A 144,179-nucleotide genomic window follows, 5' to 3' on the forward strand; every position below is an offset into this window, starting at 1 on the left:
ATGTAATCAAAGATCTATAGGTCTTTGATGTAATTCAAAAGCAACAACCGCTGCTGCCCATATAATGTATTCCTAGAGGGCATCGGGCAGACAGTAATACATTAACAATTTGCTAAATAATTATGATACCCGAAAGGCTTGCACACAGTTTTGTTCAAAGCTAGTTCTGGCTACCGTAACTTTAAATATCGCTTTTTATGATTTTTGACTGGCGCGAATTTATGTCAATACTATATAAACTGTACGCTGAAGTTTCTTTAGCTAGTTCAAAGCACATATACTAAGTACCGGTATTTGCATACATTACCCCGGTATTTATGGTAGTACCCGGCATCAAAGTAGATGTCTGTCTATCCGAAATTTTTGTTAGATATGGTAATCTCCAACGAAAAATTATCACGAATAAACATTCGTATAGTGGTAACTACGGTTACATTTTTTGTTATTTGTTATTTCAGTAAAATATATATAGGATTTTAAGTGCAATGATTACAAAAATACACAACATTATACACTTTTCTTCTTCACAAAAGCATTTAAACATGTTAATAGTTTTGCAGGAAATACATACCATTGAATGCAAGTTATATCCATTTATCTAATAGCTACACGTTACACGTATTAGCAGAGAGACTATTTTTGTTAGCATTTTTAACTATATTGACTAACACTGAATTGTAACACGTCTGACGTACCGGTACATTATTTTACTTTATAACTCAGGATGGTGTTTGCATCTTGCGTTTAATTTGATCGGACTATATTAATGATAATAAGCTTACGTGTTTAAACTGAATCGAATCTAACCCTTTAAATTTACACTGAAAAACGCGAAAGATATTTTAAATTTTATTACAATAGTGTCACAAAAATCACAGGCAGCAGTATCATAAAAAGAATGCCCCCCCCCCCCTGACCATACCCCTCCCCCCAACTCCCCCCCCCCCCCGAGCTTACCCCAGGGGTTCCAGATTGTTAAATGTAAACCTATTGTGTATGGTTTAACTTGTTGCATTTTGTCGGCAACTGCATGGGAACATGTGTGTTTTCGGTGAAAAAGGTCACGTTCAGTGTTCCACAATCTTTCAGCAATAGACATATAGTACGTTTCATACCTTGTGTATATATAATACCTATAAGAGGGGCATTTTCCTAAACTGTTATTTTTTGTCAATATTCGTTGTTGGAAAGTTAAACCATACACAATAGGTGTACATTTTACAATCTGGAACCCATGGGGTAAGCTCGGGAGGGGGGGGGCAATTTTTTTTTTATGATACTGCTGCCTGTGACCAAAATATAAAAAAATTCATTCGATAAGCCGCTTATCTTTACAAGAAATTAATTAACGTTTTAATGATTCATTTAAATGAAGTATCGAGTGCCTAATTCCCTAACGATTCTTCCAATTTTAGCGTTTTGTTTATTTAAGCTCAGTGGAAAATTAAAAGATACCAGTCTAAAAACTACCTTTACACATTCCCGTATCTTTAAGCATTTTATTGGCCAAATGTGTGATAAAAAGTGTTATCAAAATAACCTGCGACTGAGATGTATTTTAAGAAGGTAGCTAGTTGATGTTGGTTTTTTATTGCATACAACAATCTCCTTAATCGGTGTGTGTTGTTCTATAGTTAACGAGAACGAGTATGTTTATAAGTTTTATAAGTTACAGCTTAAAAAACAAACCTTTAGTAAAAATTGAGCTACACATACTTTACTTTACATATAGTGTTGGGGCATCACTGGTTACCTAGCAACCAGCTCCATGAGCTCTCTCCATTCCTCTCGTCTATCCAAAGACTTATAGAATAGGTCTTTGGTCTATCGAATAGTCTCAAGGCAAGGCTAAGCCTCAACCCTGCCTATTCTGAGATGTTATCTTTCCAACGTTTCTTTTGTCTGCCTATCGTCCGTCCTCCCTGTCCTCTACCAAGCACAGGCTAATCTGGGATGACACTTTACGCACATGCATTATGCCCAGTTTTCTCAGAACACGACTCACATAATAATTGAATACAAAAGATCGGAGAGTTTGTTGATGGCGCTAATAGGGACACAGACAACACACGAATGTTTATCGGAGACACAGTGCACAAATTTTATCTTTGTTTGGGCGCAAATGGAATGTTTTCTTGAGGCATTTTGTATACGAGTGTGCAGAGAAAAGAACAACCCAATAATATTAACAAATTATAAAATAATGAACATAATCTATGTTCAGTTTAAAGACTGCTTACCGGTAATCAATATCCTGTATTCATATTAAGGTCAAATACCGGTCAAGTTGTTTTTTTCCCGGAAGAGTCTCATGGGGTAGGTATGTATGCAAAATATGCGTACTTCATTTATGATACATGCTTAAGTTACTTGTCCAGTATGATTTAATACAGCAAACATGATAGACATGTACGAGTTTTGCGTTGTAAGCCAAGCGTTAGCTTAGTATGTTGAACCATACGAAGTTTAGGCTCTGTGCGAACAAATGGGGTCGTTGGGTTAGTGATAACAAACCTTTATAAGATAATGTATATCTCAGATTAAGTGCTATGGGTGTTTGCAGTTCGTGAAAATATCCATTGACCTTGTATTTGTGGGTTTCAGGTATAAGCAGCCATGAAAAAATCATATCCCGCCCCGTCCAAGGCGCCTGGTTTTCAACAGGTTCAACGAATGTTTATTTTCAACCGCTTGCACAATTTCCGGAAGTGTATTATGTTGTGTGTAATACTGTTGATCGCCATGGTGATTTACACATTTCCTTATAAATCATTGATAAAGATCAGAGAGCCTGGACTTGCGATCCAGTACAGACCGTGTAAAATTCATGACCTTGACCCTTGGGACAAGGTCATGGCGTACTACTTAAAAGACCCACCGCCCGCGTATTGCGAAAAGGCTGGAAACTCCTTAATGTTTGTGGATGACAACGGAATGTTGAGGTATAATGATTCCGCCATCAAATTGTATTCACTGACGTCACTGACATGCGTGTACCACGTGATAACACGTAAGACTGACGATTTTAGCATTTCAGTAGGAGCTGCCGTTGAATTCATACCCCCAGTATTCATCGAAGCCCGTGTGTTCAAGGTTGTCTGTCATGATTCCAGTTCTGTTAAGGTTTATGACTTCGTTCACGCGAATGTTGTTTGGATAGAATCCGTGGAGCGACAGAAAGAAATAAAGCGCGAATCAGACAATGAGTACAGTATAATTTATTTTGGTCTGGATTCAGCTTCGCGATCACACGCCATCCGAAAATTACCTAAATCGATCAAATATTTGACGGAAACGCTAGGAGCGTACGATTTCAAAGGTTTCATGAAGGTTGCGCTCAATTCTTTTCCAAATATGATCCCATTGTTAACGGGGACCCAAGACAGTGGCTATCACAAAGAGAACATTCTTAAAATGCACCTTGATGGAATCCCGTTTATTTGGAAGGAGCCGGAAATGACGTCATACGCTTCACTGTACGCAGAAGACAGACCGGATATTTCTACTTTTAACTACCTCCACTCCGGTTTCAGAGACTCTCCCGTAGATTACTACTTTCGTGTTTTCGCACTTGGAATGCACACTATTGAACCGACAATAATGAAACCCCTGGGAAAATCCGACTGGTGGTGCTATGGCAACAAACATCACTATTTAGTGCAGATCGATTACTTGAAGCAGTTTTTAACCAAATACAGTGGCCGGAAGCGTTTTGCTTTCTTTTGGAACAATCAAATAGGCCATGAAACGTTTACGTCTCTTGGAAATGGAGACCAGCCTTTGTATGAGTTTTTGCAGTGGATGAAAAGTCAAGGTCATTTAAATAGGTCAATCGTGATTATCGGAAGTGACCATGGTTTCCGGCTCGGGGGAGCAAGTACCACATACACAGGTAGACTCGAAAACAATATGCCTATGATGATGGTGTATTTACCAGATTCTCTAAAAAAGAAGTTTCCGTGGATACCGGAAAATATGAAACAAAACACTGATAAACTAATATCACCTTTTGATATATACGCTACTATGCTTGATATTATTAAAGGTAATTATGAAGAAACTCTTTGCAAAGAAGTATCCCGGGAATTAACGCACCGAAGTTTATTCGGAAAAATTCCAAAGTCTCGGTCATGCGCTGATGCGGGTATTGGCGAACAGTACTGTTCTTGCTATGATGCGCAAACAGCCTCGGTTTCGAACCCACTGGTGCATAAAATAGGCGCAAAAATTGTGTCACATATCAATGCAATGTTAAGTAACCACAAATCAGTGTGCAGAACTTTAGAGTTAAAAAATATTACGGAGGTCAAGGTCATATATGCTGCTGAAGGTGACTGGGACAATGAACCTATTCACAGGAAACCTGGGTTTTTTAAACGGTTACTAGGCGACACAGAGACCGACGAATCGGGTCGCTACACATTAATGCTTTACACAAGCCCCAACGAGGGTCTTATAGAGGGAATGGTCGACTACGAAAAGAAGGCAACAACCGGTGAGAAGTATACAAAGACGATCGGTGAGAAGAATAAAATGACGGTGATAGGGAATCCAGTCCGCTCTAACAGATATGGGAACCAGTCTCATTGTATTGACGACCCCACGCTCCGACAATATTGCCTGTGCTTCGATATACCTTTGTAAATATTAAGTGTACCTATAGTGTGCTTCACCAATGGATCTATGTATAATTTTGTTGTTTATACTCTGCCTCACAATGAAGCTCTGTACATTTGCTATGAAATGTTTACTATTCATCACCAAAATTACTTTTTTACAAGCTTTATTAATACAGTAATATTATTCAGATTTATGTCTTATGGTTTGTTTATGGGTATTCACCTTTACTCTCATGAATACCATTTAAAGTGAACTTTAAAAATAAATAAATAAAACAAACAAGAAACTATATCAGTAGATAAATGGCTGCTGTTACCATACTTGTATAAAAGAGCACGATCTATAAACATACAATGATCAAAGCTGCGAGCACCGCCTTGGAACCGTCAACACCGCAAGGGGGTTCAAACTGGGTTGAGGGCTTGCCGAACATCACACATAGCCTGAAATTAATCACATACTAAACGCGTCCAAGTTATTAGTATACGCTTATAAAGAAATATTGTCGTTCTACAAAAATATATTACACTTTCAAGTCAGCGATGTATATACACACCATTCTGAAAACAAATCATGTGTAAGAAAGATCTTAAATACCTTTCATCTACATAACAAAGGATAGCTTTACTGTGTACAGCCACTGAAGACTGAAATATGACAATATTGAACATATATGTACGTGATACCTACTACTGCAGTATGAGATACATGTACTTTACAAAATATATTTAAATTATGTCCTCCGAGGACAAAATTTCCACACCCTAGTGGTTACATGATTGATATTGAATAGAAACGACAGTTATGACTTATATACTTGAATACTTATATGTACGATTTTCACAGATTATCGTATTTTTTAAATATATCATTACTTTAATATACTAGCACTAACAAAACAGTATTTTTTATAATAAAAATCACAATCCTCCTGCTTTTAAATGTGAAATGTAGTATTAACATAAAACCGGTAGGACACGCTTTTAATAAACTATCTATAAAAAAACTCTTTACAGACGCTTTGTAATGTTTAAGATTTCGATTGCTGATCATCAATAAACAAACATATATATGTTTGATGTTTTAAGTCAGGTGTGTTATTTTGCACAAACATATATATGTTTAATGTTTTAAGTCAGGTGTGTTATTTTGCTTGTGTTGCTTGATCTACAGATTTGTGTATGCACTGACCTACGTTAAGAATTAATGTCGACGCAAACAGAAACAAAATGACAATACCTTCCACATTATTTGCCCCATGTTATGTTCCCTATTCCCAGGGGCATAATTTGAAAAAACTTAGTAGAGAACTATTAGATGTCACTGCCTACCAAATTTGATAGAAATAGGCCAAGTGGTTATGGACAAGAAGATTTTCTATAGTTTGCACAAAATGGGCCCAATATAAGCATATGTTCAATTTTGTGACCCCTAGGGAACGGTCAAGTTTGATCCCAGGGGCTTAATTTGAACAAACTTGGTAGAGGACTATAAGATGGCATTACATACCAAATTTGGTAGCCCTATGCCATACGGTTATGGACTAGAAGATTGTTAAAGTTTGCACAAAATAGGAGTTATATAAGCAAATTTTCGATTTTTTGACTCCCCAGGGCGGGGTCAAATTTGACCCCAGGGGCATAATTTGAACAAACTTGGTAGAGGACTATTAGATGTCACTACATACCAAATTTGGTAGCCTTAGGCCCAATGGTTATGGACAAGAAGATTTTTAAAGTTTTCACAAAATAGGCCTTATATAGCAAATTTTCAATTTTTTAACCCCCCGGGACAGAGTCAAATTTGACCCCAGGGGCTTAATTTGAACAAACTTGGTAGAGGACAATAAGATGTCACTACATACCAAATTTGGTAGCCCTTGGCCCAATGGTTATGGACAAGAAATTTTTAAAGTTTTCACAAAATAGGCCTTATGTAAGTAAATGTTCAATTGTTTGACCCCCCGGGGCAGGGTCAAATGTGACCCCAGGGGCATAATTTGAACAAACTTGGTAGAAGACTATAAGATGTCACTACATAGCAAATTTGGTAGCCCTAGGCCCAATGGTTATGGTTAAAAAGATTTTTAAAGTTTGCACAAAGTAGGCCTTATAAAAGCAAATTTTCAATTTTTTAACCCCCCCCCCCCCGGGGCAGGTTCAAATTTGACCCCAGGGGCATAGTTTGAACAAACTTGGTAGAAAACTATAAGATGTCACTACATAGCAAATTTGGTAGCCCTTGGTCTAATGGTTATGGACAAGAAGATTTTTAAAGTTTGCACAAAAAAGGCCTTATATAGCAAATTTTCATTTTTATAACCCCCCGGGGCAGAGTCAAATTTGACCACAGGGGCATAATGTTAACAAACTTGGTAGAGGACTATAAGATGTCACTACATACCAAATTTGGTAGCCCTACACCATATGGTTATGGACAAGAAGATTTTTAAAGTTTGCACAAAATAGGCCTTATATAAGCAAATTATCAATTTCCTGACCCCCCGGGGCAGGGTAAAATTTGACCCCAGGGGCATAATTTGAACAAACTTGGTAGAGGACTATAAGATGTCACTACATACCAAGTTTGGTATCCCTAGGCCCAATGGTTCTTGACAAGAAGATTTATAAAGTTTGCACAAAATAGGCCTTATATAAGCAAATTTTCAATTTTTTGACCCCCAGGGGCAAAGTCAAATTTGACCCCAGGGGCATCATTTGAACAAATTTGAAAGAGGTTCACCACAGGAACATTCCTGAGAAATTTCATAAGAATTGGACCAGTAGTTTAGGAGTAAGAATATGTTTTAAGAAAAAGTTAACGCACGCACGCACGCACACACGACGGACACATGGACCATGACATAAGCCCCGCTGGCCTTTGGCCAGTGGAGCTAAAAATCGTTCAGTTACAACGAATTAGCTGGAAATTGAAGCTGTAATTCAAAGTCCGTCCCTACTTTCGTGAGTCTAGGTTGTTACCCATTTATGCCTAGCGTCTAGAAAAGGGCCTTTGCAAACAGCGTAGACTGAGACGCCGCATGCGGCGTCTCATCAGGGTCTGCGCTGTTTGCTTAAACGAATTTCTCTGTAAGTATTATTCGAAATATTAAATGAAATATACTAGACATCCCTAATTTTGGAAATAAATTGATCCAATTTTAGAATAATGGGAGAGTCCACTAGGCATAAATGGGTTTATTATGTAGTGTGCAGGGGCACACTCCGAGTCCACTCATAATGCCGCCTCTGGCCCGGAAGGACCTCATAAACTTTAAAATACTCATATACCGGTAATCTAATCTTATTGTGTCATAATAAAACGAATCATACTTTAATTTATCAGAACTTGTTCTGGGAAATATAAAATCAACAGAAATGTTCTGTAAATTGATTTAATGCAACAAGATGTATATAAAGTAATAAAAATAAACAGACTTATTTTCGGCCAGTAATACAGTCCCGATTAACAACATGGGCAGAATAGTATAACAGCATTAAAGAGGTCCAAAACAGCAATCTGCGCGGGATATTCTACAGCCGACAACATGTATATCCGGTTTTCTAGGCATTGCCATGATTGGGCAACAATATATAGAAAAACCAGACGGAAGATTTTAAGCGTGATACATTGTACAAAAGCCTTAGATGTGCAAGTGCATGAATACATGTGTTTAAAACTTAATACTATTTGGGTGAAACGGAAGATATTTAATAATTTAGCTTTCGTGTGTAAGTATTCACATTTTAAGAGCAGGGTTCGCATTCAAAATAAAACACGGATTTTGATCGGGGATCGGAATGAACCTGGAATGTTTTGAATTAGCTATAGATGATGTGGAAACAGTAAATGGGACGTAACCAGTACGATCCTATCTAATATATTAATGAGTTAGCTCGCTTATTAAGACCCCCCCCCCCCCCCCAGGTCAACGTGGTATATGTTGACCGAACTTATTCTATTGCTTTATTGCGAAAAAAGTTATATATTTCCGATACCAGCTAAAAAGCATATCACAGTTCTGCAAAACGCTGTTATGTTAATAAATGAAGAATCCAGACGGATATAATAGGTTGCAGAAATGAAGTTTCGTAACGTTCGCATGAAAACTGCAATTATTACATTTAAATGTAACCTCAGTCTTTAAATGTATGGGGCCGAACCCCACTGTTAAACTAGCTGGTGACGCGAAAACCTAAACTGATCCTGTTCAATCCTATTAGCATACCTTTGGAAAATTTAACATACAGGAATATTTTAAAGCCACACACCTTGATTTGAAGTACATGTTAATCAATACATATAGATGCAATTTGAAAGTGTGCAAAATTGTCATTAAATCTATAGCCTAGTTAGCAAGTAATTTATAAAAGTAAAAAAAAGAAAACCGAACGTATATTTTGACAAACGAGATTATTTTTAAGTTTAAGCGCAAAAAACACTAATTTTTACCTTGTAACCACCAGAAATATTCTTATTGAAAACGATAAAATTAAATGTATAGCCAAGATAGCAAGTAATTTATTATTTTTCAAACGTTTCCGCAATTAAAACCGAAAGTAGGATTTCTAGACGTATTCGTCCATTCCGACAAACGCGATTATTTTTTAGTTTTAAAGCGCAAAAGAGACGGATTTCTACCTTGTAACAACCAGATATATTCTAATTGGCATAGATCAAATATGTTTCTTATTTATACTTAAATTTACAAGCCATGTATTGCATTTCAAGGTGTGTGGCGTTAAGGTTGAATCAATGGTAATACCAATTTTGGCACACGCATCAGGTATCTGGGGTTTTGCGATAGTATTTAATTGGTACATATGCATTTAGGCAGGCAATAAGGAGTGGAACATTAGTTTACTCGTAATGCTGTTACTTATGGGGCGTTGGGTGTTGATTTAATCAAATTGCTATTCACAGATACCCAAGCCGGTACCCAAGACATAATGATCTGATGCTGAAAGATATAAAACGAGTAAACTTGTTTACTTATGATCAACATGTCTGTGGTTCGCTTTTGGTGTTGTTTCTCTTAGCCGGGGAATGTTGAAATATTTTAAAACGTTTTTTAAAAGTGTTTAATCGATACAAAACAAAATTTACATGTAAAATTACCGGAATCCTCACGATGTGATGCGTATACACGTAGATGCTTTAAATCTAAAGTCATTCAGAAAAAGTCCTTACTTATGTAAGGAAACAATCTTCAGCTAAATGTAGATGCTCAAATCACATGTACGCAATCTACATCGGTAAGAATATTAAACGTTCCACTTTAGCCAAAATGCATTTCTTGACAGAAAATATTTAAGTTTGAGTGTTGGTATGTTCGATTTACAATTTTTGGCATAACAGTCTGAATGGGTTTGCCAAGCGAGGTGTGATGATTTGGTTCAAACTGAACTCACCATGTTGGTCAGTTGGTAAATAGCTCGGCTGGTCTGCAAGCTGCACATGTGTATATAAATATATGTCGCAATATAGTACCTCAGTTTTCTGTCTGTAAACATGATTTTTTCATTTAATGTTGTTTATACTATGAAGAAGTGCAAGATAACATTTTCGTTTATCTCCTGATATCGTTTGCAAAAGTATTGCCCTTGAACTTAGTCGAATTTTGTATTCTTAACTCGTTTAACATGAGTATTTCGCGTCGTGATCTAGGCCCTCAGCTTTCTAGCTATCAACATAAAACTTTATAGATATTTTTTATTATACTACATGTATATAGAATTGCTTTATTGTCTCGTGCAGGGTGCGATATTCTTTGCAAAGAAATGATGGATTGAATTTATGCAAATGCCGGACACGAAACATCATTGTTTAAGTGTATTTTGCGTCGCAAACTTGTCTTTTCTCACTTTTCTGCTTATCAATTCAAAACGCTAAAGATATATTGTTCATACTGTATTAGAGTGCAAAACGTAATTTTCGTAATTTTCCAAGTTATGCGCCCTTTTACTCATGCAAATTCTGCATAACTAGCATCAATTAACATGTGTACTTTTTTTTCGTAAAGTAGTCTGTCAGTTCTTTGCATATCAAAATGAAACTTTGTAGATATGTTGTTTACACTATGTTAAAGTGCAATGCCTTATGTTAAATTATGTTGCAATTTTATTTACATAGTTTTGTGCCATAGAAGTTAGGCAAATTTGTGTTGCTTACGTTATTGCACATGTGTACTTTTATTCGCGAACATTTTTCGTTGGATTAAAACGAAACCTTATAAGTAGCTGTGTATAAAACCATTTAGAAGTGCAATACGTTATTTCTGTGTACGGCGCATTATTTATTGCACAGTTATGAGAGCTTGAACTAAGCAAATTGATTCAATAAAGGTATAACAGCGATCGAAACAAATGTTTAGATAAATTGAGTCGTGTTCTGAGAAAACTGGGCATAATGCATGTGCGTAAAGTTTCGTCCCAGATTAGTTTGTGCAGTCCGCACAGGCTAATCAAGGACGACACTTTCCGCCTAAATTGGGTTTTTGCTAAAAAGAGACTTCATTTATACGAAAAATCTCATAAAAGTGGAAAGTGTCGTCACTGATTAGCCTGTGCGGACTGCACTGGCTAATCCGGGACGACACTTAACGCACATGCACTATGCCCAGTTTTATCAGAACACGACTCAATTTTTCTTAGACTCAACTTTTGCACCTGCATGAAATAAGCTAATGTGGTGGGGGTATTTGTCACCTTAATGACTAATCTAGTTATTTTTTCATTATAATGATTAAATAATATTGCACTGTTTCATAAGCTTCGTATGTTTTAATTGGATTAACGATGTGTTGCTCATTTATTTCATGTAATATTATATATGGTTCATACGTTTGGTAAAATACAGATATGTGGGCTTTAATCAAGTTAAATGTCCACTTATACTGCCTGAAATAATAAATAATGTTTTATTTTGTTTTAGAAATGAAAGATACACATGCAATAAACAAAACGCTGACGGCAATGCACTTCATTTGCGTTTTGTAAGAACAGTTATAGTGTGTGTCGCCGCACAAATATGTTATGCTTTCCAAAGAGAAAGAAAAGTATATTTTTTTTATTAAACATTTCTTAATTTATTATTCTGTGAAACTAATGCTTATATATTTGCATCACCTCATGGTAAATTATTTATTTTGAAAAAAGTATTTATAAATTTGCCCATTACTTGCAAAAACAGCGCTAAATAAAAAATATCGTATTATGATGTGGTTGTTCAAGGAATAACAGTACCACAATAGCAGATATAAGAATAGTAACAGTCTCGATTATTTTATTATTATTATTATTGTTATTATTATTATTATTATTATTATTATTACTATTATTATTATTTTTTTTAATTATAATAATAATTATTATTATTATAAACAAGACAATACTATTACTAATAAATTATTATTATTATAAGTATTATAATTATTATTAGCAGCAGTAGCAGCAGCAGTAGAAGTAGAAGTAGTATCACATGAACACGTAAACACTTAAATAATATTATTTGATGACAACTCGAAATAATGTGTTTGAATTTTATTATTATCAATGCATAAAGCAATCCGCTATCACGACATGAAAACAATACGAAAATTACAAAACAAAATCAAATATATCATTGCCAGAATGATATGGAAATGAGATTCTTCAACGCCCTAATATTCCTCAAAATAAAAAAAACAGTCACCAATGCTATGTGGTTTAGCCATAACGCATAATTGGCCGACCATTTTCACTTTCGTCTTTCTCCGAAAAATATCTTTGTATTATTTGTCGCGCATTAATGTCCTTTAGTAACCATCTCAGGTCTCTTTTGGGTCTTAAATCCGGATGGCTGCTGCTGTGTCGATGATTTTGTGAGGAATATTTAGCAATTCTGTTAATGTCATAGCTAATCAACAACATAATGTCATTCAAAAAGTACTCAAGTGTTTTTCCACGGCGCGTTTTAATTCCGGACGTCCTTTTGTGTACTCAATGAGGTCTAAATCGACATGTCGCTCTTGTTCGTCGCCGGGAACCATTTTAATTTCATCAGAATTCAAGCCACCTGCGTCTTCACTGCGTTTGTGACGAAGTTTCTTGTCTTGAACTCCGAATTCAGTGTCTGTGACGTCATTTTCGGAAATAAAATCCGTTTCGGATTTTTTATCAAGTCCATATGCCGCGCTAAAGGCGTTTCGGTTTTGAAGCAACGATTTCATTGAATCAATCTTTTGCATAAGTTTCTGTGAATCACGCCTAAGTCCGTTAAGAACTTCAAAAATTAGTCGTTTGTTGATGGAACTCGCTCTTGAGCCTCCTTCTTTCGGAATCAGACTGGTTTTGGTGTCGCTCTCGAATTGCAGGAAGTCCCGTCCATCAGGGTTAGTTTCGTCAAGCGTCTCCGTAGATTTAGGAAAGAATATCGCCGCTGCGCTTATTTCCCGGAACAGTAACGGACACAGCAAACTTGCCGAAAGTATCATCCGGTATATTTGAGTCATATCTGGAAATAAAAATAACAATTATAATACATAAATAATAATGATATTGATAATAATAATATACAACAACCATCACGCTGTTCATTTTAATAATTTAATTATATTGTTGTTCGTTAATACTATTTAATAAAAAATCTTTTTAATTCTATATGCACTGTTGAACTTTATTATCATATCGATTATTTTACTTAAAAAATGTTAATATTGAATTATATTATTTTAAAACTCTCAGTTGTATTGACTTATTTTTTTTTAAGTAATGCATTTATTTTATTTGAATTGTTTCTACTTAATACTAAAATTAATCCCTGACTATTGTTTGCATAATTTTATTGTAACAACTCTCTTGGATTTTAGTAATTCACAAATTCTTTCTCAAAATCAACTCACCTTAATGAGAAATAATATGTCCTTAGAGAAGTGCAGGAGGTGTGTATATTCTATCTGAAGCTCAAAACTAAATGCGATGTTAGTCGTACCCAGTTGAACGAATACAATGAAGGGATATTAGTTGATGTCGATTATATATCCTCCCTAATATGTCTTCCCTTATGGCCTGATGTTCCCCTCTGTTGCCGGAGGTAGGCTCCTTTGGTAGGCTAATCAGTAACGTATCAATGAAACGTCCTCGAATAATCTCAAAAATGTGCTCATCCACTCCGCTGGGGTCGGGAACGCGAGGTGCACTCGAGCCGTGTTCGAATGGATTTCAACGTATGTGAACTGAAAATTTGCGTCCATATTTATTTTATCGTTTGATCATTTCGATGAACTTATTTGTAACTATTTAGGGGTTGTATTATTATAATTAGTTTTATCTGCAATGATATAACGTTAAAGGTGTACTTTCAATGTCACAGGCAATATTCGTGCTCGTTACAAGCGTAGCAATTTGACTGATGTCAAAGTAGACTTTTGAAAAATATTCATAAAAAAGCAGTTAGTTTTGATACTATTTTTGTTGGTTTTTTGCAAAACGCAATAACCGAATTGGTCACTTACCAAAAATAGTATTATGCATTTATGTGCCATCTTAACCTACGGGATAAAGGATTTAGCCCCGATTCCCAATAGGAGAGAATTTTAACCGAGAAGCGAGCGTGAAGTTTACAAATTAAAAAGAGCTATGCGCAGTGGAGCAGATGATGAAAAGCAGTGAGACACACATACACTATGAGCCGCGTCATTCGAAAATAGGTCTTATGCCTTATTCGCGCAGTCTGGTAACGAGCTACCCTGGCCGCTTTTGAGACAATGTAACCTTGGGAGCCATTATACCGGAAAGTATAGCTCGTGACCAGACTGACAACTGCACGGGCTAGTTGGAGGTCGCCTATAGCATTAGACCTTTTTTCGTATGAATCGGCTTTTATAGTCTTCAATAATTACATTCTTTAAATGCCTCTGTGAATTGCCGTAATGCACGAAATTGCCGAATTGTCAGTGAGTCCATATTGCAATATGTGGTCATTTTTAAAACGTTGTATATTTAAAAATTAAAATTGTGTATACAAGTATTAACAATATCACATTATATCAGTTCATTCTATCCATAGTAAAAGGTGCCCTGTCCTTTAATTAGCAACGGATTCAGTTGAATTGACACTTACACAAACAAATCATCTCAAACTATTGTTCAATCATTATCATAAGTGTGAGCTAGATAAAACGACGAGTCTTAACCGTCCATTTATTTCAAGTAATACAATTAATTATGCAATAGCTAGAACGTTCGCTTTTCACATTTTTGCACCACAATTTATTTAATTGATGACTCTATTGCACCAAACCATGGCGTTTACCATCTGTATCATCTGGTTATTAGACTTGGTCATGGGCGTGTTCTAGAAACAGCTATAAACGAGTCAGCTGTAAATGGTCATCTGACTTTGAGTTTCCTTATTCTTAAATTTGTCAGGGGAACATTTTGAAGAACAACTTAATTGAGCCCGTCGTCAAAGTCAATTCGGTACGAAATGATACAATAAGCGTAACACAATGACTCAGTGGTGATATTAACGTTATTGTTTAATTAAAAAAAGATGCGCTTATTTAACAGTTAAAATAGTTGCAGAAAACTCAGGCATGGTTTATATGTTCATATTGTAAACACCATAGGTATGAAATGTTAGACGGATGTCGCTTTGTATTCAAAGAGCGTGTATATCCGTATTGAAAATAGCTTCGTGCCATGAATCATAGATTTGACTTTGGTTAGTGGCCAACATACTGGACAGATATACCTTGTGTTTTGCGTTTATAGGTTAGTGTAAGAGTATGAGTGGTTGAACGGATTTTTATTGCACACAATCTGCAAAGAATAAAACAAAGAGAACAAAATCCACTGCATATGAAACTTCATATATTTGAGTCTCGTTCTGTACGAACGGGGCTTAAGGCATGGACTCAAAGCGAGTTGCCAGATTAGCCTGTGTGCCAGATTAGCCTGTGCATAGGCTGGATTTTCGTTAAGGAGAGACTTCTTTTAAACAAAAAAATCCATAACAGCGGAGAGTTCCGTCCCTGATAAGCCTGTGCGGCCTGCTAATATGGGATGATTCTTTACGCACAGGCATCAAACCCCGTTTGCCCAGAGCTGTGTTCGTGTATATACCAATATCAGGCATTTATCGATATGATATCGTACCTCATATTACTATTATTCTGATAAATTGTGCGTACAATCCGAATGTTAATTTCAAAAGCATTCGATAATTGCCGACTGTTTGGTGACATGTGCCGTTTCAACGTTCAATGTGCACAATGAAAGTTCACAATAACGTCAGAGCGACTTCCATTTCGGCGTCACTGTGTTGACAAATGTCGTTTGGCCATGAACCTGTTTGTCCGAACATGTCTGCTGTACAGTCACTCTCATACCTTCTTATGCCACATCGCTTTAAGAACATGTACCTTCCGCGACCGAGGTCAAAGACCCGGTCTCAGGACGGTTTTACTGGTGTTAGCTGAGAAGGATGCTTGCAAGGTCCGGTTTCAGGACGTATGTACAAATGTAATCTGTGAACAGCGCATGCTCATCAAGCACGAAGAGAGCATGTCACGTTGTAACTATCTGTATGCGTAAGTCGCTGTCCTTAAATGCGGCCAACGCAAAGACCATCTTTCGTGTTTTGTGATGTCACAACAACTTGGATGCATTTGAAGGACATCCACTATTTGAAACACAATTGGGGAATTATAATTGATATCATCGGTGATTTGTTTTCAAAGCACATAATACGACGTATGGGCAAGCATTGCACAGAAGGAAATGGGTTATACAGATTTTCTTGTAGCAAATATCTGTCCGTTCATCCACTATAACAGACATCCCCATTCATAGCAATTTGGAATCCATTGAGAAATCATTAGAAACAACCATTACATGATCTTGCCAGAACATCATTTCAAAATTCTTCCCGTGCATATAAAAAGCACTTGCAACAATAGAAAATTCAAACCAAAATAACTGAACAGTTTGGGTTTCCGGAAAGAAATAGATTGTAAAGTAACAATACGCGCACAGATTGTTTATTTCAATGCAGGATACCCATTTTGTATGAAGGTCTACGAATGTGCAACGTAGAACTGCAAATACGCTGAATTTGTAACATAACAAACAATACGTATAATGAAATATATATTACCATCAATATCTGTCAGTGATGGTCATAAATACTACCACCTAACCCGACCGACATGTGTGCCTTATTCCGTCTCAAAGAGTTCGACATTTATTTAAAAACTATTCACGGCGCGTCCAGTATTAAAGATATATTTTGAAGAATACAAACTTTTTATCAACCCAATTTCCAGTTGGTCATTTCAAGGGGATCAACGCAAACATAATTGTTAATTAAGCACAACAGCACTTACAAATGAATATGGAGCGTGTGAAGTTTTAAAAAAGAACTCGATTGTCAAGAAATGCTTTTAAAATACCTATGAACCAACTTATCAACCATCATGAGATCCAGCAGATCCCTTTCAAACTTTGTTGTATTGGGTTTTATAATTGATAAACAAAATATTTCATGTGCAGCACTTGACGTAATATGGAACAGGTTATGTTTACAACCATCATATGATGCAATACCAAGAATCGTTTGAATGTTTGACATACCGGTCATTGTTGTGCAAACCAATGCTAAAGCCCTGTAAATTGTTATCACTAAAGGTACGAACACACTGTTTTATCAACCATCCAGTGAAATCTTCTTGTCTGAAAACTCGCTTAATTGACATGTTTTATCGACACTTTTCAGACGATTTATCAATCCAACAGGCGACAACACAATTTTAACAAAGCTAGAACAAAAGAACGCTAACGTCGCCATTTTGGTAAGGCACAAATGCTCTTTTTGCATCGTTATCAAACATATTTTGATGGTACGTATCCAAAGGGAGACAGTCTATGTTTGACGAGAGTGATACGGGAGATTGGAAAGTCAGTTTAGAAGATTCAACATCTTCCTGTGGGGTATGGTCCGAAGTGTTTCGTAAGAGCGTTAACCAGGATTATCTTTGACACGTCGGTTTCTATTGGTTGCCTCATTCAGTTGTGCATGCCAATCATGACAGTGGTAAAAGCGTGTCGATCGTTGCTTTTTAGGGATTCTTGTTATATGAGTGTCATTGAATCGAATGTTCACGGTTGTTTTAATTGCATTTAGGGACACTGACTTACCCTTGATAGCATGTAAGCATAATTGTATAAGTGGTAAACATGTGTCATCAAATAGCAAATACTACAGTGAGCACAGGAGCAACCTTGACATGCTTGCGTGATGATGAAGGTCATGCATTCCATCCATAATGCATTTTAAACAAAAAAAATATCAAAATTATTTTGCAAACAACAACGTAAAATATTTTGTTAAAAATCTTTAACAGAACTAGTGGTTGCAATTGTGAAGTCTTCATACTGAAAGCAAATGATGTTTCATAAAGGTAATACTAAAATGTACAAATGTGTCCTTTTCTTGTGCATGATTTAGAAATTGTTTGCCGTATTTGTTTGATACTCGTCTTAGTCGATGTCACTCCCTGTCCCTCTCGACACGGATTTAATTACAAAAGCAACCTCATAATTGCACAGTTTATTTCCTCCTTTAATAGATCTATATAAACTAAAATTAACAAGATATTTCCTTGCCTAAAAAAGAAGCGTTTGTAGATAAATGTCCAATTTTCAATTTAATCTTAGATAATAAAAAAAAGCTTGCGGATATTTTTAAACGTTATTGATAGCAACACGAGATTCAATTTCTAGACGCCAGTTCAATGTTTGAAGAAAAAAACACACACAATAATAATTAAAACAAATGTCATGAATTTGAAACAAAGAATGCACTATATGAAAACAGGCTAAGTAGTACTCAATAATAATAATAATAATAATAATAAAAATAATAATAATAAAAATAAAGCAAAAACATAAAAGCATTAATATTGTTAAGTTTATGGATATTGATCAATCAAAACAGGCAAAACGGTTATTTGAAAAATATATGAATTACTATTTGCTAGCATAGCGTTTGAATTATGATGTTGAGTTTTAAAGCCTTAATAGCCCATTTGTAGCGCATTCAAGTTTGGTCACGATGGTACGAGTCCAGGCAAACGTAATTTGTTCTGAATATAAAAAATCATTATTCAAATAAAACTATAATCTATTAATAAAATAAAATAAAAGTTCTTTTAACTTGGCAAAAATTTCAATTTTGGTTATGTATGTGTATTTAAAAAAACATTGAGAATGAACACAGCGAAACGTAAAAATGTCAGGAAAGGATTGAGGCTTCATACAATTTAATGTCGTTTAACAGGGCAACAGATAAGGTTCGTTTTATCGTTTTTACGATTTGTATTTGACAGAAAACGAATTGAAATTAAAAATCAATCGTACATAAAACGGTAATGAAAATGGAAAACGAATTGAAATCGATTCTTTGTCGTTTCAGTTTTTTTCCGTTTTCCTCCGTTCCGTGTTAAATTATAATAAGTGTACTGTAACCTTTAGTGCGGCCGTTATATTTTCAGTTAGTTTATACTATCATACATACATACATTTATGTGACCAGTATACCATCAGATTAAATAGCGCATGTGTTGACGGATTCTGAAATATTCGGCTCAAAATACCGCTGCGATTCCGTGTCTGAAAAACTAATAACATCGTGATTTCCACTGGCTTGTCATTCATGTAGAGGGTTTAATAATTTGAGTATGCTCTGAGACTGAAAGGCAGTGGTGTTGAAACTGGTTGAAACAAAATGACGCCATCATCCATTTGTCAATATACAATTAATACTAATATTTACAAACGACCATTGTCACTGTGAATTTATAATGTTTTAATTGGAATAAGAATTGCTGAGAATAATCAATATTCAAACATGAAACGCTAATCTGATCCAGAAATGTATGAACGTTTTGATCAAATTGTAAAAATAACTAATTGACAAATAGTTTTGATGGAAAAAAACTAATTGTTACGAAAAAGCTTGCAGTGAACACTAATTGACCCAAAATCTTATCTGTTGCCCTGGTTTAATCGGAAATAAACAAAAGTCGTAAATGTCGTATAACCGGAAGAATATGGTTGCTATCACATGACTTCCGCCCGTTGATTTAGTTGAACATTCTACAGCTTTGTGGTCACCTTTTCAACGCATTCGCATTTCTTGATTACATGTATCTGCAAGTAAAGAACACATTTGGAAAATGATTTATTTTCATAAACAGCCAATCCCAAAAATATACCTGTTTGCATATAAAACGGTCATAGACGTTGAGTCTTATGAAATTTAGAAACGTTATGTTTCACTTACGATCTTTCTACAAATGGTTCCATAATATTATGATCCCTGTTAAAAACATGTTGTATTGTCGCTGAACGTCATGGTGTTATAATTATTTTTAGAAAAAGGCATGTGTCGATATGACACAGATGCCCCAACATTTTAGTTTTGTTTTCAAATTGGATGTTTGACCTCGAAGCATGACCTTTACCTGTTAGTTAGGGAGAAGGGTGTTTCACGCAAAACGGCGTCTTTTAATAATTCATATTTGTGCCAAATTATTTTCAAATCTTTCAATATATGGCAAAATATTGGTTGGGTCAGTCATTTTTACATTTGACCTTTAAGTATGAAATTTACCTGCGAGGTAGAAAAACGGATATTTTACGCAACACGCGATATAATTATTATCTACATGTTTGCAAGTTTTTTTATCTATCAATATGTGATAAAGATATTGCTGAGACTGGAATTTTGAAACTGTTCTATTAAAGGGACTTTTTTTAAACTATGACCTCTAAGTTTTATCTTCACCGTTGACGGCGTTAAGGTATTTGGATGGGTGTTACACGCGAACCGTCGTATTATGATGATTAACATTAGTGCAAAGTAATTTTTAATACATCCATATACATAACAAATTCATAACCAAGACAGGCATTTCTTATGGAGATCTGAAAAGATGCACAAACAGACATGGACGAGCACCAGCACTGCCTTATGGCGCCTTCTTCGTGGCGGGTGGGTGGGGGATGGGTGGGGGGGGAGACAATGAGAACAAATCAATTCGGCTATTGAGACGACATACTTGAGATGACGGCTTATCTAGACCGTTTTTATTAGGAGTTCAAAATGTTGAAAAAAAAACACATTAAACAATCTGAATCTTCTGATAAAAATATATCAATACGGTATAATACATCTCTTGATTAATACTAAAGAAGTTCCACATTGAAAGATGATTTGATGTCCTCTGTTTGAGTTATTTCGATTGACATTCGTTTATAAAGTTGTACACGAATGGACAGATAGGACTAAAAAGATGTGTTGTCCTGAAGTAATTGTTCTCGAGAGGTTTAACAACGACGACTACCTACCTCTTCCTCGGTGAAGTATCCAGCCGAGTTCTTCAAGATGACTTTCTGTGACTCGAACTGGCTCGGCTGACAGCACAACGCCTTGTCCCGGCCGCACGCGCCCTCGCACGCGAACACCGCCATGGCGCGCTCGCTCTGGAAGTCCGGGTGGCTAGAGCTCCTGATCACCTGCATGCTCGGTACTCGCGTGCAGTTTACAACATCCACTAGGGACAAAAGTGAAGTGTAACCATGAACTGACTTGGGTATTATCTACGGATTGCTCAAATACACGATCACAAAACTTGTTGACACTCCAATGACTGTTTAACAGCCATTTCTTTTAATGTAATATTTGAAGCACATAAACAGCCCCTTTGCGTTTACCGCACAAAATATGTGCTTAGTTTACCATCACTTACGCTAACGATACAATTTTATTTAAAAAGTAAGTGAAACCGATGGCTGCTCCCCGATAATGCGCTTTTTGATTGGAAAAATGGAAATCATATTCAAACGGCAATAACTCTCAAAAAAATAAACAACCTGTTCTAATTCACATGACCAAGTGGTCGAGATGCTTCATAACATGTCTTCAAAAATAGGTATTAAATTTCATAGATATGACACGACCATGACAATATGTTATTTATAATGATAAAAACTTCGTGATTTATCAAATGGGCCCCATGCCCTGACAATATGTACACTAGAGGAATGCTGTATACAAAGTTTCAACAAATCAAGGTCATTCGTTCATGAGATATTGCATAGAAATGATGTACCGGGCGGACGGACAAAATAACAGACGGAGGAATGGATATCGAGTAAGATTAGTAACATTAAAGCGGAAATTCGTTTCATATCCCCGCAATGTAAATGAGTAAATAAAGACTGTCATATCGGCAATTAACAATCACACAAACACTGTCGGTGAGCATAACAAACAGAAAAAAAGACGTTTAAAAACAATGGCACAATAGCTAAATAGAACTTGATTTATACATGCATACAGATAGCATTGCAAAAACAAGAAGAGTAATTTTATATTACTTACATCCGCAGACACCCTTGTGCATGACCTCGAAGTCGGGCAGGCTGTTCTCGCAGGCGAACTGCTGCACGTGACACGCGGACTTCCACGAGCCAGGCCTGACAGCACCAGTAATCCCTGTGACGTAAGCACACACCTCCTCCACTCCGATGTTCGTACATGGCGGACACTCACATTCTGGATGACCGGTGCTATTGACAACGCACTCCGCCGCGGCGTTTTTGCAATCGAATGTGGCGCATGGGCCTTTTTAATACAATAAAAAACTGAAATTTGCACTAGTTAAATATAGCTTTACGAAAATATGCTTCCTGTGTGAAAAGCCAGAATATACATGGCATACTAGTCACATGAACACTAACTAATTGGAACAAGACCATTCCAACCACTTCCGTAATACATCAATGGTAGCTTGTTTTTTGTTTTTGTTTTGGGGCGCCGAATAATTATAATACGAAATTCGGATTTGAATTGTCGATTCGTTTAGAAAATAATTGTTAATCTTTATAAAAGAAGAAGTTTGCACAACTACAATTTTTGTGCGGACGACTGTCAATGGTTTGATAAAAAACTTCGATACCGATTTAAGTGACGACGAAAAAGATAACTATATAAATCAAATGTTTGTATATATTCGAATACGGATAAACAAATATTCTTATATGATTTCATGATTCGCAGGTCCGAATAAAGATAAACGTATATCTAAATATAATTTTAGATTTCGTTCCTATCCTGTGCATTTTAATGCAATTTAAATTGATATGTAAAACGTATGATAGTTAAATCTTTATATAAAACAGTCACCATCGGGGCATGGGTCCTCGTAGCACTCTGTCACCTGCACTGTGGGTTGGGTTGAATTGGCAACAAAGGCCGTACGCGTCCTTGAACTTTCACCTTTCCCGCAGGTTACACTGCACTCACTCCATCCGCTCCATGGGCCGACAGGGGAGGCTAGGCAGAAATACAAGTAACGATATGAATGACTGCCCTTTGATTGATGCAGCCTATACCGTGGATCTTACTTAATTGTAGCGTTTTTTATATGAAACACGGTATTCTATTCATACTCATCAGTATTGATGAGTACTTGTTCATTTGTAAACCTTAAAAAATAGTATGTTTATGATAAATCTATTAAAAGCGGGCAATATCATACTCTACCAATTTTAGAAATACGGTTACCAGTACATTTATTCTCAGTGGTACTTTTTGTGACACGAAATTTTAACTTCACTGAGTGAATTAAAAGATAATAATCATGCTATCCAAAGCCGTGAGATAGAAAAAATGATGCCTATTAAAGTATGCATTGTAGAATGATTCACTGTTTTATAACGTAGTTCAAAATCCATGTTTGTCACACTAAGAGTCGGGTTTTTTTCTACGTTGCGGTGAGAAATTACTGTATGCGCTCAGTTAACTATTAGTGTCATCTAAAGGTGGGAGCACTGAGGCTGTTTAATTGACGTACACATAAAGTCGTTAGGCATAAATACGTCGGTATAGGCGGGTATACATCACAATTTAACACGTGGTCGATGTAGTGGATATGATGTGCGCATTACGACCAGGAGGTCCAGTTTTCTTTCCAACTCGGGAAGCATTCTCAAGATCTTTCCAGAGACATCAACAAGTTGTTCTTTACAGGAGAGGAACTCGACAGAATCTCAATTAAACCAATCTTTTGAAACTAACGAGCTTAAATAGATATTTTATAACTAAAAGAAACACAGCTATAAGTCTTATAAGGACGCGTACCTCCGTTGCCTGCCTCGCAGGGGGTGATATCCGGAAGTGGCGTCTCCTGCCAGTCCATATGGCACTGAATCTGCTTGAACACGCACGGGTTCGGGTAGATGTTCAACTCATTGGTGCACACCTTGGTGGCTAAAAATGATCGAGTGACTTGACGTGTACGGCACTCGTTTAAAACAATAATCACGTTATTTGAAGAGCATAACCTTGAATTCAGAAGCTGATCGCACCATGACCTCGGTGGAAATGATCAGGTGGTCTGATTGCATACAACTTTCAAACATGTGTGTAAAAAGCATGTGGGTAAAAGAACAAGAATGTTCTAAGACGTGTATCGTTTTGCATATTCACATATTTAACCCATTTTTGACTAACGTCCAGAAAAAAGGACTTGGCAAACAGCGTAGACCCAGATGAGACGCCGCATGATGCGGCATCTCATCAGGGTCTACGCTGTTTGCTTAAAGGATTTTCTGTAAGAAATATTCTAAATATAGAAATAAATATACTAGACATCCCTAATTTTGGAAATAAATTGATCCAATTTAGAAGGATGGAAGAGTCCACTAGGCATAAATGGGTTAAACACAAAGTGTTTTGAATAGCACGACCAAAGTGTTTGAAAATAATCACGATATCTACATTGCGCGGTCATTTAACCGATTTGCATTTGTTAAAAAAGTTAGTACATTTTTTACTAAATCACTTCAACCAAAACAAGAGCTTTGTCACAGACATGACGAATACCCCCACATGCCGCATTTACACAGAATATTTTGCATGTTGTCTTCACAAAAAAACAGCTGACACCATGCTAAATGTTTAAAACGCACTAAGTTACCCCGTGACTTAGTTATTGAGCCGGCATGGCCCATATTTGAACTAGACCTACATATCATCTAGATACAACTTCTGACCAAGTGTGGTGAAGATCGGATGAAATTACTTGAATTAGAGAGCGGACAACATTCTGGATGTTTAAATCACACCAAGTGACCCCAAGTCCTAGTTTTTTACATGGCATGACCCATGTGCAAACTTGACCTAGACATCATCTAAATACAACTTCTGACCAAGTGTGGTGAAGATCGGATGAAAACTACTTGAATTAGAGAGCGGACTATATGCTGAATGTTTATAACACACCAAGTGACTCCATGACCTAGATTTTGATCCGGCATGACCCATATTCAAACTTGACCTAGGCATCATCTAGATACAACTTCTGACCAAGTTTGGTGAAGATTGGATGAAAATTACTTGAATTAGAGAGCGGACCACATGCTGAATGCCCTGTGACCTAGTTTTTGACCCGGCATGACCCATATTCGAAGTTGACCTAGACATCATCTAGATATAGCATCTGACCAAGTTTGGTGAAGATCGGATGAAAAAAACTTAGAATTAAAGAGCGGACACTTAATACGGACCGACCGACAGACCTACAGACAGACAAGCTCACTCCTATATACCCCCTAAACTTCGTTTGTGGGTATAACAATTAGGCTACGTACTACTCTGTGCCTCGACTGCGCTGCATCCTTCACAGACGCACGTTGGTTTGCCGGTTGCCTCTGACACGACACACTTCTGGTACTTTGGACACGTGACCAACCCGCATGACCCTAAGGTGAGAAATCAACGAATGATAATACTATAAGAGTATGCGAGAGTCCGGCGTTTGCTATCTATCCGTAATATACAACACATTATTAAGCGATTTTTAAATCGCATATTCGTGTTCTGAAAATCTCCATAAGTATATAAGTATATGACTGTTTCATTTATTTATATGTATTTTTTTGTCTTTACAACTTGTAGACATGATTATATTGTATTGAGTTTATTTAAAGTTCTGCTTTGCACTTACAACAAAATATGCATAGTTGATTGTATGCATATTTAAATCGATTTGTGTGAAAGTGCTTACCCATGCATCTACTGAAATAGTCCACTGTTAGTGTCCTATCAGAGGACAGGCCCTTCTCGCAATTGGAAATGACCAGGTCCCGGATGCTTGAGTACGTCTTACCGTCCTCTCCGCACACCTGAAGCACGTGCAATACAAAGTCACGTGTCACGCTTAATACAGAGCCACGGGTAGTGCCGCGCATAATGAGTGGGGCGGGCAAAAGTTTACAATGGAAAAACAAGAATAAATAACTTGCAAATATTATTTTTATTATATACAGTTTATATTTATTAAAGTCGACGTTTCAAATGTATTTTTATACCCAGTGTAAAGTGATAAAAGTGTAAAAGCAGCATACGTTGTAAAACAACTTGGTTTATTATTGCAAGGCTTAATCGGTGATAATGCCTGATAAACGATTGAAAGAGATTGATTGCATATGAGGAACGACACTTTCCGACTTAAACTGGATTTTCGCTAAAAGATAATTTCTTAAAACGAAAATAAAATAAAATGGAAATGTCGTCCCCAATAAGCTTATGTGGACTGAACAGGCTTATCTGGAACAACACTTTACGCACAGGCATTAAGCCCATATTTAACAAAACGAGGTTCATAAGTTACAAACTGACTGACCTGGCCGGGTTTGTTACATATGTCCGTGTCACACACGCAGCATACCGGTGCCCCGGCCAAGGGCGCGCTCGTGGACACTGCGAAATAAGAGTGGTAATGGTAAGAGCTTTTTTATTATTCATATTTCATTTTGAACAGAATAAACAAGTCTCACGTATTTGTGAACTAAATATCATTAGGGAATTTTTATTTTTATTCTATCTTTATCATTCAAGTATTCAATATTTAATTTTAAATCTAATGTAGTTTTATCGAGTGTCATATTGTGTGGTCTATAAAAAAAGCATGCAGAAGTGAAGTAAAAATTATTTGGTGAATAATGCGCCAGAAAAAGGTAGTTCAGAATATTTTTTATAAATACTACTGTGTAACACAAACATAACCCCTGTGTAACTTTTCGTTTCGGGTGTTCATATTTACATATGAACAGTACATATGATATTTATTTTGAAAATGTTGTAAATATGTTTATCCTGTAAATTATAATATATAAAGTAAATGTATATACGTTTATGTTTTAAAAGCGTTTCATACCGATGCAGTTTCCGACTTGATCCCGTTCGTACCCCGCACAACACGGGCATTCATATCCGCCGATCTTGTTAGAGCAGGCGGTGTTGTTTCCGCAGACCCTCTCTTCGAAGTCACACTCGTTCACGTCTAAAAAAATGTAAAATATGAACATCGGTCTGGGAAAACGAATCTTGATGTATGTGCGTAACGTGTCGACCCGAAATAGCCTACGCAGTCCGCACAGGCTAACCAGGGACGACACTTTCAGCATTTTCGCTTAGAAGAGACTTCTTTTTAACGAAAAATAGCATAAACGCGGAAAGTTTCATCCCGGATTAGCCAGTGAGGATTGCACGGGTCAATCTTGGACAAAATATTTACGCGCGGCTCATATAAGTAAAATGCCACTGTATAACCGAGTTTTAACAAAGGTAAAACAATAATGCCAAGGCTAGTCCATTGTTCACATTGTCCACATTATCTAAACACTTCTGACAACATGTTTGATGAACAAAAACACTGTTTGTTGAACAAAAGTTAACTTAAAGGGACGTGTTCAAATTTTGACGAAATGACATTGTCAAAACAATTGTCATATAATTCAAAAGGTATGTATGCATTAAACTACACTCAAAATTACTCTCATTACTTATTTTTTTACACATTGGTTCGTCAATAGACAATTATTAATAAAAACCTGTAAATAACCGATAATTTGTAAAATACATTCATTTCTAAGATAAACGCTAAGCAGTAATATTATACGCCTGATTGGTGCATTGGTAGAGCATTATATTTTTATAATATAATAAATAATTAATAATTTTATAATAATTGTATAATATATAAATATTACATAAAATAATACAATACTTTTACAATATCATAATATTATAGTTTTGATAGTAAATACATGATTGAATCTATAAAAAGGGAACATCTGTGAACAAGTCGCTTTAAGAAATATGTAATTAAAGTCATGTTTCACTTGGAAATATAAATTAAACCGAATGTCTATCAAGTTTGCTGAAGTTCAATGGCGACTTTGATCGGCACTCTGAAAATGTCACTATCATGATTTAGCAATGAAACTGCACAGACTAACAATGCCCCCGGCTCAAGATGTTTCCCTCTAAATTCAATTTTTCTTACTATCATATTGCCTTTCGCTTATGATGTTTTGCACTTAATGCAATCACCAACCCTTGCATTCCACACTGATCCTGTTGTATCCTTTCTCGATGGAACTTCTGTCACTCGCACTACCCTCCGTTCATGATGTATCCCTCCTTAATGGAAATACTTACCCTATTACTACCCTTCACACACAATATATTTGGGCTTGCTCAAACTAATTCCACTCACACTGCCGATCCGCTCACGAGGAATCACTCATAAAAGTAACTATCACGAAAAATTAATCGGTCTAAAATGGAACTACTTTCGCCCGCACTACCCTACCCAACCGCTCATAATGTATCCATCTAAAATGAAATTACTTTCCCTTGTAGAGAACGCTCATGATATATCCATCGTCCTGGTTATCCTACACTGCCCTCCAAATAATGCTCCTCTCTTTAATGGAACTACTAATCCTAGCACTACCATGTACTCATGGTGTATCAATTCTAAATGGAACTAATAACATTCGCACTACCCTCCGCTCGTAATGAATCCCTCCTATAAGGACCTACTTACCCTCACACTGCCCACCGTTCGTAATGAATCCCTCCTATAAGGACCTACTCACCCTCTCACTGCCCACCGCTCGTAATGAATCCCTCCTATAAGGAACTACTTACCCTCACACTGCCCACCGTTCGTAATGAATCCCTCCAATAAGGACCTACTCACCCTCTCACTGCCCACCGCTCGTAATGAATCCCTCCAATAAGGAACTACTCACCCTCACACTGCCCACCGCTCGTAATGAATCCCTCCTATAAGAATCTACTCACCCTCACACTGCCCACCGTTCGTAATGAATCCCTCCTATAAGGACCTACTCACCCTCTCACTGCCCACCGCTCGTAATGAATCCCTCCTATAAGGAACTACTTACCCTCACACTGCCCACCGTTCGTAATGAATCCCTCCAATAAGGACCTACTCACCCTCTCACTGCCCACCGCTCGTAATGAATCCCTCCAATAAGGAACTACTCACCCTCACACTGCCCACCGCTCGTAATGAATCCCTCCTATAAGAATCTACTCACCCTCACACTGCCCACCGCTCGTAATGAATCCCTCCTATAAGGAACTACTCACCCTCACACTGCCCACCGCTCGTAATGAATCCCTCCTATAAGGAACTACTCACCCTCGCACTGCCAACCGCTCGTAATGAATCCCTCCTATAAGGAACTACTCACCCTCGCACTGCCCACCGCTCGTAATGAATCCCTCCTATAAGGAACTACTCACCCTCACACTGCCCACCGCTCGTAATGAATCCCTCCTATAAGGAACTACTCACCCTCACACTGCCCACCGCTCGTAATGAATCCCTCCTATAAGGAACTACTCACCCTCGCACTGCCCACCGCTCGTAATGAATCCCTCCTATAAGGAACTACTCACCCTCGCACTGCCAACCGCTCATGATGTATCCCTCCTATAAGGACCTACTCACCCTCTCACTGCCCACCGCTCGTAATGAATCCCTCCTATAAGGAACTACTCACCCTCACACTGCCAACCGCTCGTAATGAATCCCTCCTATAAGGAACTACTCACCCTCGCACTGCCCACCGCTCATAATGTACCCGTTCGCACACTCGCATCTGAAGGACCCCACTGTGTTCACGCAGTTTGAGTTCTGCGGGCAGTTGTCGGTCCTTGTTGTACACTCATTGATGTCTGTAAAAGACAGTTTTTGTGATTATATGAGTTGTTTTTTTTACATTTAAGTGGCCCTATAAACTTGAGATTTATTACTGATCCGTTCTGTCATGTCATTTAACCTATTTATACAATATAAACGCTTAATTCGTGCGCGTTTGCGATAAGTATAATCTTGAAGAAATATTATAAGAAGAAAATGATTTGAACACACTTTAATATCACGAAATAAAATTATACGATCACTACAATAACAATGAAGTCGTAATAAGAACTGCTTCTAGCACCTAATTACCTACAAAACTACTTTAAAACAGTGAAAAATTACGGTTACCCACCACTGCAATTCCCGCAGTCTCCTCCGAATCCCATGCTACACAGACATTTATAGCCGGTGGACTCTTTCAGGTTAATGAGACAGGTTTCGTTGAAGCCGCAAGGATTGGAAACGCAAGGATCCTCTAAAAAAAGGGACAGACGGTCGTCCATCAGTTTTACTGCAGTTGTATTTTGTTTATTTTTTCCTGTTCATGTCAAGCTTGCCCGTAGTCAGCTTTTGCTATACATTGCCCACAATTTCAAGTACAATTGTGTTATATGTTAGCATGTGCATCGTAATTAATAAATAATGCTGTTTTTTATTCATTATGAAAACATGTTCTGACTTCCTTGTTTTGCAATACTCAAGACATAGAGTCACTGTATTCCTTTACATTTGTTCTTGTTTTTCGGTAACCTATTTTTTATTTATTATTTCATTTACTGAACGCATGAACTTGCTTTTAAAACATCATAGAACATGCTGTTTCCTGAATAAGACGAGTTAGCCATGAAAATATATAAATGTAAACTTTTGAACTTTGAGTATACATCACTCAATTAGCTTTATTGTGAAGTCAATACTTCTATATTTATACCAAAGAAAACATATATTCATACTTATACAGATTTCGACGCCGTCTCCGATGTAGCCCGTTTCACAATGACAGCCGTAGCGCCCGTCCCTTAGCTCGCACACGGCGTGCGCGGTGCAGTTCTTGTTCGTTTCCGACATTTCTCCACCATTCCCACATACCGCATGTGCCCCGCACCCGGTACTGGTCAATACTTGTCCAATCTGTTAAAAAGCGGTTTCAAAATCAAAATGTCTTATAACGAAACTTGCGGTTCTGCTGACTCGATTTTCTATATTAACACATTGCAATGTCAGTTTTCACTAATTACGTATTACATCTCCGTTTTTTGTGTTAGGTCTAACTTTAAACGAAACAGAGCCGAGAAAATAGGAATAATAAAACCAGCAAAAATGCGTCGTTTTTTATCTTCACCCATCGCACGTCGTGGTTTAGACGTCCTTTACAATTGTCCAATTGTTCCTGATGTCTACGGAAGTTTACTTTACCCACCGATATGATAAATGAAGTACTTTTGGCGTGTCCGAGTATTATCGGTCATCAAACCAACCAACACACCAGAACGACTGAAATCATCCACCATATATGGACATGTATTTTAAAAGTAACAAATCGGAGTAAAAAAATGATTGACCAATAAACGGATCATACGCTGTAATATGTCTGCTTGTAGTAGCAACCGCACTCTTGAGGCGGTACGCATTTATTTCCGTCCATGAGGTAACCCTCTCGACAGAAGCACCCTTCCTGGCACACCGCGGCGGTCGGGTCCGGGACGTTACCGGACCGGAATTCGGAGCATGTCCCGGTCACGTGACTCTCCGCACATCTTGTACGTCATGTTCGGGCCACACGTCATTTCTAAGAACAAACGGACATATTTGATTTCATAAAACAAAAGCCAAGATTTAATTGAGTGAACAAAAATGTTGGCGTTTCATTTGTACGTACTTGTCTTGCTCCGACCTGTGGTCGTTAATTCTCATAGTACCGGTCACATTTGCTCTATATCCACCTTGTGTAAATACTATGTCTAGCCAACAGAATCATTAGTTTGGTGAATGCGAGATAGAGAATAACGGATTACTGCCCTATCGGTCCGTAACATATCACTTTAGGCTAAGAATAACGTAACGGCGAGGCTTGTTGTGAAATGTAGTTTCGTAGCGACTTTATTTTATTATTAACTGAAAAAATGAGGCGTAGTAGTATAGTAAAAGAAAAACGCAGCAATAAAAAAGAACAAGCATCTTCTATATTTTCTTCTTACCTGCATATGATAAATTACAAAACGATATGACAACAACAAGTCTATGTCAATATATATCACACGTTAGTAACCGCTTAAAAATCGAGGACATTTTCAAGTAAACGGTTTAATCCAATACGCCATCTACGTACCACAGAATCCATCGCGTCGGAATTTAGTCACGTTAACGCCGTAGTCCTTGATACAGGAATCAACGAGCATCTCGGCATATTCGCATAAAACTGAAAACAGTGTGTAGCTGAAATCCTCTTTCAATGTAACAAGCAACATGAAAAAAATCCACCGATATTAGCAAAATATTCTTTCTTTAAGACACATTTTATACACTGTTAATATATTGCATCTAGAATATTCAGAAATCTAAGTACGTGATAAGTTGCAGAAAGCATATATAGGCATACATCAGTAACAACTGAACGTACGCGTAAATAACTAATAATCACTATTTGGAATCCGTTTAAAGTTTTTTGTTGTCTAGGGTCACGGTTATGGTGTTTGCAAAACTACTGGTGCCATTACAGTGTGTTTTTTACTTTCAAATTTGTCGCATGTAGAAGTAACCATTCCCTATGGAAAAAAGTATTTATTTGTCCGAAATGGGACCTAAAGTTACAAATCGAAGGATTCTTTTTTTTAATTTGTCTCAACATTTCGTTCATCTCCCATCTAGCTCTATAAGTAGAACCTTTAAAAATGTTATATTGAAATCACGTTGACTCTCAATTTTAATGCATTGTTATTTAAAAAAAAAAACACACTTATTTCCAAATTTAAGTCAAAAGGACGCGATTTTTCACAATCCAAAAGGACCCGGTCCATCCACGAAATGGTGAAAAAAAACCGCTGCAAGAGTATAGCGCGTGTACCTATCTGCGTGTCCCCGTCCACTCGACACATGTCGTAGCGACACGCGTGGTAGTAGGACTTCAGAATGTGGTTGTCCATGTGAGAAATACACTCCTGCAACAAGAAGGAAATTGTTTTAGATCAATGGCGTGGTGATGAGAATGCGTCTTGTAGTGTAAGGTTTACAAATAAATGTTATGCCAATTTTATAACGGTGGAAATTAGGATCGCCGCTTTCGACCCATGTCGAACCGCCTCTGCTAAGATTAACACGATGATTACACGATTATATGAGTCGCGTTCTGAGAAAACTGGGCATACTGCATGTTCGTAAAGTGTCCTCCCAGATTAGCATGTGCAGTCCGCACAGGCTAAACATGGACGACACGTTCCGCCTTTATTGGATTTTCGCTAAGAAGATACTTTATTTTAACGAAAAATGTCATAAAAGCGGAAAGTGTCGTCCCTGATTTGCCTGTGCGGACTCATATTATCAACGAATACGTATTGCTGTAATGTATGCTAAACTAACGTTCGATAGCCTGCGTAAAGCCATGGTTCCTTTTTATCATTAAAAATAAACATACTTTTTATTATGTGCAAGAATATTTAACTAGATGCCCGTCGGAAACGTGTCAGACATGCCCTTAATATTATAATTTTAAAATGATAATTAAAATCATATTCAATTTTCTTTCTAGATGAATAAGTTGAATTCTCGATATTGTGTATCATAGAAGACCTTGACCTTGACCTATTACTAGCTAGAGACGAGTGTCTTCCCTTGACCTATTACTAGCTAGAGACGAGTGTCTTCCCTTGACCTATTACTAGCTAGAGACGAGTGTCTTCCCTTGACCTATTACTAGCTAGAGACGAGTGTCTTCCCTTGACCTATTACTAGCTAGAGACGAGTGTCTTCCCTTGACCTATTACTAGCTAGAGACGAGTGTCTTCCCTTGACCTATTACTAGCTAGAGACGAGTGTCTTCACATAGTCAATATTTTTGAAAATCTATTTGAAAAGTGCAATTTGATCATTGACTTTAAATTATAAAATGGACTGTTGAGCTATGGAGATGGCTCCTACACGCAACACACCGTCCCTACCTGTAGAGCTTGTGTGTATTATTTTTAAAAATGCAGGATGAAGTCTGCAAAAGCTCGGACGAACGTACATGCACTCAAACATTGTGAAGGCTATTTCGATCTGACCGCAATCAGTCTCGAAATACATTATCAACGACTCACACACATACTTTAATTAAGAAAAATCTTGAAATGGTTTACTTTAATATTTTCGTAAAAAGTATTCACCAGTTACCCATATATTTAGGACTATGTTTTTTACTTTTAACCGATCTTGTTCACAAATCAACTTTTTTTAATTCGTATACTGATGGATACCTTAAACATTCCTTCCTCATCAAAGATCTTGTCGCACGCGTACGTAGCACGTGTCAGGTTAGTTCCCGTGCAAATGGGTGGTTCTTCCGGCGGATCGCAGTTCGCTGCGCACTCCGGATGCGCAGACAAATACGTCGATGATACCCAAGAGTCTCCGAATCGGCGGAAATTTGTCGTCTGAAATAAGAATTTTAACACAACTGTACACAAAAAATCTTGCAAACATGTACAATTGTTAAACAATAATTAAAGGATAGACACTGATTTTTCTTTACTCAAATAAACGTGTACATGTGCATTATAGTCTTAGAAATGGGACACACGTCGGTTAAAAATCAGAAGCCTTCAGTGCATAGTCTTGGTAAACTGATGTACGTTGACATAAATCCATAGTATTTTCAAAAGAGACATGTCTGCGAGATGACGCGAAGCTCGGTCCTGTTCTCGAAAACATTCAATCACGCTAAATAAGAAGACAAAGCCAGTGAATCTTAAACAAATAAACTACTCTTAAGGCTCTGATACGCGTTGATGGTTATCCAAGTATCCCAGCCTACTTATGTCTACGCCTGAAGAAAAACAAACAGCAAGTGAATGTATACGAGTGTTTATACAAAAAGATCATCCAAACAATTAATAATCTAACTTATGATAAATCAAGTCTCGTTGTAAGGTCTATTAAACTTGATTTGGAACACAACATGACCAAAATATCCAAAACAAAGTTGGTCACCTCACTACCAGAGCTTACCACTTCGCCGTAGTCTAGCGGACAGTGCGGCCCGACTACGGCGTCATCGGCCGGGTCACCGTTGTAGTTCCCGCACAGCCCACACGTGCTGCCCTTGTACTGACCGGGGGTGAAGGCGTTAACGCTGGAGGCGCCGTCCCAGGTGACTGACACACCCATCTGAGTGTACACCTCCTGTGTGGAGAGAAAAAACGCGGATCGCAGAGATGTCGAATTACAAAACGATGAACTTTACAGAAACGGCAATAACTGTTTTTTTCTGAAGGTGGTCTAAAAATCGCAAAATATTTCGAGAGAAACGTAGAGTTCCGCACATAATTAAATGCAAGAAATATCTATAGAACCGACGGATGCTTTCTGAGTAGCATTGTTGTATTTTGTCTTGAAATTGTGTCTGTGTGTCCGATTACTAAAATTGCTGTAGGTTGCTATGCATCATTTTCATACTATATCAAGGTCGATGATCTACTGTGTCGCCTCGTATGCAGGGAAGACAATGTTAAATTTAGAAACAAAGTTATAAATACAAACACTAAAATTGTATGCTATGTATCCCGCTTTTGAAAGTTCTCAACTTAAAGCTTACCACAAATTTGCCAAACTTCATGATGTAAATGTCCGCACGTTTGTACGGCATATTGACCTGCAGACCGTTCACGCGAACCTCGTTACCTTGCATGAGGCGAATGGACTGGAACAACAACAATATGACAGAGATATGTGTCTTGTTCTGTGAAAACTGGGCATAATGGATGTGCGTAAAGTGTCGTCCCAGATTAGCCTGTGCAGTCCACACAGGCTAATCAGGGACGACACTTTCCGCTTTAATGTTTTTTTTCGTTTGAAGGAAGTCCCTTTTTACCGAAAATCTAGTTTAAGCGGAAAGTGTCGTTCCTGATTAGTCTGTGCGGACTGCACAGGCTAATCAGGGACGACACGTTACGCACATCCATTATGCCCAGTTTTCACAGAACAAGACACATATAATCTTTAGAGTTCTTCTTTGACCTTTAATGAAATTTCGCTATATATTGTGGCATCATTAATACAGAATCAAAGTAAAATCAGGAGATTAGTAGTTAAAAGAGTAAAACACTTGATTGCGAAAACTTTTGAACGTGATGATAAAAATATGATTTTTTAAAATAACGCGAGTTGGTACTAAACGCTAAGCTGAAATCATGTGGCAGTACGTACGTAATCATACACGTTAAACGTCACTTCCTTCACCCACGACGCGTTGGCAATGGCGGCAATGACGTCACGGCGCTGGAACGTGCCAAGCACCTCGAACGTCGGCTTGCCGCTTAGATCGGCACACGTGTCACGTGATATCGTGTACTGACACGTGCCCTGATAGTCTATTAACCGCGTGTCATACGTCAGACAATGAGGATCGCCGAAACAGGAGCACTGGCCGACCGCTGGTAAGACAGACAACGTTTGTTTTTATTCCTTATTAATATCAACGTATTTTGTTGTGCGAAACTATTGCAAAATATTGTGCAATTTATTATTATTTCAAAATGCAATAAAACACGTACATACATTTACTATAACAAAATATTATATTTTTAATAAAAAAAAATGTGTGACCATGTTTACTTTTTTATTTGGTAAACATTTATTTACTTATTCTCATTAACATAAACGAATATACCAATATATTCTGTTTTGAGATAGCGGTCCTATTGCTGCCATGAAAACAAGACTACTTACGTTCGCACTTGAGTCCGTTTCCCTGGAAGTTACGTTTGCATCTGCAGGCATAGCTGCCGACGAGGTTGATGCAGAGGGCGTTCTCGTCGCACTTGTCGATGTTTTCCTTGCACTCGTCGATGTCTTCAAAGGGTAAACAATGATAATAATAATAATAAATGATGATAATAATAATAATAATAATAATAATAATAATAATAATAATAATAATAATAATAAGTATAATAATTATAATGATAATGATGACGATACTACTACTACTACTACTACTAATAATAATAATAATAGTAGTAGTAATTGGTCCGAAGCCATAAACTACTTGCTCTTCGCAGGTACTTGAATTGATAATGTTTTCATAAACGCAAAGCTTTCGATGTTAGCGGTATTAAAATGGTTTATAATTAAAAATGAATGCGTGCGCAATCGTAAGGTCTTCTTTGATTACCTTCACATTGCGTGGGTTTTATTTGCCGGAAGCCCTGCTTACACTTGCACTCGAAGGTTCCCAGCAAATTAGTGCAAGTGGAGCTCCATGGACACAGGTTCATGGCACACTCGTCGTCGTCTGAATATACACGAAGGAAAGAGCAAAAACAGTAACAACATCAAACAACAACGTGATATTGTGACACGATGCGTTTAAGTGGTCGAGTATGACATACTTTTTTGTAAAGTGAATTAATATACCTTTTTGTACATATATAGGACGGTAAAAACGTTCATTAACAACAATAATCTATCCGTGCACAAATTTATTATATTTTAATGATAATAAAAATTAATAATAAAAACGGCAACAACAACAAACAACAACGTGATATTGTGACACGATACGTTTAAGTGTGCGAGTATGAGCATACATATTTGTAATGTGGATTTATACATTTTGTTCAAATATAGCAGGGCAAAACCGTTTCACGGACACTATAAATCTACCCCTGCACAAATTTATCATTTTTTTAGTTTCATTAAAAACACGTATATTTTGCCATATTATATAACTTAGCATTTAAGGGAGTCTAAGAACTAAATATAATTTGACATTTTCGTTCTTTATTTTCGTATTTAGGCATTATATTTCATCATGGAGCGCCTTTTTCCTCCACTCACCGTAGCAGTTCCTGCCGTTCGCCCACACTTCCGGTATTCCCAGTCCCTTCCAGCCTGGGAGACACTGACACTCGTAGCTCCCGTGCGTGTTGATACAGCGCGCATGCTCGTGGCAGTCGTGGAACACGGTCTCGCATTCGTTGAAATCTAGGAGACACGCCGCACATGACGTCATATTGTATAAACATTACAATGTATAAACAAACCGTTATATAGGTAATTGATTTTATTTGAATAAAATATTCTTCTTTAAAATATTACTTATTAGCCTAATCCTATATAACAAATTCATGTCTTATATTACTATTTCCGTATAACATTTAATTCACCCGGCTTTAAAGTATTAGATCTATGTGTAAACATGCTTTAACTATAATACGTCCGTTGACAAAAAGGACCCAAGTATAAGGTACAAGCTCGCTTCATGAGTTGTACACCGTGTATAGTGTGCAACGTGATAGAATTCAGAACTTCGGAGAGCTTGCTGCCTGTTCCCATCAGCGATGTTACACTGTTTGAACAGTGCGTGGTAAACACAGTTCTCCGAAACATGGTATAGTAAACATTATGAAGCGCTTGATTGCTATTTTAGCTCAGAAACAAATACTTCAATTTTTCAAAAAAATTGATAATCAGAAAACATAATTTCCTTCTATTTGTTAAAAAATACAGTTACAGAATAGTGAATGAAGAAACGCTGAGCAGTTTCTTGTTACCCACCGAAGTCAGTGTCCGAGCAGTACAGTTTTCCCAGAACCAGGTGACCGTAAGCGCCAACGGTGCCGGGATTCCGGAAGGTCAGCTCCTTAACCGGAAGGAGGGCGGTACTGTTGAAGACGCCGGCGTCCGCTCTCAATTCGCCGTCATTTGCATCGCAATTGCATGGTCTAGAGTTGATTAATCGGAGAGTACAATCATAGGAGTTATGTGACATCTGAACAGTTGTTTTGTTTGTTGTTTTCTTAATTGAACATAAATGTTCTAGTCATCAATAGGCAGGGCATAAACCTTCAACTGCGACGCATTCTTTCTTTTTTCTTGAAATACTCAAAACCGTTTCAAATTGGTTCCTTGTTAACAGAATGCAAAGTTACATTTTTATTATAAACATTCTATTATTGTCATAAATATATCACATCATTTGTACCTGACAATAGTCACAAGCGTCGCCCTGGGCTCACTTCCACCGCACAGCTTATCCCGACCGCAGTTGCACTCCTGAGCGAAGGAACGTCCGGCGCCCGTGTACGCTTCGAGCTTCATACCTCCCAACCAATTAAAGTAACCGTCGCCGCTGAGAAGCTTGAGCAAAAAGCAATTAATGTGTCCGATGTATGTTACATGCATATATCAGGTAAGCGCTATTCCTTCATACTATTAGAACCGTTTGTATTACAATGCATATGTATTGCAATAGTATGCAATAAAACATTTTTAACATGTCTTCATTGCAGATCTTTCATCTGTTATCTTTAGAATCATAGCAAAATAAGGCTTATGTACATATAATTATAAAAACAGTATTTAATAACACAGGGACCTTAAAGAAAAATATTATTTAGATACTATATATCTCTCTGTGTGTGTGTGTGTGTGTGTGTGTGTGTGTGTGTGTGTGTGTGTGTGTGCGTGCGTGCGTGCGTGCGTGCGTGCGTGCGTGCGTGCGTGCGTGCGTGCGTGCGTGCGTGCGTGCGTGCGTGCGTGCGTGTGTGTGTGTGTGCGTGTGTGTGTGTAGCATGTATAGAGTATTTCACATAAATACCTTGGTGTTGCGACATTGGTATCTGAACGGCTGGAAGCAGTATTTGGACACCTTTATCAGCTCCTGCACCTGCTTGTATTCCGTTTCCCAGTATTTCACTCTCACCGTTTCGTTAAACGTCACGACTGCTCCCTCCTCCTTGTCGTGACCGATGACGGTGACGCCTATGTTGACGTTGGTGACGCCTATAATGATGTTAGTATGAGGAATAAAGGTGAATTCCAATACGATATAAATTTCTTATAACAACTTCTTCATGTTTACCCCAACGATCGATTTTTATTTGATGGTCTGCCCACGTGACCTTTTTTTTAATATCCTGATGGTAGCTTCTAAATGTGTGTTATGCGCGTTGTATTGCAGGTAGTACTATTTTAATTATCCTCATAAATGTGAAAAAGACATTTTCACTTAACAAATTCAAATGTGAACAATGTGGAATTTGACGAGCATGAAATCCGATTTAAAAAAATCATATTCTAAAACTGTTCATACGAGATGTCTAATAAGTTATCATTGTATACTGTTCACATAATTCTTTAAAACACATAAAATCGCATTTTGGAAGGTACAGTACAGCTTCAGCATATGATATGCATTATCGCTCAAAAGCCACTAAGGAAACAGCGCATTGTCAAAGCACACGGTGGCCCCTTCCGCGATCCCTACCTCGTCTTTGCATGTCGCAGTATACGAGGAAGGGTGGCACTGTCGGCGAGGGCGCGATAAGCTGCTCCCCGGACCTGTAGCCCATCTGGTACGCCTCTTCACAGTCCTTTGGCAGACCTGCAACAAGAAAGATAAAACAATTGAGCCTCATTCTGTGAACAGAGGGTTTAATGCATGTGCGTAAATTCAATTCAATACAAAAACAGCTGTTTGTACTGTACTTTTTAATCAAAACATTAGACGATTATGAATAAGCTCGGGTGACGCAATTTCGGTAACGAAACACAACAGTCAAGGATCGACTCTATGGATTCGTGTGACAGCGTTTAAACAAAAATGAGAGCAAAGTTTTAGAATATTAGAATACTATAATGATTGTGTTGAGTTTCGTAATGTATCATCTTTGGCTACGACTCAGTTTGGACCCCAGATTGTCCAGTTGACGTCTCGCGATCAGATACATTGCAGTTGTAGAAAATCGACGCTTGCAAATAATATTATGTTGGCGGATAATTTTCAAGGTCCGTTTGTGACGTTAATGTGTTAGTATTTTAAGTATATAAATCATGCAACTGTGATAACATAATCTGCATATTTTCCCCATCATTTGTGGAGAGATACCGTGAAAACATCCTGGTCTTACCGAACGTCTTTGGACCACATCTCACGTCCTTTACTTCGAAATTTGCAGACGATAAATTGGTTTGACCGCCAAATCTTAACTCCAAAATCGGAAGTGCCGCCCTGTTGGTTTCAATTCCGTAATCCACTCTGAAAACAAAATTCATATGTTCAGTGCATGGATGTTTTCACAGCCTAATTCCGAGTCCAAACCGAATGATACATAAATAGGCAAGCGATTCCATTGTAAGTTTGAGAAATAGCAACAATGTGTTCCATTTATATACACATGAACCAAATGCATCCCGCATATACAACTTCGTCTTTTGATGTCCATAAAGTGAATGTTATCATATAATAACAAGAACAATTTCGCAGATTTCAAATGTGAGAAATACCAATCTTAAAGTGACCTTTTCTGCTAGGTCAATAAGACTTTGAACACAAAAAGGAGGTTTAAAAGAAATATCCTACTGATCTACTCATTAAAGGCATACAGAATTTACGAATTCAATTTTTGTGTTTGCAACTGTAACTAGAGCTATTTTCCATCTTTAACAAGGGCCTTATAAAGGCCCCGTCCCCCAAGAGAAAGGCCCCTTCCCCAACAAGAATTTCTTTACAATAATGCACTTTTCCCCGAATTTCAAGCTACCGGTAACTTTGAGAAATTTCTTCCCCTTTTTCCGTTGTTTCGATATATTGTCCCTAAAATGGAAGGCCAGACCCTTTCCAAAATCAAGAAAAAGCCCTGGTAACAGCATCTATGAAAACAACAAAACGTTCATCGTTTGAATGCTATATTAATATAATTATATAGGGATGGCAACGAATACCGATTTTGGTATTCGAATATTCGGTAATCCTTCCGAACGAATATTCGGATATTCGGTCAACATCTGTTGGAAAAAAAGTCAACTTTGTTTACCGTACCATTACTCCATGAATTCTACTTTCGTTTTACCGGAAGTGCACCGGAAGTGAATAAATATTGACACAGCGTTGCCGTCGATAATTCGAAGCTGATTTTGTTGATTACTTTTTATTGTTAAAATTGAATGACAAAAACTGTTTTTAAACTATTAATATTGTACATCAACAATAGAACGAGAAACATAATATTACATGACGACAAAATAATTACATGACAAAACAGAACTTAAACGAATTATGTACATAGCCACAACACACTTTGAACCTGTTTAACAGACTAAACAGTCAGTCTTTTAAAGTTGCCACGTTTAAAAGTCACTTGGATCGGCGACTTCTTATCGGATGATGTCGTGAAATACTTCCAAGCAGCGGAAGGCGTAGGTGGAATTTTGCTTGGACAGAGATTTACTTTATGCGTGCAGCAATTATAATACTTTCAATTAAATGAGGGCGAACTACCAAAACATTTCTTTTAAGTATAATACCTGATTGAATATTGAGTAATTAATTAAAGTTTGGACCATACGATACGCAAATACTCATTAGAGGTTGAGTAAATTATTTTCTAAAAGCTTTTTTGATTGGACAACGTGATTATAACCATACGATCTTTTTTGTTTTTCACACAAAGCCGGCTCTTCTTTAACTCATTTAATCTTTGATCATTTTAAATGTAATTTGAGTTATTAGATCGAGACGGGTCGGTGGTTTATATGCCATACGGTCTTATTTGTTTTTTACACCAAGTTGGTTTTTCCTTTACTCATTTTATCTTTGCTAATTTTAAATGTAATTCGAGTCATTGGATCAAGTGCAGGTCGGTGTTTTGAATTGCCGACGCGATTTGCACCTATCATAATTTTGACACAAAGTGTCTATCTTTGTTAGGCAATTAGCGGGATTTATGACCGGTATACTGCCATCACCATAGCGACGCATTATCGCGCGTAGCAGGAATAAACATTATGACACGAGGAACAACTTTTTTTACAAAGTTTGAAGCAAATTTCACGGATACAAAGTCTTTGAAATTACTCGATTTTTGTATTTTTTCTTCCGAATATTCGATTCGGAAAACTGTATCCGAATATTCGGTCCGGGACCGAATATTCGGATATTCGTTGACATCCCAATAATATATACAAAATAATTGTTACACATAGGTGTTCAACCTCCGCGCAGAGATTTGACAGGAACCAGCATAGCATGATCAAGCCCCTTCATAACCAACCACATGATGATAGCCTAGCCACGTGGTACAATAAATTTACCGTTGCCATTTTTACTTTTTTAACATTAGGTTTTTTTTAATTATGAACCTTAACTTGTTCCCTATTTCCAAATTTAAGAGAAAATGATAATACTTAATTTAAATTTTATAATATAATGCTTAAACAAAAACAATCCTACCAAATCTGGTAGGATTTTCTTGTGATGGAAGAGATTGTACGTGAGAACAAGGAACGACAACTCTGCGTGGAGATTAGTTTACAAAGTGTTAAAATAAGTTAAACATCTATGTTTTCAATAAACGTGTGTTTAAACCAAACCATTAACCGTTACTTCGCTTACGTCATAGTTCCCTTCTCGTCACAATGACAGGTGCGTCCAGGCGGGCACGTGTGTGTCGCCACACATGCGCAGCCCTGTAAATCCGGATGCCCGGCTACGCCCCAGCTGGAAGATGCAGCCCCGCCATGGGTCATATAGTAGCTTTTGGCGGGCGTGTTACCGTCTATGAGAGGGGACTCGTAACAGATGTATTGGACTCTCTACAAAAAAATCAGTGTTGTGGATATTTGTTATGTTTATAATATAGCCTCCTCCGGAAAAAAATCAAAGTACTGACAGTAATAGTTTGACGATACTTTTGAAGAGGATGGATATAAAAGCATCAATTTAAGTTTATCTACATCACCACAATTGTGTATGTGGGTACGACAATTTTGGGTACGAAAAAATGGGTACGAAAATTTTGGGTACAACATTTATGCAAAAAAAATGGGAACGAAAAAAAAATGGTAACGAAAAAAAATTGGGAACGAAAAAAAATTGGGTACGAAAAAAAATTGGTTACGAAAAAATCATTGGGTACGAAAAAAAATGGGTACGAAAACAAAATTGGGGGGTACGGGGAAGTAGTACCCGTGGGGAACTTGACCCATTCAGCGAAACTGGGAGGCGGGTTACAAATATAACAAGAAATTGCTTTAAAAAGATATTCGACGTGTATTTTCTGTACCACTTATCTTAAAAAAAGTTATGTTACAGTAAAACGTTTGTGGGTTCAGTAAAACGTTTGTGAGTCATAACATTTCATTACGTAGCAGATATATTCAAAACTTGACAAGCGCTTTAATTACACCATGCTCTTTAATTTCACGTGTATATCATACCAAACTTTATATTTCGTTGTTTCCTTTCCTAAGTTACGATGTTATGTGTACGGACGTGATTTCACATGACCATGTGCAGGAACATATAATTTTTCTCTTTTGATTATTGTTTTTTCTCTAATTCAATAAGCTTAGGCATGTGAGTTCGTTAAGTACGGCAATAATTTCATGATGATTCCCGAAAGTAGGTATGAGCACATAGTCGAATACGACTTGAATACGTGAGTTCGCTCATGAACACATGGAAAGGTTAACTAAATCTCAGCGATATGACTTAATATGTGTTTAAAACAGAAAACAATATCCAACAAACGAATGAATTATCAAACATAGGGTGTGCACTGATGTGGCTCTGTAATTTCTGTTTGAAAAGTTTATTAAATGCAAAATGAGAGAGCACGCAGAAGAGCGAGCTTCATAGATATCGCAGGGCTATTATGCTGTTTATGTACCATACTCGCCTTAACGTTTACAAATGGCAGGTTCGAAATAATTCGTTTTCTTTACACTCCTGATCGCGTTTAACGTTAATTATACACGTTTTCATTCGCAATTTATTTACAGAATCTCGACAAATGTCAAATACGATACAGAAAATGCATAGTTGTTTCATTGATCTATGAAAATATAATTGATTGAATATAATTGATTTAAAATTAACGTTTTCAAACTATTATTAAATATTTTCCCAGAATATGCTGTCCTATTTATAGCTGAGCATCCTTTACCTTTATCAGTGATAATCAGCGACGTATGCCGATTAGAATTAATCAAACTTCTCTTTAAAAAAACTGCATCAACATGCTTTTTGAGTATGTGTTCCGATAACATAGAGGCCATTTTACAGAAAATTGACATAAATGTTAATATACAATTAATAAAAAAAATTAGCCGACAACAACTGATTTAGCGTTAAATTTTCCGGGTACGGTAGAAAAATCGAGCTATCTCAATCGGACTGGCTCGGTCTTTTACATAGATCGCCATTGTGAATAATTTGTTCATGGTATGATAACTTAGACGAGCTGCTGAAGCAGCATCGTCAAACACGTGGTTTTATGCATGTGCGCAAAGCGTCGTCGTGCACTCGCCTGTACAGTCCACACATTATAATCAAGGACGGCACATTCCGCTTGTATTGTTTTTTTTCGTAGGAAGTTTATTTGAAGCGAAAATCCAGTTGAGGCGTAAAGTGTCGTGCCTGATTAGCATTTGTTGACTGCACGGGCTAATCAAGGGCAATATTTTACGCGCATGCATTCAAATCCGTTTTCCCAGAGCGAGACAGTGTATCAGCCATGTCACGGCGGTCAATTAACCTACTTACCGGTAAACTTTTCCTAGATAAGCTGGTTAACCTGAACTAGTTCACATTGTGAAAATATTTATTGTTGTGTTTTATTGTAATATAATCATAACCAAAGTATGTTTAAATGTCTCTCTGATTTCGGAATCCTTTCAACCGTTTTGCAAGCGTTTATATCGAGGGTATTATTGCTCATTCATGATCTATGTTGATGTATATGTGTACAGTTTATAATTCTTCCTTTTGTTATTTTTGTTTGGCAGAATAATAATTAAATTTGGTATTCAATCAATCTTCTTAAAGATATGAAGTGATTCAGAGAAAAATTCTTATCGAATCACTGCCTCATGACAAACCATGTGTTTAATTATAATCGATTATAAGACACAAGGCAGTTATTTATTCAGACTTGCACAGTGTACATCGTCTTAACACTAGATATTTCACATACAATTATGTCACAGAAATAAACATAGTAATAATATAAAAACTACGTAAAGTACGTATCATATATGGAGGATAACTGTTTGAAGTTAAGAAACCACATTAGAAATATTATTTCTTCAAATCAGAGCTTCTTTTACAAATTTGGCTTATTTAATAAGTTCATATTTATTTGTTGTATTCAGCAATTGGTGGAATTTATAAACAGAAGGCCTAATATAATAACATTTCTTTAGATAATTTCTTCTCATACCAATGTATAAAGGACATATTTACAAACAAAATGAAACTCATATTCGAAACTTGATTTTCGGTAAGGAGGGACTTCCTTGAAACTAAAAATACCATTAAAGCGGAAAGTTTCTTCCCTGATTAGCCTGTGCGAACTGCACAGGCTAATCTGGGACGAAAGTTTACGCACATGCATTTAGCTCAGTTTTCTCAGAACAAGGCTAATTAGAAACCCAATTAGAACGGCCGTTTTGGCAATCATTCAATCCTTGTATGTAAATTGATTTTAAAATCATGTTGTCAGTTTGAATAAGTTTAAACCAGTATTTAACCATCTTAGCATATCTTTGAATAAATAGTTGGTATCTTCCTTACTCGCCGTACACTACAGCATTACATACATTTTGCTTAAGATTAAACAATTGTTTACAGAACTTTAAGAATACCATTTTCAATTCAATTGACTTTGTTTTACCCCATATCTCACATGCGTAATTCAGTATAGATCCAACAAAAACATCGAATAGCTGAAATTGTGTTTTGGTTTCAAGTCAAACTCTTTACATTTGTTAAATAATATATTCATAGCTTTAAGAGCTTTTCCACACAAATATTCTTGATTTAACAGAAAATTTCCAGTTTAATTAAAAACGGTTCCAAAATAATTAAATTATATACGACTTATATTTTCTGTCCTTCAAATGCCCATGTTTCAGATGGAAATAATCTAAACCGTTTGCGAAAAACCATTATTTTAGTTTTAGCAGTATTAACCGGGAGGCGGAAATCGACAACGGGCGAGGCATGGTATGGTATTGCGCAAGGGGGGGGGGGGGGTTAGAGGGTTAGGGTTAGTGTTAGGGGTCGGGTTAGGGTTTGGGTTAGCCTAAACCCAACCCTAACCCTAACCCGACCCCTAACCCTTACCCTAACCCTTTTTTTGGGGTTATCACCCCTGACCATGCCTCGCCCGTTGTAGTTTTCCGCCTCCCGTATTAACCTTTAATCCCCAGAATTTACAGTAATTTGATAAAAGATCTAAGTCTTTCTGCAATTTCCCGGGCGATTTACCGATTATGGCCATATCATCTGCGAAAAGCAACAATATCAATACAATGTCATCAATACTTAGACCGGAAGAGGGGTCATTCTGTAAAAACAGTTCTAAGTACTCTACAAATAGGGAAAACAACAATTGTTGAGCGCCCTTTTCTGAATCCGAATTGGGCGTCCGAAATTATATTAAAGTTACTACAAAAAATTTAGGTTTCCAAAAATGCTAATAACTTCTATGTCGCTTCAGATGTAACATTCATATTTGGTATGCATGTGTATATGGACAAGGCCTTTCCATACGCACACAAATTTTGACCCTTTTAACCTTGACCTTGAACTACGGGTCCGTTCTAGGTTTCGAAAAATGCGTTAAGGTTTCGAAAAATGCGCATAACTTCTATCAAAGCGTTTATCGGGGGCAAATGTAATCCTATAGAGACATCTCTTGTACTCTTTTGATTGATAATTTGTTTGATTTTATCTTTTTATTATTAAATTAAAAACGCTATCAGTTTTAATCATAATTAACGCTATAAAATATTAAGAACATATTTCAAAAGCGTTATCCTTTAATTTCTCAATTGATTGTATTTAGTGCGGATGTGAACCTTATTAAATTATATATTAAGTCAGCTGTGTTTTGAGTGTGGAGTCCTCCAAATAAGTAGAAGGATATGTCAATGGCGCGTTACCTGAAAGCAGTAACCGGATATGACGGATAGCGCATGCACTTGGTCGTACGTCGCCCCATTGTACACCAAGGGTATGACGTAACCTCCGGGCACCACCCTGCCGCTAACGGAAGTGTTTTTAGGGCTCACAATTTGCACCTATGGTAGAAAACATGCGAATACACTACATGTAGAAATCAAAGGAAATAATGGAAGCTGTATTTTATTCCAGACATAAAAACGTATAACTTGTTAACATCGCAAATATATTATGACATAAAGAACTTATCTTCTAAAAAAAATTATCTCAAACTCACTCACTCTCGTGATTAAACAGTGTGAGCTGCTATTATGTATCCGATGGTCATTAACATTTCAAAATATGAACTTCTATAATAGTTTTATCCGAAAGGTATACACACCGTCGTGATGCCGATGCTTGTGTCTGTGATGAAGTCGCAGAGGACAGCGAATGGTTCGTTCCGCCCCATCTGATCAGGGTCGATAGCGTAAGTGTTGTTCTTCATGGGATTCGGGATGGGCTTTGGACTGTTCCGTTTGATCTCGTCGCAATCCCGGTACAGATCTACAGCCAATATTGTAAAAAAGAAAAATTCTGTAGAATAACCCAATGGGATTAAGACCGAAAACGTTTGATATTGTATAATAACACGTACAATTAGAAATTTGCATACGCTACTTCTGACATACCGTAGCACTTTACAGGACCGATTCGCAGCGTCCTTGACCCCGTGGAAGGTCCTAGAACTACCCTAGAGACCGGAAGTAGGGAGTCGTCCGTGATCACGCCACCGTCGGTTCGCAGACCTTCGAAGTTGCACTGACAGACGCCACCCGCACATCCGGGCGTTCCTGAAAATCAAAATTTTAATGATGTTATACTTAACATAGAAACGACAAATCTAAGTTGTAAATGAACTCGGATGGATCGGACGAGAAAGACGATAATTTCCATATAACCGATAATTACTCGAGTTAATGTTCCATAATTTATCTAGTATTTTACATTTTTGTGGAAAAGTTCAAAGTTGTTTTATTCATCTTAAAAGTAGTAGCCAACGTTATCGTATTATCATTCTTTCCGATCGTTTCCGCTTCCCACCAGTGAACATGTGAACATTCACTTTCCAACATGGACTTTGCCGTTGCTGTTTTTTTAATACATTTGAGTTCAATATGGAAAACGAATATATATACACTATGCAAAATTACACTACATGTATATTGTAATGCAAACAGAGATGACACAAAAACATTTGTAAAACAAGAAAAAATATCTATATAAAAGAAGTCAATGACAAACAAGCATAAAGGTTAGTACAGTAGTACATGTATTATGTAATATATTTATGAGTTACAAGCAAAGGTATATATTTGTTAGAAATTACATAACACAACAGTACCGTTGTTGTTTCCGGCCCAGCTGGCCTGTACCCGACCGCCCCAGGAGTACCAGCCGAACGCTCCCGCGAGAGTGAGGCCGGCGTCCCGGCACTCAAGGTACACTTCTTGTGTGCAGTAGCGCGACTCCTCGATGAGATTCCGGACCATTTCCACCTCGTACACGTAATATTCAATCTTTACATCTGTGCCGTTCTGCGGAACTGGGATCACAGGGGTTTTGGGTACAATTTCCTTAAAATAGAATGCCTACCGTGTAAACGGGTGTATTTAACTTTTTTTTATTGTCTTTCTCTATACAATAAAACGGATCATCACATGCGTTTCTGTTTTTGAAAACCGTCAGAAGATACTGAATTTTAAAATAATAGGTAAAGTCCCGGGCTTTTCCTGTTATTTCATCAGCTATTCTTCTTTTCCTTAAACTATACATATTTTAACATGCTTATTGTGTTAAAAACTTAAAATACCCAACGTTCATTAAAATAACCAATAACGCGGCTTAGTCCTTTAACGGGGCGACACAGGTTCACGTTGCTGCAGTATTCCAACTCCTAACTATATACATAACCCTCCAGTTGTGCTGTGTACATTTATGTACGAAAATTCTTAGAATTCACCAAGAACTATAAACCGGTTCACCGTTACGTACCATCCAGCCAAAGGGTGGATAATCCTGCAGGATGCACCTGACCGGAACCGGGGGCAAGTTATTGTTGCCATCAATATCGATTATTGGGGTAATCGTGCCGGTTTCCCCTCCATTACGCCACCCCTGACAAGTCTTCCCGACTCCTTGGGTAAAGTATTGGTAAACGTAAAAGCAAGAAACATGGTTATTCAATGCAACTAGATTTTTACGGTTTTACCTTTAATATATTTCCTGCAATATAAATAAATATAAGTTGCATGTAAATTATAAATACATACATAATTTGAGCGCAATTTATCCATTTTATCTGAAGTTATTGGGCGGAAACCTATTTTAATTTTGGTTAATAGGACTTTTGCCATGACTCAACTTGTTCCAAATACAACCTCAAGCTAAATAAGCATACAAGCTACCTAAAAACACAATTTAAAAGCAATATACTACCATTCTTACGCGAGCGGATTGCGGTTTTCGTTTTAAATAAGGAATGAACTAGCCCCAAATGCAATCCCAATGTAGGACTACATGCCCACATCATTTGTGCACAACACCTACATGGTATCAGTGACCCTTGATCCGACTCGCCGGAATGTTTAAATGCAAGCTTGCTTTTTGACAAGTTTCATTAAGATCAATGCACACTTAAGTGATTGATATGAGACCTCTTATTTGATAAAGCCGACAGCTCGCCCGAACGCCCACATGCATACCCTCCAATACTAATAGTCCCGCCGAAATCTAGCCTTTATTAAATGTTACTTTAAATAAGCCGCAACTTAAAATCGCCAAATACAGGGCAAAAGTGAGAAATCAATATGAGTCAAATAGACAGATCGTAGATTTGATTACTTACTTCATATATGCATCCCACTGGCTGTCAATTATATGAAAACATAATTATATAAAATGGTACCCTTTTGAGTAATTCCGCAATTCAGATCGGACACCACAGGCCTTACTCTCCGGATCTGGGGTGTTATACTGAGGCTACTCATGGGGTCCAGAGACACGCACACCTCGCAGACGGCGAGTCGGTCTGACGTCACAATCCAGCCGCCATCTTGCCTAGTCTTGCCATCCTCCAGGTCACAGTTGCAGCTTGCATTCGGGCCGCCAGCGCATGACCCAGTGACCCCGCACGCGCACGTGTCTTTACCGGCACTTCCTGCCCATCCTTTTAAGACATAATGAAGTCTAACAAAGTTCATTATTTTTAGTACATATCAGAGGTTTAAAGGGACCTATTTACGTTCTGGTTAATTGACAAAATTGAAAAAAAATGTTTCAGCTTTGAAATGTATCGTTGTAGTTATGTTATTTGCGAGGAAACAGTACTATTGAAAGATGTACCATGCCCTTAAATATCTATGAAACGCATCGTATGAAGATTTCAAAACCTGAAAATTATAACGTTTACAGACGCGAAACGATTGAATAATTTGAAGAGTTGTGTTGTGATCTTTTTTTTCAATACATAGATTGGTTATATAAAGTATAAAATACATTGAAAACTATAGCAGCACGGATTGCCGAGTGGTTTGAGCACCAGACTTTTACGTAGTGGTTCGAGTCAAGATTTTGATAACTTTTTTCTTTCTTTAACTTCATTCTTTTTTTACATTGGAGCTCTTAAGTTCCGATGTTTACATATATCAATTTAAAGCATTACTGACAAACTTCAAAACATGTCAAAAATCGGTGAACCTTTTAATGGGGATATATAAGGGTTTGTTTTTTATTTTAAATTCAGAACTCATTGCAAACAAGGAACGTGTTGTATAACTATATTCAAATTCTTGCCTGGCTGCTTTTTCCCATCGCACGTGGAGAAGTTAGCGTGACCGGAAATAGGCGCATTTGTGCACTCCTGGTACAGTTTCTGGGCACAAAACTGGCTATGGGCAACCAGCGCCTGAGGGTAAAATTCTACTAAGTCACAGTGCTGTTCTTTTTTTTTGGAAAACAATATTATGTTGAAATAATCTGTTTAATACTTTTAATAAACATCCCGCATTCTGCTGTGACATTATACATATGCGTCTTGCACACTATATATTAAGGAAAGTATTATTCAACAATAACAACAAGCACTAAATGCATATAATGCTCTCATGTCACATCTTCAGTTTATGCGTTTTGAACAAAACATCAAAATTGTGCATCACCCACGCATGAAAAGACGCGCGAACAAACAAAAACACATCACAAGGACAAAAAATTAAGTTTGTTTCTATTTAATTAATGCACATCACTTGCTTTATATTTTGAAATAGCCTTGTTACAATGGGGGAAAGGGTGTCGTTAGACCTCTAGAGTTAAATAGGTAACTATCGAGTATCATATTGAGCCTTGTCCTGGAAAAATTGGACCAATTGCATTGCGTTAAGTGTCTTCCATTATTATCCCGTGAAGTCCGCACATGCTAATCAGAGAAACACTTTCTGCCTTAACTTGATTTTCTTTGAGACGGACTTCCGTTAATTCCTAAAAATTCCATATATTCGGTAAGAGTTATCACTAATAAGCCTATGCAGATTGCATATGCTAATCTGGGACGACACTTAACGCACATGCATTTAGCCAGTTTTCCAAGAAGGAGGATCATATTGAGCTTATTAACCAAGAACGTTCCGGTACTTACCTGCACCTGCTGTGGACTCACTGGTACGCCATTAGACATGTACTTGACCTGATAACATCTTGACACGGGAGAGTCCTTGTCGCCGTAAATAGGGGTGCTTGGATCTGAAAGAACCGGAAGTTCCCACGGTGCGGTATACAATAGGACAATCAGCAGGGAAGAGCATGTATGAATAAAAAAACAAGAGATTTCAAGAAATCATTCAAACACGGGTTGCATGCTTACTAAATAAAGTTTTTAATTGCCTGGCTAAGTGTCCGAGCAGAGAAACTTGAGTGTTGCGTAAAACTATAGTCGTATACGGTGTATGTGGCTGCGTTTTGTACGTCATTCATACGTGAACGTTTAACTTAGATAAATGCAATCAATATCAATTATAATCACAAATATACATTGAACTATTAAGAAAGATATGTTACAAGTAGAATTCGAATATTTCTGTCATTTGACGTTCTTATCAATGACGGAAATTACTTCACTATATTAAAAAAAGTTAACGGAAGACAAATTGCTGACATTGATATCTGTTTTAGAAATAAACAACCTCTTTAGCGTTGCCTAAAAAGTTTCTATTTAATCACGTTTTTTATTGAAGCTGAGAAGAAAAATTTATATAAATGCAGGCACCTACCGGTTATGACGTTGATAGTGGTATCCGTGCCGGTACATTGGACGACAAAGGGCTCCACGCCCTGTTCACCGTCCGGATCGATGGTATAAAACCCGTCCTTTTGCGGGAACTCGTGGGCAAGACTCGGCTTTAGTTTTAAGTCATTGCAGTTCGGGAACAGTTCTGAAACAAATATATGATCATCGGTACTACTTTTTTAACAATTTAGGATACAAAAACAGGTAAACTTTATTTTCGTTGGGGCTGTGAACAAGAAGTTGAGCGAGCGTTTTCAATCTGAATGCAGCGTTTACATGATATCAACGTTTATGCAAGAAAATATAGGAGTACCGTTACGAAGAATAAATAAGTTTTCGTTCTTGTAGCGATTTGCGCTATTGAATCGTAATCATATAGGTTGGGCTTCCATTACGCATGCAACACGTGCTCGAACAAAACCCACAAATCGTTAAACAATCCATGCGTAAACTGCATGAAATTCACAATTGCCAGATCAATGGTGTCGAGCAATACACAACGTAACTTAGTATAAATATGCACTGTGCTTTACTATTAAAATGCATTTGTGTTCATTTAACCCATATATACTAGTTGCCTGTCTATGTATTTATTGCATTATTATTGATATTGGATATTTGCGTGTAGATCGATCCTAGATATTTGCTTGAACATTGATCCTAGATATGTGCGTGTGGATCCATCTTAGAAATGCGCATGTGGATCGATCCTAGATATTTGCGTGTACATTGATCCTAGATATTTGCGTGTAAACCGATCCTAGATATTTGCGTGTGGATCGATCATAGATATGTGCGTTTGGATTGATCCTAGATATTTCCGTGTGGATTAATCATAGATATTTGCTTGTGGATTGGTAATTGACATTAGTGTGATGATTGATAAAAGATATTTGCGTGTGGATTGATCCTAGATATAAACGTGTGGATGATCATATATATTTGCTTGTGCATTGATCCTAGATATTTGCGTGTCGATTGATCATTTATATTTGCGTGTGGATTGATCCTATATATTTGCGTGTAAACTGATCCTAGATATTTCGTGTAAATTGGTGCTATATATTTGCGTGCACGTTGATCCTAGATATTTGCGCGTACATCAATCCTTGATATTTGCGTGTTCATTGATCCTTTATATTTGCGTGCACATTGATTCTTAAATTGCACATTGAGCATATATATTTGCGTGTAGATTGATCCAATATATTTTCCTGCACATTGATCCTAGATATTTGCGTGCACATTGATCCTAGATATTTGCGTGCACATTTATACTAGATATTTGCGTGTACATTGATCCTAGATATTTGCGTGCACATTGAAACTAGATATGTGCGTGCACATCGATCCTAGATATTTGCGTGCTAGTTGATCCTAGATACTTGCGTGTGGATTGATGCTAGATATTTGCGTGTACATTGATCCTAGATATTTGCGTGCACATTGATCCTAGATACTAACGTGTACATTGATCCTTGATATTTGCGTGTGCATTGATCCTAGATATTTGCGTGTTCATTTATCCTAGATATTTGAATGCAAATTGATCCTAGATATTTGCGTGTACATTGATCCTAGATATTTGAATGCACATTGATCCTACTAGATATTTTCGTGCACATTGATCCTCGATATTTGCATGTGCATTGATACTAGATATTTGCGTGTACAATGATCCTAGATATTTGTGTGCACATTGATCTTAGATATTTGCGTGCACATTGATCCTTGATATTTGCGTGCATATTGATCCTTGATATTTGCGTGTACAATGATCCTAGATATTTGCGTGTACATTTATCATAGATTTTTGCGTGTACATTGATCCTAGATTTTTGCCAATGCGCACGTTAGGTTACGCCGCCCGAAACATACCTCTGCATTTCAGCGGCCCAAGTGTGAGCCCCGCTTGACTGGAGATGCCCCCGATGCCTGTGAAATTCATTGTTATCACTGGCAGGTCGATCTTGTTGAACAATAACCCTTCGTCTAACCTGTAATACAAGCATGCGCTAACTTGGTACATTATTTCATGGGAGATATACCAACGCACTCACAAAGATGTAAATACATGTAGTAGTAGTATATTTTATTAACATAGTAATAATTCGCCAGTTGATAACAACTATGTTGTTGTACCAAAAATGGAAATAATAGATCCCACAGTTTTACGTTCATGCATTTTTTTTCAAAGTATACACAACGAAACACAAAGTGGTATGTTTTTGTACGGTTATTATCAAAGAAGAGGTCTTAAAATCTAAACGAAATCGTGAAATGAAGTTAGTTCCAGTGACGCACGTGTTAACCAAACCATAAGAGATTAAAATCAATTTTTAAAGAAAGTTCGTGAAATATTTTTTAAAAACAAAGCATTTCAAGAAGACGATACCTAGAGACGGCGTCTGCCACGTCACATTCGCATAAGCCACTTCCGGTGCAAGTGCTCGGGTTGGTCAGGCTACAGGTGCATGCGGACGCCTTGCTTCCGTTTCCAGCGAAATACTCACGTCGTAGCCCGGCTAGAGTTGTCCAAGTCACGAGTGACTTGCCGTTCGATGCTAAAATAACAATTGTTTGTATATATTTTAAGGTCTTTCCCTTCGAGGTATTCGTTAAGATAAGAAGTAAGTATTGTAGATGTAATCTTAGCTGCTCACTATAACATTAAATATGCATATGCATGTATGTAAACATTTCTTTGATTCATACTTTAGTATAAGAGAAATTCCTCTGGAAAAGTTCATTTACGAACTAGTTAATTGAAACTGAAAAACAAGAACATTCAATACTATGAGGTACACACTATACATATGTAATTACATGTCGTATCAATTTTCAGATATATCCTTTTTACCGTACCGTGGATAGGCGCGTTAGTACACGTGTACCGCACGGTCTGCGAGCACGACACCGACCTCTTCACTAAGGCGGCCATCTGCTCCCGTGTCACTTTACGGTACAGGAAGGCGAGCCCCGTAGCGGAGGTGATACTCACCTGCAAAACACATATAATATTGCTTATAATTAGGACACGTCATTTTATTCGGGTATACTTAAATCAAAGTTGTCACCAAATAAAAATAGTTTTCTACGAATAAATGTCCGAGGAAGCAATAATGTATGATTCATTCTCCGGGTTGTCAATATAATGTATGAACCAATGTCCGAGCTTTCCATCAAAGGTAGGAACACGCGCACAGGCTGTCAAAATAATGCAGGAACCATTGTTCAGGTTTTCGAAATAACGTTTGAATAATTGTCGTATTTAGCATAGGACCATTGACCTTAGAATCAATGTCCATGATTCGGATAGTACGGCAACTGGGACTTAATCCGATTAAATAGCATGTTGTTATTTGTTAATGATTGTTATAATGCGATGAGGAAGATGATGTAGATTTTCGGATCACTTATTAAAGTTATTTCTTAATTATGAGCTACTAGGATATGACACTTAGTTCTTAATTGATGCGCCGTCCGCATTGTTCATCTATAACCGAAATCTACTTGATACATAATGCTTGGTTACATTTCGTATAATTACTTCCTCTGTGTAGCGGCGGATGTCTCACTTAATGCGACCGTGGTCTGTTTTGTCACAGTATCTGTGAACATACTGCCCACCGATCAAGGTGGATAAACATAATGTACTTAAATTTCCCAAGGAGTTGTTTGCAATTTTAATGGTTTCATCTTTTACATGTAAATGCCAAACTTGTAAGATAATAAAGTGTATTGTTAAACGGTTGCGGCGTATCTCTTTGAATAAATAATATATACGTATACAGCATAATTTCATCTGTTTTATACTGGGGTTATCTAAGAGAATACTTACCTTTGTTTTATGTTGGCATTTATTGAAAGAAAGCCTACCGGTACCATTGTTTTATATTGGTGTTATCTTATAGAAAACTAACATCTGTTTAATAGTGGTGTTATCTAACAGAATAGTCATCTCTGATTTAGATGAAAATGTGTGTGTGTGTGTGTGTGTGTGTGTGTGCGTGCGTGCGTGCGTGCGTGCGTGTGTGTGTGTGTGTGTGTGCGTGCGTGCGTGCGTGTGTGTGCGTGCGTGCGTGCGTGCGTGGGTGCGTGCGTGCGTGTGTGTGTGTGTGTGTGTGTGTGTGTGTGTGTGTGTGTGCGCGCGCGTGTGTGTGTGTGTGTGTGTGTGTGTGTGTATATCAGAGTTAATATCTAATAGAATACTAACCTCTGTTTTATATTGGTGATACAGCACCGTAACAGCATAAGCCGGCGTCCCAATAAACTCGCAGAATACCGGAAAATGCGGTAAGTTTCCTAAAGAAGGTAGACAAATCGCTCAGACGGACAGGTTATACAGAGAGATACAGACAGCGTTCCAATTAAGTTCAAGTATCAAAATACTTTTTTTTAAATTTGCATCCAAAAAACGCATGCAAATGCAATATAATCCAGTTTTCATCGTATCAAAGAATAATGTACTCGCAAATCTTAGCAATATTGCAATTCTTAAAAGGTTCTAACGGTCATGTGAATAATATTTTATACGCATGAAGCAGTTATCAAAAGAATTGGAAGTTTTTCAAAATTGTTTCGATGTTATTGACCCAATAAATGTTTATATGGTAAAACAATTTAATTGTTGTCTTGTTGATCGAAAGCCCACACAATTCGCAGATTATGAGAGTCCCTCCCAATGTTCATCACTCCTAATTAGCCTCCATAACACACAGCTGTTCTTGAAACACGAGCCTATATTGGACTCTAATCAAGTTCTCTGGTATTAAACAATATGCGAGAGGAGTTTTCATCAAAGGCTATAAAACAACTCATTGTCATGTATCGATACATTAAGCAAATAACAATTAGCGGTTATACCATATGGCATTACGTTATTTAAAACCGGGACGTTATCAGAACCATTATAAACATTTGATATTGGTCGTACTTTTCAGAACGAACCACAATTGCGATGCACCAAATTATCAATAATAATGGTTTCGGTCCCTATTATTTAAAGTGTTTATAATAACTAGCATATTTAATCAAAGCATTTTTGAAAACCTTCAAGTGGCCTTTTCACAGATTTTGGCATATTTTGTAGTTTGTCATTAAATGCTTTATATTGATAAAAGCATTAAGATATATTGATCTTAAAAGCTCCAGTAAAAAATCAAAAATAAAATTAAAAATGAAAAAAAAGTAGCCGGTACCAGCGCTCGAACCAGTGACCCCCGGAGTCCTGGAGTTAGTCTGAAGTAAAACTGCATAAGCCCTCTTGGCTATTCCGCCGGATATACACAGTGTAGGTATTTTATACCTTATATAAGCAATCTTCGTAGTTTCGTAAATTTAAACGACAACAACAGAACTCTCCAAATTATTCAATCGTTTCGCGTTGCAACGCTTTATTATTTTTAGGTTTTCAAATCGTCAAAAGATACATATAATGGCTATATTGGACTATGGTAAATGTTCAGTAATACTGTTTCCTCACAAATATCATAGCTAAAACGAAAATATGCGAATCTGAGACATTTTTTTTCAAATTTGTCAATTTACCAAACCGTGAAAAGATCCCTTTAACAAACAGGCGCTTTGAACTGGATTTTTTTCGGATTCATCAAGCAGAACATAAATGGGCCTTCACACCGTATAATATTTTTGCTACAGCGCTTTCAATCCGCTCTTAAATTTGTCAGAGCACCGCATGATCGCTGCGCAATATGTATAAACACTATCAAATTGATATTATATGGCTCTCTCACTGCGTCCTTATTGCGCACTTACGGCGCACACGCAGCGCACATCACAGCGTTCCTACATCGTTCATAGCGTTCTCACGACACACAAGAATTTGCTGAGGCGCAAATACGGTGCGCTCACGGCGATTTTGACGTTACTGAGATGTTGTTGAAACCGCATATACAAATTACCAACACTATGACCTCGACATTTGCTAAATTTCTTTTGACATGCCAACATCATGACAGAGGCTAACAAAGAACGGCAAGGCACGTGGTTCTCCACCAGCGGTATCTTTAAAATGCCTACCACCGTTGGGACTAGCCTTATCACAAGTTATAAGTCTGAGCCGCGGCCTGATTCGAACAAGTCACATACTTCTTAGGCTCATAACCGTAATGCACGGAATCAAACGAAGCCAAAGACTCGACTGATATAAGTATGGCTTAAGAAGAACGAGCTGCTATACAGAAAGAATCTTAAATCGTTCGCACAGCCCCCTCATATCGCGATCACGTTGAATTCATGTCGATCTAGAAGAACCAACATAATTGCTAACGGGTTCTCCCAGCGCCTTCTCCATTGCGCCGTGCAAGCGCCGATCCGCGGCGATGTCTCTCGACATGCCCAAAATAATCGCCACGACATGGCGTTTTAGTCGATGACACGGTGCCATCAGAGCGTTGTTACGACTTTGCTGGCGACTGCACAGCAAGCAACTCGGCGTTCTGCATATACTTGTGACACCATGGGAGCGCCACGTGAATGCCGTCCGCTGTGACGGGCGTTTAACATTCGTATTAGAATAAATCAAATTTGCTGCTTCGTCGCATTATTCTCTATACTCCAAGGATACACTCACAAATATGTAATATCCATGGACATAAATATGTATAATCCACAGATGAACTCATAAATATGAGTTAAAAGGGCCTTCTTACAGATTTTGACATGTATTGATGTTTGTCATAAATTGCTTTATATTGATAAATGTAAAAATAGGATCTAAAAGCTCCAGTAAAAAATAAAGAATAAAATTAAAGAAAGAAAAAAGTAACCCTCAACATGGATCGAACCACTGACCGCTGGAGTAAAAGTTTATCGTTTAAGACCACTCGGTCATTCGTACTCATAAAATGAGCTATGAATTTTATACTTTATATAAGCAATCCTCGTGCTATCACAGATTATAACGACAACAACAGAACATTCCAAATTATCCACTCGTTTTGCGTTGCAACGCTTTATAATTTTCAGGTTTTTAAATCACCAAAAGATGCATAGAATGGATATTTTTAGCATGGTTAATATTCAGTATTTCCTCACGAATATCATAACTAAAGTGACAATTTCCGAATCTGAAACTTTTTTTAAATTTTGTCAATTTACCAAAACGTGAAAAGGCCCCTTAAAATTGACGGAAATTAACATATCTACAGCAGTCCATCTTAAGTGTATATGCATGTACAAACTAAAGTCAGAAAGTTACCCAAAGTATTCGGGTTGGCGGGCCCATCCGGGTCTACCAGAAAGGTGTGGCTGTCCTGGTATCCAGCTTTCAAATAGTCCTGACACGTGGCTTGGATCCCTGAAAGTATGCGATAGCAGTTAATGCATTTGCGTAAGGTGTCGTCCCTGATAAGCTGTGACGATACTTTACGCACATGCATTAAGTCCAGTTTACTTTAAGTTACATAAAAGGTTTGCATGAACGTTATTTCAGTGATTTGTATTTAAAGTATGCAACTGTATTATTATGTTTTTCAATCATATGTTTTATTTCAGTTGAATAAATTAGTATATATGTGGTGCTTTGCTGCATCTACATGTTAAGCCAGTAAGTGCAACAGGATGTAGTAATGATGGTTCTTGATTTTTAGCAAATATATCAACACAGATCTCATCGCCCGTATGTTTGTCGAGAGATGAACACGTCTGATCCACCCCATCCCTGATAATCAAATTTTTAATGAGGCTCGTTATGGGAAAACTGGGCTTAATGCATGTGCGTAGAATGCAAACCCAGATTAGCATGTGCAGTGCGCACAGCTATTCAGGGACGGCACTCGACTTGATTTTTGTGTAGAAGAGAGTGCCTCTAAACTAAAAAATTCCATAATATTGGAAAGTATCGTCACTGATTAACCTGTGCTGTGTGCATAGGCTAATCTGAGACGACACTTAACGCACATGCATTAAGCCCAGTTTTCGCAGAACGTGGCTCTACTGGACACTTAGAGGTATCTTACCAAATTCCTTGTGTGCGCACATAACGGGTCCGACGGAGTATTTTCCGATGCTGGTCCCGCCTATGTCCAGAAAGGTCACTGACCCGATAGGAAGATCAGACTTGTTGATGACCTTGCCGAAGTCCTTCCGGGTCACACCATCCATTACGTCACAATTACAGCCATAGTTGTCTGTGGTGAAAGATTACGCATGTGAACGACGTTTGAATCATCCGCTATTAAAATTTTTCAAGAATTTACACGTTCATATCTGCCGTATGATAGCAGACACAGATTTTAATTTCATGGTTTAAAAAAACAAAAAAATATGCAATATTTTTATCATGAAATGAATTATTTGTTAATAAAAAATATTTTATATTATTCTATCTTATATACCGGATTGACAAGTTCCAGTAATTGCGCATGCGCATTTATTGGTTTCCCCAAGTCCTCCCGGCCAATAGTTCTTCTGGTTTCCCGCAACATCAGAGAACCAACCTCGTTTGTTGCCGTTGTTGAGTAACCGCGAATTCTTGAAATAATTATCAATGACTAGTAGGTAACGAGAGTTGTGTATCGTGCTATTTCTTAAAATTTGATCCAGCATTTGTAAAAATATTACAAGATATGTACATTTCCAGAAAGGAAATTCATTTCCGCGCTGAATAAGACCGAGTTCGTTTATGGAAATAGCTGCACAATTGATGAAGTAATTGCTGTTCAAAGCGATGCACCCTGTTTTCAGGTGATTTTGAGTTGAATACCTTGTTATTTGTGAAAAAAAAAATGTTCAGAGAAGTTGATTTTTCGTTATAATTTGATTATTTTTTATTGAAAATGATATTATCACTAACTAATATTATAGCCACACGCTTAGCATCTATGTTCGCAAACCTAATCAAAATTTCTCAACAGGTGTTTTTTTTATAAAAAAATGTGACCTAATTTATTGGTAAAATAATTTGTATGAAACGAATAAAACAAACTGATTATGTATACATAAGTGGTTAATGTACAGGTAAAGAAATAGGAAATTTAAAATTATAGGGTGTCGGCTCCATTGAAGCACGTGTTTTCTTAACTCTTATTTTCACAAACATTGCAAAACTCTAACACAAAAGTCCTAAAAGCCATTAACCGAATGAATCTGACACATCAGTCACGTAACAAACCGTGCATTCATACGCTGCCTCCTGGCTGCAGAAAAAGGAAGTGTTCACCAGGAACTTCAGCGCATCGACCCCTATGACGTAATCTAGCAATACAGACGTGTTTGTCGTGGGTGATTGGGGAAAAGGTCTACAACGCAAGACAAAGTCCATTAAATGTTTATTCACATAAATTTACTATTTCAACAATATTGGACAGTATCAGTATATATTGCATTTGTTTAGCATTTATTCGATATAAGAATGAATTAAAGTGGGAACCCGGATAAAATCTTTATTTGCCTTATTACAAGTGATAATATCGTTTGTCTTCATTGAGAGAAATAATTCGTATTCTTTTTTACGGATCAACATTCATGTATTTTGTTTAACTCCACATCGCATAAAATAATATATTGGGTTATTTGTAATTCATATAAACGCGTCCCTATGCCATTAAAAACGAGCACCAAGCTGCCAACCTGTTATGCGGTACAACAGTGACACCCACGTGCTTGTATGACGTCATGTCGCAGTGCGCGAGAACCGGATGTAGTGCGCCGTCGGGGCCGTCGAAGTCCAGTACCAGTGGCCCGTCCTTGTTCACCTTGTTCTGGATGTTGAATTTGGCGTCATGGCAGTTGCGAGGGATGTCTTTAAAGGATTTGCATCGTTATGCGTTTTGGTGTATGTTTCTACCTGTTCGACTGAGCAATTTGTGTGATACTAGTATGCTTAATATGCAAAACACTTATCAGACATTTTAGCATATCAAGTGGATTGAAAAAAAAAAGATCATTCCTGACGTATCATATGGATATTTGTTTTGTAAACTGTAAGCATTATGTTGTTTTCTTGTTATTGTCAACGCATCAATTGGAACGCGTATTTGCAACGCATCAAATGGAAATTATTTTTTACGCATCAACTGAATTGTATTTATTACGCATCAATTAAATAGCAACGTTCTAATGCATTAAATGGAAATTTGACTCAAATTGACCTCATTTGTGTAGGTATTTTTTACCCTTGAAATCCAAATTCATACAATGTTTACTTACAATAATGCCACCCGCTATTCTAGCTATGATGATTGGGGAAATATCTTTGAATATAAGATGCTCTTAATCCCATTAGTCGTATTAAGTTTTCTCAGGTGCGTTGTAGTCGACTCAACATGAAATTCATTGAGGCGTTTACAAATGTTTACATTACATTATTAAAGAAGAAAATCGGTTTAAAATATATGTATGCTTAAACAGCAAAAAGTATACTAGCCGAAAGGTTTGGGTGCACACATGACCGAGCCCATGGTCACCCGTCCGATTCCCATCGTCCCTGGGTTGGCGCGGACTCCGAGGATGGGCAGCTTGCTCTTGTCTATGACCTTGCCCTCATCCAGCCCGGTCGTCTGCCTTCCGTCACAGTTACAGTTCATGGTCTTGTTGACGCAGAACCCGAGCTGCCCGCAAGCGCACTGGTGATTAAAAGTGTATGCTTTTTGTGTGAACGAGTATATATGGTGCACTAGATACACGCCCAGCTAACACCGAACTCTACCCTGAAATCTTTGGAATTGAACAGTAAATGAGCAATCCGTCTTCCGAAAAGGAGCTCAGATCAATTGATTATAACAAAGTGTGACAAACTGGCGAGAAGGATGCTTTCTAAGCTATATACTGTGATATGTTGAGCAAACTTGGAAACCAGACAGAAAAATCCATTGGCCATTGCAGTTTTAGTATACAACAGTGCATACATGTTAAAAGTATAGATTTTGGCCAAGAAATGTATCGAAACATTGAAAATAATCAATACATAAATCTGTGAAATACTAGTATGTTCGCTGTACCATTCCAGTGGTGGTTGCGCCTCCCCAGTTGTATTCACGTTCGTGGTTCCCATTAACCCAGTAATCATCGCCGTCTAAGAGCCGGGCATTGTACCGGCACGTGTACCTTAGAAAGTATACTTCTGAATAACCTGATATAATTTAATCAAAGCCAATCCTCGACGAAGGTGACATAGTGTAAGGTATAAAGCCAAAGCAAATTTATTTACTTAAAGTATTCGATGTCTTGCCCATGAGGGTAACACAACTATATTATACAGGTTAAATTAACAAAAAGAAGAAAATAATATGTCGAGTATTAAATGAACTTAAGCTCTTTACAGTTACCACTAACAAGTGACACATTTAAGGGATTGTTCGATTTTGTGACGTATTAATCTAGTTTCCATCTCATAGAAAACTTGTATAAGTGAGCCAATATAGATACAAAAAGGAATTTTCAATACATACGTCATCTCCTGATAGCAGTAACCGGAAGTTCCTATAAGGGCTTTGATGAATACCACCGGATGTGTGTACTTGATGGTAGTCTCCTGTGTGTTTACGGGCATGTATTGAACAGCCGTAGTCACTGGTTCGATAACTGTGATGCCGAAATCCGGTCGCATTTTGCACGTGACCTTGATAATATACGGATAGATGATCAGTGTGAAAATAGTATATTTTAAGCTGATATAATGCAAATATAAAAAAGAGAAACATGTTAAATGAGTCATCAATCCAACATAATATGAATGCACATCACGTAACCGAGACCGACATGTAAACCAATCAAAATATATATGCAGCGTTAATCAATTTAACAAGCGTGTGGAATTATCAAATGCGACACCAATGTCAATTCCTCAAATATAGGATTTGATGTCCAACGCATTACAGTTTTCATAATGAAATTTTCAGCATGAAACAACATGGTTTTACTGTTTATTTTTTCGTTGTTCGCAAACGATTAATTAAACATAATTTTATTGCTGAAGCGAGAAAGTACATCGATTCATCAAATTACAGAGTCGATGTTTAAGTGTTAACTGTTGTATATATTTAACATTCTTTATGAGATATTTTGGTTTCAAATTTGACCATCATTCGCGTACAAAAAAAAGTTCCGTTTGAAGTGGGTACAGATTGTTGCTGGGTTAGATGTTAAGAACATTGCATTTGAACGAGATTTTTGTCCGTCGCTAACAAAGCACTTACCGGGAAATTAAAGCAGAAACAACTTTTTCGCAATTAAGAGGATGGAATAAATATATGCAAAACATTTGCGGTGCGATACGTCATAACCAGGTGGTCCAACTTCGAAAGAAGTATGTAATCGCACCGTTTATGAGTGTTATCATATTTGCAATTCCTTCAGCAAGTTTCAAAAGGGCGTGCTGATGTTATTTTTACTAAGTTATCTCGATGACGAACAGTGAACACGTTTTCGACATTTGAGCTCAGACACGTTCTCAATAGACTCGAATAATTTGTTTTCTATCGGTTTAAATCTTGAAGGAAAGTAATAATTTAGTTTAAAAAATGACTTGTGCTTAATATTATGCAACTTCGAATAAATGTAGCGCCTTCAGCGCTTTGATTCAATGAAACGTCAAAGGCGTCCTAAATATGAATAACAAAACAATGCCCCAAATAACCGAAATATAAAACGCTATGAATTCTACATGATCCGTTTGTCGGATAATATATATGTGTAATATAAAACTTAATGCGGATGTATTACCGACATTAACAGTAACAAACTGTTGCAGATTTAATATAAAGCATGCAAACAGCTCGTCATTGCTGTCTCAAATAGAGCGACCTAATACATATTAATTATCATATCATTGTTCCGTACACTAATATACCCCTCAAATCGGGAATCGTTAATTTGCTATTCAGTACCTGATTTTCGCAATGTAAATTTTGTTATAATGGATAATGAACATCCTTCGCCCTCTTATGGTAACATATGGTTTCTCTTTGATCACCCAGTGCTGCGTGCCCACTTTTTTTTATCAGAGGTCGCGTATCGTGTGATAAATGTAAACGAACGCGCGAGTTTATCGTATCTAATTAAACATTAGGTAGCAGGTTGTGCATTTAATCATTTATCGGAAGCGCTGAGAATTCATATTGTATATATCACGTTTACACGCTGGCGTTTGTTGTGGTTTGTTTGCGGAATTTCGCATTGAATAATCCTCATATAGAAAATAACACCATTGATGTACAATATTAAGCAACCATAAAACGAAAATCTACACGCCAGCTGCCAGTCGTGCACTTTAGGAGTCATGGAAATACATATTGTCGAGAACAAGTGACATCCATGTAAACACGGGCAAATAGTGTCATCTGCAGAAGGTTTTACGCCAACTCGAAATGTGAAACTGAATGGTAAACGTTCGCAGCTGTCACCAATGAACATTCGTCAAAACTAAACAAACATCTTTCCAATCCACTAACTTAACGGTACCAACTGTTATTGATGATGTATAATATGTTTGCATTACGGTGAAATCCAACTACATGAATGCTTAACAAATATTATGCACGCTTGTATTTTCTAGAAAGACAACTAATGAAAAATACGTTTTTTAATGCATATTTTTTAGCATAGAGGATCCAGCGATTCAGTACTGTGTCTGGTCATCAAGATATTCAGTTAAAAAAGGTTTTTGTCAAAACATTGTTGAAGAGGCCGATCTTGGCGGACCTTGTTCATGTCAAACAAACATCTATCTGCAACATCCGATTGCCTTATCGTGAGATATATTCTTCTGTATACAATAAAAATAGTTCCGTTTACATGGAAACATGTTACCGTATACAAGGAAACAAATTGTATTAATACGAAGACGTACATACAAATATCGCTCGAATTACCTTTAAACCGCCAGTGCCGTCCGGGTCGATGTCATACTGGCCGTCAGCCGCTTTGGGGGAGGCATTCTTTATTTCGTCGCAGTTTCGCGGTAAGGCTACCGAGGACACAATTTAAAAAAGGAGTAAGGTTTTTGAAAACATTACTGAACAAAACAGTTTTTGAAGACACAAAGTTAAAAATCAACAGCATTTATGTGGACGACTGACCAAAAATTACAGTAAGTCGTTAAAATAAGTACAATCATGTATGGTGTAGAAAACTTAAAAAGCTGTAAGACCTGTAAAGACTTCATCGGGAAAAAAGTAATGTGTTCATATGCAATACTGTTACGACAAGGCAGGTTGGCACTGATATAATAAACGTACAACAGTTATACGACTTTGAGAGACGAGCCCTAAAAACGATAATTCATCGGAAACCCGATTTAGCGTTGGAAGACTTATTGTAAAATAATTTGAATAAACGATCAGGGTTTGGAATACTTAACAAAGCAATGAAATAAAGGACTTGACAGTTAAGAACTATCATCCGTTGTCGGAGTAGAAAACCCCAAAAGAGATAAGGCGTTAGAGCTAACATAATCAACAGCAATGCTTTGGGTGATACAAACAGAACAAAAACACTACCGCTTGTCAATTAGCTCTACGAATACCATCGACGCCTTATTTATTAATGTTTATCAAGTTGCAATAACAATTTTATACGAGTATAAATCCGGAGTTAAAGAGGTGGTATAATTTAAGCTGTTTGCAATGTGGGATAACATACTAGCATATTGAACATGCGTAACACACAATCACACGGAATACTTGATACATGTTTTAATATTGTAAAAATAACGATAAAGCTGAACATAATATGTAACATGAAAAGAGCAGCGAAAACTGCTTTTAAAAGTTTTACACATTATTTGTCTTTGTTCGTAATTCTTTGTCTACACGTGTATAAGCTACCTAAAAAATTTGCACCAGACCTTCACCCTTATTCAAGTGACATAGTAGAAACTCCGTTTTATTGATTAGTAACAATTACATTGACCTTAACTCGCCTTTGCCAAAAATGGCATTTCCAGTTAAGTCTGCATGAAAGCTACTTTTATACATAATTTCAGAAAAACCCATTCAAGTTATTGAGAAGAAACGGTTTTTTAGTATCGTGACCTTGATCTTGACTCAAACTGGCCCCAAATGCAATCACAAAATATCGGTAGGCTGCATACAATCTCTCCATACAACCTCAAGTCATTGAGTGGAAACCGTATTTATATTTTACCTTTACATGTCTGACTTCAAATACAATCCCAATCAAGAGATCCATGCTAGCCACCTTTTTCGTAAGTTTCTTTAAGATTTGTAAATGAAAACTAAAAAACTTTTGACCGGAAACCACAAATTAGACGTGCCCGGAACACATGCGTCCGCGCACCCGTCCACCAGCCCCAATATAAAAGTCAGATATGCAACTTCATTGAAAAACTTTTTAATATAAACTTAAACACATCGAAGTGACGTTGGGAGACTTGATAAATTAAAACGTACGCGTCTTGGAGGTAAAGCGTTAAAAAACAGTTAAGTTTTTTATGTCGGAAGAAAACAGCACGGCTATGAATTACATTAACGGTGGTTAAATATGTGTTCATCGTTAATTTACTTGTCAATACCTAATTTTATCCATTTAAAGTAGAAAGTAAGTTAGTTGGGTTAACTCTTGTCTTACATACCTAACATACGAACGGGGATTTGCATAACTTTGAAACGGGATCGAGTAAGTTTCGTTTCCGTTTGAATTAATCGGTTTATATTTAATAGTAGATAAACTTTACACTCTATGATCATATTTTGTAGCACTTTTAATCCCTTGTGGGCGTGTCCGTCCGTGTAAAGCATATTTGTATCATTTTTTAAAGGATTCTAGTGTCACTTGTTTCAAAAAGATCAAATATCAATGTTGTGCCGAACGTAATTTAATTTGTTCTCATAGTGTGATTGTCCTATCCCCATAATTTGATTTGTTCTCATAGTGTGATTGTCCTATCCCCATAATTTGATTTGTTCTCATAGTGTGATTGTCCTATCCCCATAATTTGATTTGTTCTCATAGTGTGATTGTTCTATCCCCATAATTTGATTTGTTCTCATAGTGTGATTGTCCTATCCCCATAATTTGATTTGTTCTCATAGTGTGATTGTCCTATCCCCATAATTTGATTTGTTCTCATAGTGTGATTGTCCTATCCCCATAATTTGATTTGTTCTCATAGTGTGATTGTCCTATCCCAATAATTTGATTTGTTCTCATAGTGTGATTGTCCTATCCCCATAATTTGATTTGTTCTCATAGTGTGATTGTCCTATCCCCATAATTTGATTTGTTCTCATAGTGTGATTGTCCTATCCCCATAATTTGATTTGTTCTCATAGTGTGATTGTCCTATCCCCATAGGACAACAATTGGATTGTCAGAAAAAAGACGACATTCATTATAATCTCGTATATCTATCATATAAGTGAACAGCTGGATTTGACAAAATTTGATGTAATGCTTTAGATATACAAGTAAATACTGAATGTCGTCGATTTTTTTCTGAGAATCCAATCGTTAAGAAGAGCTGTTTATATTGTCCTTCAATAAAACTGACAATATTCTTTGAAACAGACTCGTTTAATAAACAATGTTAGACTTCAGGTGCAACATCAGGCATGATACATTTCCATCAGCAAGATCGCATTAATATATAACAAATGTCAAATTGCCCAAACAATCGTACACATCACACAATCACACGAACACTCTTAACGAATGCATTTAACTGGGCTTTAGGTGTGGGGACAGTCTTTGCAAAACATTTAAAGTTAACGGTTTTGTAGATTTCTAAGCTAAGAGTTATTCATAGAACATTAGCGTGAAAATAAAACTCATATACCGTACCATTATGGAGCCGCGTCATGCGAAAATGGATCTTATTCCATATTCGGCTTGCGTAACTCCAGACAAGCCTGCGTATTTTCGCAGACTGGTCAGGAGCTACCCTGCCCGGAAACGAAACGTTTCGTGACTTTAAAGCGAACATGGCAGCAGTGTTGTTTTTCACCATTTTGGGAATGGGGCCGCGTCCCTTTGGATTGGGAAAAATTGCGGCGTTTTGACTAAAATTGGGAAATAGTATGGATGTTTTTTGTTGTTGCTAAAAATGCTTCAAAATTGAGAATGCATGTGTATTCAGTATTATATTAACTAAGACAAGGTTGAACTTATATGGATTCGAGATGAACAAAGTATTGAGTTATAAAAAAATATTATTCTGTGTGTGTGTGTGGTGGTGGTGGGGGGGGGGAGCCTTTCATTTGGAATGTTGAGCTTTCATTTGGGAAAATATATACTATTTTTCCATTGGGATTGGGGCCGATTACCGGACCTGATTTTAAATAAAAACAACAATGGATAGCTCCTGACAAGACAGCGCGAATACATAAGACTCATTTTCACATGATGTGGCTCGCATAATCATATTATTCTTAATCAGTTGTGAGATTATGCCTTAAATGATACGTTTTCAATAAAACAAACAATGTATTTATATATGTCTCACCATGACTTACGGAAAACATGCTTTCGGAATTGCAAATCTCAAAGCCAAATAAATATGATCGCGCTCTGTGAAAAGGGGGTTTAATGCATGTGTGTAAAGTGTCGCCCCATAATAGCCCGTGGAGTCCGCACAGGCTAATGAGGGACAACACTTTCCGCCTAAACTTAGTCGTTCTAAGTAGAGACTTTCTTGAAACAAAAAGTATTATAAGAGCGGAAAATGTCGTCCCTGATTAGCCTGTATGGACTGCACAGGCTAATCTAGGACGACACTTTACGCACATGCATTAAACCCATCTTCACAGAGCACGGCCCATAAAGATTCACATAAGGCGAGCTATTTTCTTTAATTCTGAAATTAATATATGTTTTTGTAATGAACATAAAGAATACCTTTGTGAATAGCATATACAAATTACAAACATTACAAACAAACAGTTTCTAAAAAAAAATAAACAATAAAAACCTAATGCCTGCACGTACATCTTATTGATTGCCTTCTTAAATGCCAATATGGCGACTTCAAGTCTAGATTACCCGTATCACGTACCCTGGCATTGCTGTCCGTCCCCGGTGTATCCTTTCTTGCACGTGCACGTGTACGATCCCACTGTGTTGTTGCAGAAGGCATTCACGTGACACGGATTCTTCATGCACTCGTTTTGATCTAGATGGGAATGCAATTTTATTTTTATGTATATCGTCTAACATAATTTATTAAAGGGGCCTTTTTCACGTTTTGTTAAATTTACAAAATCAAAAAAAAACACGTTTCAGATTCGCACATTTTTGTTGTAGTTATGATATGTGTGTGGAAATAGTAATACTGAACATTTACCATGCTCTAAAATATCCCTTATAAGCATCTTTTGACGATTTAAAAACTTAAAAATTATAAAGCGTTGCAACGCGAAACGATTGAAAAATTTGGAGAGTTCTGTTTTTGTCGTTATATTTCGTCGTGCTACGAAGATTGATTATATAAAGTGTAAAATTCATCAATGACTCTATGAGCACGGATGGCCGAGTGGTGTGAGCGATAGACTTTTACATTAGAGGTTAGTCGTTCGAGCCCAGGTGACGGTTACTTTTTCCTTTTTTTAATTTTAGTCGTATTTTTTTTGCTGGAGCTTTTTAGATCAAATGTTTACATTTATCAATATAAAGCATTTAATGACAAACTTAAACACATGCAAAAATCTTTGAAAAGGCCCATTTAAGGCAGTTACTATGCATGTTCATTAAAATATGATTGTGCCATAGATTTAGGTGACGTACATCGTCAACAATGCTAACGTTTAAATTTGATTTAACGCGATTAAAGTAATTAAAATCACAAACTAGTAGTTAATTAAAGAATGGTCTCTAAGTAACGGTTCTGGTTATGAATGCAAAAACGGCGGCTATATTTATGTAGCTCGTAAGCACCGGCCAGTTCTCTGTCAGCGGAATACAGACCGATCTCTGTCATGCCTAAACTGTACAGGCAAGTACTTAATCATGTACTTTGTAATATTAAATTAACGCTTATCCAGTAACATTTTCAATTTCATAGTTCGTTCTAAGGCCCATATCAACAAAATAGAGTTATATAACATAGTTCCAGCGAACTTCAATATCTTAAAATATAGTTTAATATATAGGGCAATATAGTTCCAGCGAAGTTAACCACATAAAAACAGCACTTAAAACTCACGTAGAGAACAGGTTACGGGGTCGGAACTTACCTACGCAATTATTATCGCCCCTTTCGTATCCGAGAGCGCATACACACACTTCTTGTACACATTTCTCGTTGGCACCGCAATCGTAATCCATGTCACATTTATCTGCAACAAAATTGGCAACGCCTATAGATCAAACAATATGTCCCTACCGTGCGATGATAGCCGTTTCATCGTTTCATTTTACGAGTGTACTTCTTCCTAATAACAAATAAGCCGTAAACAATCAGACGCACTCTATTAATGTATGCACGTTTATATAACATTTTGAGTTATGCGTTCATATATTATACGATATTTTGGACCATTAAATGTACGCACAGATATTGACAATATAAGAACCTTAAACAGTATTTGAATTGTATTACAAGTATGGTTGTGTAAACAAGGTTATTGTATTAAGTTTAATATTAGCATTTTCTTACATTCATAATTTAAACATTGAAACAACAAAGTGTTACATACGTGAAAACTGAGCCACATGTGGCTTTCTAAACTGAATTTGAAAGTCATTTCTTTCCTACTGTAAAAGGTTTGCAAATGTATCCACTTGCACATTATAAAACGACGTCATGACTATTTACACGTACGTGTACAATTAAATCCGTTCCCCACGTAGCCCTCATGCATTTTGCACGTGCATCGAAAGCCCCCCTCCATGTTTTCGCATACAGCGTGGGGACTGCACGGCTGGGCAACGCATTCGTTCACGTCTAAAATTGGGAAACAGTATCAATCAGAACCATCGAATTGAGCTTTCAATGCGTCCATTATGAACTATCAACATTTTTCAAGTGCCCATTATTAACGAACATTATTACATTTACATAGCGTCAATTATTTACTTTCTCATTAACATGTTCCTAGTGCCCATTCAGTTACCATCACATTAACATATGTTTGTCTATTTACTAGTATTTAGAAAACATTACATTCCAATTTTACTTGTATAAATCAGCACCATTGACATTCCCCTTTGGTAACTTCAAAAACGGTTGCATTGATATTTTCATAATTATCATTAACAAACTTTTTTATTAAATAACAATTTCAATGACTGGTTATCATTTATTGACGTTTCGGTTATCATTTTTTGACATTTTTCAAGTGTCCAATCACTGAATCAGTAACCAGTTTATCTCATTAAATTTTTTGTGAAGGTCGTTGTCTTCATTCATAATGAATAAAAAATAAAAACACTCTAATCTTTCCGGCATACAGAGCTCCAAAGCTTCGCATGAGCACAGATAAAGACGATTGTTATCATAAAACGTAACTCCCATCTACACAAAGCGACAAAGAGAACCATTTTATTTACGGACCTATCTTCCTAACTACGGTCGCCATGAAAACCCACGCGTAACCTTGTCAATTTCTTGAAAACAACAACATCAGTGAAAATGAAGATGGCTTTCTTTGGGAATTTATTATTTTGTGCAAATATTAATAAACAACAATTATATGCCCACTATCCTACTATGATTCTCCAGACATTTCGTTCGAAAATATGCCCTCTAAACGTAAGTGTGTGGAGTGCGCCGCAATCAGTTTCTTAAATCAGATATTTCCTTAGCAACCGCACTCATACAGCAGGCATAGCAGTCTCCTCCACTTGACAGTTACAACCGGCGCCCCCCTGGAGCATGTGTATCTTAATTCATCTACGACCTAAGTGAGCGTTTGTCGCTACCTTGTTTTGAGGAATCGGCATTTGTGAACATTGTTATAGGTCACTGCCTTTGCAAAGATCGCAATGAATTTCGATATTTATTAGCATTTCACCGTAACGATAATGGTATACTAGAATGATTGAACTCGTGTACTCTTACAATTAAAAACACCTCAGTTAAGTATGGTTTCAGGCTAGATTCTGCGAAATTATGGTAAGAAAGAATTTTGAAAAAATCTGTACACGTCGTTTGTATAAGATGCTTTATAAAAAAATAAAACAAAATAACAAAAACTAATATACATAAAAATATGAGACACATTCAAATGGAATCTCATGGTCTAGGTTCTTCACGTTTTAGGGGTTTCCTTAACATTTTAAAACTTTGAAATTTGAATGCACTCACCGATACATTCTTTCCACCCGTCGCCTTGGTAACCGGTATTGCACATGCACTCAGCCATTTCCGTGCAGGTGGCCAATGGGTTGCACTCGGAAGAAAACTTGCATTTCGAGGCTGCAGCAGACGACATTGGTAAAATTGAACATCAAAGCGAAAAGCACTGCAGTTTATTTCTATGAGTGTAACATTGTTGTAATTATGCATCGTTTCGAAAGATAGAATTTCGGTAATATTGTATCATTTATTGTGTTAACAATAACAGCAAAAAAGAAACTTGACTCTTTAGAATTGTTGCCTTTTAAAAATTTCATTTCAACAAAATATACGTAGAAATCTAATAAATTTTGACAAAGCGAAATTATATTGTCAAGGGCATTGCAAGGGCTTATCTGGAACGGCAGTTTACAATCATGAATTAAAAAACGGTTTTCAAGATCGCGGCTTGAATACATTCCATCAATAAACTCGATGCCTCGCAATGTTCCCAGCATTTGTGATTTTATTCAAAATCGTACAATTCGGGGGATCAAATACATTCACAACTTACGTCCACACCCGGTGTGACCGTCCCCCTTAAGCCCATCTCCCGACATGCCTGGGGGACACTCGCATACCCATTGGTTTGTTTCGTTATTAATGTCCCGACAGGTGGCTTCCGGATGGCATGACAAGTCCTTGTGGTAGTAGCATCCGTTGATGTTCACTTCCGCAGTTTGAGCGGATATTAAAGTCGCTTGCAAAACTTGGTTAAAGTTAACCAAATAAATCAAATTTAGTGAGTAAAAGTGTGCATGTTCTGTACTAATAGTTATTGATAATTATTTTCCACTTTAATTAAGATCGAACTGTATCGCATGCAATTAAAATAATGAAAATATGCCAAGCGTGATTGTAAAAATCATTATTATAAATTTATGCGTAACTATATTGTTATATTTCTTTCATATTTACAGAGATTTTTATTTTTGATGATACAAAACTTATGCTTCTTTCAGTTTAAATGACCTTTTAAAAATGTGATACATTGTTCCTTTTCTTGATTAACACACGCATGTAATTGAATTTTAAGTAGAATAAAATATGACCATTATTGCACAATATCGATAAAAAGATAATACGTACGTATGCCTTTTATGCAATAGAGTAGAAAAAGATGCATCATTTTACTCCATGCCATTTCTGAAAAATATAATATATAATTGAACCATTCATTATAACCTTATAAACAACAACAACTGTTTGCAAATGCGTTACTGTTAGCCTAATGCAAAAAGTTGCTTTATTAAAGACCTTTCTTCAAAGGAAAAAAACTGAGTTCAATTACCTCTGCTGGAGTGTTCGTCCAGAGAAACGTTTGCTGTGTGAGTGTAACAGCGTATACGTGTAGTCATATACGGGTGTATCTATGTCCCAGGCCCGTATCCTGGCTGGTGTGGTTAACAGATGGTGACTCTAGTTTGGACTACAGCCCGTGCTTGTAACTAAGGCTCGGTGTGGGAAAATGTAGCTTAATGCTTGTGTGTAAAGTTTTTGCTCCAGATTAGCCTGTGCAGTCCGACTATGCTTACCAGGGACGACACTTTCCGCTTTTATTGAATTTTTCGATTAAATAAGGACTCTTCTCAACGAAAGTCCAGTATAAGTGGAAACTATTGTCCCTGATTAGCCTGTTTGCACCTGAGGCAGCAATGTTTGTGTGAATCATACATGATTGCTATCAAGACAAAATAAAATATTGACGAAACAGAAATTTCTGATTGGAAAGAAACCAACTGCTAATAAAAACCTATGTTTTTTGTTTAAAGCCATTTGATAAGAGAGACACGCCTGAGCAGAACAACGTACATCTAAGTAGTTGTCTATGAAGAGATCCAGAGAACGCTGCTCAATATCGTATGGAACCCTGGCAATCTATTGCAAATTACATATCATGTCATTCTGAACGACGATGAAGTGGACAAAAATGAAGTGATTAATAGAAAAAACTACCCTTGGGCAAACGAAGCCCTTGTGTTATTATACAGATACGCCCGAGGAAATATGCTTATCCCATTAATGATGGGATGGGTATTTCATGGAATCTCATCGGATTAAATTTCCATTCACGCTTATAACGCATCTGTCGCCTTATTTATATTGTTGATTCTCGGAAACAACACAATGGGTACACCATTGATAAATAAATGGAAAACACTCGAAACAAATATCGTGCGTTTAAACATTAACACTAAATCCATAACCGTTCTTTTGAATTGCTGCTGAGAAGCTGTCCAACGTGTATTGTAGTTTACAGTAGTGGTGTAATTTATATTGTCTTCCTTTTTAAGCACGTAACAGAAAATTAATTCATAATAGTTTATAATAATCAATTTATACAAAATTTGTACTTTTATTTATATAGATCTAATATCCGTTGTTGTTTAACGGTGAGCACATGTTGCCAATTCATAATTCAATTAAAAAAACACCAATGGCGTCGCGGTGATTTACAGTAATTGAGAAGGTTGAAAACGCTTGATTTATTGTCTGAAACGTATTAGCTGTCAATTGAACAGTATTGTCACGACGGAGTGTTATTTGTATTGATATGTTGCAACAATATTCATTTAAGTGATAGTATGGGCATCTAACAGTTTATAGGTGTCTATCGCAACCGTTGTTTATTTTTGGTGTTTTCGCTTCATATACACTTAGATTTGTTAATGCAGCACCAACATACTAAAACAATATCACAGAAAGAGAAAAATAATGCATTTGAAAATCAAACGTACTTTTGACAACTGATCATGCATGTACGATGTGAACCTAAATTTCGTTTAAGTGCAGATTCGTTCACACGACACAAAGACACAATTTTGTTTTACAAATCATTTCGGCTTAGAGGACTGGTGAGTCACGTAAGATATCGAATATAAAATATATTTTTATAAACAACTGGTAGCAAGATGAGTTGCAGATAATTGCTCAGTAACCTCATTTTAACTAACTCTTTTGACTTGTTAATTCTTTTCAGCTCAATTTAACAGTGAAAAATGCCCATAATATCACTTAAAGTAATATAAAACATCTTAAACATCTGAAATGATTATATATATATATATATTAGGACTAAGGTAGTGTTTACTGCAGGATTTGCGTGCTAATAATTTTGTGTTCATATTTACTTTCCTAATTGTCTATTTGTTCATCATAGAAAGTGCATTTGCCAAATTGTTCTTGTATTAGTATATACCGGTACACGGTATTTATGTATTCGCCAATTCAATGACCATACACCCCGAAATCCGAATACATCATAAACAAAAAGAAAAAATATAACCTTTTATATATAACCTGTCATAAAAATGTATAACTTGATTTGGTCTAGGCAACTTTATCTTTGTTAGTTTTATACAAGACATGTTTGCCTGCTCGTATGCATCGAGTGATTTTAATGTGCGAAAGATCGTTTTACAAACTCAATACGCTATCGATATACTAGCAATGTAACAATCCGTAAAATACGTTAAATTATCAAGGAACGCACGAATACCAAAAAAATAAACTACATAAACTACATAAATACTACTAAATTCCACGTTGACATTATACATTTAAACCACAGATATATAATTAACCGTTTATTGATATACATTGTATAACATATTAAATAATCGAATGTTGACGGCTATTCATGTTTATACAGGTTATTACAAATACACTTTTGGTGGTATTTGCAGTCAGCAGGCCCGTAGCCAGGGTTTTGAAAAGGGGGGTGCGAATGTTTGCCATAGACAATTGTTATTGAGCAACGAAGTGGCGAAGGGGTATGTGCGGGAGGGTTTGTCGAAACGTAAACTCCTGCATTCTGGTCAATTTTTTAACTGTAATTAGAGAGTTATAGAGCATTTTGTATGAAATTTCACTTTCATTGACCATACTCAGTGACTGATCGACATGAATATGATACAACAAACGTGTATTCCCCACCACGTTTTTCAATAACCACCTTTTTCGATCAGTCACGGAAATACATAATTTTTACGGTGTTTAACCAGACACTAGTATGCGCGCACACGCTTTGTTTACATAATGCAACAAAAAATTATAGAATGTGAAATCAACAATGAGAACGGTATAAAATATCATTATTTCTTGGAATCTTGGTAAAATTGATGTGTTTTACCATTCTGACATTCTACCATTCATAAAGTTAGCAAAATAAATGGAGATATTTTACTTTTTTTCAAAACAATTATTTGTCTGCTACTATTGATAGTACCAGAGGCCTAGCATTGCTCGGAACGTGCTAATAGTGTATTGTACAACGAACAATACTTGGTCTTCTCTAATGTGCATCAATACTAAAATGAAATCAAAATAGTATAACTGGAAACTTTATTTTTTTTTAAACTACTTTTAACAAATAAGTTTTTTTCTAAACAAATTTCAGAAACATACGAACACTTTAGGCTTCATTAAGACCCTATAATCACAAACTACTGGCCCTATGGTCTCAAAGTCTTAAACGATGTAAACCATTAAGGACGTTGAAGAAAAAAGATGTACTTATTTGCCCATTATATGCTCAAGATCCGTCACAGTTGCTAAAAATTAAACGTTAACGTCCGTCTGATCATATCTTATATAGTTTTAAATTCATTATAACAACTGTTTAAGAGTAGGACATTTATAGTGTGAAGTTTGACATAATTAAGACATTGTGGAAAGTTTTGTATGTGGAGCAGAACAGATGCCATTAAGTGTTTGTAAACTAGAAAAAAAGCTTCCATGCTTTGTAACAATGATTTGTTTTCTTGTTATTCAAACAAAATGGTTTTACGGGGATATAACAAAAAGACAACGCAGTCCGTCGAAAATGCTGTGCACAATGTGTTATTGTTATAAATCGTCGTAATTAATGCACATTTATTAACCAGTGACTTATTAGTCTTCGACAATTGTCGAAGGATGTCCTTTGATTTCAGTAATTTTCGGAAGCTAAAATAACATTCCGTTAATAATCATCTAAAATATATTTTCTTTTTTATAAGATTATTTATTTATTCAAGTTAATCAAATTGTTTTTCAAGCCATTTAGATAATTGTCGACAACGGTTATTGGACTGGAATTTCAGCCCACAAAAAGCAGGCTTCAACATTTTGTTATGATATCTATTACGGATATAGCTTTAACAGACATTAATAACGATTACAAAAGTTACAAAACGTCAATCATTTAGTATCAAATACCTATAAATAAGTATTGATTGTATACGGATTAGAGTTCCAGGTTAATAATTTTGGATTATACAGAAAACAAATATATATTTGTAACAAAGATTCCAATTCCATTTTGCGGGGACCGGCTTCTTAGATCGTCTCAAATTTTGCTGTCACAACTTCCAATGATTTCAAAAATTCTACGGTTAAAACTTGTAAATAAAAATCACACACTATCTTGGAAATGACTTAATTGAAAAATTAATTATATGGAGACCTGTCGGTTGCATATTGAATACAACATGAATTTTACGCTTAAATACGAAGACTCACTGGGTTCCTGGAAAAAAATAATTTCCGTTTTTGCCTCCAATAAAGTTGGGTGCAACTTTGAGTACAATTTTTTACTCGTCCAAAAAGATTGGGTGCGAACGCACCCCCCCCCCCCCTGGCTACGGGTATGCAGTCAATAGGTAATCAAGAAAGTTCTCATTACATAAAATTATGTACACGTGTATCCATAATATTCAACATTCGAACGGTGATATTCAATTTTCATACCACGAATACTAATATACTATATATGATAACTGTTAATACTATTTTGTGTTTCGAAACCCCCCCCCCCCCCACACACTCACACCCCCACCCCTTACACAAAATAATTCTGACGAAATTGCAGTGGACGAAACCACTATAGACGGGATCAGGCTTTTTCGGCACCAAGCTCTTTCGGCCTAGTCCGAAAATTCAGGTCGATTCGGCACCAAGCTTATTCGGCCCCATATGACCAAGGTTATTCGGTCCTATATTTTATTACACCTTTTTTTTTTAACTTAATTGATTAATTGAAATAAACGTTTTGTTCTTCTGTACTGTTCTTTAAATTTAATTGATAACAGAGGGTATAGAATGGCGGTCCATTTGTTGAAAATGTTTTCCGATTGTAATTGATTTAAGGTGTTCAAGGGGCCTTTTCACAGATTTTGGAAAGTATTGAAGGTTGTCATTAAATGCTTTATATTGATAAATGTAAACATTGGATCTATAAAGCTCCAGTAAAAAAAAATCAAGAATACAATTTTAAAAAAGTACAAAAAGTAACCCTCAACAGCACAGGGCTCGAACCACTGACCCCTGAAGTCCTGGAGTAAAAGTCTATTACTTAGACCACTCGGCCATCCGTTCTCATACATGTAGGGTGTATTTTATACTTTATATAAGCAATCCTCGTTGTTTCACAAAATATAACGACAACAACAGAACTCTCCAAATTATTTAATAGTTTCGCGTATTCATTCTGAAAGTAATAAATGATATTTCAAAAGTAATAGAACATATATTAATTTAATTATAATTATAAGTGGTGTGGATATTGCTATTTTTCATCAGCAATAGAAAGTTTAAGAGGTGCATTAAATCAATTCTATAACAAAGCCCTTAAAAGCGGAATACATTACAATTTTTAAATACTGTGGTAGTTTTCTTTTCCATTGATTGAATTTTTGTTTCGTTTATATTGAATGGCGATATAAATAAATTTTTCCATATGTCACATCAATCACAAGTGACAGCAGTCTGGAAGGTCTCTCCTAAGATAACGCGAATGATGAACAGCTGCTGGAACTGCGATGGAGCTGTAACATAAGAAAAAACAAATATGATAATAACAATCCCCGTTTGATAATGGATAGCTAAGGAGAATTTATGTCATCGTCAAACATATTTGCACATGTAAATGGGTCATTTTAAGGCTAAATTTGTTTGCATAAAAATAGGAGCAGCTTCATCTGCATGGTTATGATTTAAATGTTTACAAAGTTGTTCAATTGTCATTCCTGATGAGTGGGTGCCATCCATGAACCAGGTGTCGACATTGTCTAGGAGGCGAAGACCATCCTCTGAAGCAAATATTAGAATGCGAGCTGCAGACTCGTTGTAAAAGATAAGGGTCATTCGATACTCGTCGGGCAACGCAATTAGGATGTGTGACGCACTCTTGGGCTCTGATGGGGTGTCCTGTCGCTTTCTCTTCCTAGCCGTCCTCTTGATGATTTCAACCGTTCCAGTAGCCACCCTAACCTGAAATGCCAGTACGAAACAATTCGATAGTGCACTATATTTGAACAAACATTGAAAATGATTTGATTAATTATGAATTGATTGAAATATCAAGCGTGAGACACATACTGTCATCAGTTATCTCATAGCTGTATAAAGAGACCATTTAAAAAGAGGCTTAGTGAGGCCAATGTCTTCGATTTGACGTACCATTGTGTCATCAATTACTACGTGGATTAAATACTGGCTTAGGTACAATGCTGTTGTTATCAATCCTATATTTTATTTAATATAATTGTTATTATTATTATTATTACTATTATTATTATTATTATTCTATAACAATACAAAAGGAGCCCATACACCAAGACGTTCTTAGACAGTTCGACCACGTTCTGAAGAAAATGCAGAACGGGATGTGAACTTGCTTGAACGTATAGTTTTGGTCAAACAAAATCTACAATATGATTGAATGACGTTCATACAAAGTTTTCGCTACGTGCAGCTCGTTCCTATCCCGTCCTATCCCGTTGCCAGTCCGTCTGTATCCAGTTTAAATCGGGTCAATTTTCCCATTGTCCCTGTTTGTATACCGTTTCCAGTCAGACCGAGCCCGTCCTCAGCTAGTTCGATCACGTTCGTACACAGTTCTTTTTTATTCGTTGTGCAGTGGCAACTCGTTCTAAGGCAGTTCTCACTCCGTCCTACAACGTTCTTGGTACGTTTAGGACGTAGTTGCAGCCACGTTCTGCACGGCGAATATAACATTGACTACGTTCCTGCCAGTTCTCATTTATGTTTCACGCTTTGAGCCGACCAGACGTACATTTGTAATGCCTCCAAGAAATAATTCCGCCATATTAGCAGTGCGACTAAAGGCTGTCGCAATTTAAAAAAAACACAAATCAATATCTCAACTGAAAAACGTCAAGAAAATGCAGAAGGTATTGAAATTCCGGAATCTGCCAAAACTACAAATAAAAAGGAGCACGCTGTGTCTCCAGTAGATTCAGATGATTTATCTGCGTCCAGGTAGTCAAATATCGGACGAAGATGAAGCATCTAGCCAGGAACTAAAAAAGAAGAAAGCCAAAACCCACACAAATCTCACAATGGAACAGCAGAAAGTCATTGTTAACTGGCTAAAATCTAAAGAACTCCTTTATAACAAGAAGCTTGATAGCTACAAAGACACCAAAAAAAAGTCTTCCTTTGGGAAAAGCAAGCAGAAGTCATGGGTGTGAACGGTGATGAATTAAAGATCTGGTACAACAGTCTTAGAACCCGCTATACCAAGCTAAAGAAGACGAAATCTGGTGGTGGTGCTCCTGAACAGTCGGATAGAGACCAGTGGGTTCTGAATAACTTCTCCTTTTTGGCTCCATTTACATACGAAGTGAAGATAAGAGCTGTCGTAAGTTAAGTATATCTTAACATTGCTACATATACAATTGAAAAACACATTCTATACATTTGCTTTTTTCTAATACTTTAGTCTGATAATATATACTATATAAAGCTGGAAATGTAGAAATTTGTGCAAACATTGTAACAAAAATGTACATGTTCTTATAAGCTACTTTTACTGTTGCAGCTCAAATCGAAGTTACCACCACCAACAGCTACGTCTACAACCACGTATTCGGTAGATGAAGAAGACAGCGGCTCAACATCTGGACTAATAACCGACACCCCAAAGTTCTTCACAAGCAAACCTAGTGAGAACTTCAGATCTGCAATCAGCGGAATGATGGAACAGTTCATGGACATGCAGAATCGTCTCGTACAGCATATGGTCAGACCAAACACAGACCGCATGAAAGAAGCCTTTGTCGAATACGTTCGGGAGTCCGTGTACGATATAAGTCCTAATCTATGGGAAGATATGCACAGAGGCATCATGAAGACTGTCCTGGTGTATGAATACAGAGATACTGATCTCAAAAGATGCCAACAATGTCCACCAACACCACCTCCAACAACAACAACAGGGCCTGCTAGATCCTCAGTGTGTTGGCAACCACCTCCTCATATGTGGTCATCACCTGTGCAGAACCCAGTTAGTGTTTGGGGATCCACAGACCCTGCATGGGTTAATCAACAAGTTCCTTATTACCAGCAATCATCCCAACAGAACCAGTCTCAGAGATAGTTCAACCCTCAACACCAGAAAAACCAACAGAATGTCGTCCAGTCGCAGCAACAACCTTCCTCTATACCGCAACAGCGACAACCAGGCATTCAGCAATGCAACTCTGTACTCAAAACCCCTCGGTGCAATATTGTTGACTCGCAGCTTCCAACCTGAGTATACCACAATGCTGAGCATGCCATTGCTAGACCAGGATCAACAGGAGAGTCAATTTATCAATGACACTAGTGCAAATCAGTAGATATTGTACGAGGTATACTATTTGGATAATTACATTTTCAAATGTGTAGTTACATTTAAAATGGTTGTTTTGTTTGCTGCTGATTTATGAAACAATATGTGTGCCGGTATCAAGAAGAGTGATACTAATGAAACTTAGTAAAATTATCCTGACTACATTTGGTTTACTATTTCGATAGTTTGCTTATAATTACTGCCATCGTTCAAATAATTTTATTTCGTTTGAAAATATTTTGACAGTGTGTATCTACATTTAATTAAAACATATTTGGTTGCTTAAGATACTCAATGTGAATTACAGTTACTATAATTATGTGCTTTATTTTATTCTTATTCAATGTTGAAAGTAATCAACGAATACAATGATGAATGTCGTAGTCTTGTTTTATTTACATCTTGATAAAGTTGTATTTTCCGATTATGCAAAATAAGAAATACTGCCTATGTTTTAACCTTATTTTCTTACGAAATTATGCTCTTCGCCATTCATATCAATTAAACTACAATGTATATCATTTTCACCGAAATACCACGATTATAACATGTCAAAGATCGTTTTCTAAATGTCCTGTTATTTGGCAACTATACACCAACAATCCTATCCTGCCATGGCACAAGTCCAGCAGAACTGTTGAAATAGTCTTTTAAGTAGTCCCGTTGTCTCTTGGCCGCAACCGTGTCTCTGTTTCCTCCCTGGTGCATATCTGGTAAGTTGACGTCTTGTCTCCATAAACCAGGTACGAGGTTGTGGGCACCATCTTCGTTATCTAATTGAATGTTCTGAATAGCCGGGTTTCGAATACGGATGAAGTTATGAAGGCACACACACGATTCGATGATAACCTGGACAGTCAGGGGCATCTGTTGCATCGTTGACAGGAGGACTCTCCAACGTTGTGCCAAAATACCGAAAGAATTTGCAACCAAAATTCTTGCTCTGAAAATCCTGTAGTTGGCAATCAGTTCCTCTCTTGTCAGAGTACGGCCCGAGAATGGCTTCATGAGGTATGATCGAAACCAAATGCATCATCTCCTAGCAGAAAGTATGGGAAATCCTGGTCATCGTTTGGCAAGGGTGACGGAGGAGGATGTCCAATAGAGCCTTCTTCCAAACATTCTTTCAGTTCTGACTGGTTGTAGATCCGAGCATCGGACTGGCTTCCAAAGCCACCAACATCTATCAACATAAACTTATAGTCTGCATCTACCAAGGCCATAAGGACGACTGAGAAAAAGCCTTTGTAGTTATGGAAAATGGTGTCCTTCTTTGAAGGCTTTCTGATGGCAATGTGTTTTCCATCCAGAGCTTAACATGCACGTGGAACATTCTTTCGCGTCTTGAACTCCCCGGCAACGCGTTCCAAAGCTATCACTATCAACAGGACAATCAATAACGTCATGTTTCAGCTACGTCACATGTGCATCGCATACTTCTCTCACTACTAAGCCTATCATGGTTCCGGCTACCCGGACATCATATTGAAGGGTGGCATAGCTATCTTCTGTTTCCAGATGACGAAGAGTAATAGCGAGCTTCATTCCTGGTTCAAAAGCCTTTCTGTAATTGGTGTCACTTCTCTTTAAGTGGGGTGATGCGTTCCGAAAGCTCGTCAAACATTGGCGGGGTAATTCTCAAGAAGTTGAATAAGGACTCTTGGTCGTCCAATTGGAGCTCTTCCATCACCTGATGATAATGACCTATGGCTATTCTTCTCTCTGGTTTTTAACAACAAGTTCTGTGTCGTCTCCGCCTTCTTTTTCGACCCAACAAAACATTATATTGCTGCTCTGCTTCTTCACGAAGCCAACATTTAAAAAAATTAACAGCTCCAAGATTGTCCATGTTTCAACGTAATTTCACAAATGATGAATCTTGAGAAAACGACCTCTATTTATATGCACATTATCTGAACGTATTGTATTTACGGGTTGAATGTTGTAGAAACTGCATTGAACGAGTAAACGTACTTGGAACCTAGTGCGAACTCATTAAAACGAGTACAACGTATTAAGAACTTACTGAGAACTCATAGAACGGGTTGCAAACGTCGTAAGAACTTATCTATTTGTTTCAATTTATTTACACGAAACAAGATCGTAATTGAGACGTAGTGCGGACGGGGTCGGTCGGTCTTTCTGAGAACGGATTGGGCGGACTAGAAACGGGCTCGATCGGTGTGGCATCGTACAGGTAATTTCGGTCCGATCGCACTACGTTCTGGCGCGTTCCCAACCAAAGCTTAGTACGACCTATCCGTTCTTAGTAGGCACAACGTTCTGAAACATCTCTCCAGTTTAACCCCGTTCCAGGCCGTCCACAATGTTCGAAGACAGTTCGTAACACGTTGCCACTACGATCACTCCGTTCTCACACATTTCGAGCCCGTTTAGTAACATTTTTTCAGAACGGAGTCGGTGTATCTGGGTATTTTACCTCGGCTGTTTGCTGAGCCGATTTGTCGACGACAATCTGACCGGTGGTTCCACGACTCCCTGCCAAACCGGCCCAAATCTCTTCTCTCACCTTCAGCGCCGCGACCTTGAACATGTTTGGGACATGGCTGTGCTCCGTCACGGACTTCACTACAGTGGTCTGAATCCTAAATAATACATATTTATAAAACAGGTCGTTCATTACTTATCATATCAAGTATTTATACATTTGTCGGAGCCTTTTAAAAAGAACAATATGACATATATCTCGGCCTTAAATAGCGATACTCACGTCTAAAGATGACTGCTACCTTCCGTCATTCTTCGAGGATTTGATGCGATGCCACACAACACGAGAAGAATTGGAATTTTATGTAAAAATTAATATTAGATTAAAAATCGCAAGGAATGTGGTTATAAATGCAAATTAATAATTGTGCGAACTTTAGATGAATGTTTTTCTAGAAAAAGACTTATTTATTTATGAGTATCAGTACGAAGTATAATATAACTTACCTCGAGATAAGTAATTGCAATAGCAGGGCATTTCTGTGAAATCCGTTGGTCACACTCCCAACGCTGGCTATCCGATGACTGGGCTTTCTTCGTGCAGCAGTTCCTGTGGTAACACAACTTATATCCATCCTTGCTATTCTTGATGATCTGTATTATTGCTTTACTCGAGATACAAAAGCGTTACACCGATTACGAGTAGTGCGGGTGCTTGAGACATGCGTTTGTATATACATTCTAATTAATGGTGCAAATGTAAATAAATCAAAGCGCTGTAGGCGCTGAAGGCCTGGGGCTAGGTTTAGTGTGACGTATAATGCATTTACGATGTTATGTCCGAATTTCTCCCTTTGTCCGAATTTATACGGATTGACCCTAGCGGTTGAGTGCAGAAGCTCAGAGACTCGGGTCCCCAGAGACTCAAGGTGCCTGTACCACGTGACTTTTTCGGCTATGTGTGGGACAATCGGATGTCAACAAACCATCGTTTCAGGTACGTTTCTGATAATTTCTTCATTAATTCAAAACCATTAAAAAAAACAAAGACGAGAGCCTGGTCATTGTCAAAATACACAACTGTGTTAAGTTTGCGCAAAATTAATTAAGTATTTTTTCCAAAAAGTGCAACCGCGTGTTTGAAAACACACAAAGTGAAATTCTATGTGTGGTATATTTGTTATTCAATCAACAAAAACGTTCATTATAATATTGTTGAAGGTTTAAAAAAGAGGGCGGACCTTGTAATTCTTCATAGAGAAGCTACATATATTGTATGTTTGCGCATATACATCTGATTCGGAGTCTGTGTATAAAAATGCAATAATGCTATGTGTGGGACACATTTTTGAAATGCTATGTGTGGTATGCAAGAATTATCCCGTCAGTTCTGCATTTAATCTGAACACAGTTTTGTAAGAATCTAAAACATATACTTCAGTCTGTACTGCAAATATATCAAATTAACCAAATGTTACATGATGAAATACTGAAGTAATTGTGTAATGTTTAAACAATTTATGTTTAATTGAACATAAATTTTAAATAAAATACACTGCGTAATTGTTATCCAACCAATGGTCTTTTTTAACAAACACGTTATGTTGAACTATAATATTTTCATTTTTTTTTTACTTATTGTCTTTAAATAAATATCATGATTGATATTTCTGCCTGATTATTAAATTCGGTCCTTTTTATAAATGAATGACAAAGAAAATAAAAGCACTGGCTTTAAATTGGGTTTTACTTATGTTGTTTTTCAGACTTGACAAGGATTAGTCGAAGGATTTGTAACGCTTTAAGGCGCGAAGCTGTGTTAGAATTAGATAAACACCATCAAACCACACGGAAGGTGGCAATTTAATTATCAAAACCACAGTGACAGAGACGGACCCAGCATCATTCTGTGATGTTTACGGAAAGCTATTTCAACTAACTGTGCAAACATACCATTTAATATGTATTTTGGCATAATCAAAACAAAGTGTATGTATTGATATTTGTGTATATTTATGTGTTTTGTATCTATGTTGTTAATGAAATTGATTAGATGAATATAAAATCTGAGCATATATGTTAATAAAACAATTGTTTCATAACAAATAACAATATAAATCCAATGATGATTGTTTGTGGTCTATAAAGTTCATTTAGTTTCCAATATCATCTCCATTTGAATATCTTAAGTATATCAAAATAAACACTTCATTAATAATAGCATTGCTTTATAACCAGCATGCACATGTTACAATAGAAATTAAAGCACCAAGTACATAAAGAAGTACATCAGTATTCGCAAAGTAACAAATCTTGCTATACAAACATATAAATGATCTTATTAACACGTAACAAATGATCATCGCAAAAAAGTCTTGGCTTTGGGGGTTTATTATAACAACAAACATATTTAATTGTATTAATACTTCATGAACTCAATTTCAAATGAAATCTGAATAACTGAAAATAGTGTAAGATGTTTAATGAAAATACTCATTCGACCCGGTCATGAAAGGGGCTGCAAGATCTTGTTACCACCGCACCAAGTAATAAAAAATACATGTTGTTCAATTTGTTGAATGGTCAAATGTGTATTTAATGTTTACTTTGATTGTTTTTTTTCACTGCAATACTTGCACCATCTGGTAACAAAACAAACAGTCTTTTAAACTTTTGAACATTAACTATATATGACAAATTTTCATTGATCAAGATATCATTACGTCTCTTGAAGGTGCTTCCAAAAATACTTAAATCTCCCTGAAAAGAACAAAATACACATGAAATAAACTGTAAAACTTAAAAAAAAAAATTGTCATGCGCGATATATAAGATAGCTTAATAGGATTTAGATACGAATACATGATTTTACAGAAAAATAAGTTATTGATCCTTTTGTCTATTTGTTAAAATAATGCTGTATTATCTCTTTATGCTTATTTAATAACTCTCGTTACGGTCTAATATGTTTACACATTCCTGATAAAAAGCACACAACCATAAGTTCAATAACACTTTTTGTAATTTTGTTACAATTATATTCACATGACACCTTGCACAAACAATCCTTACGATTTTGTGTATTAAACAAGTGCCTTAGTTGAAAGTAACAATTCACTGAAAATTTAACATTTTGTAACAATCAATTTTATAGAAACTCACAAGAAAGGTTTGCCGCAACAGAAATATTTTCCTTCCCGTGCGTGGGTGGCTTTGTGTTTTGAGATTCCCGACTGTGTTTTGACCTCTCTACCACACTGTTCCCAAACAAATGGCATTCTACAAGTAAAAAGTATGAATATAAATTATCGACAATCATGATAATTTTGAGTAACCTGAACGTCGTGATTATCATATTTTAAGCACGCAAATCAGTACCAACAATGTTTTATTGACCAACTTTTGTTATTTAGACAGACTTGAAATATTATTGATGTTTATGTCAATCTTTCGATTCTCTAGTTTAGCTTGTATACCACGCATAACATTTCAAAAACGTGTCCCACACATAGCATTATTGCATTTTTAAGCACACACTCCGAATCAGAAGTATTTGTGCAAACATACAATGTATGTAGCTTCTCTATGAAGAATTACAATGTCCGCCCTATTTTTTAAACCTTCGACAATATAATAATAAACGTTTTTGTTGATTGAATAAAAAATTTACCACACATAGCATTTCAATTCGTGTCTTTTCAAACGCGCGGTTGCACTTTTTGGAAAAAATACTAAATTAATTTTGCGCAAACTCAACACAGTTGTGTATTTTGAACATGACCGGGCTCTCGTCTTTGTTTTTTTGAAAATGGTTTTGAATTAATGAAGAAATTATCAAAAACGTTACCTGAAGCGATGGTTTGTTGACATCCGATTGTCCCACACATAGCCGAAAAAGTCACGTGGTACAGGCACCTTGGAGACTGTAAGACAAGACCATAGTTGTGTTTATACTACAGTGTACATAGACGGTGGAGGACAACACGATACTGGTTGTGGGAACGATACCTTTTTGTTCAACTCTACAGATCTGGTAGAGGTTCGTCTACATAAACGGTGAAGATATGCAACAACAACAACAACATGGCCGCAAAAAAACTGTTATTGTTGGCGTCAAATAAATCACTTTCAATAGCCTAAAATAGCTTTCTATTACAAAATTAACAGATCAGGAAAACTCTCATACTTCCTTTGTAATGTGTATACACAAGAAAATCCACTTAAGCCCAAGTCTCACTTTTGCCGGTAGAGCCCCGGTCCATCCCGGTTTGCTAACGCCGGTCGACCGGCGAGGACCGGGATGATTCGTAGAAATTTTTTAATGCAGTCACACTATATCCCGGTGTCGCCCCGGTTGAAGCCGGTCAACAGCCCGGCAGAGTCCCGGTCAACCCGGAATGGCTACGGTTTATCCCGGTGAAGCCCCGGCAGAGCCCCGGTTGTCGCCGGTAGTGCCCCGGTGAAAGCCGGCAGCGTCCCGGCATAGCCCCGGTTGTCGCCGGTAGTGTCCCGGTTCAGCCCCGTTGAAACCCGGCAGAGCTACGGCAACGCCCCGGTTTTACCCCGGTCGTCGCCGGTAATGCCCCGGCGGAGCCCCTGTGAATGCCGGTAGCGTTCCGGCAGAGCACCTGTTTTCTTATATGCCGTAGCTATACCGGGACTCTAACGGCATTCACCGGGGCGTTGCCGTAGCTCTGCCGGGGTCTGTATGGGCCTCGGTGGAGCTACGGTGCCGTCCCGGTTGTTCCCGGTGACGCGCCGGTCGTTGCCGGTCCTTCTCGGTGACTCCCGTTTCATCCCGGAAGTATTAAACATTTTAATACGTTCCCGGTGGAGCCCCGGTTTTCCCCGGTTCATCCCGGTCGTCCCCGATGGAGCCCCGGTTCATCCTGGTGGAGCCCCAGTAGATCCCGGATCAGGTAAAGGTGCTCCGCCGGCATCATAGTGAGACTGGACCTTTACCCTGATAAAGAACGGTGTACAGATTGTGTGCGTTGTCTCACGTAGAACTTTTCGCGCTCGATTTGCGCGCTAGATCTGCGCAGTGAAATATCATGTCCGGTAACTTCGTATATTTCCGATAATGATCATGAATATTTTAATTTTTGTTCATTTTTTCTTGAATGCAAAATAAATATTAATATTAACGCAAAATAAAATAACAATAACTTAAAATATGTTTATATATGCCAAATGTAGAGTAACTTATTCTCGCATGAATATGCAAACAATAATAAAATCTATGTCGTAGCCAATCTTAGCAATTTTGCTTCAATAATATTTTGTACACGTATTATGACACTGTCATGTTATAAAGTGATGTTCTGTATTTACAAGGCGGTTTATTGAGATCTGCGAAGAACTTCTTTGATTGCGCATGAATTACCGCCAAGTGGTAAATCGGACTTTTGGGGATTCATTCATTCGTGGGTTTTGGCAGCCAGCCATACTGACTGTCTCAGAAGTTTTTATCATTGCTTTGGCCTTAGGGCTACGCCCCAGGCCAAAAAACTGAACATAAATTCACACGAGTCGCACTTTTTCGGAAATGAATGAAAGGCGCCGATCATGACACAACTTCTCCGCCGTTTGTTCACAAGTAGTTAATGATGAGGTTGCGTCATTAACGGTTCCTTTTATCATCTTTCGAAAAAGTCGATTTTGTCAAATATTTATATAAAATGTGTAAAAAAACACGCTAGCTATTCTTACGACACAGGAACACTAACTCCGATCCTAATAAAAAGGCGAATGCTTCGGTTATTGTAGGAAAATATGTACGCAATATCTTCGTAACGATCGGCTCGGGGCGCTAATTTGTCGTTGCTGCATTTTATGAAATTATGAAAAAATATATTTTTGTCTATTTAATCCTTCAATAATACTTATTCCCAATTCACCCTGGGGTGTCTAGAATTATTCGTTTTATTACCATCTTGATTAATTCTAACTACAAAGTATCTTTCTAACACGATGTTTATCACGATAACGATGTTTGAGATTCACAGCTTGACTATGTAATGTGCATCAATAACTTGTGAACAAACGGCCGGTACACTCCTTTAATCAGTTTTTCATACCTTCATTTAAAGTGATATTATGCGCATTTTTCACTGTTGAATTGAGATTCACAGCTTGAATATTTAATGTGTATCATTAACAACTTCTGAACAAAAGGCCGGTACACTTCTTTCATCCGATTTTCGCACATTAATTTAGTGATATTATGCGCTTTTTTCACTGTTGAATTGAGCTGAAGCTGAAAAGAATTAACAGGTCAAAAGACTGTCCCAGTCCTCTAAGCCGAAATGATCCGTATAACAAAAATGTGTCTGTGCGTCGTATGAATGAATCTGCATTAAAACTAAATTAAGATTCACATCGTACATCGAGTCATTTCTGTCGTCAGTTGTCAAAACGAAAGTACGGTTTATAATCCAATGCACTATTTTCTCTTTCCCGGATATTGTTTTGATATGTTGATGCTGCATTAACAAATATAAGTATATATGAAGTGAAAACACCAAAAATAAAAAACGGTTGCGATGTACACTTATTAACATAGCATATACTGTTAGATGCGCATAACACTTTAACTTTAACTTAAGAACAAATATCTATCTATCTCTTATTATTCGCAGACGACGCGGTTTTATTTTCTGAAACACAAGAGAGTCTTCAAGAGTCATTATACAATTTAGAAACCTACTGCGATAAATGGAACTTTACAGTTAACATTGAAAAAACAAAGGTCATGGTATTCCGAAAAGGGGGTTCAATCAGTGAAGCATTCAAATGGACTTATAAAGGTCAAGAACTAGAAATTGTTAACAATTTTAATTACCTTGGAATTGTGATGTCAAGTGGCGGATCGTTCGTGCCCGCAACAAATACACTATATGGCAAAGCATTAAAAGCAATGCATTCCCATAAATATCATGTTTAATTTATTTGACGCATATGTATCATCCATTTTAAACTATAACTGCGAAGTTTGTGGATCCATCAAAGCGGAAAATATTGAACGCGTTCACCGTAAATTTTGTAAAAGACTATTGAAAGTAAAAATGTCAACAAATTCACTATCGCTATATGCCGAAGTTGGTCGATTTCCCTTGCATATCGACAGATATGTCAGGATGGTTAAATATTTTTTGAAATTACATACTGTGAAACAGGGAAATTGTATTCTTAAACAAGTTGTAGTTTTACAAAGATTAGAAATTGAACGTAAAAATAATGCTAACAATTGGTCATCGAAAATACGGGACATTCTCACGGTGCCTATACCACGTGAGTTTTTATGATCTGTGACGGGACAAAACTGTAAACAAAAGCGCGACCCAGGTAACACTTTCAATGATTTCTTTTTAAATATTTCATTATTTTTAATAATTAAGAAATAAAGTGGGGAGCCCGCTGATTCGTGAGAGTTTTCTATATGTATCATGATTTGCTTTAAACAAATAAGTATTTTGTCAGTTACGTAAAACGCGCGTTTTAACGGGTAGAAAAATAAATGATCAGTGTGGGGACTTTATATTACTTTGACACAGAAACATCACCTCTGGTTAAATTAAGCAATAAACGTTAAGAGCGGAGCTTATAATATATCATGTTGTATGCATTTTCAGGTTTCTGTTATATATTTATGAAACACAGTCACGAAAAACAATCTTATTGTAATATGATCTGTGTGGTATACGTTTTAGAAGGATCAGTGTGGTATCCGTGTTCCCAAAATTTACGGATAAATTGTTATAGTAACTTCAATACATATAATAAATATTTAATTTCAAAGATATTAATTACCTGATAATCGGACCTGGTCATGACAAACATCTATATCGATAAATATATATAAATACGGGATAGATCTGGTAAAAACATCCCACAACTGATGCGTGCATGTTTAAAACGTACCCAACTGTGGTCAAAACGTACCTAAAGACTTCTCAAAACTTATCCAGGGTAATGCAGTGTTGCATGTACATCGGCAAAATATTTAAAACATCGGACATTCATTTTTGTAATAGCGACCCGAATATTCGTTTGCCAGTTTTTCACTTCTTGCTACAATCGAAGTAAAAGGGCTACGTGTGGTAACTGTGCTACTTTCAATCGAATGTGACTGTGTAGAATAATAACCCATTTTCAAAAGAATAACCATACACACTCACAAAGATATAAATACTATTTCAGACCATTTGTCAACAAAACTAGTAGAAAAACGGTGTACAAACTATAAGACGAAAGGGACTTCGGAGATGAACAAGCTGACAAAGACATACTTGTTAGGTATGTAAAGATTACTTCCAATATATTCACAATCTCTTACTATATACCTAAGTCTTTCCATACTACTACTACTTCTACTTCTACTACATATTATTTGCAATTGTTTTATTTTATTATTTATTTATTTTTATTGTTATTATTGTTCTTCTTATTATTATAATTATTATTAAATCTAGTATTATTATTTAAAAAATAATTAATTTCAGTAACCATCTATTTGACACTATTGAACGGAAAAGGGTAAAGGGAAGAAAAAAAGAAGAAACAGTTTCACGAGACAGGAATGCTATACAAAAGGGGACACTAGGAGTAAGGTGGGAGCGAGCGAGACGAAACGATAGCAAACTGTTGCCAACAATAAGAATGGAGATAGAAGAACACAATTGAAATTTTAACATGTTTTATGTTTAAGTATACATGAACGTGCATTTTCCAACCGTACACATGAATGGCTGTATTATATTACTTCGGATAGTGTATACAACCGTTTGTTTTTGTATTCGAACACAAATTCTGCTAAAGAAATTGTGTTGACTTTTACACAGGTTGACAAAAAAGGAAAGTCATGTTCTTTGCTGAGTAATATGTACGTTTTAAAATCAAAGTTGAAATAAAAACTGATAAAACAGAATCCACCGAACATATTGGTTTGTCATGGAATTGAACTTTGCCTTGCATTATTATGAAGAAACTTAAAACGACAAAAAAATACAATGTCGAAATTATTTTCTTTTTTTTTTGCTTTTATTTTAAGTTGAAGGTAACCGGTATGATTCACTAGAAATAAAAAAATGGTCATAATAGTAAAATATGACTTTTATTTTAAATGTTTCTGTATTGGCCTGAAATAATAGAACATTTTTTCTTTAATTAATATATGTAATTTTTTATATATAAGGAATTCATATTCTTTGTATTAGTTTATTACATAGTATAGATCTTGACACTCAGTTACTATGTGTTGGTGTTAATGTCGTTTTATTCCCTGTAACAAGTGTATGCTAATCTTTAGCGTTAAATATTTTGAAGAGAATATAAAAAGCAAATGTAGAAATATTATATTAAATGATTATATATTCACGATTCTCCTCTTGTATGTTGTGGGATGCAGCTGTGAAGAATGACAAGAGGTATTTCGAATTCAGGAGTATTGTATTGTATACAAAACCTCAGAGCACACATTGTTTACTGTCAATTACCACTGACTAGCATTAGTATTAACAGGCAGTTAATAATGTAACTAAATCGTGAAAATCACTAAAATTAGGAAATCTGACTGCGAATGATTTAATGCGAACTAGTTCGTGACAGCGTCATGTAAGATGGAAAACAAAATGACAAAACTTTAATCAAGTTATAATTACAAAAGAATCACAGTTTCGATAACACAAGTCACAGATGCGATATATTAATCTGTAACATAAATCAAAATTATTGCACAATTATTTGAGAATGATTTCAACAGAAACACACAAACAATCTGAACGAAACATTAAAAGTAATCAAATTCGGATAACTTTAGGATCATATTTGAAGGCTTCAACGCATAACAATGCGACAGAAAGAATAGTATTTACGGTTAAAAAAGCTCAACAACTTGCAGTTTGTATTAATTACTAAGTCTTGACAAGCACACATACAACCACATTTATTAAATAAAACATAACTCGGCAAATGACAATAATTTACAATATTAGTCAAAGTTATGGCGATAGAGTTGTACAAAACGTCAAAATAGAGTTGTAGTACAGTAGTTCAATAGCTAGCGGCTAATAATTCTAGTCTATCATACTTAATGTTTCTAAAAAGGTATACTAAAGTGCATATATATGTCGTGTTCTGAGAAAACAGGGAATGTGCATGTGCGTAAAGTGTCATCCCAGATTAGCCTGTGAAGTGCGCACAGGCTAATCCGGGACGACACTTTCCGCCTAAACTGGAATTTCGCTAAGAAGAGACATCATTTAAACGAAACTTTTCATAAAAGAGGAAATTGTCGTCCCTGATTAGCCTGTGCGGACTGCACAGGCTAATCTGGGATGACACTTTACGCACAAGCATTATGCCCAGTTTTCTCAGAACATGAAACATTTGTGTAAATGGCATTGACCAAACACAAAGTTATTGACCAAAGACATTGAGGCTTATATTATTATTAATTGTTAAACCCGTTAGTTAGCTGTTTTCGAGAAAACATATCCTCTGGGACTTTTGAAAAGGATAATTTTTGCAACGAACGAGCAAAATATATTGTGTGAGATTCTATGTCAGAGTTATTATTAATATGACTATTTTGAATATTATGTTGAACACTTAAGACAAAAATGATGTATTACCTAAGTCTTCTCAACAAAGTAGCGGACCAAGATTTCTATGTAGGTGCCGACAAATCGGAAAACGAAATAGCACACACTATTCTTTTAAAGTAAAACAAAAAATAAAAAATGAATAAAATAACGTAAACCGATAATCAAGTGGCAAAGAGAAGCTTCCAGGGTAAAATGTTAACTGTTAAGACGTGTGTGCACTCTTCACGGATGTGCGTGCAGTTCGAAAGTGTCGCGACAGATTGGTCTTATGTTTGTAGGTCTTTAAACACTCCTCGCATCTATAATTTTTATCCGGCATGTGGGTCTTGACGTGCTCTTTTAGGTCATTCGCACTCCTCACTTCCAACCCACACTGGTCACATTTAAAGAACCCTTCTTTACTTTCACTTTTTTCATGGGCCGTTAGTAATTACTTATCCGCAAAGCTTTTGCCACACTTAACACACACGTGACATTTGGGACCTTCGTGTTTTGAGGCCCTATGCCTTCTAAGATGGAAGGCATCCTGAGCAAAATAAACATGAAACCCCATTTTATTCACGTGTCATTGCAATGCGTAAACACGCTTTTTCACAAATGTTAGTATCAGAAGATGCGCGTTCTTTATTTTTAAGCTGCCAACGATTTGACGATTATTAAGATATTTTTAAATATATATTAACCTGATAGACGATATATATTGTATATGTGTGTGTGGGAGAGGGGTTTCCGAGCATATCCGTTCATCTGTTTGTAAGTATAAATGTGTAAAAAATATAACTATTTTTAAGTTATTTTAGCTAACCTGAAATGCTTTCCCACAGCAGTAATAACTCCCAGAGTGAGCGTGTGTCCTAGTGTGGCACAATAATCCAGCTCTGGTCTTTAACATCTTTCCGCACTCGGAGCATTGAGTCATATCTTAAAGCAAATGTAATACTTTAAATAGTATACGATACATTATTTCAAGTGACAGTAGCGTTTGGCGTCCAAACAACAATGGAATTTAAAACAATAGCATAACCTGTTTACTTATTTTAGGTAAGAAATGGAATTTAAATCGATTTTGATAATGGAGATTGTATAACATGCATGTACATATATTAGTCTAAATAGCGGTAAAAGCGTGATTTATAGCCTTTCTGTGTAATATATGTTAACGCATTTAAAAATCCAGTATCAAATACATTGTTGAGAAGTAGTTTTCGATTTTTAAACCCTTGAATAGAAATGAAAAACTTAAGACAGTATACCACACCGATCCTTCTAAAAACGTATACTACACATATCATATTACAATAAGAATGTTTTTCGTGACTGTGTTTCATAAATATATAACAGAAAACTGAAAAAGCATACAACATGATATATTATAAGCTCCGCTCTTAACGTTTATTGCTTAATTTAACCAGAGGTGATGTTTCTGTGTCAAAGTAATATAAAGTCCCCACACTGATCATTTATTTTTCTACCCGTTAAAACGCGCGTTTTACGTAACTGACAAAATACTTATTTGTTTAAAGCAAATCGTGATACATATAGAAAACTCTCACGAATCAGCGGGCTCCCCACTTTATCCCATTCAAAATGGTGAAATATTTAAAAAGAAATCATTGAAAATGTTACCTGGGTCGCGCTTTTGTTTACAGTTTTGTCCCCACACAGATCATAAAAAGTCACGTGGTATAGGCACCGTGATTCTTAACCAAACCGGTTTCACCGATGAATGGCTATTCCCTGAATATGTTAACAATGATCACTTTATCCCGTTATTCAAAAAACGGGATCAAACGTCTTCCGATCTAAGTTTATTCAAAGACCTATAAAATGTATTCTATTGCTCTTTGGTTTGTTGGATAGTTGTTTTTGGTCCCGAATATTTTCAATGGCAAATCAACTCATCATACCTCTGCCAAACTAATTAATCGTGATACTTATTTTGTAACATAATGTCACATAATGTTTCCGTTAATTAATTGCAATAACAGTCAAACGGATAATTGCGCAATAATCAAATTTGTGTCTTAGTTTCCCATATATTCAAAGACCTATACAATACATATTATACGTCTTTGATAGATGTTAAACAAATACAATTTAGATCGATTACAAAACCATAATATTATATTACAATAAAATGAGGGCGAAACAACCCACTTGTAAGGGCGAAACGACCAAGGGCGAAACGACTCAGGGTTACCAAGGGCGAACAGGTTTTAGGGCGAAACGACCCGATACCCGTTAAATACCTTAATTGCGAAGTAGTAAATTTTAAAATTGCACAATATTTTAAATTTATAGTTATTAAACACTGTATTATTATGATTATGATTAAACTGGCTAAAATATTTACACTAGTTCCTGTTAATCCATTTCAGAAAAAATGTCTTCATGTGTTTAAATGTTAAATTAATCTATTTAAGCAACTGTTCATTATATTGGCTTTAAAGTTTGGCTTAAATGACTGCTCAATATGCATAGAGATGACATGAAGGTATCATAAATTGTGCTTAATGACCAGACACATGCGGTAATAAACCCCCTTCGGAAGAAATGTTCACCCTTCCCTAAAAACGACATAGCGGAAGAAACCCCCTTTCACATTTTGCATACACGGAAAAAACACCCATCAATAGCGGATCTAACCCCTCTAGTTTTCAGACAGGCGGAATAAACCCCCTTCATAACTGTTATTCAAACTGTTCGATAACCATTGACACGTAATGTGAAAGGGGTTTCTTCCGCTAAGCTGTTTTTAGGGAACGGTGTTTCTTCCGGAGGGTGTTTCTTCAGTACACCGCGCATGTGTACATGTTAGTTTTTGTGGGCATTGCTTTCACTAATACTGTAAATACTATCTTAACTGACTAACATGTTTTTCGCGAGGGACATAATACAGGGGTGCAGTGTATCGGTGCTCTACACCGGGCATTTAAAAAAACCAGGGACGCCTCTGGAATCGGGGCGTTTCATGTATCCCGCTCGAACCCCCACTAACGCTCGATTGGTCATTGTCTGCTCGGGTACTACTTACATGTACCCCGGGTACGGTAAATATACTAAAACGTACCCGTGAATTTTAACACTAAATCGGTCGTTGTCGGCTTTTTTTAACTTATTATGTTCACATTAATGTCAGTTGTCTATTAAATGGCCTCTATATCATCGAATCTCATACTAAAAAAGCATGTTGATGCAGTTTTTTTAAAGAGAAGTTTGTTTAAGATAAACAATATCGTTTAACGGTATTAAATCGGTAACGCGTTTTATGATATCGGATTTCGGGCGGGAATACAACTCGGGTACAGTCTAATATCGACCGGGTACGTTTAAGTGCATTTACCGTACCAGGGGTTCATGTAAGTATACTCAAGAGTACCCGGGGTACATGTAAGTAGTGCTCATTGGGTCATTGTCGACATGAAATGGCTTGAAGTCACCCTGGGGTAACTAGAAGCCGATTCATGTTACCCTGGGGTGACTTCAAGCCGATTTTAGTCACCCGGTCGGCTTGAAGTCACCCCAGGGTGACTAGAATCGGCTTGAAGTCACCCTAGGGTGACAAGCAGAGGCGTATCCAGAAAATTTTCAGAGGGGGGGGGGGGGGGGCTCAACAGGGTAGGGTGCGGGAGTGGTGTCCCCTTCCGTTGTCGATTTTTTTTTAATGGCACCTTGAAATGATGCGATTTCCTGCTATCTAATCAGCATTTTGCATTATAAAAGTGCATGTGAAACAAATAAGAACTTGAGTTCACACATCAAGTGTGACAGACACACGGACAGACAGACACACAGGGGTAAATCAAATGTCTCTCAAACCACTTAAGTGGTGGGAGACATTATCTTTATCCATAACTTTTTTAACGGTGTTAGATGGGTGGACCTCCTATTTAACCTTGTTGGATATCCTACTAGGTCAACTTAGGTACAACATTAAAATGTTTATGTCCATGTCCCTATGAATGGAAAGCAGGCACACAGCGGAAAACCTGTCCTGACCCATTGATGATCTTAGTTTTGTCTTAACAAGTCCTTGGGCACTGATACTCCTTTCACACTCGCATGATGTGACAGGGAACACACATGATATGGACAAAACAGTGTAAATGGTGGGGTACAGCTGGGAATCACAATGTGCATCAGAGCCCTGAAGAGAAGTAGGTGGGTTGGGTACACATTTCCACCTAGCCTGCCATATAAAGTGCAACTCGGCAGGGAGGGACTGAGGGGAAGGGAGATCATCATTGAACCATTCAAGGTCACTAGCACTGACAGGAGAGGAGCACATTTGTTCAGGTATAAACTTCAATCCCATGGCTGCCTTAGTCTGCAAATAACTGAATCAGGTGTCCATTTCGTTCACAAAAGTGTCAACAAAGGGAGTCGTTAGGTGTCTTTCTGTAGTTTAATTCGGGTGTTGCTGCCTCGATGTTGTCACGCTTTAAGAAAATGATTTAGTTTCATATAGCATAGTAATTCTTCATTTTTGAGTCTTTTTTAATTTTAAAAACTATGGATGAACATCAAAGCAGTTAGCCCGATTTGTAAAAAAAACAAATCAAAACAAAAAATAAATAATTGCCATTCATTAAGTGTGCAGTTGAATTTCACTGGCAATGACTTGTTACTCAAAAGGATTATCGCTCTAAAGAGCTAATACCAATTAAATTCATCAAAGAAATTACCGAAAAAATAATAATGATTGTCCATTGCGTTCGTCTAAACTCTTTAATTGCTACAAATTGAAAGATTGTTTTTCACAAGTCTCATGCGACAGCCATTTATAAACATTTATCTATAGCTAAATGTATGGATGAATTTCATTAGTTGAATGTATCTTCTTCAGCCAATCAAATAGCGCAGTTTATTACTTACAGTCAATGAAAAGTGCACTTTAGCTGACGAAGGTTAGATCGTCTGTACACATGCCTGGGGGCTAATCACACACATCGACAGCTGTTTATGGCTTAATTAGGGACATATGACACGAAATACACAAGTGGATTGAAACTGTAAGGGGCTCTTTTTTATTAAAAATCGTGTCTAGCCACCCAGCTGGGGGGCTTTAGCCCCCTAGCCCCCCACCTAAATACGCATATGACAAGAATCGGCTTCTAGTCACCCCCTAGTGACTTCAATCCATTTCAGGTCGACAATGACCCAATGCGCTATGCTCATTGGGTCATTGTCTACCTGAAATGGCTTGAAGTCACCGAGGGTGACTAGAAATTGATTATGTCACCCTGGGGTGACTTTAAGCCGATTCTAGTGACCCGGTCGGCTTGAAGTCACCTCAGGGTGACATGAATCGGCTTGAAATCACCTTAGGGTGATTAGAATCGGTTTCTAGTCACCCCCGGGTGACTTCAAGCCATTTTAGGTCGACAATGACCCAATGAGCGTAAGTAGTACCCGAGCCGACTATGAGCAATCGAGCCTAACACATCTATTGGGAAAGAGAGCTCAGTAAAAACATACACAATTCAATAAACAAACTATAAAGAATCAATCATGAAATCAAATAATAATGGTGGTAATAATTATAATAAAGATAATAATAATGGTGATGGGGTGATTACAATAAAGATAATAATAAGAAGAAGAATAGTGATGATAATGATGACTACCACTTAACATTAAGGTCCCATTAGCCACCGTACACTGTTGTATTTGTTAAAAAAATCGGCAGAACCCGTGCAGCCGGGGTAAATTTGACCTACTTTAGCATTAAAATTAAATATGTTCGCGGATCACAGGGGCTGGTCAGCACATAAGGTAGTCGTGAAGACTCCGCGATGACTGTAAATAAACTCTGACATACATACACACGCAAACTATAAATCCTTCCAAATTTCGATGGATTTTACTTGTAAAATGCATTAATTATTCTATATAGGGGAAAACCCTGCGAAAACATTCAAATTATGGCATTCAGTCAATATTTCAGCACATTTGTTGAAATTTCGGTAACTTGAATAACCAAAAAGCGTCTTACATCCGGGAGTTTTTGCCAGAAGTCGGCCATGTTTTATGTTTTGATTATGAACTGAAAGCAATTTATAAGAAATTCGTGATTATTTTGTACAGTTCAACCTATTTATTACACACAACGCATTCAGCACAGATGGATGCATCATTATCAATGACATCTTATAAAAATCGTTGAAAACAGTTGATTATTCAACATGAAATATTCGTTAACGACAACAATGTTCGATTGTTTGAAATTGAAGTCGTTTTTATGTACACTTGTAATAACATTAATTGTTTTTTATGGTAAGTGAATTTACATTGTAAAATGCATATACAACTCATACTGTTTATCACTTTCATCTAAAATATATTTAAAATCTTTTATTTGAATGCAGTTATTTGTCTTGACAATTGAGTTCCTGCAGCATGCTTAGAATATGGGTCAAGATGACCCTTAAAGTCATTCTTCCTGATAGACATTGTGATGAAATATCAGCTCTTGGGAAAAAACATTGCCGGATTAGTAATAAACAAAATCCAAAGAGATTGTAAGCAGATAATCCAGCAGAATATCACTTTTACTTTTGGAAATGATCTAACAAATTATCAATTTACGTTCCAGCAAATTATAAATTGACATATTTTAGAGGTAATTTTTTACAGTTACATTGTTTGAAGTTACATTCAATTTTTTGTTCTTTCGCTATTGATCTATCATAGATCTCAGAGAGTATGTTAACTCCTGGTTGTGGCTGTGAAAGTATGTAAAAACTGCAGGGATTTCAATAGACACAGAATCCTGCGTTTTGACGCGAGCAAATTAAAAATGACTCGTTTTTTACGCAACCCTTTTTTCTGCCGTGCGTCATTTTGACGCATCGAAAATTTGACCCGTGCGCCAGTCAGTAAACATCTCGAGTTCCATGGTAATAAATCCCACTGTGCTCCTAATTGAAATTAATGTTTCAGTATTTGAAACTCGGTCTATAATCGAGGGAATACCCCAGGCGTTGTTTATCTTATGTCATCTCCTCCAATACACATGTCACCTTCTACCGTAGGTTTCCACGTATAGCGCGCAGTGTTTTACCTTCAAAATTCAAATTAAAAAGCTGGTGCGCGCTATACATTGATACAACACTATCCTGGCTGCTAAATTGGTAAAAAATATGTTGTGTAATCGTAAATAATAAAAATGTCCGCCATGTTTTTTTTCCAAAAAACTACCACACTAAAATCAGGGCTCGCGCTGTCGTTCGCCACTTAAGCCATTTGCGAAAATATTGAGAATTTGGCTCAAGAAAAATCCGATTTGCGAAAATACTAAAATCTCGTACAATTTCATTAAAAACAGCCGCCATTTTAACCCAAAACTGGTTTTCTGTATTTTTCTCTTTGTTTCAATGAAATTATTTGCAATTTGAACAGTGAAGGAAAACCGGTCTGCACCTGTATCGAGACATCGCTTGACCTTATTGTTATTGAAGTGCACATGGTAGCTGGCCAATCAAAACTGAGCTCGCTTACACATGAAATGACGTTATTGAATGAAACGTAAAAATGGGTGGAGCTATGAATACACAGTTAATATTGTCGTCTGCAAACAAAATAGCGGTCGGTCGGAAATGTCGTATTATAAGATTAAAAATGAAAATAAGCGTGACAATAAATTAATTATGTCCAAGCTGACTATCGATCTAAATTAAAGAGTGATAATTAAATAATTAGTTCTTTGTCGTCGATGTTACAACTTTTCTGCCGATTTTCAATTGAAATAAATAGGTGATAATTAATTTGATCGTTTTACTCACACACTATGCTAACTAAGAGCGGCGTATTTTAATCAAAGGAAAACGTGAAAAACACGCGCGGTTTAATTTAAGTATAGTATAATCGTACAGACTGTCGAAACAAACAAGAAGTTGCTACTTGTAGATATTAATGCGGTAGAAGAAGTTTTGGTCGGAAATAAATTTGATTGAATAAGCTTGCGGACATTTCTTTGTTTGTGTTTTTACACTTCTTTATTGATGAATTACGATGGGGATTGTTGTCGACAGTCCGGAGAGCAGGCAAGGGTAGGTGCGAACGAGGTCTTTTTTGCGGGTAGCAGTAGGTGTGAAAGGGGGCCATTTTGCACTCCTTAATTGGCAGATGTTATTGAGTAATATGTGCCACGACTTGTTAAGACGCTAATTGACATTTGAGACACTAAATGACACTTGAGAACGTGAAGATATGCAATTGCATTTTGTGAGTATAAATATTGAACGTTCAACAGTGGTGTACTTCAACAACTGTATCCCTGTCTCCCATGCGACATTCAAATTTACCGGTAATGCCCATGCTTTCCCCGTGGAAAAATCCCACGATGTACACTAATTCTTATTTTCTCACGTTTTTCACGAAATGCACGTGGACTGTTAATCTTTTGCTAGAAAATTACAAAATTGTCAGAAAAGTATAGTGCTATGCAACCCATGCTCCTAATCATAATGACGCTTCATATTTTGAATGCTTAATTAAGCTTTCCAATGCCCCGGATTATTAATTTGTGCGATAGTAATATGGCGGCCATTTTCGATCCGATTTGGTGGTTTTATTGTCTTTAAAAAATTTTTTTTCCATTTTTGCATTAAAAAACAGCCTGCGCGCTATACTCGGGAGCGCGCTATACGTGGAAACCTACAGTAAATAGTGCGTGCGTACTAACTGGGTAATTAGCAGCAGCGATTACGTGATAATTGATTGACTATTCGATAATTGCAGGTTTTTTGCAAACTTGCAGACGACACGGTTAAAGTAAGTCGGCAAAAGTAATTAAAGAAAAAACAAAATTGATCAAAGGTCTATTAATTACGTAGATCCACTAGTAAGTCCAGCGAGTTTTGTCAGTTTGTTAATCCTCAGATAATTACGAGTAACACCCATCTTATATAAACTGGAATCACAGTTCATTTTTTATACTAACATATTTCGGACATGTGTAGTATTCGAATAAACAGTAATAGATATACTAGATGTTCCATGCATTTTGATTGTGTTTTGTTAGAAAAGCTATCATAGGGATGATGATAATATAATGACGATAAATATGTGATGAAAAGGTGCTACCGGTACATGTCTTAAATTACTTAAATGTGTTAAAAGACTTAAATGTTTTAAAAGGAAGTAGATTTTAATGTACCAATTCATTAAAATATGTCGTGTTTGTTATCATGGTATTGTTATTAAATAAAGCAATATAACATTTTAAGATATTATGCTACTCTTAGAGCATTTTTTTATCTAAAAAATTGAATAATACAGACAAAAACACAATTAACGCGCTTCAAAATTGACCCCAGCATTTTTCAATTTGACTCCTCAAAATTTCTTTTTTTTTCACCATTATGGGAATGGGGCCAGTTCCCTTCGATTTGGGAAACTTTACTGCGTTTTGACTAAAAATTAGGGTCGTTGTTGATTTGCTAAAAAATGTTTCAAAATTGAGAATTTTAGTGTTGTCAATATAACATTAACTAAGGTGAAGTTATATGGATGGGAGTTGAACAGAAGATTGAGATCTAAAAAAAAATTGTATATTAATTATTATTTTATTTTTTTAGAAACCTTCCATTGGGAATTTTTAGCCCCCATTTGGGAAAAATATATACTTTTTTCCATTGGGAATGGGGCCGATAACCAGACCCGATTTTTAATGAAAAACACACACACTGTATTGATACTGATAAATGCAGACTGCAAACAAATCAATTTAATATCTTTGGGCTTGTTATGTTAAAATGAGGAAAAATGTCCAAACTGAAACCTCCATCAGATAATTGTATTGGTCCTGAATAAAAAAAACTTAAATTCAAGTGTAAGTTTTAAATAAGTTGTTGAATGTGATGTCAGCAATAATTGCAAAATTATTGGTAAAATCTTGACATTTTCCCAGCAAGTTGCCATGGTTTGTTTCTACAGGTTTTTGCTTGTGGGTGTTGTATCAAATAAATTGTTTATGGAAATTCCAAATACATGTACAAAACCTAAGTAGACGGTATTTCCAAACATTGTTAAAGTACATTATGAAAATAGAATTGGACAATCATTGTTTTTATGCCCCCGGTAGGATGGCATATAGCAGTTGAATTGTCTGTCTGTCGGACTCTGTCTGTTAGTCCGTCGGAAAACTTTAACATTGCCCATAACTTTTTAGTGTTTTTCCCAGGCCGTTTTAGCGTGGCGTGGTGCCATGCCCTTTTTTGTAGCGCCACGCTGCCCCTTTTAAAAGACATTTAGCGACATGCTGCCCTTTTCAAAGGCCAGCATCCTGCCCTTTCATGAGCACCTGATGTTGTCCGCCCTTATTGATAACATCTTAATTGCCCCTTGACCAAGCTTCTAAGCCGGATAGTATCAGATTATGGCCCAAGGCAGCGAAGATTCGCGCGGTTGTGAATTAGTCGTGTGTGAATAACCCTGCGTCAATATCAATCGATAATGTAGGAGGCTATGTTATACCAAGCGCACTTATCGGTCAGTGATGTGTACTCCTCCACGATAAAATCGTGGACTGTTACTTCGTAGACTTTTGTTGAAAAGCTCGATGTTATCCTCATGGAAATTGTGCATTTCATGCATAATTTAGATATATCAAAACATATATTTTAACGCATATTTACATTTAAAAACAGAAACAACTTAATTCCTTATTGTTATCGTCTTTAATAAGATAATTAATTATTGAAATAATAACTGAGACGTATACTAATTAAACAAAATGCGAATCGGGTATAAGGCGGACGTATTGTACAATTTTACTTGGATATGCGCACCTGTCGCTTAATTTCATTATTTTAACAAGATGGCGGACATACAGAATTAAATTGTGACTTGGCAAAAATGGCAAATAACGTCGTAAACGATCGATTTAACGATGGAGATCATACATTTAGAAGGAATTAATGAAATGTCTGTGATAATCAACGATGCATAAAAATGTTTTAGATAGCAACAACATATTTATTGTAATCTACTCATTGGATGTATGTCACGGAAACGAGTGTTTGCATATTGTTAGCGCTCAGTTTACTCGCGATGTTAAACATCCGACAAGATTATCGTTAGAAAATGGGATAAGACAAACATGGTTTCATTAACATGTTAGTGCATCTGTGTATACAGATTCATATATGCATATATTGCTTTATTATGTTTGTTGTGCTGTACAGTGTATTGAAATAGCATGGAACTTAAATGTACATTGCAAGGTTAATATATGAATATAAATCAAAGTAAGTTAAATACATCAATTACCATTAAATGTGCTTGTTTATAAAAGAATTTCCACAACTGCCTGTGATGCGATTACATGTATCTCCTTAATTCAGGTATTCATGGAAGGTTTTTGCCCTGTTTTGCCTAAACTGTGCGCTAAAATGCCCTTTTTGAAAGTAATGCGCCATGCCCCTTTGCCCTCCTGGGAAAAAACACTACTTTTGCAATTTTGAAGATAGCAACTTGTTATTTGGCATGCATGTGTATCTCATGGAGCTGCACATTTTGAGTGGTGAAAGGTCAAGGTCATCCTTCAAGGTTAAAGGTCAATTATATGGCTTCAAAGCGGCGCAGTAGGGGGCATTGTGTTTCTGACAAACACATCTCTTGTTTAAATAGACCTGTAATCTAGCTTATCTTAAAAGAGGCACAAACCATTGTCTCTCTTACCCTTATTCCAAAATAATATATGCTTTAGTACAACCAATTCTTTGACAGGTGAACTTTGTGCTGGCTCCCAAGCGTCACTCCACAATGGGGTAGTGGATGCTCACATAGTGTGTGCCAAGTTCAGCAAAGACAGTCCGGAGTGCAGCAATGGTGGCTGCTTCGATGACTGCCAGGGCTCACCCAAGCCTTACTGCTTTTCTATGTGGAAAAATGGTACACTTCGTTTTTTAGCTCATCTATTTTTTGAAAAAAAATTATGAGCTATTGTCATCACCTTGGCGTCGGCGTTGGCGTCGGCGTCCGGTTAAGTTTTGCGTTTAGGTCCACTTTTCTCAGAAAGTATCAATGCTATTGCATTCAAACTTGGTACACTTACTTACTATCATGAGGGGACTGCGCAGGCAAAGTTAGATAACTATGACGTGCATTTTGACAGAATTATGTGCCCTTTTTATACTTAAAAAATTGAAAATTTTAGTTAAGTTTTGCGTTTAGTTCCACTTTTCTCAGTAAGTATCAATGCTATTGCATTCAAACTTGGTACACTTACTTACTATCATGAGGGGACTGGGCAGGCAAAGTTAGATAACTCTGGCATGCATTTTGACAGAATTATGTGCCCTTTTTATACTTAGAAAATTGACAATTTTGGTTAAGTTTTGTGTTTAGGTCCATTTTATTCCTTAAGCATCAAAGCTATTGCTTTCATACTTGCAACACTTACTAACTATCATAAGGGGACTGTGCAGGCAAAGTAATGTAACTCTGACTGGCATTTTGACAGAATTATGTGCCCTTTTTATACTTAGAAAATTGAAAATTTGATTAAGTTTTGTGTTTAGGTCCACTTTATTCCTACAGTATCAAAGCTATTGCTTTCATACTTGCAAAATTTATGAACTATCATAAGGGGACGGTGCAGGCAAAGTTATGTAACTCTGACTGGCATTTGGACGGAATTATGGACCCTTTATACTTAGAAAATTAAAAATTTGGTTAAGATTTATGTTTTGGTCCACTTTACCCCTAAAGTATCATAGATATTGCTTTCATACTTGGAACACTCACAAACTATCATAAGGGTACAGTAAAAGGACAAGTTGCATAACTCTGGTTGTCATTGTTACGGAATTATGGCCCTTTTTTGACTTAGTAACTTTAAATATATGGTTAAATTTTGTGTTTCGATCCACTCGAAGTATCAAGGCTATTGCTTTCAAACTTCAAATACTTACATGCTATCATGAGGTTACTGTACCTGGCAACTTGAATTTTACTTTGACCTTTGAATGACCTTGACTCTCAAGGTCAAATTATTAAATTTTGCTAAAATTGCCATAACTTCTTTATTTATGATTAGATTTGATTGATACTTTGATGAAACTACTCTTACCTGACATACCACAATAGACTTCACCCAAACCATCCCCCGTGCCCTCCCCCCCCCTCCCCCCCCTCCCCCCTCCCCCCCCCTATTTTTTTTTTTTTAAGATCATCTCACAAATGACCACCACACCCTCACACTATACCCCCCACCCCATCCCCCCCCCCACCCCCCCAATTTTTTTTTTTTTTTTTTTTAAGATCATCTCACAAATTATCACCACACCCTCACACTATAACCCCCCCCCCCCCCCCCCCATTTTTTTTTTAAAACGGTTATGTTTGAAATACCGTCCAAAACGTCCAAATACACCCAAAACCCCCCCCCCCCCCCCCCCCCCCCCGATTTTTTTTTTTTTTTTTTTTTTTTTTTTTTTTGGAAGATAATGTAATAAATGTCCACAACCCCACACTATACACCCCTCTTCACTCCACTCCTCCCTCCTTTGTGATTGAAAATGAGAGTCCCTTCACCTTTAAAAAGAAAATAGATGAGCGGTCTGCACCCGCAAGGCGGTGCTCTTGTTTAACATGGCATAATTACTTCTTTACCATGAAATAAATGTTGTTATGTTACAGCAATTGGTTAGTTACTGTGAAACCATTTATTTTCGTCAGCATGAAATTTCTTCCTTTTTAAAAAAATGACTATTTCGTCAGCACTTAAATTCGTCCATTTCTGGTATTGAAAAAAAAAGCGTCCGATTTGTTTGTAATGTTTGTAATACATGTATTAAGCGGTTGCGAAAAAATCGTGCTGGGGAAAGAGGGGTGACACTTGGTAGTCACTTGCAGGAGGTGGGCCTTGTTTGGCATATGCCAATTAACAAGTCTGTTATTTCAGGTGATAGTAACTGTCCCTTATTATTTTTTGTCATCGACACGTTCTTTGTTATGATTAGCGGATAAGTGGGACTGAATGACCGTTAACAAGTGTTTAAAACAACGAAGGTACGGGTTTTTATGTATATGTACAAAAATATTAGATGCAGTTAGAACCAAACAACCAAACACAAATCAATATGTTCTTTATTAATTTGTAATAAAAGCACAGAATATATTTCAGTCAGGTTTTGATCACACATCGTCATATTTTAATTGTGTTTAATAGTAATGTCTTTAAACCGGATTCGCCGCGTGTTGGCTGTATAATCTGCAACACCCCTGAAAAACACAATACACACAATGGGTAATAAATGTGTTAACAATTAGTGCTAATCAACACTATTATACCTAAACGAAGTTGACGCATTCGATACAGCCTTATTGCATTCGCGTTTTACAGGAAATGTCAGTTGTCAGTACACTGTATAATGTAAACCCCTTTGTGTCAAAACAGGATTTAACTTGAGTGTGAATAGTCGACTGTTTCATGTTCTTTACATATCAATACCATCCGGGTATCTGTACTATAAGTATACCAGTCTACAAACAAGGTGCGCGCTTCCGCATATGGGTATTCGGACGTTCAAAAAATTGACCTACGGTGTAGCGTTCATGCCGTCGAACGCATTTAGCAATATAACTAGTTTTTTTTCACTATTTCTTTACTTGCAAAAAATACTATAGGCTTATAACTTACCTTGCAATCTTTTTTTACTCGCATTTTGCGAGTGTGCGAGTGTTAATTTCGAGCCCTGTGTATATGCGTGGTTTCGCTGGATTTAAATGCCTCATGCCTACGGTAATTCAGTCTTATTTGTTTCAAATATGTGACACGATTGTTCGTTAGGATCTTGAATTCGTCCATCGGTCGAAGGACGAAAAAGACGAAAACTAATGTCTGACGAATAATAATGGTTTCACAGTATGTAAAATATTTATGTTTCTTTTACCGTATGATATGAATAACTTTGTCTTTTTAAATCTGAAGTCTTACTTGTATTTTTATTTACATTGTCATTGATGGTTATAGCAACAGCCAAGGAGATCCCTGCAGGCTGGTCTGGAGCTACTTTGGCTGCACATGGCATTAGAACCATTTTGGCATGACAATGCTCATTTAATAACTTATTGGTAACTTGATGTGTATTTTTGCTCCATAATAGGTACTGATGGGAAGGTGATGATAGAAATGGCTGGCTGCTGGTCAACTGGGGACAACTGTGTGAACACTTCTGAATGTATCCAGTCCCCCTCGATACACAATGTGAACTTCTGTTGCTGCTCCGAGAAAAAGTGTAACCTGAAAGTGAAAAATGTTTTCTATCCGCCCACGTCCTCACCTGCTTCTGTAACTGTCACAGGTATAGTGGTAATAAATAGCATGACATGTTAGTTTGCATATGACATTGAACAATGATATGTTTCGTGTTCATTACAGTGGAAATGATTGGGTAAATGCTGAAAATTAACTTGAATTGTTACAGCAAATTAAGCATAATTTGCCGAAAAGAGTACGTTATTACTCTTTCATCTTTTATTATGCTATACAGCTATTCTACTGCAAAGAATCCTTCATTTCAATTTATTCAATGTATCTTCTCAGGAAATGAATGTAAATGTTGCCTGCCAAATTATTGACTTTTTATAATATTTGAGTATTTAAACTTATTCAGCACATAACAGTAAATGATTTGAAAAGTATTTTTTGCATGAATTGTGCTGCCAAGAAAATATCTGTGCAAAAAATATATATTAAAGTAAAAAATATCCAATCACTGTTGAGTTATGGTATAAATGAATGCAATTTTTCAAAAGATAAGCTTTTACTTCACAGGATAAATAAAATAAGAATCAGCAATTAATAAATTCTTAATATCAACTGTAAACTAAAGGTATAAAAGTTATTTCTTTATTTCTCAGAGCTCAACACAGAAGTGAAGAAGCTGACGCGTAGTCACCTGATGAACACCCTGATATGTTCTATCGTGCCTCTGGTAAGTGTGGCAGCCATCATCGTGGTGTGCTTTGTCCTCTGGAAGAAGTACAAGAGACAGGCCTACAGACAACAGCTTCCTACAGTGGACCCCTCTAGAGATCAGCCCCCTTCACCGACCCCTAACAGACCACTCAAGCTTATTGAGCTTCGTGCGCGAGGCCGATTTGGGTCCGTGTGGAAAGCCCAGTTACACGAGTCCTATGTGGCAGTGAAAAAGTTTCCGCTGCATGATCAACAGTCGTGGAACACTGAACAAGATATTTACAGATTACCTCATATGAATCATGAAAACATTTTGAAGTTTATTGGGACAGAGCGAAGAGCTGATAATTTGAACATTGAACTCTGGTTGATCACAGAGTTCCAACAATACGGGTCATTGTGTGAATATTTGAAAGGGAATACGATTTCGTGGACTGAGATGCGAAAAATGGCTGAGTCAATGATGCGAGGCTTGTCGTTTCTGCATGACGAGGTCCCAGCTATATGTGGAAAAGGGGCGAAACCTGCCATCGCACACAGGGACTTCAAGAGCAAAAATGTCCTCGTCAAGTCCGACCTTACGTGCTGCATTGCAGACTTTGGTTTGGCTCTGAAGTTTGAGCCGGGGAAAAATCCAGGGGAGACACATGGCTTGGTAAGTTCAAAGAATTTGTATTACTGTTTGACTCCAGCACTTTGGGTAGATCATCTTTTTAATTCAATATTTGAGATTAGGTTATTACTTGAGGTGGCAGCCATCTGTTTGAAATTTAATTTACAAAAGTTAACATTAATTTGTTTAAGAGAACATTAGTATGTGCATTGAAGACAGTTTCATAGTGGTATTTGATATGATGTCTGAAATCTACATGTATAAACTATGAGTTCCTTCCCAGTTTCCCTACTAGACAAGGTTGTTTTTTACCTTCAATCATCATATTCCATTTGTGAAAATGTTGCTTCTGAAAAAGATGCCTGAACCTTTGTTTAATAGCACCCTGTGTAGAAGTCATAAAGTCTAGACTTGTGATTTTGTGAATGTCATAGGACAAATTGATTTAGTAGATCAGTACACAGACTGAAGTATCTTGCAAAATAAAAGCTTATTGCTGATCTTATTCACAAGATGTGTTTATTCATTGCATTGTATATTCTTGACATGCCATTATGTGAGTCATCTTTTTTCATTTTTTAGCAAAGGTCAATAACAAATGACATCTTGAGAAATAAATGATTATAAATTAACAAGTAAAGGCCTGGTTAAGTTATGGTGTTTTTGAAACGTTTCTATATATGCTGCATCTGGTGATGGCTTCGTATGCATGTGGATATTTATTAATGTATTCAACACAGCGTTCCTACTAAGTGTTTTCGAACCTTTCGAATTTTTTTTGGGGGGTGAAAAGGGCAATTTTTTTATAACATTAAATATCTTAACGTGCATTGCCAGTCATAATTGTTTTTCAATACATGTACAAGAAACCTGTAAAGACCCCAAATAATTTCAATTACACCTGTTATATGATGTTTGTTTCTGGAAAAGTTGTAGTGAATCTCAATATTTACCATGGAATTAAGATAAAGACAAGAAAACTGTTCGAAAAGTAATTGAACTATAGTCTATTAGTGATATTTAGATGCCAACAGAATTGAAAAGACAGTATTTCAAGTTTTTCTAGCTAAAACTAATGCGTACAAAATGTGCTTGATGCGTATATTTGATTTCTTGAATAATCAATAATTGTCCTGTTTTATCATGGTTTGTACAAAAACATGGCTGGGGATTGTTTTCTTTCTAGTTTCGTTGCGAATCCGAATATTTTCCTGTTAGCGCCCAGTATCACTGACTATTCTCAGAACCAAACAAACATTGTTAAAAATGCTAAAGTAATAAAGTATGCTGTTTTGTTGCTGCTTTCAGTTTAAGCATTAAACATGAAATAAACTAAAAAACCATAACTCATCCATTCGGTTGCAGGTTGGTACCCGGCGATACATGGCACCGGAAGTATTGGAGGGAGCCATCAGCTTTAATCGGGATGCTTTCTTGCGTATAGACATGTACGCTTGTGGAATGGTGCTGTGGGAGTTGATGTCACGATGTACAGCCGCAGATGGTGAGAGGCTTTTACTGTCATATTGTAATTTGTATGATGCGTTATGTATTGAATCTTTCATGACATGTACATACTCTCATATCAAATGATTATTTCAACTTGTGTGAGCATTATTTTCCATTATTGGGTCTATGTAATTGCTTATTACAGACTTGTCGTGATCTGATAGAATTAAGAGTAAAGCTCGAGTTATGATATGAAGGCTTAAGCTCAATTTTCCACAAAGACAGTCAGAGTATTCATTGCATTAATTGATATACATGTAATGTATACGCTTTCAAAGCCTTTGAAATTTTTAACATGCACACATTATTAAACTCACACTATACACATTTGTAAGAAATATAATGACAATTAATGTCCATCTTACAACTTCTGGCTAAACATGTTGACATTGTAGATCAGTGGTTATTAAGTTTTTTTTCCATGTATTTGGTATGGGCCTTTGACATTCTTTAAATTTGGGGAAGCCAGGTAATTTTTTGCAATTTCTAAAAAAAAACAGGAGAAAAGAAATTCTTCAGTTGTATAAGTTTCTTAATGAAAAAGAGAATACTTTGAAGTTGTATTACCCCCACCATAATAAACACAGTTCAGAGTGGTTACTGGAAGTTTGTATAAGTCCAGTATGTGGAAATAGTGGTGAAAGAAGATGTTCATGCACCTAAGTTGGGTTTTCAATATAAGATCCAGCATAGCACCTTTGATATAACTATGCATTCTCTACACTTACAGGTCCTGTGGGGGAGTATCAGCTGCCCTTTGATATAACTATGTATTCTCTACACTTACAGGTCCTGTGGGGGAGTATCAGCTGCCCTTTAATATAACTATGTATTCTCTACACTTACAGGTCCTGTAGAGGAGTATCAGCTGCCCTTTGATATAACTATGTATTCTCTACACTTACAGGTCCTGTGAGGGAGTATCAGCTGCCCTTTGATATAACTATGTATTCTCTACACTTACAGGTCCTGTGGGGGAGTATCAGCTGCCCTTTGATATAACTATGTATTCTCTACATTTACAGGTCCTGTGGGGGAGTATCAGCTGCCCTTTGATATAACTATGTATTCTCTACACTTACAGGTCCTGTGGGGGAGTATCAGCTGCCCTTTGATATAACTATGTATTCTCTATACTTACAGGTCCTGTGGGGGAGTATCAGCTGCCCTTTAATATAACTATGTATTCTCTACACTTACAGGTCCTGTAGAGGAGTATCAGCTGTCCTTTGATATAACTATGTATTCTCTACACTTACAGGTCCTGTGGGGGAGTATCAGCTGCCCTTTGATATAACTATGTATTCTCTACACTTACAGGTCCTGTGGGGGAGTATCAGCGGCCCTTTGATATAACTATGTATTCTCTACACTTACAGGTCCTGTGAGGGAGTATCAGCTGCCCTTTGATATAACTATGTATTCTCTACACTTACAGGTCCTGTGGTGGAGTATCAGCTGCCCTTTGATATAACTATGTATTCTCTACACTTACAGGTCCTGTGGGGGAGTATCAGCGGCCCTTTGATATAACTATGTATTCTCTACACTTACAGGTCCTGTGAGGGAGTATCAGCTGCCCTTTGATATAACTATGTATTCTCTACATTTACAGGTTCTGTGGGGGAGTATCAGCTGCCCTTTGATATAACTATGTATTCTCTACACTTACAGGTCCTGTGGGGAGTATCAGCGGCCCTTTGATGTAACTATGTATTCTCTACATTTACAGGTCCTGTGGGGGAGTATCAGCTGCCCTTTGATATAACTATGTATTCTCTACACTTACAGGTCCTGTGGGGGAGTATCAGCGGCCCTTTGATATAACTATGTATTCTCTACACTTACAGGTCCTGTGGGGGAGTATCAGCTGCCCTTTGAGGATGAGATAGGCCAGCATCCCACCCTGGAGGACATGCAGGAGCTGGTGGTCATCAACAAAGTCAGGCCAGCCATCAAGGAGCACTGGCTCAAACATACGGTATGTAGGTGACTCAATGTCTGTGTATGTGTTTGGAGCACTTGGTCTAACATACGTTAAGTAGATGCTTCAATTTCTGTGTGTGTTTGGAGTGCTCGGTTAAACATAGGTTATGTAGGGGACTCAATGTCTGTGTGTGTTTGGAGCACTGGGTTAAACATACGGTATGTAGATGAATCTCAATGTCTGTGTGTGTGTGGAGTGTTGGGTTAAACATGTGTGTGTGTGTGTTTGGAACACTGGGTTTTACATATGGTAGGTAGACGGCTCAAATTATCATTGTTCGCTCAGACAGTTACAACTTAAGAAGAATATTTGACCTTGGTGTATACTTAACATTACTCAAGGTATGCAAAAGTTGTACCTTAGCCGATGATGGGAATCAATAACGTGTATTGTTCGAAAATGGAAAGTGACAAACATGATTATTTATATGTTAGTGGATCTGTGTATTATCAGATTCATATGCATATTCTGCTTTATTGTCCCCTAGTGGTGACACTAGATGGGACTTGTTATTTGCAGTCTGTCTGTTAGTCAGTCAGTCAGTCTGTCTGTCACACTTTTCTAGATCCTGCGATAACTTAAAAAGTTCTTCATTTTTTTTCATGAAACTTCAAACATGGATAGATGGCAATATGGAGATTATGCACGTCATTTCATTTTGTTCCTACGTCAACAATTCTGGTTGCTATGGCAACAAATATAAAACAAAAAAATCTGACTATGGTGTAGTTTCACTGGTAGGGGACAATATTGCTTGGCAATCTCTTATTATGTTTGTCACGCTGTATAGTCCACTGAAATAGCATTGAACTGAAGATGTCAAATGCAATGTATTGAAAGGCAAACAAATTAAATATATTATTTAACAGTAAACTCTATTGTATACATCATTAGCACAACAAGAACACTTAGTGTTTGCACTCTGTCTGTCAGTAAGTCAGTCAGTCTGTCTGTCACACTTTTCTGGATCCTGCGATAACTTTAAAAGTTCTTCATATTTTTTCATGAAACTTGAAAAATGGATAGATGGCAATATGGAGATTATGCACGTCATTTCATTTTGTTCCTATGTCAACAATTCTGGTTGCTATGGCAACAAATATAAAACAAAAAAATCTGACTATGGTGGAGTTTCACCGGTAGGGACAATATTTCTTGGCAATCTCTTGTTAGCTCATCTATTTTTTAAAAAAAAAAGAGCTATTGTCATCACCTTGGCGTCGGCGTTGGCGTCGGCGTCCGGTTAAGTTTTGCGTTTAGGTCCACTTTTCTCAGAAAGTATCAATGCTATTGCATTCAAACTTGGTACACTTACTTACTATCATGAGGGGACTGGGCAGGCAAAGTTAGATAACTCTGGTGTGCATTTTGACAGAATTATGTGCCCTTTTTATACTTAGAAAATTGAAAATTTTGGTAAAGTTTTGTGTTTAGGTCCATTTTATTCCTTAAGTATCAAAGCTATTGCTTTCATACTTGCAACACTTACTAACTATCATAAGGGGACTGTGCAGGCAAAGTTATGTAACTCTGACTGGCATTTTGACAGAATTATGTGCCCTTTTTATACTTAGAAAATTGAAAATTTGGTTAAGTTTTGTGTTTAGGTCCACTTTATTCCTTAAGTATCAAAGCTATTGCTTTCATACTTGCAACACTTACTAACTATCATAAGGGGACTGTGCAGGCAAAGTTATGTCACTGTGACTGGCATTTGGATGGAATTATGGGCCCTTTATACTTAGAAAATTGAAAATTTGGTTAAGTTTTGTGTTTGGGTCCACTTTACCCCTAAAGTATCATAGATATTGCTTTCATACTTGGAACACTCGCAAACTATCATAAGGGTACAGTAAAAGGACAAGTTGCATAACTCTGATTGTCATTTTTATTGAATTATGGCCCTTTTTTGACTTAGTAACTTTGAATATATGGTTAAATTTTGTGTTTCGATCCACTTTACTTCTAAAGTATCAAGGCGATTGCTTTCAAACTTCAAATACTTTCATGCTATCATGAGGTTACTGTACCTGGCAAGTTGAATTTTACCTTGACCTTTGAATGACCTTGACTCTCAAGGTCAAATGATTAAATTTTGCTAAAATTGCCATAACTTCTTTATTTATTATTAGATTTGATTGATATTTTAAACAAAACTACTCTTACCTTACATACCACAATAGACTCCACCCAAACCATCCCCAGTGCCCTGCCCCCCTCGCCCCCCTCCCCGAATCCCCCCACCCCCTAAATTGTTTTTTTTTTTTTTTAGATCATCTCACAAATGACCACCACACCCTCACACTATACCCCCCCCCCACCCCCCCCACCCCCCAATTTTCTTTGTTTGAAACGGTTAAAAAACACAAATATTTATTTGTATTATAAGCTCATCTATTTTTTGAAAAAAAAAATATGAGCTATTGTCATCACCTTTGCATCGGCGTTGGTGTCCGGTTAAGTTTTGCGTTTAGGTCCACTTTTCTCAGAAAGTATCAATGCTATTGCATTCAAACTTGGTACACTTACTTACTATCATGAGGGGACTGGGCAGGCAAAGTTAGATAACTCTGGCATGCATTTTGACAGAATCATGTGCCCTTTTTATACTTAGAAAATTGAAAATTTTGGTTAAGTTTTGTGTTTAGGTCCATTTTATTCCTTAAGTATCAAAGCTATTGCTTTTATACTTGCAACACTTACTAACTATCATAAGGGGACTGTGCAGGCAAAGTTATGTAACTCTGACTGGCATTTTGACAGAATTATGTGCCCTTTTTATGTCCCCCACTATAGTAGTGGGGGACATATTGTTTTTGCCCTGTCTGTTGGTCTGTCTGTTGGTCTGTTGGTCTGTCTGTTTGCGCCAACTTTAACATTTTGCAATAACTTTTGCTATATTGAAGATAGCAACTTCATATTTGGCATGCATGTGTATCTCATGAAGCTGCACATTTTGAGTGGTGAAAGGTCAAGGTCATCCTTCAAGGTCAGAGGTCAAATATATGTGGCCAAAATCGCTCATTTTATGAATGCTTTTGCAATATTGAAGATAGCAACTTGATATTTGGCATGCATGTGTATCTCATGGAGCTGCACATTTTGAGTGGTGAAAGGTCAAGGTCATCCTTCAAGGTCAGAGGTCAATTATGTGTGGCCAAAATCGCTCATTTTATGAATACTTTTGCAATATTGAAGATAGCAACTTGATATTTGGCATGCATGTGCATCTCATGGAGCTGCTTATTTTGAGTGGTGAAAGGTCAAGGTCAAGGTCATCCTTCAAGGTCAGAAGTCAAATATATGTGGCCCAAATCGCTTATTTTATTAATACTTTTGCAATATTGAAGATAGCAACTTGATATTTGGCATGCATGTGTATCTCATGGAGCTGCACATTTTGAGTGGTGAAAGGTCAAGGTCATCCTTCACAAGGTCAAGGTCATCCTACAATGTCAAACATCATAAAGGGGGACATTGTGTTTCACAAACACATCTTGTTATACTTAGAAAATTGAAAAATTGGTGAAGTTTTGTGTTTAGGTCCACTTTATTCCTTCAGTATCAAAGCTATTGCTTTCATACATGTACTTGCAACACTTATTAACTATCATAAGGGGACTGTGCAGGCAAAGTTATGTCACTCTGACAGGCATTTGGATGGAATTATGGGCCCTTTATACTTAGAAAATTGAAAATTTGGTTAAGTTTTGTGTTTTGGTCCATTTTACCCCTAAAGTATCATAGATATTGCTTTCATATTTGGAACACTCGCAAACTATCATAAGGGGACAGTAAAAGGACAAGTTGCATAACTCTGGTTGTCATTTTTACGGAATTATGGCCCTTTTTTGACTTAGTAACTTTGAATATATGGTTAAATTTTGTGTTTCGATCCACTTTACTTCTAAAGTATCAAGGCGATTGCTTTCAAACTTCAAATACTTTCATGCTATCATGAGGTTACTGTACCTGGCAAGTTGAATTTTACCTTGACCAAGGTAAAATAATTAAATTTTGCTAAAATTGCCATAACTTCTTTATTTATGATTAGATTGGATTGATACTTTGACAAAACTACTCTTACCTGACAATAGACTCCACCCAAACCATCCCCCATGCCCTCCCCCCCCCCCTTTTTTTTTGTTTTTTTTTTTTTTTTTTAAGATCATCTCACAAATGACCACCACACCCTCACATTATACCCCCCGCACCACACACACCCACATTTTTTTTGAAACGGTTAAAAAACACAAATATTTATTTTTATTATTTAATTTTGAAATACCGTCCAACCATCGCATCCAAGAATAAGATAATGTACACCCCCACACTATACACCCCTCTTCACTCCACCTCTCCCTCCTTTGTGATTGAAATTGAGAGTCCCTTCACCTTTAAAAAGAAAATAGATGAGCGGTCTGCACCCGCAAGGTGCTCTTGTTATGTTTGTTATGCTGTATAGTCCATTGAAATAGCATTGAACTGAAGATGTCAAATGCAATGTATTGAAAAGCAAACAAATTAAATATATTATTTAACTCTATTGTATACATCATAAGCACAACAAGAACACTTAAACGTTTTTTTTAATGTTTGTTAATGTTTTCCCAATATGATAATTAATTTAAATGTAACTTAATGCACTGATAGAGGCTATGTTTAAATGTTATATTTAAGAAACTATAGATTATTGCAAGTTTATTAATAATATGCATGTTAAAGGGTATCAACTAAACATTGGCTTCATTGTAAGAAGAAATCAGAGCAGCACATTCTAATATAAAAATGCTGTCAAACATGCTCTTAAAAACAATTTTAATTCTGTTACTTATAATCATATGAAAAATGCTTAATTTTTCCCATTTCATGGTTTATCACACTGAGTGGATACTCAAATCTCATCTGAGTTGAGAAACAAAATTGAAAATGTTCAACTATACTGGGATCAGGACTTATTTACTTGTACACATTTTTCATCATTTATTGGTCATTTCAGGGTCTTGAAGTAACTTATCCCATCATTTATTGGTCATTTCAGGGTTTTGAAGTAACTTATCCCATCATTTATTGGTCATTTCAGGGTCTTGAAGTAACTTATCCCATCATTTATTGGTCATTTCAGGGTTTTGAAGTAACTTATCCCATCATTTATTGGTCATTTCAGGGTCTTGAAGTAACTTATCCCATCATTTATTGGTCATTTCAGGGTTTTGAAGTAACTTATCCCATCATTTATTGGTCATTTCAGGGTCTTGAAGTAACTTATCCCATCATTTATTGGTCATTTCAGGGTCTTGAAGTAACTTATCCCATCATTTATTGGTCATTTCAGGGTTTTGAAGCTTTGGCATTGACAATAATTTTGGAAAAATTGCTTTGGTCATCATAGCTTTAAGTTAAGCTTGCATTTTAATGAAAAAATTAAATTGGTCACTTCAGGGTCTTGAAGTGTTGGCATCGACAATAGAAAATAATATTGATAATATTGCCCTATTAAGACAATAATGCTAATTGAATTGTCCAATTATCTCATCATTTATTGGACATACTCTCTTTAGAGTATTAGAGCGTTGGCACATATCTCATCATTAAATGGACATTTCAGGGTCTTGAAGCGTTGGCATCGACAATAGAAGAATGCTGGGATCACGATGCAGAGGCGCGACTCTCAGCGGACTGCGTGCTGGAACGAGTAGCGTACGCAGAGCGCAGCATTTATACCTCACATGTATCCTCGAGTAACCTCACTGTCACCTCACAACAACAGCAACCGTTGATCATCAACACGAATCAGGGCGCACCACTGATTACACCAGTAGTGCAGACCATTTGAACTGACAACAACCTCAGAAATGTTACACACCTCTCTCTTTTAGGGCATCTTTTGGTGTTCCTTCTGTATTATACAAGTTTGTGGGATAGACTTTCACTTTATTTAACTCACTGTGAGTTTTATTTTATTTTTGTTTTAGTTATACTTGGTTTTTAATTGAACTGACTCGTTTCATTGCTCCTACTTTGTGCATAGTTTATCATGTTCAGTGGATATTTGACGTGATTTAACAGTGCCAGTTATTGAAATATTTAAATGTCATTGTGAATATCGCATGTGACTGTGTATAGATATATTAAAGAGACTAATGTATACTAAATTACTGGTATATTATAAAGAGGAAATGTATTGAATTGACACATCAGTTGAAGTTGTGAATGAAGATGAGTGTGTGATTAACATTTTCAAGACTGGATATTATTAGTTAACTGTATAATGAAATCCCAGTTATTAAGAAGTTTTACATATAAGTAATTTTTTTAAATGTTTTTTATGTTAAAGATGGAAATTTGGACTGGACAGACAATGTAATGGTCTACAAATGTATTATGTATGTCGAAAAGCTTGCTTAATGAGCTGCTTAAGAAAAAAAACATTGTGTGAAGCTAACCTCTAGCCAGAGAGCGGAGTGGACTCTTTCTACGAACGATGTTTTAAATGTCTGACATTGAGTAGTGGGAAGAAGTTCTGTTGTTTTGTATAAACATTGGGGACTGAATTTTCAAGAGAAATGACTTACTTAAACATTTTAATAGTCCATGGAAAAACATGACTTCCCGGGGGCTGAGTTTGAACACGTTTTCAGTCCATTTAAAAAACATTACCCAAACATGGGCAGTTTCCTTTCATAGCTATAGTGAAACCTTGTGAACACTGAAAAAGTCAAGTCACACGTTTTTTTCCCAATCAGTATCAAACTTTTATCAAAATGTATATGTTAAAATGATAGCTTAGAAGAGTTAAAAAAAACCTTGATGAGTTCTACAAGCCACACCCAGTTTTGGGTCACTAGGTCAAAGATCAAGGTCACTGTGACCTAAAAAAAATATTCTGACAAGCTTTCGCAGCCGAATGTGGCACCCGTTATACGGTGCTCTTGTTCTAGTTTATATTGACAACAGTTACCTCATTTGCTACATGCCTTGATGTGGATATAGACCATGATGTTCCTGTGGCATTAATAAAACTAATTGTGTACAAATGTAGTTGAGTGCTCATCACTTGTCTCCTCTTATGCAAAATACGTACAGAAAAATCATCAAAAGCATTTTTATTTTAATCATTACAATGTTCAATTACATAAATATTCTATATAATATCCATAGGTAGATTTATAAATACATGCCAATGAACAACTTTTACTAGATGGAAAATTGTTGTTAGTTTCAGGTGGCTTGTAATTGTTTATTGAGATCTGTTAAACACAGGCACAAAATACATGTACACTGCACTTAATTTAAATAGTGCAAGGACCGCTTAATAAAACATTTATGATTTCAGCTTCCATTCATAAACTTCAATGTACCAAGATTTTTTTCTGACACCATTGCTTTTGTTTGTCAATTGTGAAAAAGTAAATACAGGTAATGAGACCCTTACACATGATTTATCTGTTTTGACCTTAAGTTATAAACATACTTAAGCCTGTATAATATAAAATAGAAGATAGTAAATTCTTAAAATACTATTCAATATTTATCAATGACATTTTAGTCGGGACAATATTTTTCTAATTTGAAAAGACAAATTTATATTTTCGTTGTGGGGTTATTAGGATCAGCTTTCATATGTTGGTACTGGCCATAGATGTATACATTTGAAAACAGTGTCATTTTTAACTTGTGTACAGAATGTTGAAGTAATCTAAAATTTGAAATAGGCAGCCGTTCCATATTCAGGTCCATAGGTTTGCTATTGCTTTGTTTTTACTTAGCTTTAGTGCATTTTTGTTTGGCATCCTTTCCACTATTTAATACTTTGGTTGAGCTCTGGGAAAACTGGGCTTAATGCATGTCCATTAAGTGTCATCCCAGATTAGCCTGTGCTAGCCAGCTAATATTGGACAATGCATGTCCATCAAGTGTCATCCCAGATTAGCCTGTGCTAGCCAGCTAATATTGGACAATGCATGTCCATCAAGTGTCATCCCAGATTAGCCTGTGCTAGCCAGCTAATATTGGACAATGCATGTCCATCAAGTGTCATCCCAGATTAGCCTGTGCTAGCCAGCTAATATTGGACAATGCATATCCATCAAGTGTCATCCCAGATTAGCCTGTGCTAGCCAGCTAATATTGGACAATGCATGTCCATCAAGTGTCATCCCAGATTAGCCTGTGCTGTCCAGCTAATATTGGACAATGCATGTCCAAGTGTCATCCCAGATTAGCCTGTGCTAGCCAGCTAATATTGGACAATGCATGTCCATCAAGTGTCATCCCAGATTAGCCTGTGCTAGCCAGCTAATATTGGACAATGCATGTCCATCAAGTGTCATCCCAGATTAGCCTGTGCTGTCCAGCTAATATTGGACACTTTCATTTGTTATGGATTTTTTTCAATTTAAAGGAAGTGCCTAGGTATAAAGTGTTGTCCCTTTGTAGCTGACTGCACAGGCTAATCACTGTGCACGTGCATTTAGCCCAGTTCACCCAGATGTCAGCTCATTTTTGTTGGACAGTTGAACATTGAGAATTTTAAATAAAATACAGTAGATCTCCTTAATTTCAAATACAGTTAATCCATTTTCTTTGTATTTTGGAAGTATTTATTCAGTTCTTATTTTTGTCCTTTCTTTAATTTGACATTTAATGATTAATTTGAACTCAGCTTTTTAGAATCCCTGCTATTACAAACTCATCAATAAAGTCCAATTTAGAGTGTTCGTGCTTATTATTCAATTGATAATTCAAAGTATGAATATGTGAGTTTGCAGTCTTTGTTGACATGTACTGTTACTAAAAATAGTTTGTATGCGCCCCTTGTTATTGTCTTGTTCATGTATGTGTGACACAGAACTCCTTATATAGTAAAAATTGGTGTCATAATATATATTTCAGGTTTTGTGAAAACATGTTTCAGGTTTTGTGCAAACATGCTGAACTTCATCACTTTTTGATTCAAATAATACCGGTATGTCTTATTGTTGTAAAATACGATAATAATGAATAAAACCTATTGTATTTAAGCCATTTAAAATGTCCAATCTCTTTTTATAGTAAGGCCACTAACAAATGCCTATACATAATCCTTAAAATTATAATTCCAATTTAGATAACTTTGAATTTTTTTATTGGAATAATCAATATTTAGAAGTATTTTTCTTGGTCCTGGAGACTTCAAAATAATGAGGGTTTACCTAAGGTTTTATAATCTTGAAACTTTATTTTTTGCGAACACATTTTAATTTTTATTTATCTTTGCACATATTTTGTGACTTTATACAAAATTGTACAATGTCATATAATAATTTATGTATGATTTGTTGGATATGCGTTGATTGAAAAAAATCTATTTATTCACCATTGGTATTTTACCCTGAATATTTTTCACAGATTAACATACATTTTTGTTGTCCTCTTTTTGTGCTAACTTGGTTTGTATAAATGTGTGTATATACATATAAAGCACATAATAGGAATAGATTGTACATTTTTTAATAAGCTGCATCATGCAAAAAATGATGTTATGCAATATACGGCCAGTGTAATTCCAAACCAACCTGTGCATTTACGCAGTCTGGTTTGGAGCAATCCTGTAGCCTTATGAGGTCATAAAACCTTGTTTGACTTAAGGGGACAGTGTATCTCTTGACCAGACTGTGCAAGCTGGTCTGTAGCTACATTGGCTTCATATGGCATAAGACCCATTTTCATATAACAGTGCCCATACAGTATTTACTGTACATCTGTAGGAGTGATCATGAACAAAACATTTTGGTATTTGTTACAACTGTATACCTCAGTAGACCATATCAGTTTAGTAGAATAGTTTGGTTGGTTGTTTCATAATTAAATAAGATAATATTATTGCTGGTTTTGCTAGAATATCAATTTAAATTGCTATGTGACTTCTGCCTCCTGTAAACCTTCAGAAGTGTTAAATCTGGAAAGATGATGACCTAGTATAACAAACATACTTGAATCATTGTTCTGAATGAACTTTGAGCTTTTTCACAATTTTGTAATGAGTTTTACCACCATGCTCAATTTGATGTTTATTTGAGTTTTTTTAAATTTAAACTCAAACCTGAGTTTGATGAGGAATATGTTCATATTCTTAGACCTGAGATTTGAGATCATTTCTTAGCTGACTGATATGTTCTTAGCTGACTGATATGCTCAATACTAAACTGAGTGGACACTCATATCTCATCTTTGAGTTGAGCTAACAATTGAGAATGCTTTTGAAACAGGGCCATTTTCTTGAACGGTTTGAGTCTTCTCAGATATTTTGACAGTCTGTTAGACACACATGCTTGTTTCTTGTTAACGTTTCTTTTTTCTATTCAGATACAAAGTCTGTCAGCACTCAAATGTTTATCAGTCATTGTAATAATTGTTTGTCATCGTGGTTTTACTGTCTCACAAATTTTCCAATGTCTGTGGTCATAATTGATCCAAAGTGGCATTATGGTTTTCGCTGATATTTTCATATTAATCACTGGAGAGCATTTAATAACTCTGACCACTTTTAATAAGAACAACACCTTTGTACGGAATGTCAAACTAACTTTAAAAGGGCTTAGTATCAAGACATACTTATGCTAATGTTCTGACTCAAATTGAGTTCTTTTCTCAGTTTGTGAGATGATTTTAATCATAAAATCAATAAAGTGTTTTTAAAGTCTTGAGACTGACAACCATGGGTATGAGGAGGAATATGTGCATATTCTTCAACTGATATTTGAGACTGTGTATGAGATGACGTACATGCAATACGTAATCAAAACTCATACATCTCCTTCACAGTTTATCTAAACAAATTGAGAATGTTAATGATACCAGGGCATGTGATCACAAAAGGTACAGGCCGCTGCTCAACTAAGGCAGGTTGGGAAGCTAAACCAGTATTGGGGACATTATTTTTTAATTTAATACGATTGACAAACCTAGATGGGCTTGGGGAAACCAAAAAAGAGCTGGTTGCTGCACTGCTATTTTGTTGTATATCTTTCTTCTGACAGTTCATTTTTGTAATTTGTTGAAAAGAACCATTCTTGTGTATAGTCAGTTTTGAAATATTTAAAGGCTTTCTTTGCAAGAGCAATGTGTGATCAATATATTAAGGTTATGGAGAAGTGTTCAATACAGTTACTTAATACAATAATCAGTTATACCCTATTCTTTATTGTAATACCATATTGCTGATACTGTTCATAGTATGTCACGGACAGTTCAAGAATAATTTATCAGTAATGTGTACCTCATATTGTATTGTGTTTTTGTTTATTTGCATAAATTCTGCTTTAAATGTATTAAATTGAATATTTTTATGTACAGATCAATTAAAATATACAAGAATCGACATTTTTAGCAATCAGATATTAAATGCAACCGGTGTATGTTTTGGCTGGGATTTAGTTTAGTCTTACTATTATGATGTGAAATAAGTGCATTTTCATTATTAGAATTTTGTATACATAATTCAGTTCATGTAATAATTGTAGAAGTTGTTACATATTCCTTGCAATGCGTTACCTCAGTTGTGTATTCAAACAGTCCATACTTAGTGTTTTAGTATACTGTTTTATTCATTGTATAAACTAGCTGATCTGTACAATTTAAGACACAAGAACTGTCTGTATTAAGTGAGCCAAGTCGTGCGAAAATGGGTCAATTCCCTATGCTGCCAGATTAGCTCTAGGCCAGGCTGCGCAACTGGGCAGTCAGAACATGAGCTATGCAGTGTTATAAAATCCAGGAAGTTTTTGTAGTCTCATTATTGAACTAATAAGCTCCTGAGCAACATGCAACGATCCATATGGCATAAGACACATTTTCGCATGAAGCGGCTCATATTGTACAGAATTATTGTTCAAATAGTTGTCTTCGTATATTGGACATAAGCAGACTTTAAAGGGCCATTTCACGTTTTGGTAAATTGACAACATTGAAAAAAAATGTTTCAGATTCGCAAATTTTTGTTGTAGGTATGATGGAAACAGTAATACTGAATATTTACCATGCTCTAAAATAACCATTATATGCATTTTTTGACGATTAAAAAAAAACTGAAAATGATATAGCATCGCAACGCAGAGATTGAATAATTTGCAGAGTTCTGTTGTCGTCGTTATATTTTGTGATACTACGAGGATTGCTTAATATATATAAGGTATAAAATACATCACTGATTGCATGAGCGCGGATGGCCAAGTGGTGTGGTCTAAGCGAGAGACTTTTACTCCAGGGGTCAGTGGTTCGAGCCCAGTTGAGGGTTACTTTTTTTTGGCTCACCTGTCACGAAGTGACATAGTGAGCTTATGTGACCATGTGATGTCCGGCGTCCATATGTGTGTGCGTGCGTGTGTGCGTCCGTCAACAATTTGTTTGTGTAGACAGTAAAGGTCACAGTTTTCATCCAATCTTTATGAAATTTGGTCACAATGTTTATCTTGATGAAATCTGGGTTGGAATTGTATTTGGGTCATCTGGGGGTCAAAAACTAGGTCAAATAATAGAAAAACCTTGTGTAGACAGTAGAGGTCACAGTTTTCATCCAATCTTTATGAAATTTGGTCAGAATGTTTATCTTGATGAAATCTGGGTTGGGATTGTATTTGGGTCATCTGGGGTCAAAAACTAGGTCACTATGTCAAAAACTAGGTCAAATAACAGAAAAGCCTTGTGTAGACAGTAGAGGTCACAGTTTTCATCCAATCTTTATGAAATTTGGTCAGAATGTTTTTCTTGATGAAATCTGGGTTGGGATTGTATTTGGGTCATCTGGGGTCAAAAACTAGGTCACTATGGCAAAAACTAGGTCAAATAACAGAAAAGCCTTGTGTAGACAGTAGAGGTCACAGTTTTCATCCAATCTTTATGAAATTTGGTCAGAATGTTTATCTTCATAAAATCTGGGTTGTGATTGTATTTGGGTCATCTGACATCAAAAACTAGGTCACTAGGTCAAATAATAGAAAAACCGTCAACAATTTGTTTGTGTAGACAGTATTGGTCAGAATGTTTATCTTGATGAAATCTGGTTAAGGATTGTATTTGGGTCATCTGGGGTCAAAAACTAGGTCACTAGGTCAAATAATACATGGATGAAAGTTTCAGTATTTTGCATAATTTTTGTCCTTAATAAACTATAGTAAAAACTGTTAAATCATCATTGTACGACCAGATTTCAGTATTTAAAGTCTGCACTTTCACCCATGATAATAGAAAAACCTTGTATAGACAATAGAGGTCACAGTTTTCATCCAATCTTTATGAAATTTGGTCAGAATGTTTATCTTGATGAAATCTGGGTTGGGATTGTTTTTGGGTCATCTGGGGTCAAAAACTAGGTCACTAGGTCAAATAAAAGAAAAACCTTGTGTAAACAATAGAGGTCACAGTTTTCATCCAATCTTTATAAAATTTGATCAAAATGTCTATCTTGATAAAATCTGGGTTGGGATTGTATTTGGGTCACCTGGGGTCAAAAACTAGGTCACTAGGTCATATAATAGAAAAATCTTGTGCAAACAATAGAGGTAACAGTTTTCATCTAATCTTTATGAAATTTGCTCAGAATGTTTATCTTGATGAAATCTGGGTTGGGATTGTATTTGGTTAGTCAGGTGAGCGATTCAGGGCCATCATGGCCCTCTTGTTTTCCTTTAATTGTATTCTTTCTTTTTCTACTGGAGCTTTTTAGATCAAATGTTCACATTTATCAATATAAAGCATTTAATGACAAACTTCAATACATGCCAAAATCTGTGAAAAGGCCCCTTTAAGAAATGTCTGTCTGAAATTATGTCATGCATACAACTGCCAACTTATTAATTTGAGCTTTAGCCTTAATAACAACACAATTGTTTTTATTATATGAAAGAAAGGCTTCACTATCTTGTTACTTGTAGCTTGTATTAATTTAATGGCATTGTTGAAAAGTTTTTTAAAAAATCACAACGGGTTTATATTAAGAATGTCTTTTTATCATATTGTTTTTGCCTCATTTTAGTGTGGGCCATTGTACCATTACGATTTATAATGGATGTATGTAAATATTTATCATTTGTCCCCATTTGACATTTACATGTGTATTTTTAATTCATTTTTACACCCATTCATTGATCATGTCATATTTCATAACTGTAAATTGTTTTATTTAAAAAGAGGTATTTTGCAGAGGCTGTTTATAGCATTAACATGCTGCATGTCATCGGAAAACTGGACTTATAATGTTTTTGAAACGCCAGCCCCAGATTAGTTATTTAATTGAGATGATACTCGGCTGGATGGTAGCTTCTGTTTAAACAAAGTGTTTGTATACTCAATTCCACTGTATTAAGGTTATTGAAAGGGTTGATGGGATAGAAACTTCCTTCCTATCATAGCCTGCGCAGGGGTTGATGGGACAGAAACTGCCTTCCTATCATAGCCTGCACAAGGGTTGATGGGGCAGAAACTGCCTTCCTATCATAGCCTGCGCAGATTTGCAAGGGTTGATGGGGCAGAAACTGCCTTCCTATTATAGCCTGTTCAGATTTGCAAGGGTTGATGGGGCAGAAACTGCCTTCCTATCATAGCCTGCACAGATTTGTAAGGGTTGATGGGGCAGAAACTACCTTCCTATCATAGCCTGCGCAGATTTGCAAGGCTGGATGGGGCAGAAACTGCCTTTCTGTTATAGCCTGTGCAGACTTGCCAGGGTTGATGGGTCAGAAACTGCCTTCTTATCATAGCCTGCGCAGATTTGCAAGGCTGGATGGGGCAGAAACTGCCTTCCTATCATAGCCTGCGCACACTTGCATGTGCTAATCAAGGTCAACACTCTACTCACATGCATCACACAGAGTTTTCTAACATCACCACTCAATTCATCGATATTACATCCAGTCTGAGGTCTCTATACATAAACTTGCAGTAACAACCAGTGGAACACAAGGCAAACATTGACATGCATCCAACTTATTGTTGCTGGCATATTCACAGCTATAGTTTTATTGGAACAAACTTAACAGTTTTAACTTTTTATTATTTGTTTAATTAATGTAAGAAGAGTTTTATTGATTTGTTTGTAGTACCAATTTCACTGTTCTTAAGAAATGTTTGAATTATTAACCATTTAGGCCATTTGAATAAGATAAGATGCTCAAGTTTTGAACCTTACGTTTACAATAACTTTTGGGTTATTAAGTAACTGTTAAGGTATCGAACAGGCTGAAATATAGTTGAACTTTTTAGTATTTTTGAAAAAATCAAAATTCCTTGACGATTGCTTTGCACCATATTCCTAAAATAATGTCATAAAGATGAAATTAGGGCAGAATCATTCACTTTAACTTTTTGTGTGATGTTCATCATCCTGTTATTATAATATTATGCTGATAGTTATGTGAAATAAATTTAGTGTTTTGTTATTTGTGTTATTGTTCCTGCCCTTAATCCAGGATCTCTTGCGCGGAGCAAGAATCGGAAAGCTTTAAAGGAAGCCAAATTGAAATTCATATAATAATCGCAGACTTAGAGGGGAAGTGCAGAATAAGAGAACATTGCTTGTTTGCTGATTTTACATAGTTATTGCCCTTTGTAAATTTTCTTGTGCTCCATCATTACATAAAAAAATGAAGATGTCAAAATACAACTTTATTGATCTATAGTGAACATCGCAAAAAAATGCAGAGTGCAAGAAATGTAACTCCTTTGTATTATGCAGATCATATATCAACAACTATTAAAGGGATTCGAATGAAGCTTCATATAATGAAAATAAGTTGTATAGTACTGGAAGTACTGGAGCCGTAAATCTTCCTTTATATGTATGGAGTCATTGATCTTTGTGAAATTAAATATTGAAACTTCGGATATAAATACTGTACATTGAAATGAATAGCTAAGTGCAAAATGCAAAAATCCTTTAGTGTTCTTGAGTTTGTGTTCTTTATTATGTCCCCCACCACTATAGTGGGGGACATATTGTTTTTGCCCTGTCCGTTGCTTTGTTGGTTGTTTGTTTGCGTCAAACTTTAACATTTGCAATAACTTTTGCAATATTGAAGATAGCAACTTGATATTTGGCATGCATGTGCATCTCATGGAGCTGCACATTTTGAGTGGTGAAAGGTCAAGGTCATCCTTCAAGGTCAAAGGTCAAATATATAGCTTCAAAGGGGACATGACAAACACATTTCTTGTTTTTCATTATGGAATTATACTCTTTAAGCACAAAAGGGAATCTTACAGAAGTTAATATAATGATAATTAACACTGCCAGGCAGTGAAGAGTACAAAAATAATAAATCTTTCAGTATTGAAGAGTTATTGTTCATTGTTAAATTTCTGTGTGTTTTGTAATAACACACAGTTAAAAGTGTCTGTTTTCACTTACTTCGGGGCATTTAGCATATATTGTGACAGCACTTGTTTGTGGTATGATTTATTATGCCCCCCTTCGAAGAAGAGGGGGTATATTGCTTTGCTCATGTCGGTCGGTCTGTCCGTCCACCAGGTGGTTGTCAGATGATAACTCAAGAACGCTTGGGCCTAGGATCATGAAACTTCATAGGTACATTGATCATGACTCGCAGATGACCCCTATTGATTTTGAGGTCACTAGGTCAAAGGTCAAGGTCACGGTGACCAGAAATAGTAAAATGGTTTTTGAATGATAACTCAAGAACGCATACGCCTAGGATCATGAAACTTCATGGGTAGATTGATCATGACTTGCAGATGACCCCTATTGATTTTGAGGTCACTAGGTCAAAGGTCAAGGTCACCATGACCCGAAATAGTAAAATGGTTTCCGGATGATAACTCAAGAACGCATACGCCTAGGATCATGAAACTTCATGGGTAGATTGATCATGACTCGCAGATGACCCCTATTGATTTTGAGGTCACTAGGTCAAAGGTCACGGTGACCCGAAATAGTAAAATGGTTTTCGGATGATAACTCAAGAACGCATACGCCTAGGATCATGAAACTTCATAGGTAGATTGATCATGACTTGCAGATTACCCCTATTGATTTTGAGGTCACAAGGTCAAAGGTCACGGTGACCCGAAATAGTAAAATGATTTTCGGATGATAACTCAAGAACGCTTTTGCCTAGGATCATGACACTTCATAGGTACATTGATCGTGACCCGCAGATGACCCTTATTGATTTTCAGGTCAATAGGTCAAAGGTCAAGGTCACAGTGACAAAAATCGTATTCAAACAATGGCTGCCACTACAACGGACAGCCCATATGGGGGGCATGCATGTTTTACAAACAGCCCTTGTTTATTTTGTATTTTCTTACATCAAGTAAAAAATTAAAAATGTTTGTGTACACATTCTCTGTTGGTACCATCATAATCAATGGCAAGGCGTATGCCCCTTTTGTATATATCTGATCAGACTGCGTCCAAACTGACCTGAAAAGAGAATGCAATCTGTATTTAATGCTCTAAATACCATGTCAATGCTAGTAGTACATGTTGACAGATGTTCTCAAATATATGCACCAACTTTGTTATCAATCCAGCCTTTTTGAACCAGTTCTCCAACTGGTGTTGGCTTTTTAATAGCTGGCTTCATAGCACTACTTTTCAAGGCTGTCGTTCTATCATCCTCAGTTGGTCCTTGTGTCAGAGGCACTGTCATCTCGGTCCCTTTCGTATCCCTCCAATAGGATGTGTTCACATATTTGTTTATCACTAGGTACGTAAACCTTTTCAATTGGACTTAGTAGCTCGTCAAGTTTACCATCATCAACGTATTGTCTTTGTTCATTGACGAACTCGCTAATATCGACAATCCGCTGTATGTACTCCTCATGAAACTTCTTGAGAGCTGCGCCCCTTATACCAAGCTGGACGGCCCTTCGCTCAAGCTTTCCATATGTAGGACCATGGTCGGGATCCCACTGTATCCGTACATCATCTGTGCAAAAACAAACATCGAAAAATGAGGCAACCTTTTTAGGTTTTTTATTTATTTATTTACGGTTTATACTAATGTTTCTTCTTTATTGACCGTTTATAGCATAGTGTATGTATTTGAGGTTGCCAGTTAAAAGTGTCTGTTTTCATTTACTTCGGGGCATTTAGCATATATTGTGACAGCACTTGTTTGTGGTATGATTTATTTATTTTGTATTTTCTTACATCAGGTAAAAAAATGCCATGGTGTAATGGATATGATCTCTGCCTAGTGACCGAGAGGTCATGGGTTAGATCCCCACTGTGGGCGCGTTCTTCAGATCTCCTCCAGAGACACCAAGTACTGGTTCTAGGCACAGGAAACGGACTCAAGAGCGTTTCAATTAGCCTGAAGCTTTCGATGCAATCGAGCCAAAATAAATAGGTTAAAACTAATCTAATGCAATTGAGCCTCGGTTTGGCAAAACAAGGTTAAATGCACGTGGGTACAGTGTCATTCCAGATAAGCCTTTGCATTCCGCACAGGCTACTCAGGGATGGCACTTTTCGCCTTATCTTCTATTTTCGCTTTCAAGAGATTTCCTTTAAAAAAAATACATTTACAGCGGCAAGTATCGTCAGTACTGGACAGGTAAAGCTGGGATGAAGCTATGCACATGCATTAAACCCCGTTTTCCAAGAGAGCAGCTCATTAATAATATGCAGACGTTATGAATGTGCTTGCTACACCAAGATGAGATATATAAAGTATTTCAGAAGACAGGATGTTTTTAAACTACCAATTGTATCATATCTGTTTATGAATATTTCGGTATTATATATGTAATATACCTGGTTGATCTTTTCCCAATGTAATTCCAACCCCTTGAGCCCCTTTCAACAGCTCCTCAAACCCCTTCCTGCTCAGAAAGATAGCAAGTGTCCGCTCCTGGTCCTTTTTCTGTCCCCAGCCAGAACGATACATCATCCACATGAAGTTCGTTTTGATCCATGTCATTCGGGTATAACTGTAGCTTGGACCTGTAGGAAAATTCCGTTTGATGTGCTTATATTTAGTTACGTGTATTAAAGAGGCCTTTTCACAGATTTTGGCATGTATTGAAGTTTGATATTAAATGCTTTATATTGATAAATTTAAACATTGGATCTAAAAAAATCTCCGGTAAAAAAATCAAGAATACAATTTAAAAAAAGAGAAACAAATGTAACCCTCAACAGGGCTCCAACCACTGACCCCTGGAGTCCTGAAGCAAAAAAGTCTCCCATTTAGACCACTCGGCCATCTGTGCTCATAGAATGAGAGATGCTTTTTTTACTTTATATAAGCAATCTTCGTAGTTTCACAAAATATAACGACAAAAACAGAACTTTCCAAAGTATTAAATCGTTTCGTGTTGCAACGCTTTACAATTTTCAGGTTTTTTAAATCGTCAAAAGATGCATATAATGGCTATTTTAGAGAATGGTAAATGTTCAGTATTACTGTTTCCTCACAAATATCATAACTAAAACGAAAATTTGCGAATCTGAAACAACTTTTTTTAATTTTGTCAATTAACCAAAACGTGAATAGGCCCCTTTAAGCAAATGCGTTTTTGTCTGACTTTTCTTCCGCAAAAGTAATTTCAAAACGCATTATCACATCATCATCATATCTATTTACACTGTATTTACCTCCGAACTTCCCATGTTTCACTGCGTACTCCGCTATATCCGACCGGAAGGCCTGATACACGACGATAGTTTCCTCGTCAAACTGTGCCAAGATGTGCCTACCCCTACGCGGCCACTCGCTACGGCTTTGGACCATGTAGCTTCCCACCTGTAAGGCGCATTGGGCACTGGAAGCAGCCATTCTCTGACGCTGTCAGAAGATAAAAAAGTAGTTTATTGCAAATATTACACAAATATAAAGTTTACTTTTAAGACATGCATTTAGCAGTAATCTAATGGACATGTAACAATATTTGTTACGTACCTGTATAAATGTTGTTTACCGATATTCTACTTCCGTCACTTTTCAACCATTCAACTTTTCTGAAATAGATTAGTAGTAAGTCTATAAGCATCATAAAACGTGCTTAGGCTACACAAAATGGATCGAATGCTTGTCGAATTAGAAGCACCTAACATTCGTAACATATTTGTTTGTGCCCGCAGTCAATTTTGCTAAGCATCTGATACTTTAAAAGCATAGTAGTTGTTTGTGTAGACATTTTGATTAAGTTAACAGACTTAACTTTATAGGCTGTTTCAATTTCGTTAAACAATTAAAGGGGCCTTTTCACGTTTTGGTAAACTGACGAAATAAATATAAAAAAATCAGATTCGCAAATTTTCGTTGAAGTTATATTTGTGAGGAAACTGTTATAATGAACATTTACCATACTTTAAAATATCCATTATATATGTAGCGCGAGTTGGCCGCCTTCCTGAGGCCGCCACCGAGCGCTATGTGCACGGCCTCACAATGCCGACGTGCCTTCCGAAGCCCTCGGAAGGCCATTTACAAAATAACAATATAATTCAATGATTTTTTCCGGCTGCCTGCTTTTTTTTTAGAAAATTAAAAAGTGATCAAGTAGCCACGAATATTTACAGTGCGACTAACAGGGGACAGTTGCTTTCAATGAAGCTTTAGCTATTCGTCACAATCGTCACCCCAATGCCCTATGTGAAAAGTCCACCACCTAGTACGACTTCTGTAGACACCAACCCTCTGTAGACACTCTAAACTTGCAACAGAAACTCTGCAGCCCGGGCAGCACCGTTTGAAGTCAACGTAATTACCCAAATGCTCCAGAGAAATGTTCTTTATAGTACCGCACCCCTTCTTCAGATGTTGTCCTGCTCGCATCCGCAGAAGTGACTAACTTGTGTCACTGTGTGTATTCCAGAGTTTAGTTACAGGTCCTACTTGCCCCTTCACGAGGTCATTGTAGCTCGACCTGCCTCTGTGACCTTTCTGTGGGAAAATATAAAATGTTGAGCCAAAGTAGGTCAAATTTACCCCGGCAACCCGGGTATTCGCCAAAGAATTTTGTTTATTAAGAAAGTTCAGTGCACGCTGGCCAATGAGATCTTAAAGTGCCCTGGAACGTGTGATGGTGAAGTTACTTACTTGCCTATTTGCGAAACTTAATGTACTGGCGAACCGAACGCCACCTAGCCGACGGAAAAGCACGATCCGGAAACCACCGACGTTGCCGAACTTCCTTCGCTTTTGACGAAGCTAACCGATTGCCCTCCGAACTCAACGGAGATTGCATACTATCAATTCCTTCCCTCAGAAACAAGCTGAATATATATGCGGGATTTTATTTACACAGATTCCTAAAATATCAAATGCTCTATACATTCATAATAAATCATTTCTAATACGAAAACAGAACTTACTGTGTTATTTAAATTAACATCTCCATATTGTTTGCTTGGCAAATGAAAACCTAAGGGAGGTAATTATAATGTAACCGTGAAGAAACGCGAATCATCTAATTCGAACCCAAAACCTTTTCGTCACATTACCCACGCCTCCGATTTGACATGAGTCTCCCCATTATTCCAACTATAAAACTAATAAAATTTAACAGTGCAACAAATCATAAACTGTACACAAGCAAACTTCGAAAAGTACTAAAGAACATAATAAAATAACGAATCTCTTCCTGAGATAATACATGTATCACAATCAGTGCCAAAATACTAGGCACAAGTTAACATGGTTCGTACTGCACCGAAAACACAAAGGCCCCGTTATCATACCCAACGTCACCGAGGCTTGCCGTGCCTCCACATATCTCTCCAAGACATGCTGACCATTCACCTATAACTGAGTTACTAGAGGTCTCTCTTGCATAGACTGCGTAACCTTCGTTAGTTATCACGATCTTTCTTTTCAGACGGTCACCTTTAGTTTCAGCCTGTACCTGAAGTATGAGCTCCTTTTCCCGGACACTATACCTTCTGCCTTGGCTGGCAGACCAGTAGAAGCCAGCGTTGTATCATTACATGTCAGTACGTTCATGAGGCCTGTTTTGTCGTCTTGCATCGAAATGACCTCCTCGGACACGACATCGGAGTTTCGACAGTGTACGTCTGCTTAAGATCGTTCTGACTTTTTAATATGGGGCATCACAGTGCTTTGATTCCCCTTTTAATCTCCTATCAAAACCGCTGTCTTTTTCTTTATACCGGCTTCATACTTCACTGAAGACATACCAGCATCGGCAATTTCATATGTCGGCTGAGACCGCAGAGGTTTATTCATTTTCCTCAGCGCATACTTGTTTGAACCGCCGTTTGGCACGGTTCTTTTAACCTGACTTTCTCCTCGGATCAGGTTTTCTCTAGCTGATGGATCCATATTTTTCAACACCTGTCTTGCAATTAGAACACGAATTCCTCCAAGAGCATCTTTTTGAAGCTCTTCTGGCTTCATTGAAGTCGATATTTTCTGATGTTGTTTCCTTTGCCGGTAATGAGGGCACTGTCTTTTCCGGTGCTTCTGTGAACCACACAGATAGCATCGTCGATCTTGTTCATTTTCACCTCGTATATGCCTATATACAGTGCTTGAACTCACAGACTTCATCATACGCTCATCCAATCTTCTTTCAAGTCTTTCTACCAGCATCCACATTTTCTTAATCTGCTTTGGCGAGGAGCAGCAATAGTATGCATGGGCCGATGGAGAAACATGACGATCAAACACTGTGGCACCAGCCACTTTTAAAGGCTTCAATGAAGGCCTTTCCCGCAAAGTTACGTTTGGGTCAAATACACTGGGCTAATATGCAGTCATCCTTTCTTTATCGCGAGGCCCACGTCTATTATCAGGACACTGCCATCTCAGGTGAAACGTTGAGCCGCAAGTATAACACCGTTGTTCCATGTTCTTCGAGCCTGGACCATATCTAGTTTGTGGGGTTTCTGCGGCACTCATGAACAAGTCAAACCGTTTTTCGAGCATATCTACCATCTTTTGAAGCTGATCAATCTGCTTCGTTGATGTATCGTCGTCTGTAGATACCGTAGCAACATAGCCGTCGGACTTCGCCCTTTCCGCTCGATTTAAGGCTTCAAGCTCCACAGCGTGCCTGGTGGAATCATTAAGGCTTAATGGACGCGCCAGTTTAATGGGCAACCTCATGTGGGCACTATGAAGTTCAAGAACTGCTCTTTTGACAAAGTTTCTTTAAGATCTGCAGGTGCAGAGGGGTATGCAAGGTTGGTCAACCTTCGAATACTGTATCCAGCTCTCATATGCTTTCTGTCTGCGATCACGTACTGCACTCTGTACAGTTCCGTTTGGTTAGGAGGCGCAAAGCGCTCTTCCAACGCTTGCATCAGGGCGTCATAATCTCTGGCATTTTGTGCAAGGTTTCCGAACACCCCTTGCGCTTGGCCACACAACGACACAGCCAAATACAATCCTTTGTCGTTGTAGTCCCATTGGTAATTAATCTCGGTGCATGTTTCAAAGTGCGCTCTATAATTTCGCCATGATGATTGACCGTCATACGTGGCTGCCTTCACAATACTTGAAGGTTTCGATGGAGTCTTATTCAATGTGACGTTTCCTTCAAAATAAGTTGGCTTTGGTTCAGTAATAGGCGTCTCTCTTTCACGAACAGGAATACACAAGCCAGCCGCATGTGTTACTCTTTAATAACTCAAGTTGCCTCTCCAAAACCAACGTGTCACATTTTGCAGGGGGGGGGGCTTCATTTTCCCGCCTCATCGCTTCCAATTCTTCGAACATAATTGCTTCCCTACCGTCAGCCATTTTGAGGCTTGGGATTGACAGGATAGTACTGTCGATAGGTTTATAACATATCCCACCGCTGCCACCAAATTATGTAGCGCGAGCCGGCTGCCTTCCTGAGGCCGCCACCGAGCGCTTTGTGTGCGGCCTCACAATGCCGATGTGCCTTCCGAAGCCCTCGGAAAGCCAATTGAAAAGTAACAACATAATTCAAATATTTTCCTCAGGCTGTCTGTCTTTTGATAAGAAAATTAAAAAGTGATCAAGTCACCACGAATATTTACAGTGCGACTAACAGGGACCGTTGCCTTCAATGAAGTCTTAGCTATTCGTCACCACAAGGCCCTAGGTGAAACGTCCACCACCTAGTACAACTTCTGTAGACACCAACCCTCTGATGACACTCTAAACTTGCAACAGGAACTCTGCAGCCCGGGCAGCACCGTTTGGAGTCAACGTAATTACCCAATTGCTCCAAACTAAAGGAATGTTCTTTAGAGTACCGCACCCTTTCTTTAGATGTTGTCCTGCTCGCATCCGCAGGAGAAGAGACCAGCTTGACTAACTAATGGGATTGTTTATCCTCGGGGCTTCGGTTGTAAACCATTGCCCGAGCACCCAGAGACCAGCTTGCCTATTTGAGAGACTTTATATACTGACGAACCGAGCGCCACCTAGCCGACGGAAAGACACGACCCGGAAACCACCGACGATACCGAACTTCCTTCGCTTTTTATGAAGCTATATGATTGCCCTCCAAACTCAACGGAGATTACATACTATCAATTCCTCCTCCACTGCCTCAGAAACAAGCCGAATATATATGCGGGATTTTATTTACACACATTCCTAAAATATCAAATGCTCTAGACATTTTTAATAAATTATTTCCAATACGAAAACAGAACTTACTGTGTTATAAATTAACATCTCCATATTGTTTGCTTGGCAAATGTTAAACTAAGGGAGGTTATTATAATGTAACCGTGAAAAAAAATGTGAATCATCTAATTCGAAACCAAAACCAGTAACCATCAACCCCCACGCAGAGATTTGACGAGAACCAACATAGCTGAATCAAATTGTATGTGAGTGCTAGGAACGACAAAACTGCGTAAAGATTGACGTCACATATGCATCTTTTGACGATTAAAATACCTGAAAAGTATAAAGCGTTGCAACGCGAAACGATTGAATAATTTGGAGAGTTCTGTTGTTGTCGTTTTATTTTGTGATACGATGAGGATTGCTTATGTAAAGTATAAAATACATAGCTCATTGTATGAGCACGGAAGCTCATTGTATGAGCACGGATGGCCGATTGGTCTTAGCGATAGACTTTTACTCCAGGGATCAGTGGTTTGAGCCCAGTTAAGGGTTACTTTTTTTCTTTCTTTAATTTTATTATTGTTTTCTTTTCAGTTTTCCTTATATTGCAATAGTCCAATCTTCACGAAACTTGGTCATAAGATTTGTCTCAATGATATCCCGGCTGAGTTCGTAATGGTTCCAGTTCGTTGAACAACATGGCTGCCAGGGGGCGGGGCAGTTTTGCTTATATGGCTATGTAGTAAAACCTTGTTAACACTCTAGGAGTCACATTTATAGTCCAATCTTCATGAAACTTGGTTAGAACATTTGTATCAATGATAGCTGGGCTGAGTTTGAAAATGGTCCCGGTCCGTTTAAAAACATGGCCTCCAGGGGGTGGTGCAGTTTTCCTTATATGGCTGGTACAGAGTTCCGCCGGTCTCTCCCACATACACGAACCTGCGACAGCGACGACAGTTGATCGCGTACACAACATTGGATGATTTGCAATCAACATTGTTTCTGACGCTGTACTTTCCTGCCGCTGGGATCTTTGAAATATTCCGCCTTCATCATGTACGGGCAAATGGCGCATCTCTGCGCCCAACAGGGCCCGCTCATATTGGGCTTTCGGAAGAACATCTTATTGTGTTTTTTGTGCACTAGGATGTCTAGCAGGTTGCAATCCCTTCTGAAGGCTACTAATGGGGGCTCAGAGAACACTTCCGTCATTCTATCAGACGTGTGCAGCGTGTGTAGGTGTCTACGGGTGATACGGCCGATGTTGGGTAGAGCGCGCGAAAACGTGATCACGAGCGGAATTCTTATATTATGCTCCGAGTTTTTCTTTTCGCGTAAAAGGTCCTCTCTCTTTTTATTGTCGACCTTTTATCCATTCGGTCTCCACAAACGCCCCGTCATATCCACGGTTCACGAGCTGTTCTTTCACCGCCTGTCTCTTCATGCGATGTGTTTCATCTCTTGAGCATTTTAAAGTAACATTACTACTCAAAATCAACGAAAATTTCGTGCAATTGTTCGTAAAATAAACTTAACCAATTGAAAAATCAATGCTTCTTATGGCAATTACCGAAATTTCAAGGCCAGATGTGGTCTGGTAAAATAGATGTTTGTAGATACAAAATGCTCGTTTTTATTATTGTTTTGCATATCTATTCATACGACACGTGCACACTAAAATGGTGTTCGTGTGCCGTATGAATAGATAAATTCGCGGGAATTAATTGTGGCCACAAATAAATAAAAACGAGCATTTTGTATCTACCAAAATCTATGTAATCATACCACATCTAGCGTTGAAATTTTGGCTATTGTTATAAGGAACACTGATTGTTTAGGTGATAACTTTATTTTACGAAATACTTAACGAAATTTTCGTTGATTATGAGCGTTATAGAGACTTTATTAAAAGTTATATTAGGCCTAATTGGATAGAATAACCATTCCACATTAATGTTCTTTAAATATGTATTCTATTTGACCATCTTTATTTGACGCATCACAACTTAAACAAAACACATTAAGCATTTCAATTGAAAGTCAATTCACGCTGTTCAGTATGATTAAGACCTATACACAAACTGATATGTCGCATTTATTACAGTATGTAGTGCTGCTAGTAATCAGTAATGCTTCATAAATAATAGTCAATTGTATCCATTAATATTAAAAATCTCGTTTCAATAAATTAATGAAGATCTACCTACCTCTGTTCCTTTTCACCATATGTAATGTGCAACCAATAATTCCCCATATATACATACATACATTCCATTATACATACATATTTATACATATATACGTCTTCACGATGTCGACGATTGCGCAAGGTTCGATATTGCGCACTTGTGTAGCAACTACCGGTAACCGCGAAAGCGAAACAACCATTGCAGGAGTAAATACCGGTAATGGTTACCTCCCTTAACGGATAATCACTTGATTCGCAGCAAGGTGGTTTCGCATTAACGACCTGTATTATTTATAGTAAGAAGGCATGGCAACATTTACTGTTATTT

The 144,179-nt window shown here is 37.0% G+C and overlaps 4 protein-coding genes and 1 long non-coding RNA gene across 23 annotated transcripts in view; 2 read left to right on the forward strand and 3 right to left on the reverse strand.

Annotated features, from left to right (window-relative positions):
- Positions 1 to 4,809, forward strand: part of LOC127863362 (uncharacterized) — a 22,538-nt gene extending 17,729 nt beyond the window's left edge. For all 3 annotated transcript variants that reach the window (XM_052402841.1, XM_052402844.1, XM_052402842.1), the window contains exon 2: positions 2,605 to 4,809. In XM_052402841.1, coding sequence (XP_052258801.1) covers positions 2,617 to 4,644 — 2,028 coding nt within the window. In that variant the 5' untranslated portion in view covers positions 2,605 to 2,616 and the 3' untranslated portion in view covers positions 4,645 to 4,809. The remainder of the gene's footprint in view (positions 1 to 2,604) is intronic.
- Positions 4,810 to 12,148: 7,339 nt separating this feature from the next.
- LOC127863370 (uncharacterized) lies at positions 12,149 to 13,888 on the reverse strand. The gene is made up of 2 exons (XR_008041038.1): positions 13,502 to 13,888; positions 12,149 to 13,113 (listed from the first exon to the last, which is right to left on the reverse strand). It is a non-coding gene; the product is annotated as an uncharacterized LOC127863370 (long non-coding RNA).
- Positions 13,889 to 18,195: 4,307 nt separating this feature from the next.
- On the reverse strand, positions 18,196 to 75,804 carry LOC127863381 (uncharacterized). Its single transcript, XM_052402892.1, has 58 exons — positions 75,723 to 75,804; positions 75,521 to 75,577; positions 74,946 to 75,140; positions 74,402 to 74,512; positions 72,917 to 73,039; positions 72,330 to 72,431; positions 71,153 to 71,269; positions 67,014 to 67,108; positions 64,593 to 64,762; positions 64,143 to 64,248; positions 63,569 to 63,767; positions 62,773 to 62,944; positions 62,315 to 62,441; positions 61,539 to 61,674; positions 61,161 to 61,331; positions 60,401 to 60,499; positions 57,395 to 57,483; positions 56,044 to 56,179; positions 55,574 to 55,742; positions 55,057 to 55,175; positions 53,162 to 53,323; positions 52,531 to 52,634; positions 51,690 to 51,801; positions 50,803 to 51,063; positions 49,890 to 50,032; positions 49,240 to 49,471; positions 48,527 to 48,688; positions 48,238 to 48,401; positions 47,837 to 47,974; positions 43,284 to 43,483; positions 40,801 to 40,928; positions 40,158 to 40,274; positions 39,489 to 39,673; positions 38,874 to 39,028; positions 38,447 to 38,613; positions 37,727 to 37,873; positions 37,062 to 37,181; positions 36,617 to 36,739; positions 36,095 to 36,321; positions 35,484 to 35,588; positions 34,898 to 35,071; positions 34,147 to 34,323; positions 32,760 to 32,853; positions 32,025 to 32,114; positions 31,406 to 31,484; positions 31,174 to 31,189; positions 30,649 to 30,826; positions 30,048 to 30,170; positions 29,605 to 29,727; positions 26,888 to 27,013; positions 26,354 to 26,430; positions 25,736 to 25,853; positions 25,320 to 25,430; positions 23,809 to 23,937; positions 22,852 to 23,001; positions 22,048 to 22,290; positions 21,012 to 21,217; positions 18,196 to 19,811 (listed from the first exon to the last, which is right to left on the reverse strand). The coding sequence occupies exons 1-58, from the start codon at positions 75,787 to 75,789 to the stop codon at positions 19,758 to 19,760; spliced, it is 7,980 nt and encodes a 2,659-aa protein (XP_052258852.1). The 5' UTR covers positions 75,790 to 75,804; the 3' UTR covers positions 18,196 to 19,757.
- Positions 75,805 to 103,117: 27,313 nt separating this feature from the next.
- On the forward strand, positions 103,118 to 132,558 carry LOC127863361 (activin receptor type-2B-like). 5 transcript variants are annotated; one of them, XM_052402836.1, is made up of 10 exons: positions 103,118 to 103,378; positions 108,836 to 109,000; positions 112,219 to 112,416; positions 112,976 to 113,688; positions 115,012 to 115,150; positions 117,006 to 117,136; positions 122,751 to 125,176; positions 125,237 to 125,294; positions 125,352 to 129,942; positions 130,495 to 132,558. In XM_052402836.1, exons 1-7 carry the CDS (start codon positions 103,288 to 103,290, stop codon positions 122,976 to 122,978), a joined length of 1,665 nt encoding a protein of 554 aa, XP_052258796.1. In that variant the 5' UTR covers positions 103,118 to 103,287; the 3' UTR covers positions 122,979 to 125,176; positions 125,237 to 125,294; positions 125,352 to 129,942; positions 130,495 to 132,558. The 5 variants fall into 5 exon arrangements, with proteins under 5 accessions (XP_052258796.1, XP_052258797.1, XP_052258798.1 ...); XM_052402837.1 differs by lacking the exon at positions 125,237 to 125,294 and having other exon boundaries at positions 130,503 to 132,558; XM_052402838.1 differs by lacking the exon at positions 125,237 to 125,294 and having other exon boundaries at positions 125,352 to 129,785.
- A 213-nt stretch (positions 132,559 to 132,771) lies between these two features.
- LOC127863366 (uncharacterized) overlaps positions 132,772 to 144,179 on the reverse strand; it is a 15,896-nt gene continuing 4,488 nt past the window's right edge. Inside the window, exons 1-6 of one of the 13 annotated variants that reach the window (XR_008041035.1) lie at positions 137,668 to 138,438; positions 137,047 to 137,105; positions 136,743 to 136,926; positions 135,900 to 136,088; positions 134,656 to 135,069; positions 132,772 to 134,561 (exon numbers count right to left, since the gene is read on the reverse strand). Coding sequence is in view for 12 of the 13 variants with exons in the window: in XM_052402854.1 (XP_052258814.1) it covers positions 134,759 to 135,069; positions 135,900 to 136,088; positions 136,743 to 136,923 (681 nt within the window). In the remaining variant the exon portion in view is untranslated. Of the gene's footprint in view, positions 135,070 to 135,899; positions 136,089 to 136,742; positions 136,933 to 137,046; positions 137,638 to 137,667; positions 138,439 to 141,744; positions 142,303 to 143,870; positions 144,011 to 144,179 lie in introns of those variants that run through there. The other 12 variants (XM_052402854.1, XM_052402853.1, XM_052402856.1 and 9 more) reach the window with 12 other exon arrangements.

Source organism: Dreissena polymorpha, unplaced genomic scaffold (genome assembly GCF_020536995.1).
Source record: "Dreissena polymorpha isolate Duluth1 unplaced genomic scaffold, UMN_Dpol_1.0 chrUn006, whole genome shotgun sequence".
Lineage (NCBI taxonomy): Eukaryota > Metazoa > Mollusca > Bivalvia > Myida > Dreissenidae > Dreissena > Dreissena polymorpha.

Excerpts from the sequence above, each read along its gene's own strand:
- LOC127863361 (XM_052402836.1), top strand. The coding sequence starts at position 103,288 with ATGAAATATTCGTTAACGACAACAATGTTCGATTGTTTGAAATTGAAG. Across the intron at positions 103,379-108,835 it reads AACATTAATTGTTTTTTATG|GTGAACTTTGTGCTGGCTCC; the intron begins GTAAGTGAATTT and ends ATTCTTTGACAG. Across the intron at positions 113,689-115,011 it reads CAGGGGAGACACATGGCTTG|GTTGGTACCCGGCGATACAT; the intron begins GTAAGTTCAAAG and ends ATTCGGTTGCAG.
- LOC127863381 (XM_052402892.1), bottom strand. The coding sequence starts at position 75,789 with ATGACTACACGTATACGCTGTTACACTCACACAGCAAACGTTTCTCTG. Across the intron at positions 52,635-53,161 it reads CACTATCAACGTCATAACCG|ATCCAAGCACCCCTATTTAC; the intron begins GTAGGTGCCTGC and ends CGGTTCTTTCAG. Across the intron at positions 27,014-29,604 it reads GAGCGGTGGGCAGTGCGAGG|ACGTGAACGAGTGTGACTTC; the intron begins GTGAGTAGTTCC and ends ACATTTTTTTAG.